This window comes from Sarcophilus harrisii, chromosome 4, assembly GCF_902635505.1.
Source record: "Sarcophilus harrisii chromosome 4, mSarHar1.11, whole genome shotgun sequence".
Lineage (NCBI taxonomy): Eukaryota > Metazoa > Chordata > Mammalia > Dasyuromorphia > Dasyuridae > Sarcophilus > Sarcophilus harrisii.
Window position 1 is genome coordinate 449,256,787 of NC_045429.1, and position 124,835 is coordinate 449,381,621.

The 124,835-nt window shown below is 46.7% G+C and overlaps 3 protein-coding genes across 7 annotated transcripts; 2 read left to right on the forward strand and 1 right to left on the reverse strand.

Annotated features, from left to right (window-relative positions):
• Window positions 1-2,553: 2,553 nt before the first annotated feature.
• SSC4D (scavenger receptor cysteine rich family member with 4 domains) lies at window positions 2,554-29,332 on the reverse strand. Its single transcript, XM_031968005.1, has 11 exons — window positions 28,521-29,332; window positions 21,631-21,815; window positions 14,685-14,720; window positions 13,826-14,131; window positions 12,268-12,342; window positions 11,138-11,452; window positions 8,560-8,640; window positions 6,357-6,422; window positions 5,913-6,224; window positions 4,700-4,789; window positions 2,554-3,872 (listed from the first exon to the last, which is right to left on the reverse strand). The coding sequence occupies exons 2-11, from the start codon at window positions 21,740-21,742 to the stop codon at window positions 3,556-3,558; spliced, it is 1,710 nt and encodes a 569-aa protein (XP_031823865.1). The 5' UTR covers window positions 21,743-21,815; window positions 28,521-29,332; the 3' UTR covers window positions 2,554-3,555.
• Window positions 29,333-45,346: 16,014 nt separating this feature from the next.
• ZP3 (zona pellucida glycoprotein 3) lies at window positions 45,347-51,776 on the forward strand. Its single transcript, XM_012549947.3, has 8 exons — window positions 45,347-45,755; window positions 47,231-47,349; window positions 49,381-49,484; window positions 49,674-49,851; window positions 49,928-50,045; window positions 50,123-50,214; window positions 51,023-51,162; window positions 51,538-51,776. Exons 1-8 carry the CDS (start codon window positions 45,429-45,431, stop codon window positions 51,735-51,737), a joined length of 1,278 nt encoding a protein of 425 aa, XP_012405401.2. The 5' UTR covers window positions 45,347-45,428; the 3' UTR covers window positions 51,738-51,776.
• A 173-nt stretch (window positions 51,777-51,949) lies between these two features.
• On the forward strand, window positions 51,950-120,172 carry DTX2 (deltex E3 ubiquitin ligase 2). Of its 5 annotated transcripts, none has more exons than XM_023503779.2 (10): window positions 51,950-52,108; window positions 87,118-87,448; window positions 91,445-92,075; window positions 107,211-107,344; window positions 111,112-111,252; window positions 116,314-116,384; window positions 117,235-117,393; window positions 117,733-117,894; window positions 118,150-118,239; window positions 119,724-120,172. In XM_023503779.2, exons 2-10 carry the CDS (start codon window positions 87,208-87,210, stop codon window positions 119,946-119,948), a joined length of 1,854 nt encoding a protein of 617 aa, XP_023359547.1. In that variant the 5' UTR covers window positions 51,950-52,108; window positions 87,118-87,207; the 3' UTR covers window positions 119,949-120,172. The 5 variants fall into 5 exon arrangements, with proteins under 5 accessions (XP_023359547.1, XP_031823849.1, XP_031823850.1 ...); XM_031967989.1 differs by lacking the exon at window positions 51,950-52,108 and adding an exon at window positions 77,476-77,598; XM_031967990.1 differs by lacking the exon at window positions 51,950-52,108 and adding an exon at window positions 77,897-78,468 and having other exon boundaries at window positions 107,214-107,344.
• Window positions 120,173-124,835: the final 4,663 nt, after the last annotated feature.

Genomic DNA, 124,835 nt, shown 5'->3' on the forward strand with positions numbered 1-124,835 from the left:
CCAAAGGCCTGGGGTCACCTGATGGGTCCCCTCCCGAGGTAGAATAACAGAATCCTGGCTGACCTCTCCGAATGGTTTCTCCCTTAAGGGGACACATCATCCCTGGATCAGACTCTTAGTGTCAGAGTTAGGGCTGAAAGGCCCTCGGGGTCACGGGATCAGACCTTCTCGTTTTACAGATGAGGAAACTGAGGCAGAACAATTCGATGGCTTGTCCAAGGTCACACAGCTAATTTGACTCAAGCTGCCACACAGAGGCAGAATGTGAATCCGGGCTTTTCTAACTGCAAGTCCAATACACAGCAGGTTTCCTTCTCTTTAGAGGAGAAATAATAGGGAAGAAAAGGGATTGTGCCCTAGAACAGGCGAGGAGGGGCTTACTCCCTCTCCCCAGATGGGGGGCTAAGGGTAGAAGTAGAAGCAGGTTCTCAGCTTGATTATAAATGAGATTCCTGGCCAGATTACAATCCAATTGGGGAATAAGGAGAGGGAAGAAATGAAATCCGTTCCATAGAATTCTTCCCTTCTCTCCTCCCTTTCCTCCTTCCCTCCTTCTTTCATCCTTCCCTCCTCCCTTCATCCTTCCCTCTTCCCTTTCCTCCTTCCCTCCTTCTTTCATCCTTCCCTCTTCCCTTTCATCCTTCCCTCCTCCCTTTCCTCCTTCCCTCCTTCTTTCACCCTTCCCTCTTCCCTTTCATCCTCCCCTCCTCCCTTTCCTCCTTCCCTCCTTTCCTTTCCCTCTCCCTAATGCTGAGAAAAGCTAGAGTCAAAGCCAGAGCCGTGTAGGAAGTGGGCCGGGCTGGCCCGGGCTGACCCTGCTGGCTGGGCAGCCTGTGTTTTGGAGAGCAGGGCTTGCAGGGGAGAGGGAGGATGAGTGTCCCTGGCTCCGTGTCATCCTTTAGCCCTGGGGGTCAGCTGAGCCAGTCCCTTCATTTTCCAGTTGAGGAAACAGGGCCTGAGAGGTTAAACGATTTCCTAGGGTCACACATCTGCAGCGGGCTGATTCGGGAAGGCCCTCGGAGCTGTGAACACTCTGGCCTCCATCCAGAAGCCCTTGGATACTACCTGGGGGAGCGTGTGTGTTGTGCAACCTCCAAAGGGGTGGGTGTTTGGGGGGGGGGTTCCAGCTTCAGAAAACACCCATTGCCTCTACAGCCTCATTAGAACCAGGAGGGCTTCCCAAGGGACCCAAAGGAAGAGGGAGACAGCCGGGGAACCCGTGAGGAAGAGAGCCCTGAAGCTTGGACAACTGGAATGAGGATTTCCTCTGTCCCCGCTGCAGCTCCTCTGGAGATGGGGGCTCGGAGCAGAGGGACAAAGGCAATACAACCCAGCATCAGATATTTATGTGGCTGACAGAGCATCTCAAAGTCATCGCCTCGTTTTGTCTTTAAAACATGACACAGGGAGCAGTGACCCTCCCTCCTCCCGTCAGTCTGAGAGAGCTCACAAGGATGGAGGGATAGAAGGGGGGCAGTATAAAAGATTAGGGGGGCAGCTAGGTGGCGCAGTGGATAGAGCACCAGCTCTGAGTTCAAATCTGACCTCAAGACCTAGCTGTGTGATCCTGGGCAAGTCACTTAACCCCAATTGCCTCAAAAAAAAAAAAAAAAAAAAAAAGATTAGGAGGGTCAGGGCATCCTGGGAGTAGGAGATGTGTAAACTGAGCCTCAGAGGGTGGGCAGGATTGGGATGATTACAATAAGAATTACAAGGAGACTAAAATTAAGATGAAAATAGTATAAGATCTGGGGTCAGTATTGTGGGGGGGGGGGGGGGGGGGGGGGGGGGGGGGGGGGGGGGAGAGGATGTAGGTTATAGAGTACAATCAAAAGGTTCTCTAGAGTATCCCTCTGCTCTGCTCTGCTCTTCAGGGTCTGAAGCAGCATGTCCTTTGCTCCCTAAGTCAAGCATTTAGTATAGCCTTTTGCCTCCAAGTACCAAGGCCAGCTTGGGAGTGGGGGGGGAGAGGGAGGGAGAGAGAGAAAGAAAAAGAGAGGGAGAGGGAGGAGAGAGGAGAAGAGAGAGAGAGAGGGAAAGAAGGAGGAAGGAAGACAGGGAGAGAGAAAGGAAAGAAGAGAATAAGGAAGAGGAAGAGGTAGGAAGGGAGAGAGGGAAGGAGGGAAAAAGAGGGAGAGAAGGGGAGAGAGAGAGAGAGAAAGAAGGAGGGAGAGAGGGAGGAAAGAAAAGAAGGGAGAGAAAGAGGGAAGGAGGGAAAGAGGAAAGGAGGTAGGAGGGAGAGAAGGAGGGGAAGAGGGGAGGGAGGAAGGGAGAGAGACAGATGGAGAGAGACAGAGACAGAGACAGAGAGTGTGTGTCTGGGGTGGGGGTGGGATGGCTAGGGAAGGCTAATTCACAGAAAGTCAGTCAGGAAGCAAGGGAAGTGCCCCCCTCCCCCCTTCCAGGCAGTCCTCTGCTCCCTGTAGCCCTCCAGCGTGGGCGCCTCATCCCTTTCAGACAGTGTTTTGCTCCTATTAACTTAAAGGAATCTTTTCTTTGATTTTAATCAGAGGCTTCAAAAAATTCCCATTTATGATAAAATAGTGATTTCGCTTAAAAGAACAAAGTCCTTTATTTGCTTGACAACTATAACTTGGTGGCTACACGATTCCCTCCTGGCGAAGAGGCTGCGGGCCTCGGGACTACTGACTTACCACGTGGGGAGTGGGTGCTGGGCCCCGTGGGAGGGAAGGGTCCCCAGGGGGGAGGTAGCGCCTCCCTGCTCCCCAGCCCCCTTCCTCTTAGGGCTCAGAGGATCTGCCACCCCTCTACGGGCTGAGGGGAATCTTTGCGGCAGAGATGGAAGCGCTCCCGGCCCTGACCGTGGCCTCTGATTCCCTTGTCCCACAATGAAGGCGCCGTGACCCACGTGCGCCATGCTCCAAGCACCATGTGTGAGGGCCCTTGTTGGGGGGAGGGGGAGGGGAAAGACAGACAGGAGGGCAGGTGGGAGGGCGTGTGGGGCCTGGCCCTTTTCAGAGAGAGATAAGCAAAGTCCTGAGGTGGGAAATCCCGGGAAGGGGAGGGTCTCTCCCCAAGATGCACCTAAGGGTGTCCAAGTGGCTATAAGGCCCCCCTGTGGAACTCACTCCTCCCCAGTCCTTTCATCTGGCCAGAATCCCTGATGATCTTTGGCTTTGAGACCTGGGGAGGAGATCTGGCCGAGTCACCTGCCTTAGGGATCCCAGGTAGGGGGTGCAAGGTACCCCTCTCATTTCTGGAGGCATCTTGGCTTCGAGTTCACTGTATCCCCACCAGGATCTCTCAATAATTTAGAGAAAGGTGGGGACACTTCTTCTCCCATTATACAGGTGGGAGAAACTGAGGCCCGGGGCTGTGAAACGAGTCTGAGAAGGGATGACAACTCCGACGTGGGGGTCTTTTTCTTGGATGGCACTGTCTGGATATGTGTGGTCCCCATTCCCGGCTCCACAGGAGGCACCCGTGTCAGTGAGGGACCCCACTGAGAGGTGCTGGAAGGCGGGGGGACCTTGCTCCGGCACCCGAGGTTGTGGGGAGCTGCTGGGCGGAGACCAGAGGGCGGGGCGAGCGGGATCACCGCGGCCGGCACTGGGCCCCGGCATCCTCCGCGTGGTCACAGTTGTGCGCGTTCCAGCGGATGTGAGAGCAACGGAGCAGGGACGCCTCGCCGCCCCGACACTTGACGTTGTCCAGGAGGATGAGCCCCTGGCCCGGGCCGAAGCGGGCCTCCCCCGGGGCCTCCAGGGCCTCCCCGCAGCCCAGCTGGCGGCACACCACGCCCGCGGCGCGCAGGTCCCACGCGTCGTCGCACACGGTGCCCCACTGGCGAAGGAGGTACAGCTCCACCCGGCCCTCGCAGCGGTGGCTGCCGTTGGCCAGGCGGAGGTGGCCTGGGGGGAGAAGAAGGAGGTGAGGAGCCAAACCGGGAGGGCACAGAGCAATCCCGCCCTCCCCCTCGGGCTGCCTGGGGGACCCAGAGCCCGGAGGCTGGGATACACCGAGCATCGGAACCGCCCCCAGTCCGGGCCTGGCCCAGAGACACAGACCCTGCCCTCGGAAAGTCCCGATCTAAGGTGGGGGCAGCAGGGGCGGCCCGGATCCTCGGGAAGCCTCGGGAAGCCTCGGGAAGCCTCGGGAAGCCTCGGGCGTCGGGGGGAATGTGTGGAAAAGAGATGGTGGGGATTTGAAAAATAAAAAACAAAGGTAAATGACTGGAGAGGCTGGGAGACAGCCGGGTTCCAACCCTGCCTGAAGCTCCAGCCCCCGCCCTCAGCCCGGTGCCTGGCGCATAGTAGGGCCTCAAGGGGAGCTTGTTGCTGTTTTCGATGGACTGATTCGAGCGCATCCCCAGCTTTGAGGAGCAAGCGCGGGCTGCTCGCCTTCCACGTGACCGGCTTTCCAGCTCTCAAGCTCTCCCTTTATTTTGCCTTTTCCAGGCCCGATGTCCTTATTTCTTCCAATAGATCCTCATGTTACGTGATTAATAAATATCCTTCTTAAAGGGGGCAGCGAGGTGTACAGTGCCAAGCCGGAGTTCCAATCTGGCCCCGGCACCTCCTAGCCGCCTGCCTCTGGACGAGTCCCTGCACCTTGTCTGCCTCAGTTTCCTCAACAGAGCCCATCCAAGGTTTGGAAAGGGATTTGAATTCCACTCTCCCGACTCCCGGCCCAGTACACTCATGTAGGCAGAGGGGGCCAGGCGGGGGCTCCCACTTACCGTCCCTGGGAGGCACGCTGGCGACCGCCTTTGTCGTAGTCTCAGGGACATCTTGCCACATTTGTTGCGCTGCCTCCTCTACGCCTGGCTCTGTGAGCAAGATCCGTGGGGGGAACACGGCCAGTCAAAGCAGAGTGGGACATCACAGCATCCAGGAAGTGCGAGAGGGAGGAAACCAGTGTTTATTGAGTGCCTGCTGTATGCCTCTAAAATATTATCCCCATTTTGCTTTGAGGAGATTGAGGTGGACAGAGATTGAGAGACTTGGCAGGGAGTGTCTGAATCCGATTCCGATCCAGATCTTTCTAACTCCAGACCTGCTGCCTCTACTTCTGATTCTAGGAGAGGGACTCTTTCTGACTCGGACCTCCCCAAGCGGACACAGGGGCCACCATTTTTCCTGCTGAGGAGTCCACAAACCCTCTATTATTGTTGTTGAGGAAACTGGGGTTAAGTGACTTGCCCAGAGTCACACAGCCAGCAAGTGTTAAGTGTCTGAGGCTGAATTTGACCTCAGGTCCTCCTGACTTCAGGGCTGCTGCTGTATCCACTGTGCCACCGAGCTGTCCCCTAAAATCCCTCTTTTTTGGGGGAAAAAAAAAGTAGGAGCTGCCTCTCACTTTGCTCCTTCTTAAGTCCCTTCCACCCCTACACTGATGATCCTATGATCGCATGTTATATGATCCTCTGGGCCTTAGTTTCCCCAACTGTCAAAGGAGGAGTACACCCAGCTGGCCTCTCAGGTCCCTTTGGTTTTGGGTTAAGGGGGAGGGGAGGCAGAACACCATCCCTGAGGCCTTGAACTTGAGGCTGACTCTTCATGATTAAGTACCAGCTGAGCAAGGGGAGAATGTGTAAAGGAGTCGGGGACAGAGTCACTGAAACCTCGGGAACTTAGGGGCAGCGTGGCTGAGGGGGTCAGGAGAAGAGGGACAGGCTGTGGGTGTGGGCGGAGGCCAGACAGCCACCGAGGAAGGGCCAGAGTTGGAACAAGCACCGCTGGCACCCGGACTGGTCTCCATCCTGTTGCCTCCTTCCCGCTCCCGTAGCCCCAGCTTCGGCGCCCTCCTCTGCTCCTTCTCTCCTCCCCGGAACCCCCAGGGTCAGTGTCTCCCTCCCTCAGCCCCTCCCTCTTCCATGCCCTCCCCCCTCCACGCCCTCCCTCCTCCGTCCCCTCCCTCCTCCGTGCCCTCCCATCCCCGTGGCCGCTCACCCCTGCAGATGGCACCGGCGTCCTCGTGGTGTCCGCAGTTGTGCTGGCCCCAGCCCAGGTGGAAGCAGTCGGCCAGGCGGGTCTCCACGCCGGTGCAGTCCACGTTGTCCAGCAGGACGGGGCCCTTCCCGTAGCCGAAGTAGGCCAGGACGGTGGCCCCCACGGCCCGCCCGCAGCCCGCCTCCCGGCACGCCACCTGAGCATCGGCGAAGTCCCAGTCGTCGTCGCACACGGTGCCCCAGCGACTCTGGTGCAGGACCTCCACGCGGCCCTGGCAGGGGCCGTCCCCACTCACCAGGCGCAGGCGGCCAGCTGCGGGGCGGGGGGGAGCACGGGGTGGAGGAGGTGCCGACTCCTCTCCAGCCCAACCCCTCCCCCCAAGTCCCTCCCCAGCCCCCATCCAGCCCCCATCCAGCCCCCATCCAGCCCGGAGAGCCCCCTCACTTTTCTTTCCCGACGCCATGGTGAGGACGGTTGCCTCCCAGGTGGGCTCGGCGGCGACTTCCGTGACTGCAAAGACAAGGGCGGGCCTGAGAGGGTCTGGAGGCCAGAGGGTCCCAGGCTTCCTGCCAGGGCTAATCCTGGGCCCAGGATGGGGAGGCTGAGAGAGAGCTGCCCACAGAGGCCCTGCCCATTCCCGGGGGAGCCCCGGGCCCCTGCCCCAGCAACCCCGCCCGTGTCCCCTGTCTGCTCCTTCCCTGCCCTTCCCTTAGCTTCGCCCGTCCAGGAAGGAAGGACACGGACTCCCTGGGCAGGCTCCGCTCCCATCCCGGGCTGCCCCGGCCCTCCTCATTCTCATCCAGGGACGGCCATGGAGGGGGCGGCCCAGCTCTGCTCGAAGGGTCCAGCCCCACCCCCACCTCTGTGATCATCTCCGGGAGGCCCATTTAACCTGGGAGTTTCCTCAGTCTCTGACTTCCAGCCCGAAATCTGTGATCAGCTCCTCTCCCTCTTAGTCCGGGATCTCATCCTCCCCTTTGTGGGGCAGCTCTCAGTCCTGGTCCCATAGAAACTACCTCTGGGAGAGATTCTGCGCTAACTCTGAAACTCTACAGCCACATAAAGGGAGGGGCCGCCAGTGGCGAGAGTTCAGATCTGGTCTCAGCCCCTCAGCAGCTGCATCATCTGGGCAAGACCCCACTTCTGCTTGCCTCATTTCCTCATCCATAAAATGGGCATAATAGCACTTATCTCCCAGGATTGCTGTGAAGATAGTAATTGTAAAGCATTTAGCACAGTGCCTGGCGCATAATAAGTGCTCTATAAGTATTAGCCATCATCATCATCATCCCATAGAAATGGTCTTGGGACAAGTCGCTTATTCTTTTATAGTCAATGTCCTATAGACCATTGCACAGATAGAGAAAATCTTGTTTACATAGTGGAAGTGATTATTATTTTAAACCAATCTTAAGCCCACCCTCAAATTTGCTCTCATTCTATTACCTCTCTTGACCCCGGCCTCACACTCTAATCCAAACCCGTGCTCTGGTGCCGGCTCAAACCACCCTTGGACCCCACTGCGATTCCAACCTCCGTCTGCCTCCTGTTCCAAGCCCTGGTGAAAGCTGAATTTTGGTCCCAGATTCTAATTCCTCCCAAGGCGGGTCCGATTTAACTAAATGCAGATTCCAGCCCTAGTGTTCCACCCTTGCTCCAATCCTACCACAGTTATAATTATAATTTGGCAAGAGCAGCGGGCATTTGTACAATCCTTTAAGGTTTCCCATTGGGATGACCCCAATAATGGGAGATTATTCCATTCCATCCTCATATGAATCCTATGAAGTGAGTGCTCCTAGCCCCTTGTCCAGGGTTAACCCATAGTTAGGTTGGGCTATTAAAAAAAATTCCTCTAAGGGACATCTAGGTGTCCAGTGGATAGAGCACGAATTCTGAGGAGAGGAGGCCCCAAGTTCAAATCTGATCTCAGATACTTTGTGACCTTGAACAAATCCTTTAACCCCAACTGCCTCCAACTTCCTTCCCCCCTTAAAAAAACCCAACCCTAAACCAAAACTCTTCTGCAGGAAGCTGTGGCACATTGCCAAGGGAGGGCAGGTGTCCACAAAAATCATACAGAGTATTTAGGGTCTCCTCTAGGCTAGCCCCACCCTCTACCTTTACAGCTTTATGACGTGCTCTCCATGAACCCTTCACTCCAGTCAACTTAGAATTGTAATACTTAGTAGATTAGAGGTAGCGAATCAGACCCCTCCATCATACAAATGCCATCTTGATGCTTCCCGATTGTCCCCTTTCCTCAGTTTCCCTTCCAACTCCATGAAGGTTTCTGCCTTAAGGGGCTTCCTCCTGGGGTGGGACCCTCTCCCTCCTGTCTGGATCCTACCTACCCTGAAGCAGCCCAAATGCTCTTTCATCTGACTTCTCCCTGCCCTCTTCTTACCTGAAATCTTCCAGGTGTGGGGGCTATCAGAATCTGTCCAGTAAACTAGCTAACTTTCTATCTCTATGGCAACTAAAGGCTAAACTCCTCAGGAGAGAAGCTTTCCCTTAATTCGGACCCCCCCCCCATACACACACTAATGTGTGACTCCAAGCTTTGATGCCCTGCCAGAGGCGTTGCGGCTTGCCCTCTCACTCAGGAGCTGTCCAGCACCAAGGGTGCTGTATCCTTCCCCCTTACCTGTAGCCGGCTCAGTGAGCCAGACCTTGCCATCCCGGGTGAGCAGGGTCGGGGAGGACGTAACGGTGGGAGCAGAGCGTCCTGCGGGAAGAACATAGAAAACAAGGTCTGACTTCAGCCTTGTGGGAACTTCCCAGGGAGGAAATTCCCTCAGCCAATATAGATCTGCTCCTTCCCCGGGATTTACAGTCCTAAGGAGATGCCCAGGGCACTGCCAGGGTCAGCAGCTTCAGGGAAGACTAATTCACTGGAAGTAACTCCCGCTGGAGAGTCAGAGGTCTGGGTTCAGACCCTGCCTCTGGTGTTTTGTACCTATGTGACTTTAGGCAAGTCACTCCTTTGACACCCTTAAACCTCAGTTTCCTCCTCTGCAAAATAAGGAGATTGGACTAAATGACTTCCGGGAGCATTTCTATCTCTAGGAGTCACACAGGGTCCACAGCCAGGCCATATCAGGCAGAGGTCTTCCTTTCTCTGAGGTCCTCTCTCTAGCCATTATCCTATTTCTTTTCTGGGTACTCCTGGGATCTTTTAGAGTAGATTTATGGCACTAACTTGGGCATGTTTTATTGTTGAGGAACTCTGGGAAGCAATATTTCGGCTACAGCTTATTTTTGGGGGTCAAACCCAACCCTCCTGGGTGTAGCCCAATAGTCCCACTCTGCTTTAAACCCTTCCCATACATGTCTAGGGGAGTAGAGCATGGAAAGAGGAAAAACTCCAAGCCTCCTCTCATTGGCAGAGCCCCAGAAACAGATAGTGCCCAGCTGGCTAATAAGGGATGCCAGAGGATGATTAACATTAGAGACAGTAATCAGCAGACCCAGCAGAAATACAGAAGGTGCTTGGGGAGGGAGGAGATAGACAGGCACACATCAGCTCCTTCCCAGAAGCAAACACTGCCCTTCCTTTCCTCATAGAGCCAGTGCCTCCTGCACCCGCTCCCTCTTCAAGGATGCTCAGCAGCTAGCTGTCCTGGTCAGCTTCTTCCCTTCTCTCTATTAGACAAAGAGGGTCTAGGAGTGGTCCTTCACTAAGCAGGAAGGCTGATGTTTCCAAGCACAGGAGGGTTCAGAAACCAGTTCTCCCTAACCAAATCCTGCTGAGAGGAATTCTTTTTACCACTCTATCTCAGAGCTTCCAAAGTCTATTAGTTTTTTACTTCCCAGGAGTAAGGCATTAACTTCAGAAGGCTTTTGGTATAATAAAAACCTGGTCCCTGAGAGGGGAGGTTCCAATAACCTAGTGGAGCTGTTCTTTATTGAGAAAGCACTGGCCTGGGGATAAGTAGTTTACAGGGGAGGAAATCTAGGGTTGGTGGATTTAGGGAGGAGAGGGGGAGCAAGAAGGAGGGAAGGGAAGAGGAATGAAAAAGGAAAGAAAAAAGACAAATGGAAAAATGGGTGGGTAGCACACTGGGAAGAAATGGGAGTTGGTTAGCAAGGAAAGTGGGTGAGAGGTTTTTGCTGTTTGCTTGTTTTTTTTTTTTCTTATTTTTTTTTTCCTTTTTGATCTGATTTTTCTTGTGCAGTATGATTAATGTAGAAATATGTTCAGAAGAGTTGCACATGTTTAACCTATATTGGATTGCTTGCTGTCTAGGGGAGGGGGATGAGGGAAAGGGAGGAGAAAAAACTTGGGACACAGGATTATGCAAGGGTGAATGTTGAAAGCTATTTTTGCATGTGTTTTGAAAATAAAAAGCTATTAATTAAAAAAAAAAAAAGAAAAAGTGAGTGAGGGCCAGATCACATCTCCAAATGCTGAAAGTTCACCTTGAACCCACTTTGGAAAAAACAAGCTTAATGGACTTTGGGTGTGGCCCTAAGAAAAGGGCTCAGTTTCAGGATTTAAGGGGCAGAGATGGCACTGGGACTTTGAGGTGGAATAGTCTGTGGTACGAAACCAAGACAATCATAGTAACTGCTATGATTATTGTTTATAATCCTTTACTTTCATGTAGGGCTTTATGGTTTGCAAGGGGTTTTCCCAATGTAATATAAAGAGAAAATCTCAGCTTTGCCAGTTCTTAGCTATGTGACCTCATCAAGTAACTTAACTCTCTGGACCTCATCATCCCGACCTACACCATGAAGATTTTGACCCGGAAGGTTCCTAAAACACCGGAGCACCTTGGACATTTATGATTCTCTGATCTCATTTGTTTCTCACAGTCCTGACAGGGGGGCAGAATCAAGCTAGAAGAAACCTTAGAGCTTATTGAGCCCAATCCTCTCATTTTACAGATAAGCAAACTGAGGCACAGTGAGCTGAACCGTCTTGTGCAGAATCACAGAACTAGTAAATATCTGAGACTTGAACGCAGGTTTTCCTGACTTTAAGACCGCTCTGAGATCTACTCTGCTGTAGCAGGTGTTGCTATTTCTGAGACCCAGAGAGGAGCTTCCCCTCCCAGCTGATGGCAGAGCTGAGATGAAGAGCCTGGCCTCCTACTTGCTGGTCCAAATCCCTTTCCTCTAGAACCTGCTGTGGAGGACTTGGGGCCGTAGAGTGTTGTCTCCCTGGCACATGGGAGGTGCCCAAGAAATAGGCGATGATTGGCGCTCCTCTTCCATACCTGAACAGATGACCCCGGCATCCTCGTGGTGCCCACAGTTGTGAATGCCCCATCCCAGGCTGGGACACGCTGCCAGGTGCAACTCTCGGCCGTCACAGTGGACATTGTCCAGCAAGATGTGACCCGTGCCGTAGCCAAAGTAGGCGTTGGTCTTGGAAGCCACAGCACTGCCGCAGTCCAGTTGGCGGCAGACCACCATGGCATCGGGGAGCCCCCAGTCATCGTCGCACACGGTGCCCCATGTGCCATCGTGCAGGATCTCCACCCGGCCTTGGCAGGGGTCGGCGCCTCTCACCAGGCGGATGCTGCCATCACCTGGGAAGTGTTAAAAAGGGTAGGGAACAAATATACCCATAATGCCATGTACCTTACAACCCACAACCATGCTCCATGCGTTGTCCTGTCAGCTTACAATGTCACAATACCTTTACGATTCCCATTCCCGAGACCTTCTACCGTCCCAGCCACATAGGAGGGGACAGCCACGAGGTCTGGCTGCCTGGGAAATACCACCTTTCCTAATGTACCGGGCTGGTCCCATCATTCCTAGGCTTAGTGTTCATTATTCTTTCAGAATTCTGAGTTCCAGACTCTCTTGCTTTCTTTGTTATTCCCATCCCCCATCCCCATTCCATCTCCCCTCCATATCACCACACCTTGAACTCCTCTCCCCCCCCCCCCAGCCCCATCTCCACCTCTTAGAACCAATGGAATCCCTGAGCAGGTGGTTGGCTCAGTGCCCACCTTCTGCAAGGTATTTTCAAATCCCCCCCACTTGTCGCTTCTCTTTCCTAAAGGTACTTCATTTTTATTTACTATTTATCAATAGGATTACTTTGTAGTTACTCAAGATCATAGATCTGGAGGGGAACAGACTCCAGAACCACCTAGTCTGACACCTTTATCACCCAGAGGCCAACGCGAGGCCCCCAGTGACTCCCCAAAGCCTTATTTGTAGACTTGTCGGCCCTTCCAGTAGAACGTACGCTTGCTGAGGGCAGGGCTTATTGACTTTGCAGCAAAATGTCTGCACATGTTACACACTTAAAGAATGCTTATGGATGGATGAACGAATGAATGAAAAGCTCTCTGGAGCCCAGGAACTGGGAGGATCTTCCCCAACCACCTACCTATGCCGTTCTTCGGGGTCATGGTGGTGGGGGCTCTGCTCGTTAACATTTTCTTGGCCAGCGTCGGTAAGAGCTCTGAGAAGGGAAAACACTGGGGTGAAGGAGCTCTGTGTGGAAAATGTTCGCTTCTCAGACTCTTAATGGGAGACACAGGTGGGGGGTCATTGCTGTGGGACAGGAGACCCAGCTTCCAAAAACCTCAAAGGGCCATCTTATAGTTTCTCAAACACAGGATGAGAAGGTGTGTGTGTGAGAGAGACAAGAGCGATGCAGAAAGAGGCAGAGACAGAAAGAGACAAAGAGAGATGCAAAAAGAGAGAGACAGAGATACAGAGACAGAAAGAGACAGAGATTCAAAAAGAGAGACAGACAGAGATACAGAGACAGAAAGAGACAGAGATTCAAAAAGAGAGACAGACAGAGACAGGGAGAAATGCAAAAAGAGAGACAGAGATACAGAGACAGAGACAGAAAGAGACAGAGAGATGCAAAAAGAGAGACAGAGAGACAGAGATACAGAGACAGAGACAGATACAGAGACAGAAACAGAGATATAGAAAGACACAGAGAGATATAGAAAGAGACAGAGACAGAGATAGAGATAGAGACAGAGAGAGACAGAAAGAGACAGAGAGACAGAAATAGGATGAGAGATAAAGAGATGGAGGCACAGAAGCAGAGATACAAAGAGAGATATATGTGCACAGAGATGTTTTGGCCTCCGGTGGCCTTGGACATTTTCTGAGGCTAAGATCCCCCAGGGGAGTTGGCAAATGCTGATTTCCTTGAAATTTTACCCTGAAAAAATTCTGAACAGAGGGGAGAATTCTTGAGCAATTGAGGAACTGGGGAAAAGGCAGCTCATTGCCCAGAGAACCATAGTCTCCCTTGGCTGGGAAGGAGCCTTTGGAAACCTTTTCCTCCATGTCCCTGCCTCGGACAAGAAAACACCCCAAATTTCCCAGCTTGTTCTCCATTGGAAATTAGGACACATGAGTTGAAATCTCAGTCTTGCTGGTAACTGACCGATATCATGGGCAAATTGCTTTTGTTTTTTCCTGAGTCTCCCTTTCCATGGGTGTAAGTAGAGGCAACGAGCCCTTTCCCTTCACACAATTATTGTGAGGGCAGAGCAAGCTGTAGAACAGATTAAAAGTCCTCTTCAAGTGTGAGGAACCATTATTCTTTAAAGGACTTTCAAGGCAAAAGAGGAATCTGGGCAGTTTTTCTAGAAGTGGGAACTATTTGAAACCAGGGATGGAACCTTTGCCATCCTCTTGGTATCTGCAGCCTCTGGTAGCGTGCCTTAAATAGAATAGATGCTCAGCGTGTTGTCGCTGAGCGTGATACAGTTGGGGAAACTGAGGCTTGGGAAAGTCAGGGTATTCGCCCCGTGTCTTGGTGGAACTGGGATGAGAACATGGGTGAGCTCGGACCCAGTTCTCTTGATTTTCCCACTATAAACAGCTATCTTCTCTTACCCATCCCAGCCCCCAGTGAGCCGAGAGGGGCCCTCAGGGGGCCGAGGACCCTCGTGGCTCCCCCTCACCCCTCTCACCGTCGCACATGACGGCCACGTCTTCGTAGTGGTAGCAGTTGTGGACGCCCCAGCCGTGGCTGCCACACTCACTCAGGGCCGCCTCCTGTCCCTTGCAGTCCACGTTGTCCAGTTGGATGGGGCCCCGGCCCTGGCCAAAGGCAAGGGGCAAGGGCACAGGCAGGGCATACCCGCAGCCCAGCTGGCGGCAGACTACATTGGCATCTACCACGTCCCAGTCATCATCGCACACGGTCCCCCAGGAACCATTGTACAGGATCTCCAGCCGGCCCTGGCAGCGGCTAGGTCCCCCCACCAGCCTCACCTCTAGGGGCAGAGGGGGGCCAGGGGAGGGGAGGGAGCTTACTTTGGGGCAGGGCAGAGGGCAGTTCTCAGAGCGGGCCAAGGTTGGGAGGCACCCAGATCCCCAAGCTAAGGGGTTCATGAGCCACCCTACCCATCCCATCCCACCCCGGTCAGGGGCTTTTAAATTCACTTAAAATAGGTTACAGCCCTCTCCCCTCTCCGTAGGTTTGGTCCTTCACCCCATCTATGGTCATTAGAAAGCTAACCAAACTCTAAGCATGGCCCCACCCATCCAGCTTTCCGGGTTAGAGAAGTAAAAGAGACAATGAAAAGAGACAGACTCATTTATTCCTTAGCGTCCCACCACTGTCACTGAGCCGATCATTGTGAGCCTTTCCCTCTCTATGGTCTGTTTCTCTATCTGTCAAATGGGGGCGGGCATAGGTTTTTTATTTAAGGTCCCGGATGGGGGGGCAGGGTGAAGGACCTCCCAGATTGCAGTGGGAGAAAGGAGACCCGTGGTTTATCCAGGAGGGAACCCCATCCCCCCACCCCATCCCCCAGAAGGTCCTACCTGGAAAGGGTAATGGAGTTGGCTGCAAGGTGCTGCCTGAAATAGAATAGAGAAGGTCAGATGAGTCTGGCCAGTTGGAGAAAGTTGGAGATTCCCAAAAAGTTAACTCATTGCTTTTCACGTAGGGTTCAATCATATAATCACATATATGATTCATATGTCATTCATTCCTTATATGATTCAATTATCTTGAACTGAATCCCAATGATTCAATAATTGTATGATTCAATCATGTAAACTTAAGACCTCAACAAACCGTGCTCGGATTATTGCCACAACTCCCTCACTGGCTCCCCTGCCTCCATCTTTCCCGTCTCCACAGCCAAAGTCACACAATCACTAGCCCAGTTTTCCTAAGGCACAAATCATATCATGCTGTTCCCTTACTCTAAGATGTTCCATGGCTCTCCTCTTCCTACTTAACAAGGTTTAAGCTCCTTAGCTTCCAAGATTCTTCAGAATCTGCCCTTAATTTACCCATCCAGCCTTATTTTCCATGACTTTCCCAGTGTTTTGGATGGCGAGGGTGCGAAGTGCTCCTTAAAACCCATTTTACCCTTTGTTCCAATGGACTGCTTTCCTGTTCTCTTCCCTTTTGACTTTCCCCAAATCATTATCTCCTTAAACCTTCAAAAGCCAATTTCAATTAACCACCAGAATGAGATTTTCTCCAATTTCTCCCTTTCCCCAGAGAAGTGAGTTCTCCACATCCTTTGGCTACAGTCCTCAAGCCACCAGCCTCATTCTGCCTTAGAGCATCATTCGTTGCCCCTCTTCAAGCCGGAGACTCCTTCAGTCATCTCCGTATCTCCTACAGGACCAATGATATTGGTCTGCCAGTCACTCAAACACCATACTATTTAGCAGCTGTCACACATCAGGTTGAGAGCTAGGGATTCCGAGACAGAAATAAAATGGCCCCTGACCCTTCCCATAAGAAGGGATCTTCCAAGACGACCCTGAAGGACTTCTGATGAAAAATGCTATCCATGCTCCAGAAAGAACCGATTGTGTCTGAATATAGATCGAAGCATAATTTTCCAATTTTTACTTTTTCCTAAGGTCTTTTCTTGGCAGAGGGAGGAGATTTATGTTTTCTTTTGCAACATGACTTCTATGGAAATGTTTTGCCTAATTTCACATGGACCTTCTCAATGGGTGGGGAGGGAGGGAAGAAGGGAGAAAATCTGGAAGGCAAAGTTTTATAAACATGTAAAAAAAAGTTTTACATGTAACTGGAAATATATATATATATGTACTTGTATATAAACAAAGAAGAAGAGAGGAGGAAGAAGAGGAGGAGGAGGAGGAGGAAGAGGAGGAGGGATATAGCCACAAACAGAAAAGAGGAGCCACAGGGATTGAATCAGGAAAAGTCATATTCAAATATGGTTAAAGATACTTAGCTTGTGACCCTGGACAAGTGACTTTATCCCGTTTGCCTCAGTTTCCTGATCTGTCAAATTAGTTGGAGAAAGGAATAGCATTCCCCACCAGTATCTTTGCCAAGAAAACCCCAAAAGGGTCACAAAAAGTTGTACGTGACCGAAACAGCTGAACCACAAGACCCACCCTGAGGGGAAGGGTACCCCTATCTGGGGACCAAGAAAGGACTCGTGCAGAAGAAGGGCTTTGAACTGAATCTTAAAGAAATCCAGAGATTCCAAGGGGCCTTTGCCTCTCGAAGGAGGAAGAAGATTTCAAGCCTTGGGGTCAGCAAGGGTAGGTTCGTGGGGACGGGTGATAGAGTGGCCGGTTTCTCTGGGATCATAGAAATTTTGGAAAGTTGGAAGGTGGATGTGGGCTGGAAAATGAGGGTGGGGTGAGGCTGCCCCTCACACAGGGGCTGAGGTAAGAGGGAGTCACTGGAGTTTATTAAGTGGGTGGAGTCTAGCAAGATCAGACCTGTACTTTGACTCTTTGGCAGCTGTAGCTGTGGTGAGGAAGTCCTAAGGGGCTGAATAAGTTGTGTGTGGAATAAAGAGAGATAAGGTGAAGAACTTACAGAGATGTGTGAATTCTTTTTCTGGATTTTATTTTCATTATTTCTGTGTTTCCCCCATGACCTGTATAATATGTGCCCATATTTACTTGAGTCTTGGCTAGCTAGAAACATATTTACTTAACCTGAGTTGATGACATTTATCAGTATTAGACATTTATGGATATTTAGTCTATAGCCTGACCACTGTCTATCTGAAGCCTGAAGGCCTGATTTTCTGTTTCCTAGAAATCAGGAGATTTCCCTGAAACCTTCCATTCCAATCTCTCCAAATAGCAAATCGCCTCCCCCTCCCCTTCTCAATGCTCTCTTATAATATGACGAATAACATATAAGATGTTGAATGAATGGACTTGATTTTGGAACTGAACATCTCTTTCAGGTAGACTTCTCTGTTTAGTCTGAAGCTGAAAGCATTTCTTCAACTTTTCCTAGATTTCTGGGACTGGATCTCTTTCTTGCCCTCACCAGGCCCTATTTTCTATTACAAGTGGTGAAGCTGCCTTGCCTTCTTTCTTTCTTTCCTTCCCTGCCTTCTTTCTTTCTTTCCTTCCCTCCCTCCTTCCTTTCTTTCTTCCTTCCCTTCTTTCCTCCTTCCCTGCCTCCTCCCTCCCTCCATTCTTTCCTCTCTCTCTCCTTCTTCCCTCCCTCCTTCCTTCCTTCCTTCTTTCCTTCCCTCCCTTCCCTCCTTTCTTCCTTCCTCAGTTAGAACATAAGCTCTCTGAGGGCAAGGTGAGGGTCAGCTTTGTCTTTGTATCTCTAGCTCTTAGCTTGATATTTGTTTTCCCAAAAGGCAAAGTTGCCTCTAGGGTCTCTTGTAGCGATGAGGTTCTTCCTAGTTTATTATTGAACCCCATAATTATGCTCATGGAACATCCACATCTTCAGAGCATTGGACTTTCACTCTAGCCTTCATCTCCACCTCTTCCTCATTGGACTTGGCGTCTGCCCCAGAACCATCCTGGATTCCCAAGTTTCCTCCTGCCCCATTGGGGCATATATCTCACTCCAGGTTGACTCTCTACTTCCTCCCTTTTCTAGCTCCCCCATGTGTGAGAGGGGTTCAGAGGAAGAAAAGGTTACTTTTGCCCAGGAAAGGGGGAAGACAATGATAACAACCAGAGCCAGACATGATTTTAGAAATCACCTAACCCGATCACCATTTTACAGAAAACTTAGGCCCAAAGAATGGAAAGACCCAGCTCGAGGTCGCACAGTGAGTTAAGATTGGAACTGCGTCTTGGAATCCAAAGCTTATGAACCCAGGCCAGGGCTTTTTCTACCATCCCACTTGAATGGCTTATTTTCTCACACATAAATTGAAGGACATTTGACCAGGTGACCTCTATCCAAGTCTTTTTCAAGAGCTAACATTCTATGGCCTCTCAGGGGATGGACCCGGTTTTGCCTGACCTGGGAGCTCCAGACTGAGGGCTGGGTTTCGCCCAAAGGTGGGAGTTTGCCAACCCCTGGCTCCATAATCGCCCAAACTCTGCTCCTAAACCAGAAGATGTGACCCACACACCCCTCCACTCCCTCAGTTCCATCCAACCAATGGCTTCCTCTCCACACCCCTCTTTTCCCCAGTGTCTCAAGTTCTAGGAGCATAAGATTTGGAATCAAGAGGTGCTTTACTGATTACCTAATCTAACCACCCCCTTATTTTACAGAGGAAGAAACTGGTCCAGGAATGGAAGAGACTTAGCAGGGTCATAAGTCATCTCCGTTCCAAAGTTAACATTCAAGGACAAGTTTTCTTCCTGTCCAGCACCCCCTGGGTCTGGGTGTCTGGGGAAAATGACTGACACCACTATTTACAATTTCCTTCCTTCCTTTCTTCCTTCCTTCCTCTTTCCTTCCTTCCTCCCTCCCTCCCTCCCTTCCTTCCTCTTTCCTTCCTTCCTTCCTTCCTTCCTTCCTTCCTTCTTTCCTTCCTTCTTTCCTTCCTCCCTCCCTCCTTCCTTCCTCTTTCTTCCTTCCTTCCCTTCTTTCCTACTTCCCTTCCTTCCTTCTCCTTTTCCTCTCCTTCCTTCCTTCCCCTTTTCTCTCTCCTTCCTTCTTTCCTTCCTCCTTCCTTCCTTTTTTCCTTCCCTCCCTCCCTCCCTCCTTCATTCTTTCCCTCCCTCCTTCCTTTCTTTCTTCCTCCTTCCTCCCTTATCCTTCCTTCTTCCTTCCTTTTCCCTTCCTTTCTTCCCTTATTTCCTCCTTCCCTGCCTCCCCCCCTTCCTTCCTCCTTTCTCCTTCTTGCCTCCCTCTTTCCTTCCTGCCTTCTCTCCTTCCCTCCCTCTCCTTTCTTTCTTCCTCCTTCCTCCCTTATCCTTCCTTCCTTTTCCCTTCCTTTCTTCCCTTCTTTCCTCCTTCTCTGCCTCCTCCCTCCCTCCCTCCCTTCCTCCCTTCCTCCCTTCCTCTCTCCTTCTTCCCTCCCACCCTTCCTTCTTCCCTCCCTTCCTTCCAACAGTTGAAGAAATTATATATAGCATTAAATATATATATATATATATATATATATATATATATATATATATATTCAGCAAGGATATTTTAGCACGTGGGCTTTTCTCTCTTTTTAAATTTGATTTTTTTCCCATTGTATCTCACCACACTTTCAGAAGGACCCCAGGGCACTAGAGCTGGCCATAGCCCAACCAAGCCTTTGTCTCCAAAGCTTCAGCAACAAGGCAGAGCCTAGGTGGTTTGTGGGGTCAAGGAGCCCTCTTGTGGTAGGGACCTGTCTCTGCAGGTTTCATTCTCAGGGATGAAAGGGTGGGGTGGCGCAGAATGGGAGCTTTCCTTCCATCCCTGCTTCTTTAGACAAAAGCATGGAAGGGATGATGGAGGAACAGCAGGGGCCTGGGACCGGAATGCCTGCTGGGAGATTAGTTATGGCAGGCTTCCTCCACTCCTCTCGGAGGGCCCCTCCCTAGGGTAAATTCTCCTTTCCCCCAAGAATATACCTGGGAAATGTCTCCTTCCCCCATTTCCCAGAAGGCGAAGGTCTGTGGAGTTGACTTAGGAAAGTGCGACTCCCTGCGCTCTTTGGCAACCCGGGGGACTCTGGGTGTGGATGCTTTGTCCTGTTGGACTTGGTAACGTACTCATCGGTTCTGCTAAACTATGAAATTATCATATGAAAAACAAATCAATATATTAAATTGTGTGTGTGCTGTAAGGAGTGGCTCTGGAGAGAGGCAGGAGGAGGTGGACATATTGGGAAATGAAGGTGATTGGGATGGAGGAACAAAACAGGTCTATATCTCCCTCCTCCTGCCTCTCTCTGGCAGAAAAAGCTCTTCCTCCTCGCATCAGATGTGACGTCGGTTAGGCTTTCATCTCCCTTTCAGCGGTGCTGGGGATCTAAAGCCGGAGACTTCTATCAGCCAGAGAGGAAGGGTGGGTCTGGGATGCTGGGGAAAGGAAGGCCCCAAGCTGCCATATCAATAACTGCAATAACCTCCTTTACCCCAGAACTAGATAACAAGATGGCAAGACTGGCCACCCAGCTTTTTGTTTGTTTGGGGTTTTTGTTTTTGGACTAGAGCAGTGATTTTTATTGCCATGAGGAAAATCATTTGATTAAAGCAAAAGCATTAAGTGTCCTCTAAGTTAGAGATGATCTTAGAGAACAGAATGGACACTGTCGAAGCTTAAGGGACATGGTTGCCTCGATATAGCTCTTATCATTCCCATTTTACAAATGAGGAGATTGAGACACATTTCACGCAGTTGTCAGACCAATCTAGCTTAGACTATTCACTCTGATACTCTTCCTTTTCCTCAATTACCTTTTTGATTTGTTTTCTCATTTGTAAAATGGAAGCATTATAAGTCTCTTCCATTCTTCAATGATTCTAAGTCTTCCCTGATCCCTCCAACCCTTCCCTTTCCCCACTGAAATGATTTTATATTTAATTATCCACACACCATTTTAAGCCCCCATTCCCCACCCACTCACCACAGAACTTAGAAAGGTATGGGATTTGTATTCTAGAATTTGAAGGGTTAACATATGAGGGCCACTAGGTGGCACTACGGAGGATAGAGACCCAGCCTGGAGTCAGGAAAACACATGTTGATGAGTTCAAATCCAGCCTCAGACTCTTCCTAGCTGGGGGACTGGGCAACTCACTTCATTCTGTTTGCTTCAATTCCTGATCTATAACATGAGCTGGAAAAGGAAATGACAAATGACTCCATTACTCCACCAAGAAAACTCCAAATGGGGTCACAGTCGGACACAACTGGAAAATGACGGAACCACAAAAGCCCAGGGGAGAGGGATGACTTGTGCTTGGTCAAGGTACAATGGAGCCAATATGGTACGAGGAAAGAGAGTTGTCTGTGGAGTCAGGATTGTGCTGCTTACTCCCTGGGTGATGTTGGCCAGCTTGCTGGAGCCGAGTCAGAAATCCTGCCTCAGCTATTTGCTAGCTAGGTGACCCTAGGCAAATCTCTGCCTCAGTTTCCTTATCTGTAAAATGAGAATAATAATGGCTTCATAGATGTGAAGATGATAAGAATATTTTAAAATGCTATGTCATTGCTGGCTATTACCATAAGCTTCAATTTCTTCCTTTATAAAATAAAGGGGTGGAAGTAGCCGGTCTCTGAGGTTCTTTCCAGCTTTAGATTTGTGACAATAATAGTCAAATTTCACCTTACTAGAGAGAAGGCCATCTGAACAGCCAAAAATGTGCAAATGAGCCAGATTTGAACATCCAAAGCTGAAGCTTCCTGCTTTCAGAGCTGGCTCTTTCCACTTATATAAAAATATATTTATGCATGTGTATAGATATGGTTTCCTTCAAGTTTCAGCTAACACCTTGCATTGTATACATATGTATTATACATCAATCAGCTCAGAAATCCTTTCACTCTCCTTGTGACCCAATATTTGCCACAACCGAGTCTCAAACTGACAAATGGGGGTATGACCACGTCACTCACCCAACGGCAGGAAGAAAAAGGCCAGGGCAGGCAGGAGGAGGGGGCGGATGATGTTCCCGTCTTCTGGTCTCCACCCTCTGCTTGTCTGAACTGGGCAGGGACCAATTCTCATTTCTGCTCTTCTCTTTGAATTTGGAGTCTTCGGATGGTCTCTCCAGGGAGTGGAGAAGTCACAGCTGGAACATCTGGAAATCAGGGTCAAGACTTTGGGGAGGGTCTGCATTAATCAAAGGAGGGCAGGGAGGGAAGACTTAGGTCATGTTTGGTAGCCATCCCCCATACCCCACTCCCACCCCAGATCGCCTTCCATTTGCATATTGCGATCTGCATAATCATTTTCACGTTGTCTTGCTCATTAGAATGGGAGTTTCTTTCTTAATGTAAGTTCTTTTTATTTTATAGAAGAAACACCTTTCAAGAATATAAATGATGGACTCATAGAGGACCATGACAAAAAATAAAAACAACAAAGATAGATGCCAATTATAAGTTATAAGTTATAACTCATTTCAGTGATTAGCTTCTTGGGCAGTTAACAATGATTATAGATGCAGAAGCAAATTTGTTTTGCTTGCGGAGATGCAATGTTGCCATTTACTGAAGAAACCAGCTTTTTAGCTTTCTTTATTTTTGTTGGACATATCCTGGGTGTTTCTCAAATAGAAATATTAACACACACACACACACACACACACACACACACACACATATATAATAATATAATAACTTAATCACTTTCTGCCTAGAATCACAGTTAAATCAGGGCAGGATATAGAATGGGAGCTTCTTGAGGGCAGTGACTGTATTTTTGCCTTCCTTTTTTCAGTGGCTGCTTGTTCTTTGTGTCTTGGATGCTCTTCCTCTTCTTCTCCATCTCCTGGCTTCCTTCAAGTCTCAGCCAAAAACTCACTTTCTGTAAGAAATCTTTCCTAGTCCCCCTTAATGCTAATGCTGTCCCTCTGAGGTTTCTCCCAATTTATTCTCTCTTGTTTATAGGGTGTTGAGGTGACATAATGTTTCTCCCAATTTATTCTCCCATTTTTTTTGAGGTGAACACCCTATAAACAAGAGAGAATAAATTGAGAGAAACCTCAGAGGTTGGACCTGGAGTCAGAGACTCCTCTTCCCAATTTAAAAAAAAAAAGTCTAGCTGTGACTCAGTTTCCTCATCTGTAAAATGGGCTGGAGAAGGAAATGGTAAACCACTTCAAAATCTTTGCCAAGAAAAACCCCAAATATCCAGAGAATTGGACAGAACTGAAATGTCTACTTTGTATGTAGCTGCTTGTATATCATCTCCCATCATTATATTGTGAGCTCCACCTTGCCATGTATTCCCAGCACTAAGTACAGTGACATTTGTTGTTCAGTTACTGTCATTCCAGTCATGGCTAACTCTCTTCGACTCTTTCTTGGCAGAGATATGGAGGGGTTTGGCACTCATTGCCTTTTCTATTTCATTTGGCGGATGGGGAAACTGAGGCAGACAGCCTTTCAGTGATTTGCCCAAGGTCACGCAGTTAATAAGTGTCTGAGACTGAATTTGAACTAATGATATTGGAAGGGGTTGTCATTTCCTTTTCCAGCTGATCTGACAGATAAGGAAACTGAGGCAGTCAACATTTAAGTGACTTGTGCAGGTCATAGGTAGGTGTCTGAGCTGGATTTGAACTGGGGCCTTCCTGACTCCTGTACTCTCTCTACTATCCTATCTAAGCTGTACCTGTCTGGTATATAGTAGGCACTTCATAAATGGCTGCTACCTCTGCCATTCTTTGGGCTGCCTCAGGATTCTTTCATCTCCCCCTCCCTATTTCAAGCTTCTCCAGCTTCTGGTTATATATTATCTTTCTCCATTGGATTGTAACCTCTCTGAGGCAAAGAACTATATTTCTATTTGTATTTGTTAAACATAGTGCTTTGCATGCAACAGGCGCTTAATAAATGTTTGTGCACTGACTGTTAGCAGGCCCCTGGACAGGGGCAGAAAAGGAAGGATTGGTTTTTTCTCCTAGAGCTGGCTGGATGTGTATCCTAGGGCTCAACCCCCTGCTGTTCCCTCCTTCCAGAGAAACAGTCCATTGGAGCAGATGATTCCTCCCCAGCTCTTCCTGATGGAGTCCCCCATTCCCAAAATCCCCCTCCCCCAGGAGAGTCTAGATGAGAGCTGGGGACTGTTCAGTTACTGAGACCTAAAGCTCGTGGAAGGAAGCTGGGTACCATACAGTGGTTTCTGTCCAAATCCTAATGACCCTTCAAGTCCTAGTTTTGATTCTCCTTCCTCCATGCAGCCCTCCTTGATTGCAGGAGCTTCCCTTGTACAGATGGCTGGTTGTCCAATCAACTCATTTGGGCAAAGCTAATACTCAGTGGATAACTGATTTATTAATCTCAGCCCTTCCCAGTGTTTGCTGGAATAACCTGCTTTTATTGGGAGGTTTCCTTAAAACCTCATTGCTCAGCACCAGCCCTGAAATCAGCAGGACCCGAGTTCAAATCTGACCTCAGACATTTAACACTTCCTGGCTATGAGACCCTGGGCAAGTCACTTAACCCCAACAGCCTCAGCAACAACAACAACAAAACAACAACAACAACAACAACAATCTCATTGCTCTTCCACATTGACCCATTTTGTGGCTCTAGATGCATCTCTGGGGGCTATTCCCCTGGAACAGGGCTGCCAAGGAAAGAGGGGACCCCCGGCCTGATGCTGGCTGAGGTCCCGGCCTGTTCTAGAGTTATGATTCTGTAAGCTCCCACCTTTGCCATCTTGGCAAAGCCATTTAGATTCCCCGTGTCTGTATTCTAGCTCCCTCTGACAGGCTAGGGAAGCCTATGGACCACCTCTCCGATCAAAATGGATGGAAATGCAAAATTTCCAGGGCGGTGACAATACAGATGCAATTTCCCTCCAAAAATCGGAGCAGCCAGACAGCATGGTGGAGAGAATATAAGATTAGTTCAAATGCAGTCTCAGATATTTCACTAGCCATATGACCCGGGGCAAGTCACTTAACCCTATTTGCCTTAATTTCTTTAGCTATAGAATGAGCTGGAGAAGAGCTCGTCCAGCCCCAAGCTCTGTTTCATATTTCCAATTCTCTATTAGAAATCTTGAACTCATCCTTTTCCCAGACAAGCCCTCCCTGTTTCCTAATTTTCCTGTCACCATGAAGAGCTGAAAAGCATCATCATTCTCCCAGTCCCTGAGGCTCACAACATCCTCAGCTTCCCCAGCTCCTCTCTCCCTCACCGCCCCTGTCCAATCTATTGCTAGTTCCATTGGTTCTATCTTCAAGCATCTCTTTTATACGTCCCCTTCTCTCCTCCGGAAGATCCCCACTCTGGAACAGGACGCTTCACATCTGGACTACCTGGCTGATTTCCTTGCCTCAAGTCTCCTCCACTCAGCTGTCAAAACAGTCTTCCTAAAGCACAGGGATGACCATGTCTGTCTGTCTGTCTGTCTCCCTTTCTTACACACACACACACACACACACACACACACACACACACACACATTAATAAATCCTCCAAGAGCAAATATAAAATCTGAGGTACCACTTTCTACCTTTCAAATTGGCTAGGAAAAGATGATAATAAATGCTGAAGGAATTGTGGGAAAATTGGGACACGTTGTTGTGAACTCATCTCCCCATTTTGGAAAACAATTTGGGACTATGCCCAAAGAGCTATCAAACTGTGCACACTCTTTGATCCAGCAGTGTCTCTACTGGGCCTGTATCTCAAAGAGATCTTAAAGGAGGGAAAGGGACCCACATGTGCAAAAATGTTTGTGGCGGCTCCCTTTGTAGTGGCAAGGAACTGGCAACTGAGTGGATGCCCATCAGCTGGAGAATGGCTGAATAAACTGTGGTGTATGAATGTTATGGAATATCATTCTATAAGAAATGATGAGCGCAGATTTCAGAAAAGCCTGGAAAGATTTACATGAACTGGTGCTGAGTGAAATGAGCAGAACCAGGAGAACATAGTACACGGCAACAACAAGATTATGTGATGAACAACTAGAATTGACTTAGCTCTTCAGAAATACAGGGATCCAAGCCAATTCCAGTAGATGGAAAATGCCATCATTATCCAGACAGGAGAACTATGGAGATTGAGTACGGATTGAAGCATAATATTTTCATTTTTTGTTTGTTTCTTTGCTTTTTTTTCCCTCTCTTTTGTTCTGATTATTTTTATATAACAAATATATATATATATATATATATTTATATGACAAATATGGAAATATGTTTAACATGATTGTACATGGATAACCTATATAAGAATGCTTGCTGTCTTGGGGAGGAGAGAGAAAAAGGGAAGGAGGAAGAAAAAAATTTCAAACTCAAAATCTTACAAAAATAAACGTTAAAAACTAGCTTTACACGCAATTTAGAAAAATAAAATACAGTTGAAACCCTGGAGGGGGAGAATCTTCTGTTTGACTTTTAAAGCCTGGATCCTTCCTATTTTGTTGGTCTTCTTATACTTTACTCCCAAGTACTCTGTGATGCAGTGACACTGAGCTGTTCCTCACACAAGACGCTCATCTCGGGACTCTGGACATTTTCATTGGCTGCCCCCATTCCTGAAATTTTCCTCCTCCTCTTCTCCGCCTTCTGGCTTGGTTAAAATCTCACTTTTTGTAGGAAGTCTGCTCCAGTCCTTCTTATTGTTAGTGCCTTCCCTCTGCTGCTCGTCCCCAGCTTATCATTTATCTATCTCGTTAATAGTGAGCACGTTGTCTCCCCCATGAGACTATGAGCCCATTTTTTGTCTCTAGTACTTAGCCTTTGAATGAATCTGGAGGTCATGGCCCTCTTCAAGAAGAAGGGACAAACACTTAGTGCCATGTCCTGAACACAGTGCTCCCTTAAACATTTGTCCATTAATTGCTTGTGATCTTTTCCAAGTCCCTTCCTTTTCTGGTCCCCTTTGTTAAAAAGGGAGAAAAATATACCCCTCATGGGATAGTAGAGAATGTCAAGAAGCAGCACTTTGATGTTGGGAGGATGAACGTGCACAATAAAGGAGAAGATTTCTCTCAGGTCCTTCACCTGGCTTCCCTGTTACCTGCCAATCAAAGAGGATCTTGGGAGAGAGCTGAGCTTCTTCCCGCTGATTTCTCACTCAGGTCAGCCAAGAGCCAGCCTTCTCCAGAGACAGATTAGATTGTTGGCTACTAGCTGTTATTCCAGGGAAGGCTCTGCCTGCGCTTAAATCCCTCTCTCCTGTACCCAAAGCAGGGCCGTGGAAGGAGAAGCACAACCCAACGCTCTAGGTCGGCTGGCTGGGAAGTCGCCTCTCCCAGCTATTTTGGTGGGGGGACAAGGGTTTCTCAGGCCAGGGCTGGGCAGGATCCCACCAGGGCAGTCATCAGCCCCTGTGCCACAAAGAATTGGGTTACAGGGGAGTCGGAAAGCCAGATCCCAGCCCGAGCACTGGTTTCTCAATACTCCATTCATCTGGCAGAGGGAAAGGCCCTCTCACTGGAATAATTGCCTTTTGTCCTCTGGGGTTAGCCCTCCCTTCTTTTCTGAGGACCTGGGGGTAGCTGAAAGATGGGAGCTGAGATCTGGAGGAGGGGGTGGAGGCGGCCAATTCTCTTCCTGAAGGCAGCCCGTCCAGCACCCAGCTCCGGTGGTGAAGAAGGAATCCTCTGGCCCCCATTTCTGTGTCACCCCCACCTCCGGAAACCTGCCTTCTCTGTCTGTCTGTCTCTGTCTCTTTCTCCCACCCTCCCTCCTCTAGTTGTCAGGATCCTCCCGGGAGTTGGAAGGATAGAAGTAGGGGCCACTGGGGAGAAAATAATCTTTGGATTGTCCCAGGCCATCCCTTCCTTTCCCGTGTATGATGGGAAGAATAAAGATTGTCAGAGAGCCTTGTAAGGGAGCCATTCCCACCCCCTTCCTCACCAAGGTCTCTGTGTGTGGTTGATTGTAGATCGCCTGGCCTTGCTCTCCCTTGGACCATCCCAACTCCCTTCTATAAATCTCAGGGTACCTGATCCCAAGGAACCCACCAATTACTGACTTGAGAAGATGGGAAGGGCTGAGAGGCCTTTTGTAAAAGTTTGTCCAAAACTTGCCTGTGTCCTTATTAATCTACTGTAAATAATAATACCCAGCACCCAATTTAGAGCAGAACAAGTCTGTTCATCCTTTCCTTCCACTTCCCTCTTATCATTAGAGATCTAAAGCTGGAAGAGATTTGAGGCCATTTGATCCAATCCCTTTTATTTTATGGATGAGAAAACTGAGGCAGAGAGAGAAGCGGCTTCCTGGCATGATGCAGGCAGTAAGTGGAAGAACCAGCCTCAAAGCCACACCAAGGGCTCCACATTCAACACTTTGCCCCACATCCCTTCCTCCTTCCCCCCACTTTTAGCCAAGAGTGACCTCAGTTTCCAGGTTTTACAGGCCCAGCTCCCTGGAGCCAACAAAGCAGTCTCCCCCCCCCCCCCAAGGTGCACTCCAACCCAATTTGTTTAAGTGGCTCTGGCAGACACCTTTGGTTTCAGCAGGAGGGCATTTCTATAGGGATGTCCTGGGCAGCTGGCCCAGTGGTGTCCCCGGAGGACTTGGGAACATCGTGGTCAGACGGGGCAATAATGGATCCATGAAATTACAGAGAAACGAGCTGGTCCGGGATGAGGTTCGGCAGGGAGACCTTGACGCCCGGCAGCGTCTACAATGATCACGTTGGGGAAGCCTTTGGGACCAGCTCTGAATGACTCCTGAGCATCCGAACTCCGGCAAGAGATCTTTAAACTTGTTTTCTTTCTTGTTCCCTCAAGAGTTCAATAAGATCTAGCTCTTTGCAAATGCCCCTTCAAACCTCCCCCTGGACAAACAAAAGAGTAAAAGTGTACATACCTGGCTGGGATTTCTTCAGCTTTATTTGTCTTCCGCCTCCTTCCCCTCTTCCCTCCTCCTCCTCCTCCTCCTCCCTCTTAGAAACAGCTGGTGATTAAAAAAATCTATCAATACAAGTCAGGAGCCATTGCTTCCTCTCGGCCTGAGAGGGAAATACAGAAAGCTTTTTTTCTACAAAAATAACTGGAAGGAAAAAACAAAAAGAGGAAGGGACGAGAAAAAGGAAATCACTCATCTGCCCCCTGCCCGGTGGTCGCCTCTCCAGATGGGGGGAGCAGGGCTTGGGGGTGTGGAAGTCCCTATTCACTTCCAGCATGACACTCTGGACCCCAGATGCAAGGGGAAGGAGGAGAGGGAGATAACAAAAGGCAGGAACACATCCCAAACAGATCTGGAGGGCTGAGGTCGGGAGGCAGCTCAGGTTTCAGGGAGGCAGACCTGCCCTGACTCTGGCCCCTGCACTGGAGGAAAAGGAAGGAAAGATGTGGCTCAGCCCATCAGACCCAAACTCTTTGTCCTGGCATTCAAGGCCCTCCTCAAGACCTCTAGGGCTTTCCAGCCTCCCCTTACTGCTCCCCTAAAATGGATTGTTGGCTCCAGTCAGGTCAGGCTGCCCACTGCCCCTCGGTCTCACTGAGCTTCTTTGTAGTTCTGTCTCTTCTCCCTCCTCTTCTGTCCAAATTCTAACTGCTCTTCAAGGCCCAGCTCAAGTCTCACCTCCTCCATCAAAGCATCTCCTTCTTGTGTGACCCAGAGCAACTAATATCCTTCCCTGCATAAGTTTCTTTTTTTTTTTTTTTTTTAAATAAGTATAACTTTTTATTGACAGAACCCAAGCCTGGATAATTTTTTACAACCTTATCTGTTGCACTCACTTCTGTTCTGATTTTTCCCCTCCCTCCCTCCACCCCACCCCCCTTAGATGGAAGGCAGTCTTATATATGTTAAATATGTCACAGTGTATCCTAGATACAATCTATGTGTGCAGAACCCAACAGTTCTCTTGTTGCACAGGAAGAATTAGATTCAGAAGGTAAAAATAACCTGGGAAGAAAAACAAAAACCTGCATAAGTTTCAATAAAAAAAGAAAGTTGAACAAGATGATGGCTTTCTTCCATCCTTCCCAGTCTAATGGTCTCATCCTTCCCAGTCGTCAGGGATCTATTCCCAGCTCATGGCCCTCATCATGTCCAATGTAACAGGTACAAGCCCATGGGACAGGCTCTGGGGATCCACCAGATACACACGTGCTAAAGGGCGTGAAGGATCCGAGGATCCCGGGTAATCCCTCAGTCTTCATAATGGAAGCTGATGAAGCTAAATGTGTACATGGATCGCTTCTAGTAAGATTTGCTTTGGCCTCTCACTTTTTTTTTTTTAAGTGAATTCTGATTTTAATATCAAGAGAGAAAGAGATAGACATAGAGACACAGAGAGAAAGCGACAACAGTTTCATACAGCAGAACTCAAAAAGAGTATTCTATATTTATAATATGATATATAATAAATTTATAATATTTATTTCTATAATTAATATATATTTATTATATAATACATAATATAAATTAATATAACATAAACAAATATTTATAAATATAATATAAAAACAGTGAATATTTATTTTATAGTGCTTGATTTAAAAAAATATATAATGAATTCTACATGTTTGCTTTAAAGTTGTCTTATTTATATCCACTTTCTTCTGAAAATCTTCCTTTTATGGCCCTCTTCAAAGAAACATTGCAATGGCCCTCTTTTGGGGAGAGAAACATCCTTTTTGCTAACTCCATCTATCAATAGGATATAGGCTCCTTGAGAACAGGGACTATTTTGTCCTGCTTTTTGTATATCCAGAATCTAACATAGTGCATTACCCTTAGTAGGAACTAAATAAATGTTTGTCAAATTAAATTGACTGATCTCATTGGGTCCTCATGAGGTAGGCAGTCTAAGAATGAAGGACAAACAGCAGCAACTTCTGTGGGCTCCCTTAAAATTACCTCTGGGTCAAGATTTGCTTTGACTCAGCTATCTGCTTAAAAAAAAAAGCCCCCATCAATATCTTTTTTACCAGCCCAACTAAAAGGGAAAGGGGAAATTCTCTCTCACACACAAGGGAATATTTTCCCACAAGGAATATACCAGTTGATTTATATAACGAAATATACCTGACTTAAAAAAAACATATGTGGGAACAAACAAATCTAAAAGGAACACATCTGGACAGGAAACATGAATTTTTATGGAAAGAACACATAGATTTGAAACACATATGGCCAAGTAGTGATGTAAAGAAGAGGACACACAATGGCAGGGAATGAACATATGTAGCTGAGTCGTTCGTGCTCCTAGGGCAATGTTCCAACTGTAACATCCCTCTGCATTTTTTTTATTCTGTTTACTTTTCTGCAAAGCCATTGAAGTCACCTGCCTTATTGGTCAGACGATGAAAATGAAAGCTTTAATGTCCACTGCTGGTCTAGTCTCTCAGATGCTTCTGCCCACCAGGTCTTCTTCAAACACACTAACTTCCCAGTTCTGCTATTTCCTCATTTCATGTGACCTTTCCTTCCACCCTATTTTAGCACTCACAGAGATCCTGATCTTGCCATAACTACTAAGCGTTTCCCTATCACAAATGCTGAAATTCTTCTATTTGATCATAATCTTTTCTCATTCCATCATTCCTTTTGCTTTATAATCCCCTTACTCTGTTCTTCATCGTCACCTCGACTTTCACTTCCTTGCATTGGTTATTGTAGAGCAGTGGTTCTCAAACTTTTGTTTTCAGTATCTTTATCCTATTAAAATTTATTGGGGCTCTCTCCAAAGAGTTTTTGTTTATCTGGATTATATTTATAGACATTTACCATATTGGAAATAAAAACTATTTTTGAATTTGTAGACCCTCTAAAAGGGTTTCAGAGATTCCCAGGACCATACTTTGAGAACCACTGTAAAGGGCTGGAACTCTGGAGAAGTGTAATTTTTTTCCCTTTCTCCCTTTTTTACTTTTTGATCTGATTTTTCTTGTGCAGCATGATAAATGTGGAAATATGTGTGGAAGAATTGCATATGTTTAACCTATATTGAATTGGTTGCTGTCTGGGGGAAGGTGATGGGGGAAGAGAGAGAGAAGGATTTGGAGCACAGGGTTTTGCAAGAGTGAATGTTGGAGGCTGTCTTTGCATGTATTTTGAAAATAAAAAGCAATTTTAACAAATGGATGTTTAAAATTGTCTTTACATGGAATTAGAAAAATAAAATACTGCTTAAAATAAAAAATCAGCAAAAATAAATTTAAATATTAAAAAGGAATGCTTAAAAATTAATAAATAATATTTTTGAAAAAATCATCTCCCCTCTATCATCTCTACTCTCATTAATCTTTTATCTCTTTTTAATTGTCTACTTCCCCGATGCCTATAAATATGACTATATGTTCCCCATCTTCCATGATCCCTAACTTGATTCATGTATCCCTATTAGTTATCATCTTATATTGCCTGCCTTTCAAATCCCTGAGAAAATTGTCTACAATTAGTGCCTCCACTTCCTTCCTTCTCATGCTCTTAAGACCTTGTTCCATACACACACACACACACACACACACACACACACACACATACACCATTACATTCTTGACTGGGTTGACTGGGTATTTTCACTGACTATTCTCCATATCTGAGATTCTCTCCCTTCTAATTTTCTCCTCCTGGTTTCCCTGGCTTCTTTAACTCTTATAAGGAGCCTTTCCCAACCTCCCATAATGCTACTACCTCTCTATTGAGTATTTTTAATCTAGATAGCTTGTATATGGTCATTTCCACATTGTCTCCTCCATTAGACTGTGGATCCCTTGAGAAAAGGAACTGGGCCTTTTTTTCATTTTCATTTTTCTTTTACCTTTCTTTGTACCCCCAACACTTAACACAATATCAAGCATACAATAAGAACTTAATAAATGCTTCCTGATCTATTGGGTTTCTGTACTCTGGCTTCTGACTTCATCATTTGCTTTGAAACTGCTCTCTCCAAAGTTACCAATAGTTGCTTAATGGTCAAATCTAATGATCATTTTTTCAAGCTTCATCATTCTTTACTTCTCCACAGCCTTTAATTCTGTCAAAATTACCATCTTCTCGAATTTGTGACCAAAGAAGAACTAGAGACCATTATTGATCACAAAATAGAAAGTTTTGATTATATCAAATTGAAAAGCTTTTGTACAAACAAAACTAATGCAGACAAGATTAGAAGGGAAGCAATAAACTGGGAAAACATTTTTGTAATTAAAGGTTCTGATAAAGGCCTCATTTCCAAAATATATAGAGAATTGACTCTAATTTATAAGAAATCAAGCCATTCTCCAATTGATAAATGGTCAAAGGATATGAACAGACAATTTTCAGATAAAGAAATTGAAACTATTTCTAGCCACATGAAAAGATGCTCCAAGTCTTTATTAATCAGAGAAATGTGAATCAAGACAACTCTGAGATACTATTACACACCTGTCAGATTGGCTAGAATGACAGGGAAAGGTAATAATGAATGTTGAAGGGGATGTGGGGAAACTGGGACACTGATGCATTGTTGGTGGAATTGTGAACACATCCAGCCATTCTGGAGAGCAATTTGGAACTATGCTCAAAAAGTTATCAAACTGTGCAGACCCTTTGATCCAGCAGTGTTACTACTGGGCTTATATCCCAAAGAGATCATAAAGAGGGGAAAGGGACCCTGTATGTGCAAGAATGTTTGTGGCAGCCCTATTCGTAGTGGCCAGAAACTGGGACTGAGTATATGCCCATCAATTGGAGAATGGTTGGGTAAATTGTGGTATATGAATGTTATGGAATATTATTGTTCTGTAAGAAATGACCAGCAGGATGAATACAAAGAAGATTGGTGAGACTTACATGAACTGATGCTGAGTGAAATGAGCAGGACCAGGAGATCATTATATACTACAACAACGACACTGTATGAGGATCAATTCTGATGGAAGTGGCCATCCTTAGCAATGAGATGAACCAAATCAGTTCCAATGGAGCAGTAATGAACTGAACCAGCTACACCCAACGAAAGAACTCGGGGAGATGAGTGTGAACTACTACATAGCATTTCCAATCCCTCTGTTTTTGTCCGCTTGCATTTTTGATTTCCTTCTCAGGCTAATTTTACTTTATTTCAAAAGTATTTGTGCAGCAAAATAACTGTTTGGACATGTATACTTATATTGTATTTAACTTATACTTCAACATATTTAACATGTATCGGTCAACCTGCCACCTGGAGGAGGGAGTGGGGGAAAGTTGGAACAAAAGGTTTGGCAATTGTCAATGCTGTAAAATTACCCATGCATATAACTTGTAAATAAAAAGTTATAATAAAAAAAGAAAAAATATATATATACTTGAAATCACCCTCTTCTTAATTCTCTCTTCTCTAGATTTTTATAACATGCTCTTTCCTGGTTCCCTTTCTTTCTCACGATTTCTTCTCTGTCTCCTTTGCCATCTAGGCAGCACTCACTAATCTCGAGCATCCCCCCAAGTCTCTTCTCTTCTATTTCATTTGGTGTCTCTTCAGCTCCCATGGATTCACCAATCCCTTTTATGCAGATGATTCTCTAGATCTATTCATCCAATGTAACCTTTCCCCTGACTCCGACCTCCTGTCTCCAACCGTCTTCTCGATATCTTGAACTATGACATCTTAAACTCAACCTGTCTAAACCTGACCTCACTGTCTTTCCCCCAAACCACCTCTTGTTCTCGCTCTCATTACTATTAAGGCATCACCATTCTCCCAGTCACCTCCAAGCGGACGTCGCGCTCCATGTGCTCCTGCCTCTCATCCCTCGCATCCCACCTGTTGCCGGGGCCTGTCGATATCACCTTGGTCACACCTCCTGCGCCCCCCCTCCTTCTTTCCTAGGTAAGGCAACCATGTCACCTCACATTTGTGCTCTCACAGTCGCCTCCCGGTTGGTCTCCTGGCCACAGATTCTCCCCCTCCAGCCCATCCTCCGCCCAGCGGTCAAAGGATCCTTTTGGAGCTCATTTAACGGTTCCTTAGTGGATCCCATCCTCATCACCGGCTCCTCCTGGATCACCTTCACTGGCTCCCTGTTTACCTCTGGGATCAGATGGCACATCTTTGGTTTGGCTTCCAACCCCGCCCCCCATCTTTTAGTCTCCTTATACTTTACCTCCCTTGCTGTCCCTCACCTGAGACCCTCCAGCTCCTGACTTGAGACATTTCCGCTGACAGCTCCCCATGCCTGGGAAGCTTCCTTTCCTCTCACCTGGGCTTCCAGCTCAATTCCCCCCTCCACAAGGAGCCTTTGTTTATCCCCCTAATTATGGTGCCTTCCTTCGCCTGATTAGCTCTAATTGATCCTGTCTAGATCTCATTTGCATATTGTCACCCCCATTAGACCGACATATCCTGGAGTGCAGGGACTCTTATTTTTATGCTCCTGCCCAGCACAGGGATTGGCCCACAATAGGCGGTTAATACTCCATTCTACAGGATTGTTGATGGGGGCTACTCTTTGAAAGTCCTCTGCTGCCATCTGCTGGTCTTCCATAGCCAGGCAGCCGTTGAGCTCTTTTAGGGGGCAGCCTCAAGAAATCCACTAGGCCCTGACCATTGTGGGGCTCGGTGGAGGGAGCTGGGGAGAAGGGCCCGAAGAAGTTGGACTGAGGGAAAACCTGAAGGAAACCCAAGGAGCCGGGGGGCGGAAAACAGGAGGAAGGGGCTTCTACGGCTTCTCCACATGGTGGACGCCGTGAGAAAAGGCAATGAACACATTGTCACTGGGTACAAGGGAGCAAAGGAACGGGAAGGGAGGAAGATTTAAAAGCCAAACCGGATTCTGGCTTATCATGGAGGTACTAGGGAGCCCCTGAAGCTTATTGAGAAGGAGAGTGACCAAGCTCGATCATGGAGGAGAAATAGGGAGCCCCTGAAGCTTATTGAGAAGGGGAGTGACCAAGCTCGATCATGGAGGTACTAGGGAGCCCCTGAAGCTTATTGAGAAGGGGAGTGACCAAGCTCGATCATGGAGGTACTAGGGAGCCCCTGAAGCTTATTGAGAAGGAGAGTGACCAAGCTTGATCATGGAGGTACTAGGGAGCCCCTGAAGCTTATTGAGAAGGAGAGTGACCAAGCTCGATCATGGAGGAGAAATAGGGAGCCCCTGAAGCTTATTGAGAAGGGGAGTGACCCGATCAGACACGAACTTTATGGAGAACCCTTCAGCAGCCACGAGGAGAGAGATCAGAGAGAGGCTAGTGCAGCGTCCTGGCGAGAGGGGGCAGGTGGGGAGACAGAGAGAGCCCCGGAACCCCAGGCCCAGAGTGGATCCATATGCCGGCTAATTGCTTGTTGGGGTTTCACTTAACATATATGTGTATGTCGCGTGTGTATAACATCCTGCTAGAAATTGAGTCTCTGCTCCCCCAGCCTACAGAACACATGGATCACATACGTTCCCGCAGACCCTCTTTGTCATAAATCCAGGGTGTGGGGCCGGGTCGGAAACCACTGACTATCTTAATTTCTCGGGCCTTTTCAGCTCCAGATTTCCACGGGTGTTGAAGTGACCGGGTTCAAAGCTAGAGCAGGCGTCTAATGTCTCTTAGAGGAGCCAGGGATCCTTGGAAACTTTCTTCCTTACATGGTTTTCCCATAAGCCGTAGTGAATATTTTTTCCAGTCAGGCTAATTCTGTTTCTCTTTTAGGAAGATGAGGAAGTCAAAGAGAACAGAGAAGAGCTTGCTAGAGGAAGGGAAGACTGGGGGTGGGGGGTGAGATAAAAATACCTGTGGGGAGGGGTAGAGATCCAGATTTTCCTGCCATCTGCATCCAGAGAGGATTATGGAGACTATGCGGATTGAACGAGATGAGGCGAGATCTTTCAAGACAGTGTGAAAATCGAGTAAGGCTTCCATGTATTTCAAAGTTTGAGTAGGCCTGAAGGACTTTAAGCATCAAGTCAAGGGCATACTTAAGTTCCCTCCCTGCTATCCCCTAAGGGCATACTTAAATCCCCTTGTTATCCTTTGACATCAGTGTCTTTCTGTTAGGTCAAATGTGGGCAACTATGTACTTATTGGTCAAGTTCAATTTCTTGGGTAGTTCCCGAGTTTAGAATGTAAGATCCTCAGCCAATAAGGATGAGGGTCAGTGGTGGGAGGGGGTATTTCGATTGTCTGCTCGATGGGTGGGACACCTGATTCTCGAGAACTTATAATAAACTTTGCTTTGCTTCTAGATATCTCTCCAGCTTTTTTATTAAATGCTGTACCACACACGGATCAAAGCGCAGTATTTTCATTTTTTGTTTGTTTCCTTTCTCAAAGGTTTTCCCCTTTTGGTCCGATTTTTCTTGTACAACATGGTAAATACGGACATTTTAAAAGAATTGCACATATTTAACCAGTATCAGATTGTTTGCTGTTTGGGGAAGGGGAAGGCAAAGGAGGAAGGAAGAAAAATTTGAAATATAAACTCTTATAAAAATATATATATATATAAACTATATAAAAAAACAGTATAAAATTATACTGAAACTCCTTACATTTATTACATTTTTTTTGCTATAGAAGAAGGAGAAGGAGAAGGAGGAGGAGGAGGAGAAGAAGGAAGAAGGAAGAAGGAAAAAGAAGAAGGAAGAAGAATCTGGATTTTCCTCTAGGGGATTGACTGTATTTGAATTCCTTTCATTAGCCCAACTCAAAGCCCTGCTCTTTCCAGAAACCTGCTCCCAGCTCTCCAGCCCAAAATGATTCCCCTCCCCCTGCCTGGGTTCCTCTGTTACTTGACTATACCTTCCTTAATATACTGATCATATTGTCTGATCACATATGACAGAGGCCACTGGCTTGTTCTTCCTGTGCTAGACTATAAGCTCCTTGAAGACAAGCTGGGACCTAGCTTCCTTTTAGTCTTCCCACAGGGCCAGGGCAGAGCAGACAGTAATGTCTGAAGGATAAATGGATAAAGAAATGATTCACTCCAAAACATAGTATTTTCACCTTTTGTTGATATTGTTTGTTTACTTATTTTTTTTTTCTTTCTCATGTTTTTTTTCCTTGTGATCTGATTTTTTTTTGTACACTGCATTACGAATATGGAAATATGTTTAGAAGAAGTGCACATGTTTAACCTATATTGGATTACTTGCTGCCTTGGGGAGTGGGAAAGGGGGAGGACAGGGAAAAAATTGGAATATGACATTTTTCAAAGGAGAAGTTGAAAACTAACTTTGCATGTATCTGGAAAAATAAAAATAAAACACTATTTAAAAAGAAGAAATGATTCACTCCCCACAGAAACTTTGTTCATCCCTCCAAAAAAAAAAGGGAAAAAAAAGTTGGGAAGGCACAAGGGGATGAGCCATTCCAGCCTACAGTCCCCAGACATGGCAGAGAACAGTTTGAATCATATAGTTATCTCAGTCTCTCCTTTGTCTTACTCAGAGTAGTCTCAAAAGTGCCATTGAGTTTGGTATAACCTGAGCAGTTTGCCTTGCTTTGAACTTTCACTAGAAAGGTGTAATTCATTCATTTATGATCTCTTGGCCCTCCCATTGTTGAATTCTGTCCTTCCCATCTTTTGATTATCTTCCCAAGGTTGTAACGACCTTGGCTTGGCCCGTTTGTTTTTTGACATATTCTGGCTGGCCAGATCCTCCGGCCACCCCTGGATTAAGTCCGTCCCATGTAGCCAGCCTTGGGTTTGCCATTAGTAGAATGCTGGTGGTTATTCCCTGACCCCTAGACAATAATCAGGTGGGTCTCCTCCCCAAGGGGCCATAGAGAATCTGAACAGGGGGCTGCAGAGTCAGCCCTGTCATGGGGGCTGCAGAGATGCTAGATCCCAGAACTGGCGTCCTGGGTTTGCTTTTAAGAGAGGCTGAGTCAGTCCTAGCTTACTCATTCTATTTAGCATCTCAAGGAAAAGCAACTGGGGGGAACCGTGCTGAGCTATGTTGTGGGGGATACAGGGGGAAAAGACCCTGGCTTTGCCCCTCCCTCCGGAAGAGAACTTCTCATTGAAGAAAGAAGCCTAAACCCCATGAAAAGCTAAACCAAAATATAATACTGACTGTGCCTTAGGACTGAGGTAGAGGCCAGAGAGAGAGAAGGAGGCTGAGCAATAAAGGAAGACTTCATGGTAGAGAAGGAGCCTTGAAGGGTGGGAAAGATTTAGGGAGGCAGAAAGGAAGGAGGGAGACATTCTATCAGGGCAGATGAGTGGTACAGTGGATAGAGCACCAGGTCTGAGCTCAGGGACACTCCTCTTTGTGAATTAAATGCCCCCAAAACTTACTACTGTGTGACACTGGGAAAGTCACATTTGCCTCGGTTTCCTCATCTGTCAGATGAGCTGTAGGAAGACACGGCCAGCCACTCCAGTGCTTCTGCCTAAAAAGCCCCAAACAGGGTCATGAGGAGTTGGATATGATTGAACAATAACATATATGTGTATGTATGTATATATATAATATTCTTTCAACCTACAGAACATGTATGGATTTATATATGCACCCACAGACTCTCTTTGCCATAAATCCAAGATTTGTAGCCAGGTCGGAAACCAATGGCCGTCTTAATCTCTCCGGCCTTTTCAGCTCTAGATGGCAAATGCCTAGATGACATTTAGTGAGAATTTCAGGGTCTATCATTGAGTATATTAATAGCTAGCATTTGTGGGGCACTTTAAGATTATCTCAGCTAGATGATTCCGTCTATTACATCCAATAGATGGAGAGAGCCACCTGCATCCAGAGAGGACTATGGGGACTGAATGTGCAGCACAACATCGGATTTGCCATCCTTGTGGTTGTTTGCATTTTGTTTTCTTTCTCATCTTTTTTTCCTTTTTTGATCTGATTTTTCTTGTGCAATATGATAAATGTGGAAATATATTTGGACATGTTTAACCTGTCTTGGATTACTTGCTGTCTAGGGGAGGAAAGTGAGGGGATGGGAGGGAGAAAAATATGCAGCACAAGACTTTGCAAAGGTGAATGTTGAAAATTATCTTTGTATGTATTTTATTTTTGAAACTTTTTTGTGTGCTCTTATTTATTTATTTTTATTACTAAAGCTTTTTATTTTCGAAACATCTGCATAGATGATTTTCAACATTCACCCTTGCAAAACCTTGTTGGATGTATTTTAAAAATAAAAATAAAGATGAGTTGATCTTCTGCTGGTTCATTTAGTAAGGCAATTAAAAATTTAAAAAAGATTCTCTCAGTTAGTCTTGGCTGTAACCCTGTGATATAAATGCTGTTATTATTCCCTTTTTTCAGATGAGTAAACAGCCTGAATCCTGAGGCCCAGAGCCTCACAGTATCGGAGGTAGGATCCAAACTCCAGTTTTCTGGACTATAAGTCTAGGGATCATTCCTCTCTTCACTTTGCCACAGAGCTGCCTCCCCAGTTTAGACATGTATGGCCCCAGAGGATGGACCTCAGAGCAGCAGGTGGCCCTAAGGGTCAGCAGATTTCTGCTCTGTACAAGGAAAAACAGTTGGAAGCATCCAGAAGTGAAGTGACCTCTGGGAGATGCTTTTGACACAGGAGGGCTTTCTTGCAGAGGTACAATGCCCAGCTGGGAGGGAAGCCATGGGAGAATTCCTGCATGAGGGGTTCTGAAGGCCCTCCCAAAGATAGACTTCCATGATTCCCCCAGGAAGGGGAACATGGAGAGAGTGTAGGACCATGGAGACCACAGTCATTGGAGCACACCCTCCAATAGCTGAGTCCTTGAGGAGAAAGGGAGGGGGTGAAACAGGGGAGTTAAGCAGGACTTCTACTGACATCTCACCATTGTTTTTTTGGCTGAGGCAATTGGGGTTAAGTGACTTGCCCAGGGTCACCCAGCCAGGAAGTGTTAAGTGTCTGAGGCCAGATTTGAACTCAGGTCCTCCTGATTCAGGGCTGGTGCTCTATCCACTGCACCACCTAGCTGCTCTAAAACAATTTTTATGAAGCATTTGCCCCACCAAGGTCATTTCCGGGTGTTGGACAAGTCATTCTCTTACCACAGCTAAGTTGATCTTGTGTGGGACAGCTCTTCCTGGGAGTCTGCCCAGTGTCAGTCAGCCAGAGACAGAACTTGGATATTTGTTTGTGGGGAACTCAAAGGCCCATGTTCCATCTACTACACAACTGCTCATTTGTTTGTTTTTAAGAAAATACCAACTCACAATTGAACTGAGGACCACCATGGCAGAGTCACAAATTCTACTGAAATGGGTTAAAGTTTCACTATTCATACCCATAAAAGAAATCATTCAGGAAAGAAGAGTGAAAAATGCTGCTGGATGAGGAATTCATTTGGAGCTCAAGATTTTAATGAATCCAATTCAAGTGGGACCCGAATATCTATAAATGAGAAGACTGTGAACTTTGCTTCCTTAAAATTTCAGTGTGTTCTGTGTCTCCAGAATAGCCTCGGGGAAGCAAGCGGAGCCTGACAAATATTTGACTATGAATTCAAAACTAGCCAGAGTCTACACTGGAGAAAAATCCTGTAAATGGGAAGATTGTGGGAAATACTTTGACCAGACTATTCTACACATCAGAGAGTACTACAGAGGTGTATAGGATCAGGTGGTATGGCAACGAGAACAGAACCGCATTAGTATTTTGGCTTCACTGCCACACTTGTGACTCATATTGACTTTGACCACTAAGACCCTCAGATCTTTTTTATTTTGTTTTGTTTTGTTTTTTAGAAATATAGACTTTTGTAGGAGAGGCAATCAGAGTTAATTGACTTAACCAGAGTCACATAGCTAGCAACTGCTTGAGGTTGGATTTGAACTCCAAGACCAGTACTCTTTCTACTGCATCGCCCCCTAAAAATGCAGATTTTTAAAATATCTTATCTATCAACACTTTCCCTATTCTCCACTGCTGTAGGTTTTTTAATTGATATTCCTTCATTTCCCAATATTCATTTCCCCTTTAATGTTGTTTGGTCATTTCAGTTTTGTCTGAAACTCTGTAACCCCGTTTTGGAGTTTTCTTGGCAGAGATACTAAAGTGGTTTGCCATATCCTCCTCCAGTTCACTTGATAGGTGAGGAAACTGAGGCAAACACAGTAAAGTGACTTGACCAGGGTCACACAGTTAGGAAGTGTCTGAGGCTGGGTTAGATAGAACAAGAGATGATGAGTCTTCTTGACTCCAAACTCAGTGAGTTCCCCAAATGTCCTCATTTTCCCTTTAGTTATCCCTTATTATAAAGCAGTCCAGCAAAAGTAGCCAAATACCACAATAAATGCTCTGTAAAGAAGGGAGTGTTTTCTAATTACACCTTCGGTTTTATTACATTCTTACTGGTACAGCTGATCTACTGAGCCCAAGTAGAAGATTTTACATTCATTGTTATTAAATTTTAAAGGAATAAAAATGGACAATGAGAAAAAGAAACTATAACTCTGCATATGATATAATGGTATACTTAGGGAGCCTTAGAGTCTTAATTGAGGCAATTAACAGCTTTAGCAAAGTTGCAGGGCATAAAATAAATCCACATAATTAATAAGCATTTCTATGTATTACCAACAAAACCCAATAAGAAGAGAAAGAGAGAAATTCCATTTAAAATAACTGCAGACAGGGAAGTCAGGTGGTGCAGTGACTAGAGCACTGGTCTTGAAGTTAGGAGGACTGAGTTCAAATCTGACCTCAGACACTTAACACTTCCCAGCTGTGTGAACCTGGGCAAGTCACTTAACCCCAATCACCTCCAAAAAACCCCAAAACAAACAAAAATAAATAAATAACTGTAGACGATATAAAATTCTTGGGAGTCTATCTGCCAAGGCAAATGAAGTTGCTACATGAACACAATTACAAAACACTTTTCATACAAATAAAGTCAGATCTAAACAATTGGAAAAATATGAATTGCTTATGCATGGGTCAACTGAGTCAACATAATAATAAAGTGAATAATAAAAATGATAATTCTATCTAAGTTAATTTACTTATTTAGTGTCATATCACATTCATTTGGAAAAATAAAAGTCAAAGATATCAATGAAAAAAAATGTGAAGGAATGTGGCTTAGCAGTACCAGATTTCAAATTATGTTACAAAGCATTAATCATCAAAACAATCAAAACAACTAGCTAAAAAACAGAGCGATGAATACGTGAAGTACATAGTAGTAAAATATGTACTTCATGTATTCATCGCTCTATTTTTTAGCTCTATTTATCAGATACTAGATTACTACAATATATCGTAGAAATCTAGTGTCTGATAAATCCAAAGATCCAAGTTTTGGGGACAAGAAATTTGTCCCCATTGGACAAAAATTGCCAAGGAAACTGAAAAGCAATTTAACAGAAACTAGGCAAAGATCAACACCCACACTGAATACTAAAATAAGGTCAAAATGGATAAATGATTTAGATGTAAAGAATGATATCAAAAATAAATTAGGGGAGCATGGAAAAATGTACCTGTCAGATTTTTGGGAAAAGGAAGAGTTTTTGACCAAACAAGACAGAGGATTATAGTACATAGATCATGATAAGTAAAATGGACAATTTTGATTAAATTTAAGAATATTTGTACAGAAATATAGTCACTATTAGAAGAATAGCAGGAAACTGAGAAAAAAAATTTTATAGCAAGTTTCCCTGACAAAGGTCTCATTTCTCAAATATATAGGAAACCAAGCCAAATTTATAAAATAAGAGTTATTCCCTAAATTGATGAATAAACAATGAGCAAGCAGTTTTCAGAAGAAATCAAAGCTATCGATGGTTACATGAAAAAAAAAATGCTCTAAATCACCATTGATTAGAGAAATGCAAATTAAAATGGCTCTGAGATACTATTACACACTTATCAAATTAACAAACATGATAGAAAAGAAAAATGATAAATACTGAAGAAGATGGGGGGGGGAACCCCAAAGCATCATTGGTGGAATTGTAATTGGTTAAACCACTATGGAGAGCAATTTGGAACCATGGTCAAAGGTCTACAAAACTTCACATATTACTGACCCAGCAGTACACTAGTAGTAAGCCTATATCCCCCAAAAAAAAATTAAAGGAAAAGGAATGGGACTTATATGTACAAAAATATTTATAGCAATTTTGTGGTTGCAAAGAACTGGAAATTCATCCATTGGACTGTGGCTGAACAAGTTGTGGTATATGGTTATAATGGGATATTATTATGCTATAAGAAATGATGGAATGAAGTGAGTAGAATCAAGAGAACATCGTATATAGAAACAAGAATATGTGATCAATTCTGATAGATGTGACTCTTCAGTAGACATGATGGAGAGGGAATGTGGATCACAACTTAGTATTTTCACCTTTTTCATTATTGTTTGCTTGCTTTTTGTTTTCCTTCTCATTTTTTTCCCCTTTTTTGATCTGATTTTTCTTATGCAGCATGATTTTGTGGAAATATATATTGAAGAATTACACGTTTAATATATGTTGGGTTACTTGCTTTCTAGGGGAGGGGTGGAGGGAAGGGAGGGAGAAAAAATTTGGAACACAAGGTTTTGCAAGAGTGAATGTTGAAAACTATCTTTGCATATATTTTTAAAAAATCCTATTATTACAAAAAAGAACAAAAGTGATGAACAGGACAATTTCAGAAAAATCCAAGATGACTCATATGAATTTATCCAGAATGAAGTCAGCAGAAACAGGGAAACATTGTACAGAGTTCCAGTAATATTGTAATAATGCTGTAATATACAGTGAAAGAAAGTAAGAAATTACTCTGATCAAGACAAATTATCCAATTGCCTATTTTTAACCTATATCAGATTGCTTGCTATCCTAGAGACATAGGAGGGAGGATGGGAGAGAAATTTGGAACACAAAGTCTTACAAAAAATGAATGCTGAAAACCATCTTAACAGATATTTGGGAAAAATAAAATACTCTTAAGAAATCTTTAAAAAATTAAAAAGTCTTTAAAAAAAAAACAATGATCCAAGATAATTCCAAAGGATCCATGATTTCTACCTCTAGAGAGAAAACTCATTAACTCTTAGTGCAGATTGAAGCCAACAACAATTAAAAAACAAAACATTTTCTTAATGGGGAGGGGAGTGTTGTGTGTATGTTTTCTTTTGTAACATGGCTAATAGGGAAATATATTTTGCAAGATTTCATATGTATAATTCATATCATTTATCTTCTCATGAAGTAGGAAGGAGGGGGGAGTTTTGAACTCAAAAGTTAAAAAGGATTTAATTTTTAAAAATTAAAAGTAATTGAGAAATAATGAAATAAAATATATGGATTTATGTGTGTGTGTATATATAGTTGGGTTTGCTAATCATCCAGATTTTGTGCAATTTAATAGGCAATAGGTAGCAGGAACGGGTTTTTTTCTTACTGACCTTTAGCTCTTATCTCTAGTGAATTCCTGAGCCAGTAGGAAAAGAAAAGCATCAAAAGACAGAAGTATGTTTTTAAAAAGGAGAGAAGGAGGGGCTGAGAAAATGGGGAATCTTTTCCCCTGGGTGTTGGAAGGCCCCAGAGATGATGGCTCATTTGGACCCTTCCCTAGTCCGCTGTTCTACTGAATCTTACCGCCACCAGCCAGACCACCGGAGCCCCTTGGGAAGGACTCTGTCTCCCCAAGAGCATAGGTTGGGCTCCTTGTTCAGTGAAGATTTGTTAACAGGCCTGGCTGTTAACCTGATTGAGAGAAGCCGGTGAATGTGGGACTCCTCAGAGTGGGTAGGGCTGGGCTAGGAGCTCCCACAGGTGTGAACAATGTGTCCTTTTGGATATAAGCAGCCCCCCAGACCCTTTGCCCAAGGGACAGTTTGGAAGCAGCTTGGCTTGTGGCTGGGAGAGTTGGTTCCTGCTTCGGGACATGGCTGGAGGAGTCTGTCTTCAGCCCTTTCTTGGGAGAGTTAGGACTCCTGCCTCCTCCAGTTTTCTCCCTTCCCTCCTCCTTGGGTTCCTGATGCTTCCTGGGATTTCTTGGCAGGTTCCCCATCCTCCATGGTTCGTGCAGGTTCAATGCCTGGAGTCCCACATGGTGGTGAGCGTTAAAAGAGATCTGTTTGGCACCGGGAAGCTGGTCAAAGCCACGGATCTCAGTCTGGGCCCGGGGGGCTGCAAGCCTGCAGCTGTGCAAGAAGATGCTCAGGTCGTCACCTTTGAGGCTGGCCTCTATGAGTGTGGCAGTGCCATTCAGGTAAGACTCCCATCCCTTTCTTAGGGAAACATGGGTTCTCCTGGCTCCCACCTACTGTGAACTGCCTCTCCCATTCTTGGAAGCACCTAAACCGGAGCAGTCTGGGGTCAGCCTCGGAGCTGCAGAAAGACTTCGACACGAGTCCCTTTTCTGGAGTGCTTGTGATGTTCATCCACTCAAACACCCCCACTTTACAGATGAAGAAATTGAGACCCAGAGTGGTAAATTGAATTTGGGTGAAAAGATCAGTTTTATCTAGAACATAAGATTTCGGACATAAGGTGAATGTTGAAAACTGTTTGCATGAATTTGGAAAAATAAAATACTACTAAAATTATGAAAAAAAAATTTTAAAAAGAAAAAGATCGGTGCTCTAGAACTAGAAAGAACCTTAAAGGTCATCCGATTCCCCCTCATTTTACAGATAATGCAATTGAGGCACAGAGGAGTAAAGTGCTTTACCCAGAGCCACTCAGCTAGGAAGTGGGTATGGGAAAAGGAACAACAACAATAATAGCTAAGATTTACCGAAGGGCACTAGGTACTACAGGCCTGGAGTCAGGAAAACTCTTCCTGAGTTTAAATCCAGCCTTAGACACTTAATAACTGTGATCCTGAACTTAAAAAAGAAAAAAAAAAAAAAAAAAAAAAACAAAGGAAAAAAAAAGTAAAACGAAAAATCAAGCAGCAGTTAACAGGAAAGAGCTTCTTGTTCAAGCTCTCTTCATGTCAGTCACTATTCTGTTTCTCTAACTGGAGCCAAGTCCAAAGCCTCCATTTAAGGAAGGAGTTTAGCTCAGAATATTCTGATTTTTCACTTTTCTGCACTAGTTGGGGACTTCTCAGATTGCCCCCTCCCCTATGGTTCCTCACCCTCCTTTCCAACTTTCTTTTGTGTTCTGTCTTTTGTAATTAGATTGTGAGTTCCTTGAGGTCTGGAACATTATTATTATTATTATTATTTATTTATCATTTGTAGCCCTGACTCTTGGCTTGGTGCCTGGCACACAGTAAGAGCTTAATAAATGTTGATTGATGGATGCATAAGAGGTATAACTTCTCAGATCCTATTTTCTCATTTATAAAATTAAAGAAATCTCACAGGTTTGGTGCGAAGGAATAATCCAAGTCTTGCAGCACTGCCAGAATTTGGCTCATGTGCAACAGGGACAAATAACCTTGGCCTTTTTGGGCCCATGTGGCAGTCCTAGGAGGGAGTATCCCACAAAGTGAAAGCAGCATTTCTCAAGGTTCTGGAGGGAAGCACAAGACCAAACCTTCCCTCCTTAGAGAGCGAGCTACTTGACTGCCACCTAATTAATCCTCTCACCAGGTCCAAAGGCAGTGGAGGACTACAGTATGGGTTAAGGGTTGTCTTTTGAAGGGAGGGGTATTCTAGGGACCTCATATGGAAGCACTTGAATTAGAACCAACTGTGATAAAGATTAATTAAGCCTCTTAACTGTTTCTTGCAGGTAACTCCAGATGGACTAATATACCGCACCAGCTTGTTCTACCGCCCACACCCAATTGGAAATTTTACCATCTTAAGGACTAATCGAGCAGAAGTTCCCATTGAATGCTACTATCCTAGGTCTGTATCAGATGGCAGCCTGCTTTTCTCACTTCTAAAAGATAGTTCTCCCTAAACATACTGGCTATTCTCTTTCTATAAATCACAGCTATTCAAAGCTTAAAATTCCTAAATGGGTCCTTCAGTAAAATGGAGTAAAGAAAAAAACAAACAAATAAATAAACAAACCGATCAAACGAAAACATTTCTCAAGTTTCCTCTCTTCCTCCTGTAATTTTTCTTTGTTTTCCTACTTATCACATTCTGACCCCCTAAGACTTTAGTGCCAATTTCCCTTCTCCTTACCACTCTCACTTAATTGAATAATCATACTTTAACTAGGGGTCCCTTTGAGACCCAGAAGTATTGCTCAAGGTTCTGCCATTAAATGATAGAACAAGACTTACCTTAGCTCTTTTGGTCCTTCTACCAAGAAATAATCCATGGTTTTTGTAGAATCAGGAAGTGATATTGGGCCTGTCTAGTCCAATCCCCTTCTTTTACCAATAAGGAAACTAAAGCTACCTAACTCGACCGTTGACACCTCCAATTTGACTTTGTCAAGTTAGCTTCACACCAAGCAGATAGGGAATGGGTAACGTGAAGCTGCTTGTCAAGTGTCAGTCATGGTACTAGTCAGTTCTGGAAGGTCTGAGGGCAGACAGTCACCAAGACTTTGGAAAGTGAAGGTTCCTGATGGTCAGACTTCTTTTAAGTCACTGAAAATACTTCTAAGACGACCCAACTCTTGAGTGCAGGGTGGGGAGGTGGGAAAATGTAGCCATGTTCCTGACCCAGGCTGAAGGGAGTGGAAGCCCTGATAAACTTGGATAATTTCTTTGCTATGATCCATATTGTCATCTTATAAAGAGGCAAGCACATCAATCCGTGTTTTTATTTTTCAGAAAATAGATCTCGTCAGGATTGTTTGAGTCGTTATTAATAGGATTTAGAGCCGGAAGGCAACATTATCACAACTTCATGTTTCAATGTATATCCATGTCTTTTATTTTTAAATTTTTATCCCTTATGAATTTCTTTACCTGAGAAATGAGAATAACTAACCAGAAACACCTAAGGTAGATGGGGAAGAGGGAAAAGGAGAGAGCAATCAAGGATAACAGGCTGGGAGTCTGGGAGGATAGTGTTAATTGACAGAAGAGATTTTTTTTTTGGGGGGGGGGCAGGATGGGGGGAAGAGGAGAAAGAGGATGTTTTGGACATGATCCACTTAAGATGTCTATGGAAATCCACCCAGCCTTTCATCTCCAGTTGCTTATTAGAAACTGCTGAAAGTTGACAGATAGACAAGTAGATTGAAAGTCCTCTATTTAGAGATTAAAATTATGGGAGATACTCAACTAACAGAGGGGAAAGGAGGGACAGAGACTATGGTCATCAGATTTAACCTGGATGAGGATTCCAGCAAGAGATTGAGAAGGAGCTGTTAGCTAGGAGAACTAGCAGAGAGCAATTTCATTGAAAACCTAGAGAGCTGAGGATATTGGGAAGAAGGTGATGGCTGAAAGATGAGGACTGAAGTTTTTTAGAGCAATTAAAGGGGTGGGGAAACTAAGCATTTACAGAGTGCCTTCTTGGTGCCAGACAACATATTAAGTGTTTTATAAATCTCATTTGAGCCCTTTAGCAACTTTTAGAGGTAGGTGCTATTCTCCTTTTAGTTGAAGAAACTGAGGTAAACAGAGGTAAGTGACTTGCCCAGGATCACAGTTACTATTTGAGGTTGAATTTGAACTCTTTTCTCCAAAGTTACTAGGTATCTCTAGGCCTAGAATCGGGAAGCTCAGAGTTAGAATTGAATGATGACAGAAGCCAGATTGCAGAGAGTTAAGAAGATAAAAAGTAAGGAAATGAAAGTACTTGTTATAGAGGTACTTCTTCTTCCATAAGAAGAGAGAAAGATGGCCGGCCCAAATGGACAGATCCAACAAGATGTTTTGAAGGATGGGGAGATAGGAATGTTTAACGATCCTTCAGGTAGGATCTATCACATGGTCAGACTGGTCAGATTTGCTTTGATTCTTCTTCCAGGTGGGGCAATGTAAGTAGCAGAGCTGTCCAGCCTACATGGGTGCCCTTTAGGTCCACCATAGCTTCTGAAAAGAAGCTTAACTTTTCTCTGCACTTGATGAATGGTAAGTTGAGGGACTATGGGAAGGAGCCCTATATTATCTGTCATCCAGGTCTAATTTGCATGTGGAAAAGTGTATTGTTATGGGTCTAAATTCAGAATTCTAAAAAGAAACTAATGAATTAAAAAAAATAACTTTGCCGCTGCTTTTTCAATATCTGTATATAATATTCGTGGTCATCCTGCCTTCCAGATGATTGGACGGCCGAGAGTAACTCGGCCAAGTTCCGGCTGGGTGACGTAGCCCACCTTCAGGCTGAAGTGCACACGGGTGGCCACGTGGCGCTGAAGCTCTTTGTTGACAGCTGTGTGGCTACCCCGAGCCCAGACAAGAACTCGGAGCCCCGTTACCGCATCATTGATTACCATGGGTACGTCCCTCATTCTTTCAGGTTCAGATATGGCTCTTGAAGAGCACGTCCCTTCAACACCTTCCTGTTCTTCTAGGTGCCTGGTAGATGGCCTTTCTGAATCTTCCTCAGCCTTCAGAGCCCCCAGGCCTAAGCCAGACATCCTCCAGTTCACAATGGATGTGTTCCACTTTGTCCAAGATTCCCGGAAACTGGTAACCAGTTTTTCCTAGACCGAGTAAATTGTCACGTTTTCTTGCCCTTCCCTAATATCCGACTTCTCCTCTCTTAGATCTACATTACATGCCATCTGAGGGTCACTGTAGCTGACCAAGCCCCAGACCAAATAAACAAGGCCTGTTCCTTCAACAAGTCCACCAATAGGTAAGTGGGTCTTGGGAGTAGGAATAGGGAGGGCCAGGGCTGGTCACATCTTAAATCTCTAATCCACCTTCTATATAACAGGTGCCACAATGATATTCTTAAAGCTTAGGACTGACCATGTTAATCCCTCAAACTTTCAATGGCTCCCTATTAATTTGAAATAAATTTATATTCCTTTGCCCTTTAAAGCCCTTCAAAGCCTGGCCCCAACCTACATTTCCTGCTATCTTCTATATTCCTCCCCTTCATACAGCGACTATGTCCTTACTGTTCTTCACACATTGCAATGCCATCTCCCATCTACTTCCTTTTACGTATCTATTTTGAGATTTGGGGTTTTTTAAATTGCTGATTTCCTTCAAAACTCTGCTTAGAGGGGCAGCTGGGTAGTGAAGTAGATAGAACCCCAGCCCTGAAATCAGGAGGACCCAAGTTTAAATCTGACCTCATGCTTCACACTTCCTAGTTGTGTGACTCTGGGCAAGTCATTTAACCCCAACTGCCTAAAATAAATATAAATAATTAAGCAAAAAATAAATAAATATAAATAAAAAAAAAACTAGACTTAGATTTCATGAGACCTTGTCTGATTTGTTTCCTTATTCCCTACTATCTTCTATATGTAGAACAATGATCTGCCATATCCCTCCGTGTATGTGTATATATATATGTGTTTGAGGATAAACCAGGACTGTTTTATTTCTGAATCCCTAGCACATAGCAAAAATGCAAAAAATATCTGGAGTAAAACTGATTTTTTTTCCTTCATTTCCATTCCCCCTCTTTCTTCACCCCCATCTTTCTCCAGTTGGTTTCCAGTAGAAGGATCTCCTGAGATCTGCAAGTGCTGCAACACCAAAAACTGTGAAAACCCCAACGGTTCCAGGGGCCTACTTCCTATCTCTACAAAGCCCTGGAAAAGAATGGCTTCCCTCCACCAGCAGCAAGGTGAGATGGATATGAGGATAATCTGGGGGCTCAGTTCCTTTATCCTTCATCCTACCCATGGTTCCATGTCTCAAGCATGGAGCCAGCACTCCACTCTTGAGACGGCTTCCCCTATAATTACTGAGAGGCACTGGTAATAAAGTAGGATTATGTGGAATCAAAATTTGAGTCTGTTGCTTACTTAGACAGATTGGATTAATTTCTACTGTCTAAGCCTTTCTTTACCCATCTGTAAAATGGCTAGATGGCTTCCAGGGTCCCCTACGGCTCTGGAACAACTTGTGGCTAAACTTAGCCATGGTTAATGGGCATCAAGTCTGATTTTTAAGCCCTGTTCTAAGCCCAGTTGTGAGTTTCGTGTTCTCTCCACCCTAGCGAGAGAGGCAGACCTCACTGTTGGGCCCGTGTTTTTGGCAATGAACGTCAGCCGTCACACCCCATGGGAGCCCAACCCGGATTTCGTGGAAAAGTACGCAGCCCTTGGCCTGGGCCTGTCCCTGATTGCTGTCTCTGTTTTTACCTTAGTCATCATGGCCCTGGTCCTCCTCTGTAGGAAGCACAACAGTGCTTCTTGATTTGTCTGCTGGCCAATAAAAATAAGAGATTCTGTCTGACTGGTGTGGTAAATTAACATTAATGGACCAGCCGAGGGAGGTTGGCTCTCAAGCTGATCACTTGGTATTCCCCTGGACTGATCCTGGGCAGAAAAGGGGAACAATTCTCTTCCTCCCCACCCCCATCATAAAATATTTGTTGTGGAGCAGGGGTAGGGATGGGGAAGCAACAGAGTAGAAAACATTTAGTTTGTGCCCTAATCCCAGGAACAAGATTCCTCACTAATCTCCAAATAAGCGAACTCCAATCATGTTTTCATTTCTTCCTGAACCATGAATACCCCATAGAATGCCCGGAGAAGAAGTCATCTAACCTGTTTCCATGCTTCTAGGTAAGGAGAGCTCACTACTTTATCGTCATAATAGCCATGGGAAAGATGCTTTATTCCTGACCATTTGAACAAGGATCCATTTCATGAGATCAGATATAAAAGAAGAAAAAGGCCTTAAGTCCCTTCCTGAGAGTTCAACTGTTTGATTTTTTTTTTTTTAGCAAAAAAAAAAAAAAGAAAATAGGAGCTTGTTTAGAATGAGAAATTAGATCTAAGGCAGGATTTGTACCCAGAGCTCTAAAGCCCCCAATCCAGTGTCCCATCCATGCCTCTAACTTCTAGGTTTTGTTTTAAAAGAATCTATTGAGAGAACTCAAGATCCCTCCTTTGAAGGATGCCTTGTTCTTAGTCTTACTTATCCTACAACTAGCTGGCTCTTTGACCAAACAGTGACTTAATCTTGCAGATGTCTCAAACAGCTGTAGGGCCCGAGGTGGGACATGGGGGTCTGTGTGGTTGCCAGCAGAATGGGGCTGGGGTTGTTTTCTTCCCAGCCCTGGACAAATGGGACTTTTCTCAGATGTGATCAGACTGAAGTTGTGATAAGGAAGCATCGTTAGGAAATCAAATATCATCCATAGGTAACAGACTAAACTCGGGGCCACTAAGACCAGAGCTGCTTCTTGGGGGCTTGGGAGTTCTCTCATGCCCAAACACAGCTTTGTTACTTGGTGCCAAGTGCCCCACTTCTGCTGAGACAATGATAAGGCAGATGATAGGGTCTTAAGAGGTCTGGACGGTTCTGTTTGAGCTTCCCTTTCCCTCCCCCCTCTGAGATCTTGGGGCAAGCTAATTTATAGATCTAATGTTCCCAGCACAACTGGTGACCCAAAGCCATGGGGCATAAAGGAAAAGGTGCTAGATTTGGAATCGAAAGGGCTAGTTTCAATCTCACCTTTATTACTTCCTGTCTTTGGACTTAAGCAAACCACTTGATCTCAGTAGGCTTCAGTTACTCATTTATAAAAATGAGTGTTGGAACAAATGGCCTCCAAGGGCCATCTTTTAGTGTCTAAAATTGATACTAATGTCTTAGTATAGCAGGTTCATAAAGGAAGTTCCCTGATCACCTGGACTTAGCTGGGGGGGCTGATGAGCCGTGAGGGCTTGGGCCCTTACTCTTACTGTGGGCCTGATCCTTGGTGGTTTATGGAATTGTAGACTAGTAACTAGGACGAACTGTTTTCCTGGACTTCCCTTCCAACTTGCCTATAAAAGGCATTTCCATAGCAGAAATCTGCCTTTTTCTGAGCGTAGGTGAGAGGCCTGAAAGGGAACTCGGGCCTTGGGGTAGGGGCATCTTGGGTGGCATCTTGGCTTTAGAATGTTTAGTGGGCCTGGGCCCAGAGTCTTTAGAACCTTCCTTCCTTAGGTTTAGCACAAAGGGGTGGCTTCTCTTTAGAGGAAAAAAAAAAAGAAGAAAAAAGGATCCATGGACGGCCATTTATAGTGTTTTTTTGTTTTTTTTCAGATGGGGGAATAGTGATTAAAAGCTGGAAATGGAGGGGATACTAATTAATTGGGAAATGGCTGGACATGTGATAAGATTCTTATGCTGTAAAAATGATAGATGGTTACAAAAAAATGTAGGGAGACATAAAAAAGTGAATAGAATCAGGAGAATGATTATTTTTTACCATATTGTTATATAAATCAATTTTGAAAGACTTAGTAACTCTGATCAACACACTGGCTGACCACTTTTCCAAAGGACTCGGGATGGAATATTCCATCTATTCCTAGAGAAAGGTGGTGGATTGAGTCAAGATTGAAGAATATTTCCTTCTCTCCTTCCTCCCCTCCCTCTCTTTCTTTCCTCTTATCTCTTTTCCCCCATCTTTCTCTTCTCCCCTTTCCCACTTCCCCTCCCCATTTCTTGAGGCACAGATTTAAGTGACTTATGCAGGCTTATGTCCCAAGTTAGCATTGAAGGTAGCATGAGAGTAAGAAAGATCTTAATTTTTACATTCGCCTAATCTGTTTTCTTCTAACTTTTGCTGTTATTTATATGCTTTTCTATTATCAATCAACTAAGACATCCAAGGGGGAAATGAATCTATGTGGATTTTTCCTTTTGAACTGGAAAAAGCTTCAACTCCAGGTCATGGGCCTAAGTCAGTGTTGGGGCAGCCCTAGGATCTGGCGTGATTTGGGTAAAAGATCACTGGGTTGTGTCAGATTCTAGTTTTAGTTCCACCATTCACTCTAGATCGAGCTCCTAACCTGGAGTCCACAAACTTGGGGAAGGTGGAGGGGAAGACTCTGATCATTATATTTAAATATAACTGGTTTCTTCTATAATCCAATGTATTTTATATCGTACATTAAAAAACCTCTACCTATTAGAATCCCTAGCCTCCTAAAGAGCTCAGTTCAAGTGCCAGTTCATACATGAGACCCTTCATGTTCTTCCAGATGCCCATACTCCTCTCCCCATTACTTTTTATTTATCTTGTGAATATAAAGAATATAACAGGAAGACAGATTCTGTGGCATAGTATTTTTCTAAGAGAATGTTGTTTCTCAGTCATTTCAGTCACGTCCAATTCTTTGACACCATTTGGGGTTTTTTAGTTTTGTTTTGTTTTTGGCAAAGTGGTTTGCCATTTCCTTTTTCAGCTCATTTTACAGATAAAGAAAATGAAGGAAATATGGTTAAATGGCTTGCTTAGGGTAGGAAGTCTCTGAGGTCATTGAACTCATCTTCCTGACTATGGCCTGCTGTTCTACCCACTCAGCCACCTAGCTACTCCTACCAAAGGAGTTAGCTGACCTTCTTTAATAATTTTTCAACCCTAACAACAACAACAAAAATGAGAAGCTGCCCTGGGATAAGAACACATCTCCTTTCCTGTCTTACCTTGCTTATGCCTCAAGGATTTATTTCTACTAGGTCTGGAGGCAAATTTATAGTCACTAATAATCTGAATCCCTTGACAGATGCTCCTATTTTTGGAACTTGGGTTTGTAGAAGGCTGCTACCTCAAGGTGCCTCCCTTATGTTTGCAAATCCCAGTTGGGTCATTGCCCACTCCTCCTCCCCTGCCCCACAGCTTTACTAAACCTGTCCCTTACCAGAAAGTTAAACCTTTCCCCAATATTACCCCTGTCAGCAAGAGTTAACTATCTACCTGTCCACCTATCATCTACTTCTCTGTATTTTTCATCTCATCTTTTTATCTCTATATCATGTATCTCTTTCTGTATCTATTTATATAGAAGTGAAACAATAGCAGAGACTAATAAAGGAAATTATTTCATATTAATAATCAATTATTAAATTAGAGCTGAGATTTTCCCTTATTTTCTCATTCAGAAACTATAAATCTATATGTTCAGTCACTGATGGATGAGATTGACCAAATCACCAGCCATCAAGAGAACCTTAGAAAAAAAATTGATCTAAGATGAATTCCAACCCATTTTGTTCTACTCAGGCAGGCCCCCATGGAGGGGGACAAGGAATAAAATCCTGTCTACGTTGTTTGAGGCTGGGGATGGTCTGGCTTGAAATAGTCTCTTTTTGTCCATGAATGACATAATCAAAGTCATGTTGCCCAGCCCCTCATTAGAGTAGACCCACCTCTCATTATAACATTAACCAGAGTTTATTGTCACTGTCAGGAACTGCCATGGACAAATAAATGTCAAGAAGTACCATGATCCATCTTTGGCATTGCAGAGTGCCACTGACCCCTTTTATTAATTATTCACTAGAATAATTAACAGAATGGCTAATTACCCAGAAACTATTTCTCTTCAACTTTTTATAAGAGCAATGATAAGAGAATGGTTTGTTTGGATAGGAAGCAGCCAGAGGTTCTTGCTGTTGATTATAGAGACAGAATCAACTTTTTTTGATCTTTCTCACAAAGAGACAGGAAATCTTCATAGAGATATGAATATTGAACCAGTTTTTTTCTACTAGGCAAGGCAAAGGGAATCCAGTTCCTTTAGCTGCATTACAATTCCACTGATGTATGCTCATCAATTCTAGGGGCAAATCAGTCTTTATAATGGTCCAATCCTTACTGCCCCCACATCAGCCCTGATGGAAGGAGTTGGGTAGCCTGCAGCCATAGTTTGCCCCACAGTCAACCTGTTTTGCTCTTCTCCTCACGTGATAGGTCACCACAAGAATGACTGTCACCATTTCTGGCTTCTTTCCCCATCCCCAGCTCTACTCCTTGCCCCAAGCCCTACAGAAAATACAGTCCCAGAAACCTAAGTTTAAAACCCATCTCTGACTGATGAATCTCAGAGGATTGTGTCTCCATAACAACATAAGAACCATATGTATGTTTTGAATTTATTTACATATATGTCATACACACATGTGTGTGTGTATCTATATGATCATAGATTTAAAGCTGGAAGTCATTTTTACCCAATCCCCTTACTTTATAGATAAATAGAGGCAAAGAAAAGTTAAGGGGCTTGAGCAATATCTTATAGCTAATAGTAATATATAATATAATATAATATGATGTGATATATAATATATAATATTGTTATATATAATATATGTAATTATGTAATATATATAATAATCCCACTTCAGACAGTGGGATTCAAACTTATCTTCCTGAATTCTAACCACTTTACCAACTACCAGCCTCCCCAGAGCCTGAGATGAAATAGGGGGAATAACGCCTCCCAAATGTTGTACGATACATTTTGCATTTGTGATTAAACTTTTTCAGTAAATGTCTTTGTGAAAACTAATCCAACTGTTAATAGTTGAATGGAACTGGAGAAGAGAGGGACCCACACCCTTGATAGTGGAGGTAACACCATTGATGGGGCTGGAGTCATTTGTAGAGAGTCTAGACACCATCCAAACTCCCTTAAGAATATCAGAGGTGGTGCAGTGGATAGAGCACCAGCCCTGAAGTCAGGAGGACCTGAGTTCAAATCTGAATCAGACACTTAACACTTCCTAGCTGTGTGACCCTGGGCAAGTCACTTAACCCCAATTGCCTCAGCAAAAAAAAAAAAAAAGAAAAAAAGAAAAAAATTAGAATAGCCCAGAAAGACTTACATGAATTGACACTGAGTGAAATGAGTAGAATCAAGAAAACATTATACACAGAAATAGCAAGATTATGTGATGATCAACCATGATGGACTTGGTTCATCTTAATAATGTGATGATTCAAGGCAATTCCAAAAGATTTGGGATGGAAAATGCAATCTGCATCCAGGGAGAAAATTATGGAGACTGAATATGGATTGAAGCATAATATTTTCACTTTTTGTTTGTATTTTTTTCTTATGGATTTTTCCTTTTGGTCTGATTTTTCTTGTATAACATGACAAACATGGAAATAGGTTTTTAGAAATTGCACAAATTTAATCTATCTTAGATTACTTGCTGTCTTGGGAAGGGAGGAGGTAAGAGAGGGAGGGAGAAATTTTGGAACACAAAGTCTTACAAAAACGAATGTTGGAAACTATATTTACATGGATTTGGAAAATAAAATGCTATGGAAAACTTAAAAAAAAAATACCAGAGAACCTTGAAGAAGGAGTGAAATGTAACCTTTCTGGCTCTTAGGCAATTGGGACCCAGGTAGTCAGTGTTACAATTTCCAATAATCAGACTGCATGTAGTTATCATTCCTTTAGGGGCTATTCTCTCAAAACAAATGGACAAGGGCTCTGAATTTTCTAGGTAGCCCAATTTCTCAATTCTAACATTCTTCCTATGTGCTTTCCTATAAAGACTGAGGTGGAGGAAAGCCCCAGAGACAAAGCTAAACCTAAGAGACAAAAGACTTAACTTCCTTCTGCCTAGCCACATTCCTGCCTTTCAGATACTTAGGAAAGAGGGTTTTGAGCTCATTCCCTGGTCAGCAAAGTGTTTTAGGAAGAACTTTGCCTTCAGGGCCCTGTTCCTCAGTATCCAGCAAAGCATTTGAGCTAAGAAATATTAAAATATTGTCAAGGGCAAGCCAACTTCCTGACATCACCTTCCAAAATCAGAATGGAAATGTACAAAAGGAAGCATTACAGCAAGAAATGCACACGAGGAAACAGATTTCTGAAGAAAAATTTAAAAGATAAAGGAAAATGATGAAGTAATAGAGCCCAGATAAATTCAAAATAAATATAAATCTTCAGGAAGAATCTCAAGAGATTTGAATGGAAAAAGAAGCATTATAAAATAACTCAAGACATGCCCTCAAGCACATAAAAAACATTACAAGAATCTGAAAAGTTCATACTGTTCTCCTGTTCTTAAAAAATATAAATCACTAAGGGAAATGAAAGAATAATTTGGAGAAGTTTAAAAAATCTCCGGAGGAAATGAAGCTAGAACTCTGCAGTGCTAAAAAACAAAACAAAACAAAAAATTGTAAAATCAGGAAGAAATTACAAAAAAAGTTCTTCATGGAAAAGGAAAAAGGAAATCTGAAAACATCAACGAGTAAGCTTTAAAAAGCAACTCAAATGAAAAGAGATTTGTAAATCCCATAGTCAAGATTAGGAATATCAGGATCTCTAACATTCTGGAGATTTTTTTTAAAGCACAAAAGAAAATCAGCTCATCCCAAACAGTTGGTGATATATTTATAGATGACAATTTCTAGGTGTTTATCCTCTCTCTGAGAAGCTTCCAGCTCTCCTAGATAGGAGATGGCCAGTGGGGTGGTGCCATGAATCCCAATTGGTGGGAAGAATAGGATTGAGCCCAGAAGCTGTTTATTTATTTATGTTTTTAATGTTCTGAGAAACTAACACCCAAAATGGGCCTCCAAAATTCTCTTTTTGACTTTACAGATACTTTCCTAACTTTGTGTACAAATTATCTCAGAAAGTTAGCTGGGGTTCTGAGAGGCTAAGTCATTTCCCCAAAGTGCTAGCTAGCATATAGCTAGCATGTATCTGGAAATAGGACTCGACTTTGGAGCTTCCTAGCTCTGAGGTTAGTGTTCCCTCCCTTCTTCCCCTCTCTCTCCCTCCCTCCCACCCTCCCCTTCTCTCTCCCTCCCCCCTCTCTCTCCCTCCCCTTTCTCTCTCCCTCCCTTGTTTCCCTTCCTTCCTATTCTCTTCCTGCTTTCCTCTCATTCTCTTTCCCTCACTCCTTCTCTCTCTCTCCCTCCCTCCCTTCCTCCCTCTCTCTCTCTCTGTCTCTGAATATCTCTGTCCCTGTTTCTGTTTCTGTGTCTGTGTCTGTCTCTCTCTCTCCTGCCTTACACTGCCTTTGTCCAGTTTTTATTGATTCCTGAATATCCTATTACAGAAGATAAGCCAAATCTCTTTGATACCTGTCAGCCCTCGCCCTTCTTTGTCTTCCAGAAGCCTTGTCTTCCAATTTGCCAACACTGAGATGGGCAAAGGAGCTCCTTGTTTCTAATCCAGGAATAATCCTCAAGTCAAACCTGAGACCCACGGATTGTAACGAAACGTTTGGTCGCCACAGCTCACAATGATTGGCTTCCTTTGTAATCCTATGTATCTCATGCATTTCTTGACATGCTTCTAACAGGGGTTCCTCAGCCTCAGCGTCCTGACTGTCCAAAGGAAGCCAGCAGGTGAACAAGAGAGAGAACCCCTATTCTCATTCCATGGCTGCTCCATAGGACTTCCGGAGGTTCCCACAGGCAGAAATAGAACTGTCCCTACCTGTGCCCTACCCTAATCCTCACTGGGACAGTGACTGGATCTGCGTGGGGGAGAACAGGTCTGGGGGGTCCTTTAGCTTTCACTTGCCCTGGAGACCCCCGGGACAGGGTGAAGCAGGAAGCCGGTTTATGTACACTGAGGACTTTGGGCTTAACATACAGGGAGTTGAGGCACTTGGCAAGGGCCTGCCAGAAGAGTTGGGGTCTCTGCGTTGTAGGGGAGCAAAATCCGACTTTGGAATTCAGACTGTTTTAGCCCAAAACTCAGTCTAAAGTCACTCTAGACCAGAGAAGGGGGGGAGGGTCAAGGGCAGGACCAATCCAATCTATTTTACAGATCCTTCTCTTGGAAACCCACCATTTATATCCTGCTGCCTTTGTGTAGAGGTACCCCAGGCTTTGTCTCTTTCCCTCATTGTCTCCCATGGATTCAATTGTCTTTCAGTATAGGATCATAGATTCAAGGCTGAAAGGGATCTTAAAAGTGGTCCATACAACGCCCTCATTTTACAGATGAGGAAACAGATTTAAGGAAGTTCTAAAATCATAGATCTAGAGCCAAAAAGAACCTTGGAGCCCACCAAATTCAACCCCTCATTTTACAGATGAGGAAATTGAGGCTCAGAGTTGCCCAGCATCATAGGCCTACTAAATATTTTCAAAGAATATGAACTCAGGTCTTCCTTATAGAAGTCCAGTGCTCTACCCATTACTCTTAGATTTGCCTGAGATGCCTCCTCAGAACTACACATCCAGCCCTTATCTCTTTCTCCTGAGCTAGCATCCTGTATCTCCAATATCTATTGGATATTTCAACCTGGATATCCCATGGGCATCTCAAAATCAGCATATCCAAGATAGAATTCATTCTCTTTCCTCTTAAACTCGTCCCTCCTCCTAACTTCCCTATTTTTTTTTTTTAATTAAGGACCTTATTTTTTAGTTAATTGGATTTGCAAGTTAGTTTTCCTCAATTCTCCAAGTTTATTTACTTCCCTTCCCCTTAAAGCCAATTAATTGTTAAATCCACTTTCTCAGCATCTTTCATATCAACTCCTTTCTTTTCTTTTCTTTTTTTAAATTTTTATTTATTATAATAACTTTTTATTGCCAGAACCCATGCCAGGGTAATTTTTTACAACATTATCCCTTGCACTCACTTCTGTTCCGATTTTTCCCCTTCCTCCTTTCACCCCCTCCCCTAGATGGCAAGCAAACTCCTTTCTTTTCACTGTGGGCCAGACCCTCTCCATCTCTCACCAGATTTATTGTAAGAGCTTCCTAACTAGCCATCCTGCCTCAAATGTTTCCAAACCATCTCCCAGGTGACTGCCAAAGTGATCTTCCTAAAAAGCAAGTGTGACCACACCAATCTCTTTTGTGAAATCTCAGGGACTCCTTTTTGCCTCTAGCATCAAATTAAAATGCTTCTGTTTGATATTCAAATCACTTCACTATCTGGTTCTCGCCTATATTTTCAGGCTGACTATATATGTAGAGAGTGTATGTGTGCCCTGCCCACGTATGTACACATGGGTTTTTCTAAATGTGGTTCACAAGGAGGAGTGAAAAAATATATTGGGAATCTCACCTGCCTTTCTCCAAGGAGGTGAGGGAAGGTGGTAATTTCTTTCAGGGAGGGGGCAGCTGTGGAGCTGTCTGTTCAGCAATTTGTAGAGCAGAATTACATCTATCTCACCCCATCCCCACCAACTATTGTTAGTCTAGAGGAAATGATTTGGTCCTCAGGTTCAAGTTGCTTTCCTGGTTATTATCCCTTAAAGGGAAAGGAGTACCCCAAAGCTATATCTTAAGCTTTATTCTTTCCTGCTTAATGCTGATTACAAAAACAAACCAAAAGCATCTCAAAGAGTGACCAGTGAATGAAATAAATATCAGAGAAATTATTCAGATTAGAATATACTAGTTGATACATAGAGGGAATGAGCTCCATTTCTTACTGTGAGATGTACCAACTCAAGGGTTGGAAAGGGTGTGGGGGGGTTCCTGATCTCCCCAAACGAAAACAAGCTGGGAACTGGGGATATCTTGTGACATTGTCCTCTCCACTTTTGTCACTTTTCAAAGTTTTTTCTCTCCCCCCACTCCCTATGCTGTGTCTCTGTCTCTGTCTCTTCTCCCTCCCTCCCTCCTTCCTCCCCTCTCTCTCCCTCTTGCTGTGTCTCTGTTTCTGTCTCTTCTCCTTCCCTCCCTCCTTTCTCCCCCCTCTCTTTCTCTCTCTCCCTCTTTCTGTCTCTCTGTCTTTCTCTCTCTGTGTGTGTCTCTCTCTTCCTCTGTCTCTCTGTCTTTCTCCCTCCCTCCCTCCTTTTTTCTCTCTCCTCACTTTCTCTCTCTATCAGATGGAAAATTTGAACTCAGGTCTTGCTGACTTCAAGGATGGCTCCCCTAGACCCCACTGCCTCTCTGTCACATTGGTTGCCAGACTCAAAATGTCATTCTTTCCTCTCCTCCGTGGTCCTCCTTGCTCCACTGATCAGAGCACTTTTTAAATCTTCCATTCGTCCCTTTCTGCTGCTTCTGTCTCTGCATATGAGCATCTCAGAACCATCCAGTGCTCAGAAAACCTCTCTATCCCCACTATCCCCTTCCCCAGAGCTATTACTCTGTTTCTCTCCCCCTTCACTGTCCAACTTGCACAAAGCTAGTTTACACTGGCTGTGTCCATTTCCTCCCTACCCACTCTCTTCCCCCATCCCTGCCCCACTCTCCCGAAAGAACACTCCGAAGTCACCAGTGACCCCTCAACGCCCAAAACCAATGGTCTTTTCGGAGGCTGTAGAAAAGTCAAGGAAAATAAAGACAGAAAAGGCCACTGGACTGGATAGGGGAAGTGCCATTGGCAACTGTGCTGGGAGACCTCCTGGGAAGGGGGAACGCATTAGTCCAGAGGCAACCCATTCTGCCTTGGGAGGATGCTAATTGTTCACAAGTTTTTCCTTCCAGTGACACTTAATCTGCCTCCTTGCAATTTGTGTGCATTCCTCCTAATTCTGCTTTCCGGGGCCAGATCGAACTCAGATAATCGCTCCTTTCCACCAGAGCTGCTGGAAGAGTGATCTTTGAGTCATCCCTAGTTTTTACTCCACCCTACGCCTACACCCCATTAGTGGCCAAGAAATTTTTTAAAAATCTGCTTTGGCAATACCTGGCATCTCTTCCTCCTCCTTTTCCCTTCTGCTGTCGTTACCTTAGGGCTTCCCACCTGGACGATTATTTATTCTCTCAACTGATCTCCCCTCCCCTCCATTTTCTCCTCTCTCCCACCCATCCTTTACAAAGCTGCCAAAGTCTTCTTCCTAGCGCTTATTTTATCACTATCCTGCTCAAAAATCTTCAAAAGCTCCCTAAGGCCTGTGGGTCAAAACTCTCTAAACCAAAATAAAAAACAATAATAATGACAATAACTAGCTGTCCTAAGTGATTTTATTATTTCATTTGTTCCTCACAACAACCATAAAAAGTGGGTGCTATTATCGTGTACATTTTACATTTAAGGAAACTGAGGCAGAGGTTAATGGCTCCCCTGAAGACACAGAGCTAATGAGTGTCTGAGGCCATATTTGTTTTTGTGTTTTTTTTTTTAATAATTATAACTTTTTATTGACAGAACATATGCCTGGGTAATTTTTTACAACATTATCCCTTGCACTCACTTCTGTTCCGACTTTTCCCCTCCCTCCCTCCACCCCTTCCCCCAGATGGCAGGCATTCCTATACATGTTAAATAGGACGCAGTATATCCTAGATACAATATCTGTGTGCAGAACTGAACAGGTCTCTTGTTGCACAAGAACAATCGGATTCAGAAGGTAAAAAATAACCTGGGAAGAAAAACAAAAATGAAACAGTTTACGTTCATTTCCCATGTTCCTTCTCTGGGTGTAGCTGCTTCTGTCCATCGTTGATCAATTGAAACTGAGTTAGGTCTCTTTGTCGAAGAAATTCACTTCCATCAGAATTGATCATCATATGGTATCGATGTTGAGGTATGTAATGATCTCCTGGTTCTGCTCATTTCACTCAGCATCAGTTCATGTCAGTCTCTCCAAGCTGAGGCCATATTTGAAGCCAGGTGTTCCTGACTCTGGGCCTAGCATTCTAGCCACTGTTCCATCTGGTTGTTCCTAAATGAGTAGGCAGTCTCTGAACAGTAGTACTCTCTTGCTTCTCTATTTGCATTGACCATTCACCACCCCAGAAAGCTGTATCTTCCACATTTCTCCTGCTGAATTACTTCCTCTCTGAAATGGAAGCACATGAGAGATTGTTGTTCTCTTTTATGTTCTGCTATGAATCTAGAAATGACCATTTTATTTGGGGTTGGTTAAGTTCAGAATTTTAAAATTTAAAATGTGAACAATGAAAGAAAGAACAAAGAAAAAAATAGTAAACACTTTAAAATAAATTCATAAAGATGTTATCTGCATCCAAGAAAGAACTGCTAAATAGAAGTATATACATGTATATATATATATATATATATATATATATATATATATACACACACACATACATGTATGCTTATTTGTGTAGCCATCTCAAGGGAGGTATAGGGGAGAAGGGAAGAAAAAAAGGAAAGGAAATTTACACGATAACTTTATTGTATATTTGGAGGGAATAGCAAGTTGCATATGATAGGTCTGTAATTTCATAGATAATCATCTTTTTTATTGTACAGTGTTAATGGAAATGCTTGTTTTGTCCTATGAATTGAAAATAAAATAATTTTAAAAATAAATTCATACATTTATTTAGTATTTACAATTTTACAGAGAGATGGTTTAAGATTGTCATCAGAGAACATACAAGTTGGGCCAGTTACACAATAATAACAAAAAGAGTACTGGTCCTGGGTTCAAATCTGTCTCTAACACTGTCACTATGATCTTAAGATCATTGGTCTAGAACCAGAAGAAAATGTAAGTTTCTTGAAGGCAGAGACTATTTTGTGTTATCTTTTTATCTACATTCTAGCGTAGTTCCTGGCACATAATAATTAGTTTTTTACTAAAAACTTTGTTGATTGATTGATTTTGACTTTTCAAAGGCTGAACTATGGGAATATAGTCTCTTAGATGATATCATGCTAGAAATATTGAGTATGGCTCCAGGACCAGACCTAATGTGCTTTCCCAGAAACCACCTAGCTAATAACAGAGAGGGACATGTTCAAGAGGCTAACCACGAGGAGATGATTTTTTTTTCCCCTCCACAACAACGTATGAAACAAAGAAAAAAAAAATTAAATAGTGCTCTATTTTATGAGACCACTGTTTGCAGTGAAGGGAGCTAAGTAGTGAGAAAGGAAACTGCTAATAAGTCATGGTCCATAAACTTTCATTTGATTGTTGGTACTCTAAAACAGAGGTGTCAAACATACCTGGGAGCTGCAAGATTCGATCTATCAGATTAAGATGTAATTGGAAAATAATTAACAAGATAAATAAAAATACAACAAGACACAGATAACATTAATTTGCAGTTTTCCGAGTTAACATAAGGATCCTTAGGTTAGGTTGAGTGACCCCTCGTTTCTATTTGAGTTTGAAATTATTGCTTTACAAGTCTGATATTATATGCAAATTTTCATACCTGTAAACCCTCCTTTGGAAAGGAGCAGGAGGTTTTTTCATATATTTCTTCTTTGGGGCCAGCGTTTAAATGTCAAACAGAATAGTTTATATTTATTTGATCCTTGAATCGTTGGAGATTACTGAAGTATATTTTAAAACATCCTTTTTGGTTTTTCTGGGAACATGAAGAAATTATATTTTCCCCATCCTCATATCTCTCCCAATCTCTTATCCTTAGGGAAATGAGTAGAACAACAGCTAAGCCTTTTTTTTTTTTTTAATGGAAATAGATTAAGGTTATAAATGACAGTGGAGAACAGATGGCTACATTTTCCATGTGAATATTTACACCTCAGAGATCAGCAGATGCTACAAATCAAGGATTGCTTTATTGTTTTATTGGTTGTCTAGATTTAAGAAAATGGTGGAGAAAATGATAATGTGCAATATGTCTTGGGTTTCCTATTCTTTATTCCTTAAAAACAAAAAACAAAAAACAAAACCCTCCATTGAGAAAAGATTAAAATGTTGATACAAAGGAAGAAGGCCTTTTGTTTGTTACAACTGATTTCTTTAGGGGAATGTTATAAGAAGGAATGAGATGGTATTCTGAATTATTAAAAAAAAATTCTTCAACATTTTTATTTAAAGTTTTCATTTCCAAATTCTATCCTTACCTCCTTCCTCTCTCTGAAATGGTAAGCAATTAGATCTAGGTTATACATGTGCAATTATGTAAAATTGACTAAAATCAGAACTATTTTTGTTTTTGCATTTTTTTAATAGCCTTTTATTTACAGGTTATATGTATGGGTAACTTTACAGCATTGACAATTGTCAAACCTCTTGTTCCAATTTTTCCCCTCCTTCCCCCACCCCCTCCCCCAGATGGCAGGATGACCAGTAGATGTTAAATATATTAAAATATAAATTAGATACACAATAAGTATACATGACCAAAACGTTATTTTGCTGTACAAAAAGAATCAGACTCTGAAATAGTGTACAATTAGCCTGTGAAGGAAATCCAAAATGCAGGTGGACAAAAATAGAGGGATTGGGAATTTAATATAATGGTTTTTAGTCATCTCCCAGAGTTCTTTCTCTGGGCGTAGCTGGTTCAGTTCATTACTACTCCATTGGAACTGATTTGGTTGATCTCATTGCTGAGGATGGCCAAGTCCATCAGAATTGGTCATCATATAGTGTTGTTGTTGAAGTGTATAATGATTTCCTGGCCCTGCTCCTTTCACTCAGCATCACAGAACTATTTTTGAATGTAAACCCCCAAACTATATTTTTGCATATTGTTATTTCCTTAGTTCAAAATGCCTAGAAATGTTACCTGAAACTGTATTGATGTAGTGTTGGGTCAGAGACAATGGGAGTACTCTGCTAAATCGGGTAGCCCTTTCCAAATAAATAAAAAATATGTATCTTGAATATTAATGTTAGATAAAGTCGTATCTCGTGGATTTGCACCTAAAAGGCAGAGTGTGGTACAATATTAATATTTTTGCCTTTACAGGAGTTTATTGAGTTAAGGGAGTGACAAATCAGACCTGAGCTTTAGGAAATCTCTTTGGCAGCTGTGTGCTAGATGGACTGGGGGGCTGAGATCCCTGAAGCAGACTGTTAGGAGGCTACAGCAACAGTCCTGCCCAGACTATTTGTCCTTCATTCTCTTAGAGGTTCATGACATCAGGGAGGTGATGTCATGACATGGAAGTGAATTAGATTGAAGTGAGGGTGGACTGGGAGAGGTCACCTTGTCTCACTTTCCCCTCCAGAACCATCTAGGTGCAGTGGCCAGATACAGATCAAAGCAACTGGAGATGAGGCTGGATGCATGGAAGAGCCTGATTTTTTAAGCTAAACAGGTCTCAGTTGGACTGAGGCAGTGAGTGGAGGCTGTGTGACTAGAGAGAAGGGATCAGAGAAATAGAAAGGAAGGGTCAGAGGCAAAGATTGCAGTGGAAATGACAAGATTTAAAACTTGGATGATAAAAACAGCAAATATTTATATCATGGTTTAAGACTTGTGAAGCGTGTTTTCTCATTCGATTATGGGATTACAGAGAAAGAGGAATCGAGGATGGTGTCAAGGTTGCAAAGTGGGGTGACCAGGAGGAAGGCTGGGAATAGAGGGTTCAGATAATGTAATGAGATCTGCAATAGAGATACAGATCACAGCCCATCCATCCCCCCCTCTTTTTTTTTTTAATGTAACTCATTCTGTCCTTATAGAAAAAGAAAAATGTTGGGGGGGCAAGGGCATGAGGTGAGTAGTTTGTCGTCTCAATCATTGCTCCAGAAAAGAGACTCCCACTCTCCAAGGGGGCATATTGGGTGCAGGCTGTGTGTACACTGGGTAAGGGTACGGATTTCCCCAATGTTGACTGCCCAGCTGCTACTGTGGGTACCAACGTCAGGGTTAAATTATAACTACCTGGAGGAGATAACCCAGAAGGAGGGAGGTTACGAGTTTGCTCAGCAGTAGGGGAGGATCAAGTAAGATAGTGTTGGGAGGTAATGTGGGAAGGGTAGGTGTGGTTATGTAGGAGACAAGCCCCACAATTAGCTATTACATGAAACATGGGATGTAATTCATCTTCCCATCCTTTCTCTGGTTTCTCACACACTCCTAGGCCACGCTATGACTCCTCAGGGGCTGGGACTCTCACTTTGGAGGCTACTGGCCTATTCCCACTCCACACTTTATATAGGATAAAATAAACTCAGACACCTAAGTGCATTGCCTACGGTCATATATACAGGCAAGTTTATGGGTGGGATTTGAACTCAGCTCTTCTAAATTCCAAATTCAGTAGTCTTTCCATGGCATCATTTTGCCTAGTGGTGCTCCTTCTTTCTCTCCACCTTTCCAACCTAGGTTTCACTCATGTCACGACGCAATTATTATCATCTGGGTCTTAATTCCCTAGTGAGCCACAAGCCTTATCTCCATGTTGGTCCAGTACAATATTTCATATGTAGCAAGATTTAAAAAGCCCATAATACAGGCTCATTGGAGCATGAATATAGATAGTCCCTGCTGGGTTCCAGGCAATTGAATTAATGGGAGCTCTGGGACTGCTTCTAGTCATGTAGTGATCCACTACTGAAAGGACAGCATTTTAATAAGCCATGATAGATCCTGAGTGATTCCTTAATCACCTCTCAGTCCCCCTGATTACAGTATGGAACAAGAGCACTATCTATTAAAAAAAAAAAGATTCTTCCTATTTTTTGTTGTGAATCTCCAAGACATTTGCTCAGCCCCAAAAGTCAGTTTTGCCCAAGTTTCTGGACTGATGATCCCTCCTTCTTTTGTGTCTCATTTCCTTGAACAGGTGACTTTGGATGGTCTGGAGGTACAGTGCCTAGCACATAGTAGGTGTTTAATAAATGCTACTTGATTAACTAGTGGTAACAGCATCTACCAGAACAGTTGTGGTTGCAGGGGTTAGAATTATCCTCCTAGGAGACAAAGGTAGGGGTAGACTGACTCAGGGAGTCCATTGTTAAATCTTCAATGTGAACATTTATACTTCAGAAACCAGGGCTTGCTTTATTATTTTGTTGATAGTTTAGATTTAATAAAGTGATAGAGAAAATCTTAATATTACAGATTAAAGGCATGCAGGTGTTTGTTTTCTTTCTTGGAAAACTAGTTATTAAGCACTTGCCAACACACCACTGGAGAGAGAGAGAGAGAGAGAGAGAGAGAGAGAACGCACCATCAAGACTTTCAAGATTCTTTTTGTGATGGCAAAGAATTGGAAACTGAGTCCACACCTATTAGCTGGGAAATAGCTGAACAATTTGTGATATATGATTGTGATGGAATACTATTGTGCTAAAAGAAATAAAGAGCAGGATGCTTTTAGAATAATCAGAGAAGACTTATATGAACTGATGCAAAGTGAAGTGAGTAGAACCAGGAGAATGATATACAAAATGACAGCAGTTTTGTAGAGATGATCAATTGAAAGCCAATGATCCAAGATAATTTCAAAGGATTTGGGGTGAAAAATGCTATCCACTTTCACAGAGAAAACTGATGAGCTGAGTATAGATTCAAGCATACTTTTTTTTTTTTTAAATTTATTGTGTGTGTGTGTGGTTTTTTTTTGTTGTTGTTGTTTTTGTTTTTGTAACATGGATAATATAGAGATACATTTTGCATAACTTCACAAGAGTAACATATTGTTCGCCTTTTTAAGGGGGGAAGGAGAGAGAGAATTTGAAACTCAAAATTAAATAAAAAATGTTAAAAATTAGAAAATTATAGACCAATCTCCCTAATGAATATTGATGCTAAAATCTTAAACAAGATATTAGCAAAAAGACTACAGAAAATCATCTCCAAGATAATACACTATGATCAAGTAGGATTTTACCAGGAATGCAGGGTTTTCAATATTAGAAAACTACAAATAATTAGCCATGTTAATAATCAAATTAACAAAACCATATGATCATCTCAATAGAAGGGAAAAGCATTTGATAAAACCAACATCCATTCCATTAAAAACACTTGAGAGTATAGGAAAAATGGCTTTCCTTAAAATAACGAATTATTTAAACCACGAGCATCATATGTAATGGAGAAAACGCAACCATTCCCAGTAAGATCTGAGGAAAACAAGGTTGCCCATATCACCATTACATTTTATTAGAAACGCTAGCTATAAAAAAGAGCTGAGAAAGATTAAAGGTAAGAAAGGCAAGAGGAAGCCAAATTATCACTCTTTGCCAGACATGATGGTATACTTAGAGAACCCGAGATTCTCTAAAAAGTTATTAGAAATAATCCACAACTTTAGCAAAGTTGGGTTAAAAAAAAACCAATAAGTCATCAATTCTTATATATCACTAAAAAATCCAACAGTCAGAGTTACAAAGAGAAATTCCATTTAAAGTAACTACTGATAATATAAAATATTTAGGAATCATCTGCCAAGGGAAAATCAGAAACTTTAGAGCAAAATTACAGACCACTTTTCACACAAATTGTCTGATTAACCAATTGAAAATATTAAATGCTCTTGGATAGGGCAAAAATAATAAAGATGAAATATTAAACTAATCTATTTATTTAGCGCATACCAATCAGATTCAAAAATATTTTAATGACCTAGAAAAAAAACAAAGTTCATATGGAAAACAAAAATAAGAATTTCAAGGAATTAATGAAAAAATAAATGATGGTGGCTTAGCTTACCAGATCTAAAATTATATTATAGAGCAGCAGTTACCAAAAACTATTTGGTATTGGCAAGGAATAGATTAGTTGATCAGTGGAATAGATTAGGTTAAGGAAAAAGTCAAAAATATAGCAACCTAGTCTTTGATAAACCCAAAGATCCCAGCTTTTGGGATAAGAACTACTGTTTGATAAAATTGTTGGGAAAATTAAACAAATTAGAAACTAGGTTGATCCATACTTAACCGAAAAAGATAATAAATGGGTTCATGACCTAGGATAAAGAATGAAATTATTAATAAATTAGAGGAACAAGATAGTTTACCTTCAGACCTGTGGGGGGAAGGTTTCAAAAAAGAACTAGAGATCATTATGATCACAAATAAAAATTTTATTATATAAACTGAAAAGTTTTTGTAAAAAAAACTAATGCAGACAAGATTAGAAGGGAAGAAAATGGGAAAATATTTTACAGTCAAAGGTTCTGATAAAGGCCTCATTTCCAAAATATATAATTAACTCTAATTTATAAAAATCAAGCCATTCTCCAATTGAAAAATGGTCAAAGGATATGAAAGACAATTCTCAGATGAAGAAATTGAAACATTTCTAGTCATATGAAAAGATGCTCCAAGTCATTATTAATCGAGAAATGCAAATTAAGACAATTTAAGATACTAACACACCTGCGATTAAAAAGACAGGAAAAATAATGATGATTGTTGGAGGGGATGGGAAAACTGGGACATTGATGAGTTGGTGGAGTTTGGAACGAATTCAAACCATTTTGGGAGAGTTTTAACTATGTTTAAAAATGTTATCCCTTTGATCCAGAGAATAGTGGGATTATATCCCGAGATTTAAAGAAGGGAAAGGGACCTGTTGTGCACGAATGTTTGTGGCAACCCTTTTGTAGTGGCTAAAACTGAAACTGAATGGATGTCCATAGTTGAGAAATGGTTAAAAAATTGTGGTATATGAAAATTATGGAATATTACTGTTCTGTAAGAAAAAACCAACAGGATAATTTAGAAAGGCCTGGAGACTTAATGAACTGATGTGAGGAAATGGAGGAAAGGATCAATTTATACTTAACAAAATACTATATGATGACCAGTTCGATGGATCAGGCCATCCTGCAACGGATCAACCAAATCATTTCTAATGGAGCAGTAATGAACTGAACTAGTATGCCTAGAAAAAAACCTGGGAGATGACAAAAACCATTAATTGAATTCTAACCCTTTATTTATAACCTGATTTTTGATTTCAAAGCTAATTGTAAATATTTAGAGTCTGATTCTTTTTCAAGAAAAAACGTTTTGGTGGTATACTTATTGTGTATCTAATTTATATTTTAATATATTTAAATCTACTGGTATCCTCCATCTAGGGAGGGGTGGGGGTAAGAGGGAAAATTGGAACAAGAGGTTTGGCAATTGTTAATGCTGTAAAGTTACCCATGTATATATCCTGTAAATAAAAGGCTATTAAATAAAAAAAAAGTGTTAAAATTTTTAATGTAATTGGGAAATATTTAATGAAATAAATAAAAATAAAAATACATTTTTAAAACACTCTTGAGCTTGGCTAACTTAGAAGCCTTTCTAACCTCCTAGGAGATTGTAGCTATCAATTAAGCTACTAAATCCTGCTTAAATAGTTAAATAACATCCACCATGATTCTCTATTTAGCCTTTCTTTCTGTGAAATCTTACACCACCTGATCTACGCCCAATTCATATTGTACACTGAATATTTATCTTACTTCTCCTTTGAAGAATTCCTTAGACTTTCAGAGCTGTGACCTTTACTATAATAAGTGAGATTTACTGGGGAAGTAGATGTTGGGGAGATATCAAGATGATGAACGCATGAAATGGACCTGAATCATAAGTAGCAGTCCCAACTCCTTAATGAGATGTGTAGCTTCTCTTGAGCTGACCCCAGTGCGTAAATCACAATGGCTGGGGTGTCAAACAGTGCAAGATGGCAGTTTTTGCAAGACTGACCCCAGTGAGATGCAGTGCTTTCTAGCAAGTACTCACTATTTGCAGGTGAGTGAACAATGGGAAGAGGCTCCGGTTTGGAGCTGTGGGGACCTCAGAAGCCAAAGCCCTCATTTTACAGAGGACTTGCCCAAAATCAGTTCCAGAACTGGGACTTGAATTCTAGTAGGTCGGTTCTGTAACTAATGTTCTTTCCACCGTGATACAGTTTTCCTAGACTGCCCTGGCCTTTGAAAACATCTCTATTAGCTGAGACTCTGTCCCGATAACCTATTCCTTCCACCTAGTATTAGACTACAGTGTTCATTCAGCTTTGGAGAAAACCGAGAAACACCCCAGAAAAACTCCATCTCTCTGGGAAAACCCAATGGCACAATCCCCATCATGATGTATCAGACAGTCTGTGAAATAAAGTGCAAAAAGAAGGGGGAGTTCCTCCCAGCTATCTCCCAGACTCTCTATCTCCCTTCACACAGCTCTCAGCTCAAAGAGAGTTCATGGTTCCATGCTGGGCAGAATAATGCTAGTTTTAGTGAAAAACCTTCTGTGAGATTTATCCCCTTTGAAAGCAAATGACTTGTACCCTTAGGAATTTGAGAATTGGTCACTTGTCCCTTCTCTCTTTCATCTCGAATTAACTAATTAATTTCTAATCTACTCTGGTATGACCTCTGGCTTCCTCTGGGTCTCTTCAAATTCTGTACATTTCTTCAAAGCCAAACTCAACTCCCACCTTCATGATCAAAGCTTTCCTGACTTCAGGGCCCCTTCTTATTGACTTCCTAGGGCACACTGGAACACTAAAGCCTGCCAAGGGCCTGTTTTCTAAGTTGATGTATGTGGGTGCATTCATTCAACAAACATTTCTTAATAGCTACTGTATGCAAAGCACCATCTGTGTCTAGAAAGGATGGGAAATTTAGATATAAATTTAGATAAGACATAATCTGCCCTCCTGTAGTTCATAGTAAGAAGATAGCCATAATACATATAGCTTCTTAAACCTCAATTCTTCAGGGGCTTTTCCCCATGATTATCAGCTGACATGATTAGCTATACTTACAGGAGTATTTATTAAGATGTTATCTGTGAAGAGATCTTGGAAAGTCCCAAGAAAAATCAGATGTGATCGTGATCACAAATTATAGTTATTATTCACAGGTACCCAAACATTTGGGTCCTTAGCTCTTTAATCTCATGGGAAAGCATGAGCAGCAGGGGTACAGACCGAGGGTGGTCCCCATTTAGAGTACAGAACTCCTCTGGGTCTCTGTCCTTATATCTGATTACTGTTGTGGGGCAGATTCACAGGGACCAAAGGAGAAGGATTTTAGGAACAGTCAGTCAGTGAGTGGCCAGGTCTACAGAGCCTCTAACAATCTCAGGGATATTGGGATTAAGAAAATTTGCTAACCCTGAGTAAGGGGATTAGATGAAGTTTCCTAAACTGATTATGATTGAAGTTGGTTTAAACCAGAGGTGTCACACTCAAATATAAATAGCTTCATACCTCATTTTGATTTAGAAAATCACAGTTTGTTGTATTTTTATTATTTTATTATTGTATTATTTATTGATTTTTAAAAATTATTTTCTATTTTCTCTATTTTATTATTTTCTATTTATTTTCTTAAACATTTCCCTATTACATATTAATCTGGTTCCTCTATTCCAGAGTGTATGAGTCAGATCCTCCTGACTTAAATTAGATACTGGGTACAAAGGAACTTCCCAGAACATGAGCAGTTGAATGAGAGGTCAAATGTGGCAAGGGTTAGAACCCAGTGATAGACCAATTCTCACAAGATCTTAAGAGCAAAAAACTTCCCCAACCATCTCCTCCAAAATGTCTGCAGCACATTCTCTTACAAATATTCCCAGAATCCCAAAAAGATATAAAAGAGGAGAAAGGACCCACATGTGCAAAAATGTTTGTGGCAGCCTTTTCTGTAGTGGCAAGAACTGGAAACTGAGCCCATCAATTAGAGAAGGACTGAATAAGTTACGACTTTTGAATGGAATATTCTTGGAATATTATTATTCTATAAGAAACGACCAGCAGGATGATTTCAGGGAGGTCTGGAGAGACTTATGTGAACTGATATTGAATGAAGTGAGCAGAACCAAGAGATCATCGTACACAATGTCTCTCTGTCTCTCTTTCCTCCCTCCTTCATATCTGTATCCACAGGGCTTAGCATAGTGTCTGATACATAATCAGGATTTGTTGGAATCTTTTACAAACTGTTAAACCATTGGAGTTAATTTAATCTTAGAAAGAGTTATTTTGGGCCAGAACTTGAAACAAGGTACTAAGTGGAACTGATTGAACAATGCTTGTGTTCACACCTTTAGAGAGCTCATAAGTATCTAAGTACTCAATGGAGTTCACACATGTGGGAGGATGCAGGGCTTAGTAGGGCTTAGTTTGAATTCACACCTCCCTTATGGCCAGAGAGCACTCTGGGAGATAACCCAGAATCCCTCTCCCTCCAGAAGGCGGAGTTAACCTTTGGGAGATCACATATATAGGGAGCTTTTGAAGCTTGGGCTGAGTTTCTTCTTGTGGGACTTAGGAGACAGAGCACTCTGGAAGAAAGCCTACAAGCCCTATCTTTGAGGCAAGAGAGATTCCTCGTATCTTCTACCTTGGTGCTGGCTGGAGGCTGAGGAAAGCAGAGGTAGAAGCCAAGGACAAAGCTGCAAGATCTCTTGGAGCCAGGCAGAGAGATAGGCCTCAACTAACCGGGCTACTTTGGAAGGAGAAATAAACGTTTGCATTTTTGCCAGCTGGGTGCAATTTTGGAGTAATTTTATTTCAACTGAGACTAAGGCTGCCTCCAGAAAACCTTCACAAGGATTAATAAATATTTTATCTCCCCAGTTCTGAGCTTGTTTTATACAAGCCTCATAAGTCATTGCAAAGTTTCTTTAGTCAATAAGAACACTTTTTATGCCCATTACTCAAGTTGAACAAAGACTTTTTCATCACTTAATCTAAAGTTATGCTAGATCATTTAATAATAGATATCCCTCTCTGGTCCATCTTTTTTTTTTAAAATTTTGCCAGATTCCTCTTCTGAGGGTTGTAATAGAGTGGAGTGTTCACTCTTAGACCTCAAGGCATTGGCTCCTAACCCGCTTGGGCTGAGCCTCTCCCAAGCAAGATCCTGGATTCTGTTTATCCCATAAACAGAATCCTGCTTAATAAAGCTCTTCTCAGGGATATCCCTTCTCCTAGTTTTTCTTCATCAAAGATGGGGGGGATCTTGTCTGTGAGACAGAGAGATCAAGCTGGGGAGACCCTGATTGTTGTTGTTTTTTTTCCTAGCCCACATTACTAGAGGCAGCTGGATCTCAAAGAGCAGATAGCATTCCTTAAGGATCAGAGAGGGGCATAATGGGCCATATCTGAAGTCACCCCACTTTCCCCAGCTGCAGAGTAACCTTATCAGTTGTGTATTAATTGCTGCTCCCCCACACCCTGCAAAAACAAACAAGGTAATAGGAAGGAGTTAAAAACAATTTTTATGTTAGTATTTGTTTAATAGCAATTTATTTTTTAAATTTCATGTAAAGATAGTTTTCAAAATTCATCTTTGTAAGTTTTTGAGCTCCAAATTTTCCTCTGTCCCTCCTCAAGATAGCAAGCAATCTGATAAAAGATTATACATGTACCGTCATGTTAAACATATTTCCATATTAGTCATCCTTATATCCATATTTTGTATATATGTATGTTTGCCATATCATATACCATCCTCAGGGAATTTTAAGTTCCATGAGGGCTGGGGGTGGGGTGTAATATGCAATACCCATAATTCTCTGGGCTAGGTCAAGTAATTGACACGAAATTTTGTTTTGGATCTGCATAAACTTTAAGAACCTCATCATTGTTGCCCATTAGCTACAGAAATTATTATCACTTGCTGAGTGAAATGAGCAGGACCAGGAGATCATTCTATACTTCAACAACAATACTATATGATGACCAGTTCTGATGGACCAGGCCATCCTCAGCAATGAGATCAACCAAACCATTTCCTTTTTTTTTTTTTTTTCTTTTTTTATTTAATAGCCTTTTATTTACAGGATATATACATGGGTAACTTTACAGCATTAACAATTGCCAAACCTCTTGTTCCAATTTTTCACCCTCATTTCATTTCCTTCCTTTAGATGGCAGGATGACAGTAGATGTTAAATACATTAAAATATAAATTAGATACATAATAGTATACATGACTAAAACGTTATTTTGCTGTACAAAGAATCGGACTCTGAAATATTGTACAATTAGCTTGTGAAGGAAATCAAAAATGCAGGTATAAATAAGGGATTGGGAATTCAATGTAATGGTTTTTAGTCATCTCCCAGAGTTCTTTCTCTGGGTGTAGCTGGTTCATTCATTACTGCTCCATTGGAAATGATTTGGTTGAGCTATGCCCAGAGAAAGAACCCTGGGAGATGACTAAAAACCATTACATTGAATTCCCAATCCCTCTTTTTGTCCGCCTAATTTTGGATTTCCTTCACAGGCTAATCGTGCGCTATTTCAGAGTCCGATTCTTTTTGTACAGCACAATAACGGTTTGGTCAGGTATACTTATTGTGTATTTAATGTATACTTTAACATATTTAACATGCATGGGTCATCCTGCCATCTAGGGGAGGGGGTGGGGAAAAGTTGGAGCAAAAGGTTTGGCAGCTGTCAACGCTGCAGAATTACCCGAGTATATAACTTGTAAATAAAAAGCTATAATAAAAGAAATTGTTATCACCGACCAGCTGCCTGCTGCCTGGGAACTGCAGTATTTGCGGCTTGCGCATCTTGGTCATACAGAGGGAACCGGGGCAGGGGGGCAATCCTTTCTGGCTCCGTTACTCCCCGGGCCAGCGGGCCGCGGGGTCATTGTTACATCCTTCCCCGGGGCTGCGCCCCCTCAGCAGTGAGAGAGGAGCCGCGGCGGAGGAGAACAGGACTCGCAGGGCTCCCGGAGCTCGGGCAGAGGATGGCGATGGGGCGGAGAAGGCAAGATGGTGTCAGATGGTGAGCCCGGCTCCAGTTCCAGGCGGCCAGCGCCACCAGTGGCTTCCAGACGCTTCCAGAAGCGTCTGATCAGCGATAAAAGCGGGAAGAAAGATTCGCGCGGCAGGAGGCGCGGGATGCGGAGAAGGACGGAGAGCAGGGGGCAAAGACGCCAAGTTGGGCTGGGGGCCTTCTGAGCTTAAGCTACAACGGTTTGGGGCTGCCCCGGGGGGGGGCGGGGAGAGGTCACGGGTTTGAGGGCCATTCCCTGCGGGAGCCGTCCGGGGACCGAGGGCCCAGGAGCACCCTGGGGAACCTCCGGTGGGGGAGGGGACGGAGGCGGAGCGGCCAGAGAGGCAGAAGGCTCCGGAGGGCGTGGTGGCGGGACCGGGGGAGGCATTAAAGACCGCGCCTAACTTTGGAGAGGGCAGAGGCCGCCGAGTTAGAAAGTTTGCGGAAAGAACGTGGGGGCGGCGCGCGGCGCACACGATGTGGCTCGAAGCCCCCGCTCCTGCCTCCAGCAGCGCGCGTCTCTCCAGCCCGGCTTCGGCCAGTCTCCTGCCAAGTCAGCCCCGCCTTCCCGAACACGAGCCGGGAGTGCGCACGCGCGCCCGGGGCTCCTCCCTGCCCCCGGAAGGGTCCGAACTGGTGAGGGAGGCCGTCGGCCTGGCCCTCGATACTACAAGTCCCAGAGGGCCGCGCGCCGGGGCATGCGCGCCGAGGGCTTGGCGGAGCGGCGACGCCGGAGTTTCAGTGTGGCTGCTTCCCCTCCTCTCTCTGTCGGTCCGGTCCCTCGGCCCTTCCTCAGAGCCGAGCCCGGCCTGGACCGGACCGGGCCTTGCTGCCGCCAGCCGACTGAAGCCTCGCGGCCCCAAGCAACCTGGAGCCCTGGTGAGAAGCGTCCCGCACCGGAGGCCCGGGCCCGGGGGCTGCGGCGGGGGGGCTGGGGATGGGGTTAGGAGGGGGGTCCGGGTCAGGGAGGGCTGCGGAGAGGGGGCTGGATGCGGGGGGAGCGCGAGGCAGAGGAACAGGGGAGGGGGCGGCCCGGGGAGGGGGCGGCCCGGGGAGGGGGCGGCCCGGGGAGGGGGCTGCGAGGGGGAGGGGCCACGTGAGGAAGAAGCCTGGAAGGGGCGGGGCGGGGGGGGGTCTCCGTGGCGAGGAGGGGGCGGCGAGGAGGGGCCGGAGGTCCGAGCTCGGGGGCAGCCGGGGGCCGTGGGACATCGGAGGGACCTTCCCGGAGGGACCCGCGCGGGGGCCGGGGACCCTTGGGATGGTTAGGGCCAGGTTCCGCGTCCGGCCCTCCCGCAGGCTCGCAGGGCTTGTTCTCCGCCGCCGGGTTTCTGCTCCCTGGGGAGGGTCCGAGGTCTGGCCAGAAAAGGCCGGGGCCGCGCGGGCTTCTGGAAATTTCGGGCTTGTTTCCAAGTTTCCCCTTTCTCAGCCCCTTTGTGGCGGGGGCGCTGACGCCCCCCGCAGAAGGGCAGCCTCGGCTTCCTCCGGCTCCGGGAGCGGGCTCCGGCCGCGGGGCAGGCCGGTAGTGCGGGGGAAGCGCCCGGGAGGCGCTCTCAGCCCGGCACTGGGGGTACACAGCGACGCGCCCCGTCCCCGGGAGCTGGCGCCCCGTCCCCGGGAGCTGGCGCCCCGTCCCCGGGAGCTGGCGCCCCGCCCGAGCAAACAGCACCGGTCAGTGGGACACACGTGCGGAACAACTGCGGGGAAACGCGGGCCTGGCCGGGGACCCCCCCCCCCCCCAGTAGGGGATGCTCTCCGCTCCCTCCCGAAAGCGTTAATGGGGGAGAGCTCCGGGAGCAAGCGTGGCAGAGCCCACGGGGAGAGCCCCCCGATGTGGGCAAGCCCCCGCTCCGGCACGGTCAGGAGGGCCCCGAGCCGCTTCGGGAGCTGGCGAGTCCCCGGGAGCTGGCGAGTCCCCCAGCGCTGCCTGCCTCCGCCGAGAAAGGGGGATAGTAGAGCGCCCACCTCCGGGATTAGCGCCAGGATTGCGGAGATGATGTTTGTGAGCATTTAGCGCCGGCCCGGCTCGTAACTGGCAGTGAACAAACGCTTATCCCCTGCCCTTCCCTGAAAGCAACGTGCGTGCGGGTCACCGTGACTTCGCACAGAAGATGTCTCGGCTCTCAGGGACTGAGGGAGCTTGGGGACAGATGGAACAGTCCATTGGATCCCCCTGAAGAGGCGGGACCCAGTTTGTTAGGGGGAGAATAGTTCTCCCCATCAGACCTGCGCGTCCAGACAACTCGCGCGGGAGCAAGAAGCACTGGCCAAGTCTGGGTCTTTGAGGAAAAATGACCCGGTGCTTTCCTCCTAATGCTCCGTGCGCCATCCAGCGCCGGGATCCCGGCGGCTTGAAATCAAGGACTGGTGCCTTTCTTGGCTCCGCTCGGTGGCTGTGCTTGTAACTCCACTTTTCCCGTCCCGCACAGGGAAAGGAGACGGGTGCGGGTGTTCAGGTCCAAGGGCTAAGCTCTGACCTGGTGTTACTCCCTCAGTTTGTAGCTGAGAAGAGGGAAGGGATCACTGAACCTTGTGCGAGATCCTCCGGATTTTGGAAACGAGTCCTCCGGTTCCGAGCCCGGCGGCTGCGGGGAGACAGTTCAACAGCTGTGCTTTGTTTCCGTCACTGCTGTTTTTCAATTAAAATCTGATCTCCCTCGTCGTTGGTTGGCAGACAGACACAGATGGGCCTTGGAATTTGTGGGGCTGAGTCAGCAAGCCTCTGCCATTCGTCTGGTTTCTGTGGCTCTTGTTTTATATCAAAATGCAAATCAGACTAGGAGTTTCCCTTCCATGTGCCCAGCTTTGCTGGGCCGGAGGGAAGAGGTCGGACAGAGAGGACACTAGCTTTCCTTTCGATAAAGGAGGGAAGAGGGGGCACGTGGGGGCTGGGGCCGGGAGATGGCTTTCTGCCAGCTGAACTAGGCTTGGAGGATTATCTTTACCCTAGTCAGGCTCCCTTGAGAGTTGCCTGAAAGTCTACAAGGGAAATTTGTATTCTGACTTTTTTGTTCCTGGTAGCTTTGGTGCGTTCTAATACAAAGTGTTCTCTTCTTGCTGGCCACCTGGCGAAGTTCAGGGCCAACACTGTTGGGTTTCCTTATGTAATCATCCTGCTGACATGTTGTGTCATGTCAAGTCGCCTTTAATCTCACTGGGTCCGGCCTTGATTTCCAAGGTGGCACAGCACTGACAGCGCTCGGAAGCCTGGCGTTGTCCTGATGGTAGGTGGCCCTTTGATTGAGGAACCGAGCTGTTAATCAGAATCAGAGGACCCAATGCTTTACTTTTCCATTACATTCCTCTCTGATGCCTCCTGATGGCACGCAGGCCCCTCGTGGGCTCTCAAAGACGTTGCCAGCTGAAGATAAGCTGGGAAGGCTTTGAAAATCTGCCTGGACTCTGCATCTGTTGTCCAGAGACCGGCCTGGGCAGGCTGGGAGATTCTGATTGCCAGCTGGGTTTTTCTGTCCCAGCAGCTCTCTGAGACCTTGGGCCAAATTGTAAAGTGGTTGTGGCCCAGTCTTGGCAACTGCTCTCACATCCTTGAGATATATTGATCCAGGGGAAAGTTGGGCTTCTGGGGCTGAGAAGCTTTAGGCCATTTTAGGCCTCATGTCCCTTGGGGCCTAAGGACTGATGCCCGCATGCTTGATGATCCTCAGAGCAAAACCAAGAGGACTTGGGTCAAAAACACCGGGCCCTCCGCTGGTCCCCGGCTCTGTGGCCTTGAACAAGTGAACAAGCATTTCCTCTTTTTTGAAGGGTCAGCAATAGATAACGGGTTCTTTTCTGGAATTCATGAACCCAGGGGTCTGTGGATAGATTTTAGGGGACCATAGGACTTGAATGAGAAAATAATTTACATTTCAAAGTAACCACTTTCTTTTTTTTTTTTCCCCAGTTATTATTAAAGCCTTTTATTTTCACAACATATGCAGAGATAATTTTCAACATTCAGCCTTGAAAAACTGTTTCAAATTTTTTCTCTCCCTTCCCCCATCTTTCCTTAGATGGCAAGTTATCCAATATATGTTAAACATTGTGTTTCTTCTATACATATTTCCACAAATATGCTGCACAAGAAAAAAAAAAAATCAGATCAAAAAGGAAAAAAATGAGAGAGAAAACAAAATGCAAGCAAACAACAACTAAAAGAATGAAAATACTGTGTTCTGATCCACACTCAGTTCCCACAGTCCTTTCTCTGGGTAATAACTGGCTTTCTTTGAAATATTTTACACATTTAAAAACGTTATTCAGAGAAGAGGTCCAGAGCTTTATTTGCCTGCACTGAGGTTATGGCTTAGAACTCCTGCACTGAATCCTGAGAGCCTCGCTTGGTCTACCGAGATCCCAGACAAACCACAAAATGTAAATCTGACAGCCGCTGTCCTGAAGATACGGCTCCCCTGTCAGGGAAGGAGCCTTGGAAAAGGGACAAGCTGGTTAGTTTCCCTCGATCCAAGAATGCCAGGGTGGCGCTGGCTAGGTACCTTGCCCCTATTCCCACTGTTTTCCAGGCTCATTGACATGGCAAAGGCAGGTGGGGCATCTTCTCAGCCCCATGGAACTCCCTGATTGAATCATTGGCTCACCTTTTGGAGCTGCTGTGTGCAAGAAGGCTCAGAGTAACTTCTGGCAAATCTGTTTGCAATGCCATTACCGTTGGGCCGATAAATGTCCCAACTGTTGATTTTTGGCACATTTTTTAAAGAGAAGTTTTCTTCTGGAAAAATGATTTGCTCTTAAATATTTAAAGTGCCCAGCCAGAGAGTCTAGAATGACAATGGTGGAAGGACCTTAGAGCCAACGGCTTCATTTTACAGAGGAGGAGACTGAGGCACAGGGAAGTTTAGTATCTTACTCAGAGGTTACACAACTAACTGGCAAAACCAGAACTAGAGCTTTGGCCTTCTGCCTCCTAGGGCCATTCTCCAAGTCCTTCAAGGCAGACCAGTGGGCTTAGCTTGAACAGCAGTTATGTGTGGAAGATTGCTGTTGGGTAGCTCAGGGGATAGACCCAGGCCTGAGGTCAGGAAGCCCCGAGTTCAAATTCAGCACAGACAGTATAATTCTGGGCAAATCACTTAACCACTGTTTGCCGTAATTCATTCCAACCACTCCAATGTTTTTGCAGACCCCTAGGACAGCATTGGCTGCTGGGGTCCAAGAGGTCCTAAAGTGCTGGACACAGCAAAGGTTGCTGGAGCTGTCAGAGGGTCTCCTGTTGGTCAAACGATAGTTTTGTCACTGTTGTTTCCCCTCGGTGCTTTTGGGTAGGTCCATTCTGTCTTGTGTGTGTAAAGGCCAATGAGGAATGGACGGGAGTATGTTCTATGGGGTCTGGGGAGGTAACGGCCCCCCCTCTAGTTTGTATGGGGGACACGACACCCTTAAGCTCCCTTAAGGTTTCTAGGCCGAGAAAGGCTTGGCTGCATTTTCTTTTTAATGAAAATCCCTTTCAGGTAGAACGGATGCATTCGTGTACCTATCTGTGGGCCCGGTCATGCTATTTATGAGAAGCTCGCAAAAGGACGCTATCCTGAGTGGTGGAAATGCGGCAACGCTCACCTTCCCTTGACTCAGAATTATTTTCTCTTCTTAAAAACTGCAATCCCCATTTGTAGGGCTGGAGATACTTTGGGAGTGAGATTTAATGGTACTTGAAGTTAATGGGAGAGTGATTGCATGATTAGCACTGATAGTATCCCAAGAATGAGAAGACTCACTCCATTAGCATAGAGCCACTCTTGTCTGGGGGTCGCTGGCGTATTTGGTAAAGGCCCCTGCCTCTGTCAGGCCCGTTGGTTGCAATAACTTGATTTTGGTTTTCTCTGCCCCCTCTCTCCCTTCCTTTCCTCCCTTACCCCGTGTATGAGTGTGTGTGTGTCTTTCTCCGTGTGTCTCTGACACTCTCTCTCTCTCAGCACGCTCCCCATTCTCTCTCTCCCTCCTTCTGCACTCACCACTTGTTTAGTCTACTAGGTAGTTCTCCCTTTTCTGTTCTCCCTGTTCTCCTCAGTCTAGCCGTAATCTCACCCAAAGGTCTCACTCCAGAGCTACATGCAAGCCTCCTACTCTCACTGTTCATGCACCAACCCTAAAACATGTGCTCCGCCTCCCCTGAATTTGTACTTCTGACTCCACCCCAAATGCTCCTCCACCTTCCCCTGGACTCAGTGTAAACTTGACCTTAAATTCATGCCTCTGACCTAAACCTAAATTCATTTCCAGCCCAAACCTTAACCCGCACCCCTCCGGCTCCAACCCCAAATTTGTGCCCGGCTGCCTCCAGCTCTAATCCCAGCCCTGAACGAGGGTCTCCGCCTGTATTCAGTCGTCTCCCACCCTTGTCCCTGCTCTCTCCAGTCTTCCTCCCAGCTTTCAAAAGACATGATCATTTTGAGAAACTGAAGACTTTATTTCAGATTTCCTTCCTTTCCTTCCGAGTGCTCAGCTTGACCTCAGGGTGTCGGCCGGGCCGCCCCTTGTGGATTGATGCTCCTCTGCTAGGCCCAAGTGAAGGGCGCTAACAATGAGCGGACTGGGAGAGCCGCTTCCTGGACCTGGTTTGGCATTTCCTCCTGTGAAGAATATCGATCTGCAGACACTGCGTGGTCCCTTACCAAGGGGAGGGGGATGGCCGTACAGCCTCAGCAAGGCCTCTTCCTGCCCATCAGAGGGCAGGCCCTGTTTTGTCTTTTGTCTTCGTGGCCGGGCTCCTGAGAGGCCTTGGTCAGCCTTGCTGGGCCGAGGTCATTCAGGCCAGGATCATCCCAGCCCGTCTCTCTGTCTTTAGTCCCAAGGGCTGGATTGGGGGCGGGGATCTTCAGGGGCCGACAGTGGAAACCCCACGGTTCCCAAGTCCCCTCAAGAGTCCCCTTGGGCTTTTTGGTCACGAGCTTTCTGGCCTCTTTGCACCTTTGGCCAGTTTCTCGAAGCTTTCCAAGGGCAGCTGAGACACCTTGTGGCATCATGGGAAAGGCCGGGCTTGAAGACCTCCTTCTGCCATGTTCCTCCTCTGGGAAATGGGAATGATAGCCAGCCTCCCTGCCTCCCAGGGTTGAGGATCAGTGAAATCCTGTGTATGTGAAAGCTCTGGGTGGCCATGAAATGCTCTTCAGGCTGCTCTTCCAGTAGAACGGGAAGTGCAGAACATCCAGGGTGATTCAGTTCTGCCAACCCGGTCTCTCCAAGGCCTGGCCCGGCCTGGCCTTGTAGGAAGCTCCCAGTGAAAGCGTTGTGAATTGGAATTAAAACCAGCCCTAGAATCCTTGGACCCAGTAAAGGTGCTAATTCCAGTCACAGAGGCCCCCCTCAGGCTGTCTCACTCCTGGGGCCCAGTGCCTCCTGGGGGAGGAGCTTCTGTTGTAGGATCCAGGAGGCCCCTGCAGGGGCAGTCAGCTCTGGCAGGTGTGCCGGCTGGAGCCAGCAGTGCCCTTTTCCTCATCTTCCAGGTTGGTTTTGAGCACAGCCAGCTCTGCATTTCTTGCTCTTGTGCTTTGAAATGGTGAAGATTTTATTGAGCTTCAAGCCCCCGATCTCGAATCTGGACAAGTATCTTTTCCTTCTCTTTGCAGGTTCTTAGCTCCACCTCAGCCTCAGTTCCCTGTGAATTGTGGGTGTCAGGTCCATTTTAAGGGCACTTAAAAGCTAATGCTTGGAGTGCTTTCCTCCTCACCCTCTTTCAGGTAGTTAAACTGTTTGCTTAGCAAGCCTGATTGACTTTAATGGCCAGACCAGCTAGCATCTACTTCTCGGAGGCAAGGAACACCATCCCTATTTTACTCATATGGGAACAAAGCTTAGAGAGACCTCGTGACTTTTCCAGTTACTCATCATCTAAGGTCTCCATTTCTGACTTGGGTTTCGCTTTGAATTCTGCCTTTACAATTGGCTACTGGTGTCTCTCGGGCCTTGTCATTGGGCTTTCTTGCCCTAAGTGATCTCCAACTTCCTTGGAGCTAAGTCTGGGAGCCTCTCTTTCTCCCCATTTTGTGCCTCTCTCACTGTACATACTTTCCTTTAAAAAACAAAACAAAACCCTTTTTATCAGTTTCTTTTTTTAAATTAAATTTCTTTTGTTTAACAAGTATTTATTTTCTTACTTTGCGGCCCGTTAACCCCCATTCTCTCCACATTGAACCCTCCTGGACAACGAATCAATCCACATGCATTTGACACTAAACGTTCCCTATCCAGGAAGAGCTTCTAATCTGTTTGGGGAGGATGCTGGGAGATGTGTGCACCTAAATGTCTTCAGGATACGTGCAAAGCAAATCCAAGATGATTTTGTGGGGACAGGCCCTAGAGCACCACCTCCAGCTGAGTTTGGAAGGAAACCCTAAATTCTAATTGACTTGGGGGAAGGAAGGAGCTTTGTAGACCTGGGCAAAGACTTGGAGATGGGATGAGAAGTATTCTGAATGGGGAACTCCTGGAAGCTTGGTTTGGCAAAGCCGGCCAAATTAAGAGGCTGCTGCAGTGATCCAGGTGAGAGGTGATAAGGGTGACTGAAGGATGGTAGGGTCAGGCCCAGAAGGTGTACTAATAGGGAAGCTAAACTAGGCCCATCAGTACTTTGGTTCTGCCTCATAAGGTGCGCGTCATTCCTTTTAAGAACAGGGAGGAGGAAGGCAGGTCTTTTGAACTCAAAATTGGTCATTGAGTTTGCATTGATGTTTATGCTCTTCCCTTTTTACCTTTGAGTTCTTTAATATATACCCAGCCTTTGTATCACTAGTCGGAGAGTATGTTCAGGTCAGCGATTGTCTTTAATTTTACATTTTTTCCCCACAATTATTGAACCAATGCACAGATCCCCAAACGGTCCCTAATTGTGCTGACCTCCCATAACCCTTCTCACTCTTCCCGGTTTCTGTTCTCTTTGGGCATCTACCGATAGGTAGCAAGTGAAACCTCGGTTGTTTTGGTTTGCATTTCTCTTATTACTGATTTGGAGCATTCTTTAGAATAGTTGTTGAGTTGGTAAGTCTCTTTTTGAAAGCTGTTCATATCCTCTGTCCATCTATTATGTTCTTACACATTATAATTCTCTATATTTTTATATCTTGATTTCAAATTTTATTAGAGACCTTTATTGTCCTTTTCTCTACACATTGAGTTTCGCTGACGTAACAGCTTTTTAAGTTTGTCATCAAAAATGTCTATTTTTGCTTTTACGATCAATTGCAGTTGGGAAAGATGCCTCCTTCCATTCTCTCTTTTAAGTGGTGACCTTTTATATTTCCCTTGCTTCTCCATCTGGAGTTCACTGGGGAAGTGGTGTAAGATGTTTCTAACTATATTTTATTCTAAATTACTTTGCAGTTTTCCCAGTGCTCTTGTTAAACAGAGTTCTTACTCCAGTCATCTCTCACTGCCTTTGCTTCTTGAGGTGCGACTCTTAGGCACCAGGACTGTAACCGCCAAATCCTCTGTTCTAATAGTTTCCTCCATATTCCTCAGTTTCATGCAAGGCATGGTTATTCTTGTTGATAAAAATGTCTATGTTATTCCACTTTTCAGGTGTGAAGGAAGTGATGAGCAATGAGCTTCAGAGAGGCCCCGAAGCCAACGTAGCGTGAAGACCTTCTGGGAAATCCGGCCCCCGAGAAGATGGCTGCGTACCCCAGCCCTGTCGTGGTGGCTGTGTGGGAATGGCAGGATGAGCTTGGAACCTGGCACCCCTACAGTGCAACTGTGTGTAACTATATAGAGCAGCAGTTCATGATTCAGAAGGGTCAGCGCTTTGGATTGGGAAGCTTAGCCAGCAGCATCCCCCTGGGCCAAGCCGACCCCATGCTGGCGCCCTACATCATCGACCTTCCCAGCTGGACCCAGTTTCGTCAGGACACAGGTGAGACATTGCCTGGTGGACCGATGGGGAGGGGAGCCGGGAACCGGCAGGGAGCCTGCCTCGTTCCTAAAAGGCTCCATTGTGAGGCTTTGGAATGAGAAAGAAGCAACTAATCATCAGGTGGCTCTGCATTGAGCAGAACAGTGGGAGTGTCTGTCTTAATGGTTCCAAAGATGGGATGTCTGACAGGGCCTGACTGCTGTCACTGACTCCTCTGAGAAGTCACCCAGGCCTGAGTGGCCCATGGGAGGGATGCCTCGGAAAGGCCTAGGCCCTGAGTCGAGTCAGGAGACTGCAGACGGGAAGACTGAGAGAGGATTGAGCATCCTTTGGGAGATACACTTGCCTGGTGCAGCTGGTCTTGCAGCTCCCCTGTATGGAGCACCAGGAGAGGGCAAGGGCAAGTGCGGCTCCTTGTCAGCACTGGAAATCTCCTCTGTCTTTCCCCTTCCTTCACACGCTTTCTCTAAAGCGTGTCTCTCTTCTTATTCTTCTCCTTCCCCTCTCCTTCCTTTCTCTCTTTGTCCCCTCGATCTTCTCCCTTTCCCTCTTCTCCCCTTCCCTCCTTCTCTTCTACCTTCTTCCTCTCTCTTTCCTCCCTGTTTTCTTCCTCCCTATATCCTCCTCCCCTTTCTTTTTCCTTCTCTCCTTCTCCTCCACCTTTTCTCTCCCCCTTTCTTTCCCCTTCTCTCCCTTCCCCTCTCCTCTTTTTCCCTCTTCCCCTCCTCTCCCTCCTCCATTGTTTCTCTCTCTCTCTTTCTCTCCCCATCTCCTCTCCCTCTTCTCTCCTTTCCCTTCTTCTCCTTTCCCCTCTCCTCTTCCCCCCTCCGCTCCTCCACAAGCAGGCTCTGAGTGGAGTTTGGATGTTACATCTGATTCTGGCAGACACTGAGTTCTTGCTCTGCTTTTCCCCTTCCCCTCTCCTTAGTGTTGCCCTTTGCTCTATTAGATGATTGATCCCATTTGTTCATTTGACAGAATTCTTTATTGAGCACCTACTGGGTGCACACTGCTTTGCTGTGCACAGTAGGGGCCACAGGACAAGCCCTGCTCTTTCCTTGGCCTTCATCTCCTCTGTGGGAGAACAAGAGTGGACATTTGTCTAGTGCTCAGTCTAGGAGCTCTTGGAGTGAGTGCTCACTTCCTCATTTGATAGATGGGGAAACTGAGGCATAGGCTGGGTATCTTAGCCTTGTCATTGGAACTTTTTGGTCTGGGGCTGAATCAGGCCTGTTGCTGCCAATAAAGCACCAGCCTTTCCTGCTGGAACTAGAACGGAGGAGAACTCTCTCACTAGGGCATCCTCTTTGCTGTTTCCTGGTTTCGGAGGGTGGTGTCTGCTCTGCCCTGACTCCACTTGGGTCTCTCGAAAGGAAGCGATAACAGGAAGCTGGTTTTAGGCCGTGCTAGCAGCGACAGCCGCAGAGAGAGGCCTGGGCCGTCCCAGATGGAGGAGAAGTGGCCCGCTGAGGCGGTTTGCCTGTGTTCTCTGTCTGTCCCTCCATTGATTGATACATAATCTCTTCCAGCCTTTAGGCGTCCAGCAGGGTTCCTGTTCCCGATCCCTCTCCCTTCTTTGGGGAGGGCTCATTGTAGTTGTGGTGAATGTGAACAGAATCTTGGAGCTTTTTGCTGGCTTTGCTTGCTTCCCCTCCACTCAGGGTCTCTCCTGCAGGTCTCGGTGGGATGTGCTCTTGCCTCTCTTCTGCCTCAGACTGCCATAGTGTTGATTCCCTCCCAGGGACTAAATAGACTTGGATTTGACTCCGGCCAGATGATGGGCCCGCCCGGCCGTTTTGGTGTGTGGCCCCCGTTCCAGGATCTGAACCTGCCGTGAACTGACGCTCGGCTACCTAGGAGAGTGCCCCGAGTTTTTCTGAGTCCCTTTTTTCCCTAGTGACTTTATATGGGACTTGTCTCGATCTTGCTATTGTGGCCTAATATAACACTTAGCCAGTTGTTTTCACTGTCTCCTTCCTAGAGGAGGGACTGTCTCTGAGTTATACCAAAGATACTCTTTATCTCGCGATTTAATAGGCACTTACCCAGAGCCACTTTAGACCGGGCTGTCCATCCAGCTCTGTGCCTCCTCTCTGACTAGTGGAGATGAAATGAAAAACATTTCAAAAATGAATACTTGATATCATAACCTAGAACATGAGAGTTCCAAGAATTAGGCCCGAGGCACTGGCTCTGGGAATTTCTTTAGATCATGAGATGTCTCAGGAGATGGTATTTCTTTCTCTTTAGGGGTGATTATTTGGTTCAGGTCAATAAACATATCAGCCTCCATTTTCTTACCTAATTAACGTATGGAAGGCCAGAAATCTAAGGCAGCCTCTGACAAGCCCTAGAGATCCCCCTTGCTTTTGAATCCAAATGACCACAATGGGAAAAGAATGGGGACCTGGCAGGCAGTTTCTCCCAAGGCCCTTCACCTATAGTTAAGGGTGAAAGTGTAAATGGACAACTTCTTTCCATGGCCATTTTTATTCTGTTGCGTCCCTCTCTTGCCATTGTGCTCATTTTCTGAAGATCAGGCGTCATTCTGAATGTCAAGAGTAGAAAGCAGTGTTGATTGGAGGTGTGGGAGCCCTATTGGTAGGGTAAGTCGAGGGAGGAAGACTCGAGGCCCATGTCTGGCGTGTTTAGCTCCCTTCGCCTGTTTTCACGTTGTGATGTAAGAAGGGGGCGGGGAAGGGTTTTCTAAGTGACTTATAAGCTTTCCTTGCTGTGTAACTTTCAGCTGGATAGAGAAGGAATTGTGTGAAGTCCTTAGAGCTCTTGGAAGTTGATTTTTTTTTTTTTTTACGTAGTAGTTTATTTTTCCAAATACATGCAAAGGTAGATTTAATATTCACTTTTACAAAAGCTTCTGTTCCAAATTTTCCCACCCTCCTTCCCCCCGAACAACAGACAATCTGATACACGTTAAACACGTGCAGTTCTATTAAACATCTCATATTCGTCATGCTGTGCAAGAAAAATTGGATCAGAAGGGAAAAAATTAAGCAAACAAAACAGTAACCAAAAAAGTGAAAATACTGAGTTTGATCCCCATTCAGTCTCCATAGTTCTCTCTCTGGATACACGTGGCTCTTTCCATAATAAGTCCATTGAAATTGCCTTCCATCACTGGAAGGCACATACTGAAAAGAGGCACATACTGAAAAGAGCCACATCCATCACAGTTGATCATCCTGTAGACTTGCTGTGCACTATCTTCTCTTGCTTCTGCTCACTTCTCTCAGCATCAGTGCATGTGAGTCTTTTGGAAGTTGATTTTAGAGAATTGTAGGTGTTCAGTGTTAGAACTGAAAAGACAATTAAGGATCGTCTCTCCTTCCTTTGGTAAATGTGGGATTGGAGATGTACAAAGGTTGTTGGAGACAGAACCTCAGGTAGGACCTGGCCCTGCCACTTAGGACCAAGGGGATGTCACCTCCCTGAGTCCCACTTGCTGTCTTCACCTCTGACTTTCTTCCAGAAATGGGAAGGACTGTCCACAGTTTGAGACAATGATGACAATAAATAAGACTCAAGGCCACCAAATTCCAGGAAAAAAAATGGGCATTGGTGCTTATTTTCCCGCTCCCATCCTGGTGCAGATGGCCCTCCATGGCTCCCTTCATTGCCCTTTTTCTGTAACCTTCCCTTTGCTCCAGAACAACCCCCAAGGTCTACACTTTGCCATTCCTTCCTGCCGGGAAGGCCGCGCCTGGGCTAATCCTCTGGGGAGGAGGGAGGCCTGGATCTAGCCCATCCCCCATGGGTAGGCAGACCCCCTGTGGGGATCAAGTGCTCTCATGGCGCTCGCCAGGGACATGCCCAGCTGGGAGTTGCTTAGCTGCCAAGAGCCTCGAAGGACGGATTTCCTTTTCCCGCTTACTCTTTAGGGCGGTGGTCCGTAATGGAACCCGCTGCTTGCCACCCGTTCCTCCGAACCTTCCTGTATAGGCCATGTCTGACTCCTGTGTAAAATGTGTGTTGATACAGGGACCATGCGGTCAGTGCGGCGCCATCTCTATCCGCAGCAGTCGGCCCCGGGCAAGGGCGTGCTCTGGGAGTGGCTGAACGACGATGGCTCCTGGACGGCCTACGAGATGAGCATCTGTGAGTACCTGGAGCAGCAGCTCTCCCAGGGGATCCAGCTGGTGGACCTCTCTCCCCTGGGCTACAACTACGAGGTGGACTGCAGCACCCACACGCAGGTCAACAAGACGTCCGGCTACCGCCGGCGCGTGCAGCGGCGCCAGGGCCCCGCCTATCCCGTGACGGCCGTTATCGCCCTGCCTGGCCACCCGGGGCTGACTTGCTCGTGCCACCAGTGCCTCGCCAACAGCGGCTCCGGCCCCGTCAACAACCGTTACCGGCACTCGATGACCCACCTGCCTGCGTATGTGGCGCCGCAGCCTGCCCACCGGACCGCCCCCATGGGCATGTACACGGGCTACGCGCCCTACAGCAAGCCTTCCCTGTCGGGGGCCCGGTCCGCGCCGAGGCTCAATGCGGCCAACCCCTGGGGCGTGGTGGCCCCCGTCATGGGAGTGGTCCCTGTCTACCCGTCCAGCCTTCCACACCTTGTACCTCAGCGCCCGCCCCCAGGACCCAGTGCAGCTAAAACCAGGTACTTCCTTCATCCCTTGTCATTGCTCTCCCCTGCCCGTCCACCTGTGAGTTGGGCTTGCCACCCATTTGTCTGGGGCAGCTTCATCCCAAGCCGGCACGTTTAAGGCCACGGCCTGCGTCTTTGTGACCGGATCGGGTTCTGAGCCCCAATAAGCGTCTCTGCTGCCCGTGGGCCTTCTCTTCCCTTTGCCTTTCTGTGAAGTGGAGGGTCCTGGGCTCCAACGGGGCTGCCTGCGTCCTGCCCCGGTCAGCCAGGCTGCCAACTTGGCTGTTGGGCCCTGTTCTAGGGAACAGAAGATCCTTGAGGGCAGGGGTGCTTCTGCTTCTCCACAGTGCCTGGCATGGTGCCCGCCGCTGCAGGGACCCGGGGAGCACTTGCTGGCTTGGGTTCTGACCAATTATTGGGGATCCCAGGGAGAGAGTTGGAGCCAGGCTCTTGGCTTGTGTGAATGCGCTTGGCACAGGTGCCAGCCTTGCAGATGATGCCCACCTACCCTTCCCTTCTCCACTTGGGCTAGCTGAAGAGGTAGGCACAGTCTGTGTTGGCCCAAGGTGGGCTGTGCCCCCCAGAATCTCCATGTCATAGCTTTCAGGCAGCGTAAAAGCTCGGCCAAAGAAGGCTCGGGAGCACTTCCTGAGCTGACTTCCCAGGAGTGTCGTCTTTGGGCCCAGAGAGCTGAGATCTCTCTCTGGCTACTGACCTGGTCAGAGCCGACCGGAGGGTTCTGGTTCTGGGCACTGAGTTTGACGAGCTGGACGGCCTCAAGAAGGGGCAGCCAGGAGGACTGGAGATCTCGGGGCCATGCCAGGTCGGGCTCGTTGAGGAGCTGGAAGGGGAGACTCTTTGTGCACTTTCAGGCCTGTCGTGTGGGAGAGGGTTCTGAAGGTGGGGTTGAACAGAGCAAGGAGTGGGGGGTGGGGGGTGGCCCAGCAGGTGGGCTGGGCCCATGGCAGTTACCGGGGCTTCAACCCTGTCTGGGAGTCTTCAGCTGTGTGACCCCAAGAAGGTCTCTTAAGCTCTGCTGGCTGTAAGATGGCGATCAAATGAGGTCAGCCTCAAAGTGCTCGATAAATAGTCGTATTTATTATCACCATTATTGTTGTTATTTAAAAGTTACAACTCTTTGGGGGGGAAGGGGTGGGGGGAGCTGAAGCAGGGAGTGAGGTCGGCTGACTAGTTCTCAAGAACATTGTAGAAAAGATGTTTGAGTACTTGTTGGACAAGATTAAATGACTCTGACTACCCCTTCTGGGATTCTGTGACATTGACTGGAAGCTCTTTCTGGGCTGCCTTCTGGATTTATTCTAGGCCAGATTATTTGGGGAAGAGGTGGGGAAAGTACAGTCTGTCAGAGTGGGGTGACCCGTCGGACCATGTGGTGCTGCCTCGGGGCACTTAGAGAGGGAAGAAGGGAGCCCTGGGCTGAGTGAAAGCGGAGGCTTCTCCCATCGAAGATGTCGGACTACAGGGAGCTTGGAAGGATAAGCGGGATCCAGAGCGGGACGTCTTCACTGTCCGTGGCACAGACCCTTTGGCAGCAGCCCAGTGAAGCCTCCGGACAAAGACCTTCCAGGGGGCACGTTTGCAAATACAGGGGACTTGCAGAGGAAGCTGCTGCTTTTAAAATTCGGTGATCAGGATATTTTAAAGTTGAATTCACAGAAGCCAGCCAGCTAATCGCTCAATGTATAGTTTTGTACCTCTCAGGAGAAGAGGGAAGTATTTATCTGTTCTCTGGAGCCAGGGCTGGCCACTGCCTCTCACTGATGCTTCCTTGTCACGATTGTAGCTGTTGCTCCGTACTCCTGGTTTTGTATCAGTTCAGACGAGTCTTCCTATGTTTCTCTGAATCCCTCGTGTTTGCAGCGAGCCCTGTCTGTTCTGTTCAGAGAGCACGGTTCGTTTCCCACATCTCTTTCTTTCCAGTTCTTTGTAAGCATTGGGCGTACAGGCCATTTTTGTTCTTCCCGAGCCCTGGTAGTGAGGGTCACTGGCTCTCGGGATGATGGACTGGAAAAGCATTCATCAGGCACTCCCTGGGGCCGGGCACTGCTCAGCACTGGGCCCACCAACCCTGTCTGCTTTCAAGGAGCTCGCACTCTGAACACATATACAAGTTCACTTGTCAGTAGGGTGGAAAGACTCCGCTCTCCTGAGGCAGATGGCAGGGCTTTGGGGGCCATGGAGTAGGACTGGCTTGGCAGTATTGCCCACATGGTTCCAGAATGATTGGACCAATTCTTGGCTCTGCCAATAGACCAGAGTGCAGAGGACTGTGAAAGATGGGCAGAGGATGGTGGGCTTGTGGCCTGGCTCATGTGCAGAGTAGTTTAAGGGCGGGTGAGATGGTCAGACCACCAGGTAGGACCTGGCAATTGTCATACAGTGTCCAGATTATTTTTTTTGGGGGGGAGGACCAAGCAGTATTATGCAAAGAAAGGAACACTGACAGTCAGATCCCGGGCTCCGGGCTTTCCTAGCCACATAATTCTGGGGACTCAGGGGGAGTAGTGTCTCAGTCTATTTCCACAGTGATAACACCTGTTTCCCACCTTTAAGAGTTGGTAGGAGACTCAGTAGGACAATAAATGATGTAAAACACCTTCCAAAGCAGTGCTACTCAGAGGCTCAGATGGGACTTTGGGGGATATCGGATAGAAAGGATGGAGAAGGCGTTTCAGGTGGCTCTGAGAAAGGTGATCCTTCTAATGGAAAGAAGGTAGCAGGATGTTGGAAGCCAGGGCTGCCTTCTCAAAGGTCACACAGTTCTTTTTTTTTTTTTTTTTTTTTTTATAATAACTTTTTATCGACAGAATCCATGCTAGGGTAATTTTTTTTATAACATTATCCCTTGCACTCACTTCTGTTCCGATTTTTTCCTCCCACCCTCCACGCCCTCCCCCAGATGGCAAGCAGTCCTATATATGTTGACTATGTCATAGTATATCCTAGATACAATGTATGGGTCACACAGTTCTTTGCAAAAGGCATCTTATTTGAGCCTCACAATGGCCCTGTGAGGGAGCGGCTGCTCTTTTACTTCATTTTCAGATGAAGAAGTGGGATCTGAGAAAGCTTGGAGGACTTTCCCAGAGCCACGTAGCTAGTGTCGGAGAGATTCTTCTGATTCCAAGTCTCGTACTCTACCCGTTGGGCCACCCACGGCCTTTCTTGTTTGTGTCTGTGGTCGTGCTGACTAAGAGAGAAAGGTGGCTGCCCTTCGGAGGCCATGCTCGGGCTGGATGCAGAGGGGGCCCGGGGACAGCTCGGGCTGTTAGACCGATCCCAGCATGCTTGGCAGCGGCTGGAGTTTGTGGTTTTAGCTTGTGGCCCCAGATGCTTCGGAAACTTTTGGGTGAACAAGCATCAATCCCGGGAAACTAATTCTCTGCCGAAACCTTCCGGGTTCCCTATTGCAGGGCTGGGAGTGTACCTCTCTGCCCTCGGTGGCCTGGCCCAGCAGAGCCAGCCAACAGCATCCTGCAGCTAGCTGTCACGTCTGCATGTGTCTGGCCCCAAAGAGGGGAGCCCCTGGCATGGCAAGAGGTTCGAGGGGGAGGAAAAGGACCTGAAAGATCTCCAGGCTCTCTGTTCTCGAGGCCTCCTGGTTCTGACTCCCGGTCCAGATTGCATGGCTTCTCCAGGTTAATCAGATATTTATCCCTACATTTTAAAGAGGCCCCTGCCTCAAGGACCCAGTCTCTTTGGGAAATGAGAGACGCCAGTAGGAACGGTTTGCTTTGTCGGGTGCTGTGTGGGGTGGGGCCGAGGGCAGTGGGGAGCTGGGCCAGAAAGCAAGGTGCGGAGGGCTTGGACGGGCCCAGGTAGGCCTGGCTTCCGGGACCTTGGAGAACCCAGGAACGTTCTCTTTGGAACCAGCCTGGAGTTCCTGCCCATTTTCCCTCTTAACTAAATAATCAGTTAGTCCAGCTAGACTGAGTAGTTGACCAGGAAAAAATTTGGGACGTTCGGAAGGTTGGAGGGAGGTTAGGGCTGCTCTTGGATAATTCGGCTTTTCTTGTCATGAGCACAAGCAGGCCAATGGCCTAAGGATGCTCAGGAAGACTCGCCCCCCTCAGTGGGGCCCCCAGAGCAGTGATGCTCATGGTACCTCAGGCCTTCCCTTTAGCTGGAGTTCCTGTGCTCTTGCTCCCCGACTGCTCTTTGCTAGGGCCGGTCTCCTTGGCTCTCCCAGAAAGAGACACACCCGTGAAACGTTTCCACTCGCTGCTCTGATGACTGGGCCTGTGGCTGCATTCTCAGAAGGCCTCAAGGGCAAGGAATTAGGCCAGGGCCAACAGATCCCTGAAACGGTGGCCTGGTGGGTGGCAGCAGGGAAGGCCTGGCCCACCCTTGCCAGGCAGGTGCGTGTGGTGCCGCGTGCTTTGTCATGGGGAGCCTGGCGGCCCATGTGTCGGTAAGGGACCTGGCTGCTCTCGTGGTACTAGGGACTGAGTGGGTTACAGTTCTCTTGTGTGGGCGGAAGGTCTGTAGAGCTGTTTCAGTGTGGAGTCTTGCGGTGATTCATCTGCAATAAAACTTTCAGCTTGTGCTTCCTGTGGCAGGTAATACTTTTGCGCATTAGTTAGGTTGCTCGCTTATTTTTAGTCCCGAAGCATTTATTGAGCACTTGCTGTGTGTCGGGCCCTGTGCTACAGTCTGAGGAGATTAGAACAAAAAATAAAATCACTCCCTCCACAAGGAGCTAGATGCAATGGGAGAAACGGCCAGCAGGCACACGCACGTGCAAATAAATAAAAAAAGAACAATGCACTTAAATAGGAAGCCGCCAGCTCTACACGGTAACTTGGGAGAGGGACCACCAGCACTTAGGATGAAGCTTTCGTCCACAAGGTGTTGCTGGAGCTGGGTCTCTTAAGAGTTGAGGGAACGTGCTCTCGGCATGGAGCACAGTTGCTCTGAGGTGGGACAGCACTGCTCAGGGAGCTCTCCTGAGCCACAGCTAGTGTGGCTTCTAGGGCTCCGGGGCCTGACCTTGGCCATCGGGGAGAAGAGGCCCTGAGGCTTCATGGAGTCTGGGACTGGGGCCATGGCAGGAGTGCTTCCCTAATTCCCCCAGAGCCCAGCCCAGCTGCTCCCCCTCTCCCCGCCTCCCGCCCTCACCCCCAGATTGTCCCTGCAGGGCCTGGAGCTCTGGGACACCTTCAGAACCAATTGTCTTACACATGTTCCTGCCCCTAATGTTGTCATCTGGGGAAACTGAGGCTTAGAAGTTCAGGTGCCTCTGGAGAAATAAACACAGTCAGCGATCTTCATGTTCTCACACACTGAACAGCTATGATTTGGGGAAATTGCTTCTCTGCCTCAGTTTACTCATCTGTTGGATGGCCTTGGTAACAGCCCTTAATTGATGAGGTTATTGTGAAGACCAAATGAGGTATAGTTGTAAAGCTTTTTGCACAGTGCCCAGCACACAGTAGGCATTGTATAAATCCTAGAAATGATTCTTCTTATTAAAAACATACAGGCACAAGTGTGTCCAAGGAAGAGATATACAAAGAATTCCAGCTAAAGGACTTAAACCATCGTCCAAAATAACTCCCCCCCCCCCTCTGATGCAATTGGGGTTAAGTGACTTGTCCAGGGTCACACAGCTCCAAAATAACTTAAAAAAAAAATGAGAAAAAACAATGAAATATCTCATTTGTGAAGGCGGATTTTTTTTTTAATTTGGTAGAGTTAATAGAGATGGAAGATATGTTTGACCCTATGAAAAGAAAACATTTCTGTACAACAGAAAGTATAATTAAAAATGAATTTAAATTAAAATTAAAAGAAAAACATCATATTGGGAAGCAATTTAGAACACGTGTGGCAGATAGAAATGGGACAGCTCTGATAGCTGAGAAGCTGTGAAAAAGGCCCAGCATCATTCTCAGTCTGCAGTGGGTCAGGAGTGAGGGCCCCGGAGTGAGCAGGTGCAGAGAAGAAAAATACAGCTTGAAGAAAGTTCAGGTTCTAGTCCAAAGGCCTCATAAAAACAGCAGGGGAGGGGTGCCGGCTTCCATTTGTCACATGGGCGCAGCTATCCAATAGCTATCCAGCTAGCCAGGGCAAGGTCAAGAGGAAAGGGAGAAGTCCTTTCTTTCTTCCCTGCTGAATTTGCAAACTTGCAGAATCCCTTGGGAGATCAGCCCGGAAGCAGACAGTAAAAGTGACCCAAAGTGATCCGCACTTTCAGTAATGACTCGGACGTTGATTAACGGTTTTACCTGAACCTAGAACTTAACCTCTGTATCTCAGTGTTCCCATCTGTAAAATGAGGCTCCTAAAAGCACCCTCATTCTAATATGAGAGGAATTAACATTATTCAAAGTGCTATGTAAATGCTCACTCTTACTGTTACCATTACTCTTCCTTTGGAAAATATACCTTGGAAGTATTATAAAAAACAAAAAGTGATTTTTCACTTCAGTTGGAAACTCTCACACATGTATTGTACACACTCACACACGTACGCACGTGTTCACATTCAGCCCAAATGCACTTTCACCCCACACATATTCCCTCCCCCTCCCAATGTTCATCAGTAGATGAATGGTTATATGACAGTGTGGGAAACCCTAATGTTTTATAAGGTTTGCAGAGAAACGTGGGCAGATGGTAATCAGCTGTGTTCCCTGGAGTTGCCCAGAGGCAGGCCCGGGGACTCAGGCTGAGCGTATTCAAGAGAATGCTTCTGTGATTGGTCACTTCCGAGAGGGGTCCCGCAGCACGGGCCCCCTGGACGACTTTGGTCCAGTAGCCCAGAGTTGGGGAGGGGAGTATTGCAGTGGTCTACAAATGCGTCATCCTGACAAAGCTTAGAAATAATGGAACTTAAGGGAGGCAAAGTCAGACTTGTACCAACACAGTGAGCCAAGTATCAACTCGTGCACCTGGAGGGAGGGAGGGAGGATTATTATTATTAATTTTTTTTGGCTGAGGCAATGGGAGGCAAGTGACTTGTCCAGGGTCACACAGCCAGGAAGTATTAAGTGTCTGAGGCCTGATTTGAACTCAAATCTTCCTGACTTCAGGGTTGGAGCTCTAGCCACTGCACCACTTAGGGGCTCCACAGTGATTACTTTTTATCTGGAGATTGATTTAAGGATAAATAGTTCTGAGCAAGTTTGGTTGATTCTATTGATGGTCAATTTTGAGTTAATCTTTTTTTTTTTTTTTTTTTTTGGATGTGTGAGTGAAGAAATTAGTGAGCTTCCGGAAGACCAGGGCAGACTTGGAAGACATCTGCTGAGAGGGGATGGCGCAGGCCTTGTGGAAGGGAAATTTTAGGCCAGCTCCTTGGTGGGAAACGATGTAATCTTGCAGTTCCCCGTCAAGGGAGAATCCATGTTCTTCAGCAGCAAGAGCAGTTTGACTAGAGAGCGTAAATTTGTTGTGATATCAAGTCAATGATTGGAAGAGGGTCAGAGGTGGGGACCACAGAGGGCCTGAGGGGGCAGGGAAGCTGAAGAAGAAGCTTAGGAGGAGATGAAGGGGCAGGGAACCAGAGGCATGAAGGAAGCAGCGTCACAGGTACTGTGGACCCAGCCTGCCTCTCCTGTAGGGGGCTCAGGAGAACAGAGGGACAAGTTGTTGGAGTCGAGGTTGGGTTGTTCGAAGGGACCTTGGCCCCCAGGTCTGAGGGTAGAGTCTGGGTCAGTGCTTCTGGAGCCCAGTGAGCTCTCGGGGCACTTTCTCCTTTCTGGGAAGACCTTGGTGGATCTGAGAATCTGCAGGCTTCACCTTTAGATGTTGTAGTTAAAACCAGCAAGACCCTCCGGTTGTTTGACAACCAGTGTCGCTTCTCAGCCCGAGGGGGCTTTCATCTTGAAATGTGCTGCTCTGCTGGGGTTGTGGCCCCAAGTTCAAGGTGGGAATCCAGCCCTTCCCCCGAGGGCTCTGAGCACAGGGGCTACTTTTTCATCTTTGCTTCCCCTTAGTCCTCAGGAGTGGCTTCAGGCCCTAAGCCTTGACATGGGGAGCAGCGGAGGTCTGGATGCAGTTCTTGCTGCTGCTTTGGGGGGTGGGGGCCGGGAGTCAACCTCCTCAGCCTCATCCCCAGTGAACCAACACATTCTTCTTGTTTAGTTATTAACTCCTGGCTGAATTTCATTTCCTGGGCCCTAGGAAGCACATTTGTTATGTTTAGCCTCTAAATGATTGTCTAGAGCTGGGAAATCCAGAGCCGTGGCCATGGAGGGGAGTTTTGGGGTGCAGGTGGCCAGTCCCTGGCATGTTTATCTCCCCCTCCCTAGGACTAGGTTTGAATCAGGGCTCTTTAGAGGGTGAGGGTGATCTGAGGCTCTTAATTAGCTTCCCTGATTCCATAGGCCTCAGACTCTGAGGCTCCGAACTGCTGGGAGGCCGTGCTTGCTTTTGCAGAAGGAGTAGAAATAACCAGTCACTTGGACCTTACAACCACTCGTGGGTGTGAGCCAGGGCCCTCTGCTTGGGCCTGGGGATCCCTCCTCCTTTCTTCCCAGAGCCTTCCCATTCTCCTCTCTTGAATTGTCTGCATTCTTTGGGATGAGAATAGTTTGTTGCTTTTCTTTCTCCAAGCAACAGATCCTTTTAGCTCACTGGGCCTGGGGGGGGAAGGGGGAGGCCTTGGAGTCTCCTCCTTGTGTACCTGGGAGGTGGCGTTCCCGATCGCAGACGCCAGCTTTCAGGGCATTACGAGATTCCACACGGGATTAGGTAACCTTGCACTGATGGTAACCTCAGTTCTGGGCAGGGGTAGGGAGGAGTCCTGGGGGGGGGGCGCGAATGCCCACTTCTGTAACTGGCACACCTGGCCTTTGCAGCTCCCGCTTTTTCTGGCAGCTGACAGCTGAATTTTGCTCCTTCCTCCTTTCTTTTAGTCTTTTTGTCTGTCTTTATGTGTGTTTTTTTTTTTTGTTTGTTTGTTTGTTTTGTTTTGTTTTATAATTGTTACTATGAACTAACCAATAGGAGGAAAGCCAGTTCTGTTGAGAAAGGCAGGGATCGAGGCTGAGAGTGTTTCACCTTTGGGCCACTGTTTCCAACTCAGAACTTGGCTTCTGTGTGTCTCTGGGCTGTGCGCAAAACCCGCCTTAGGATAAAGGGAATAGAGTTCTAACAGCCTTCATTAAGTACTTGCAAAACTTGCACAGGTGAGTAAGGAGAAAGTCATTTGGAAATGACTTAGCTTGAGCTCCCCAGAGGCTTGTTGGCGGGTAGACTGCCCGCTTGTCTTGTTTACTTAGCAGCCCCTGGATACCACAGAAGGAGCCTGGGCCTGGAGTCCAGTGCCCGTCTGTGTAATCTTGGGCAAGTCTCTAGTGGGCATCTGGAGAGCCAGCAGACATAGCAGAGCATTTAGGGTTAGGGCTAATGACCACACACCTCTCCCCGGAAGGCCCTTTGGAGTCCCACGCAGCAGGCTGCGTATGTTGAGGTTCTGTCAGTGCTTCTCTGTTTGAGAGATGCCTTTCTCCCTTCCTGCCTGTGGGGTTTCCAGCTGGTGCACCCAGCCCCCAGGAACAATAATGGCGGCAGAGGGGCTTCCCAAATAGTCCCGTGGAAATAAGAGAGAGAAGCTCCCCGGCATAGCTGTCACTTTGGAGCTCAGGAGTTGAAGACTCGCCTCAGGACTCCAAGGGCATAAAGAACAAAGAGTAATCCCTTTTGGAACATTTGTTATTTACTATCATAAAAATCAGCCAATAAAAGTAGTTCCTATTTCTACTTAAAATAGTTCCATGTAAAAGAAATACAGAGGGTCGATCACATGGTGAATTTGTCAATGTTCTCTCCACCTAGCAGCTCTATCTTGACAGTTTTGCTCAGAGGCCTTTTTTTTTACTTTGTTACACACCTGTTTCATCACGAGACAGAACAGTAGAAGACGGTGAAAGCAACAGAGACCTGAACAGTTCAGGACACATTTCCTCCAGAGTGAGTAAGGACACCATTAACTACTACTTCTTTTTAAAAATAGAAAGTCAAGCCATATAGCAAGTAGTATTTTTAAATACAGAAAAGGAGTGAAAAAAAATCAGCCTGATGATTATATCTCAGTGTATCTCATTCATGGACCTCCCACTCCTGCCGAGCTTTGTAATTTTGCAACACTCACTTCTGATTTTTTTGTTGTTTTCTGATTATATGTTGTTTTCTTGGCTTTGTTTAATTCACTATCTGTTCGTATGAATATTTCCGTGGGCCTCTATATTCATTTTATTTATTGTTTCTTGTATCTTATGATATCTTGTATTACAATATTACACATACACACTCTCTCCCTCCCTCCCTTCCATCTTCCTTCCCTCTCTCTCTCTCTCTCTGTCTCTATGTTTCTCTCCCTCTCTGATTCTGTCTCTCTCATCTCTCTTTCTCTCTCTCTCTCTCACACACACACACACACACACATCCTCATCTGTAGAATAAGTTGGAGAAGGAAATGCCTTCTTTACCAAGAAAATCAAAATGGCGCCAGGAAGACTCAGATATAACTGAAAAACAACTAAAAACAATAATAACTACACTCTCTTTTGGAGAACTCTTCATATCTTTTGATCACTTGTCTGGAGGGGAGTGGCTTTTATCTATTGATTAGATATACCTGTTATCTATCAATTAAATATATATCAAGCTGTTATCAGAGAAATTTGCTACAAAGATTTCCCCCCCATTTGAACACTTAATTTTGTTTGTGCGAAAGCTTTTCAGATTTCTCTTATAAAATCTTTTTATCCTTTTAAGTGCTTCTGTTCCCTTGTTTGATTAAAAATACATCTCCTACTTATACCCATGAAAGTTAAATGATCTGTTTCTCTTCTGATTTCTCAATGATGCAGTTTTTGATATTAAAGTCACATGACCATTTAGAATCTGGGTGGAAGGAGTTGGGCATTCCCATTTTTCAGCAATTTTTATCAAATGGGGAGTTCTTTCCTAAATAGTTTGTGTTTTCTGGTTTATTGAAACTGAGTTATTGAGTTCCATTCTTTCTGATTGTCCTTTATTTAGTCTGTCCCCCGGTCTGCTTCCCAGTTGAACCTCTGTGTCAGTTCTGAGGACCGCTGCTTTGCAGCGTAGTTTGACGTCTGGTTCTGTAGACAGTTGGTACATTCATACATGTGCATGTTTTCCACCACATAGAGATGCTATGCTCTGGAGCGTCTGTTCTATTTTTGAAAAACAAGGATAAAAAAGGTCTTTTAAAATTCTTGTCCCCGCGTCCCAGAGGTGTTTTCAAGAAGGGAGAAGGAGGAGTGGTGGGAAACAGAGGAAAACAAAGGCTATTTGCACTTGGTCCCTCGCTAATAATGCTTGGGGTAAGGGAGGCTCCTGACAGGGTTGCCCACACTTCTGTTCTTAGCAGTGATAATTGACAGAAGTGATTGGGGGAAGGGGATGTCCCCCTGTGTATACTAGGTCACAGCTGCAGGAACAAAGGCTCCTTCGAAGCAGGACGAGGCCCACTGGAGGGTCTCCATTCTGCATGAATTTAGTGGTTTGTGTCATGAAAGGAATCCCCCCACTGAGGGGGAGTGGGCTTCGGTTTGCATTATTTAATGAGGGGAGACAGGATTTACCGTGGTGGGAAAAGGCCAATCTGGACCCCCCCTCCTTGGAGTCTCTCTTGGTGCCACCTGGAAGCCCCTCAGATGCAGCGGGTCTTGGAGGCCCCATCCAGCCTTCCCCAGCCTCCTTCCGGTTACCTAGCTCAGCAGGTCGGGGGGCAGATCCTCTCTCCCCTGCAGCCCACGTTTCTGGGGTCAGTTGCCAGATCTCATTATTCCTCGCTTCACAGCGGCTTTCCTGTTGCCTTGCATCCCACCTCCCCTCCGGTGTACTTCACTCTCAGGGTGAGCCAAGGGGAAGCCTGACAGAGACCGGAGACAAGTCCTTCAGCACTGTCTCCCCTTAGACCTTGACGAAGACAGCCCAGGTCCTGAACCTAAGAGCCCCGGAAATAGTGGTGGGCCCCAGACCAGTGGTCTAGCTTCCAGCCCTTGCAGCTGTCCTTGAGGAGAAGGAGCCCGCCTTGCCCATGACAGCTGCTGACCAGTCGTCACCAGCAGGCGGAGAAGCAGAGGAGGCCTGGAGGGGTAGCACCTCCCACAGCCCCGGTTCCACCTCTGGCCGTCTGTCATCTGGAGAGGCCTTTGGAGAAGCTGCCGGCTATCCACAGCAGCTTCTGGCCCGTAAGCCGGCTTAGCAGAAACAGGGGCAGCACATGGCAGACAGCTCAGACCCCAATGGAGATAGCCTGAGACCCGACCCAAGAGCCCGTCGTCGTCGTGTTGCTGCGGGAGCTCCAGCTATCCAGGATGCAATGTAAAAAACCCGTAGCTGATAGGTATTTGTCAGTGGAAATGACATCCAAAAAGGGCGTCTGCTTTTCCATTCCTTGCACCCTGAGGACCAGGAGACCTTTCCAACTTACTCATGGCTGAAGCCCCAGCACGTATTGTGTCCCTCATCAGAACTGAGCTTCCGGAGAGCAGAGCCCATCTTTTCTAACCGCCTTCTCCCAGTTTCCTCATATCCCCCTCATATCCTCAAATCCCTTCTGTATTTATCTTTATTTTTTCCTGTCATCTTAGCCACTCTGAGAGATCTTTAGAGGTACCTCAGAATTGTCTTAATTTGCATTTCTCTAATCAATAGTGACAGCATTTTTTCATATGACTAGAAATACCTTTAATTTCTTCATCTGAAAATTGTTAATTCATGTGCTCTCTTTATCAGTTGGGAAATGGCTAGTGTTGTTATAAATTTGAGTCAATTCTTTCTATATTTTAGAAATGAGGCCTTTATCAGAGACCTTGAACATAAATTTTTTTTCCCCAGGATACTGTTTCCCTTTTAATCTTGGCTGCGTTGGTTTTGTTTGTACAAAACTTGAATTTAATGTAACAGATTCATTTATTTTGCCTATCATAATGTTCTCTGGTTCTTTGGCCATAAATTCCTCCCTTCTTCATAACTCTGAGAGATAAACGATCTCATGTTTTCCAGAATTACTTATAATATCACCCATTAGGTGTACATCATGAACCCATTTTAACCTTATCTTGGTGTAGGGTGTTAAGTGTTGGTCAGTGTCTAGTTTCTACCGTACCAGTTTCCAATTTTCTCAGCAATTTTTGTTAAATAGTGAGTTCTTATCCCAGAAGCTGGAGTCTTTGGGTCTATTAAACACTAGATTCTATAGTTATTGACTTTTGTGTCTTGTGAACTTAAGCTATTCCACTGATCAACTCCTCTATTTCTTAGCCAGTATCAAATGGTTTTGATGACCACTGCTTTATAATACAATTTTAGGTCTGGTACAGCCTAGCTTCATTTGCATTTTTTTCATTAATTCTCTTGAAATTCTTGACCTTTTGTTCTTCCAGAAGAATTTTGTTATTTTTTCTAGCTCTATAAAGTAACTTCTTGGCAGTTTGATTGGTATGGCATTGGATAAGGAGATTAATTTAGGCAGAGTTGTCATTTTTATAATATTAGCTCAGTCTACCCATGAGTACTTGATAGTTCTTCCAGTTGTTTAGATCAAACTCTGTGTGAAAAGTGTTTTGTAATTGGACTCATATAGTTTCTGGCTTTGTCTTGGCAGGTAAACTCCCAGAAATATTATCTGCAGTTATTTTAAATGAAATTTCTATCTCTTGCTCCTGGACTTTGTTGGTAACTTATAGAATTATTGATGATTTATGTGGATTTATTTTGTATCCTGCAATTTTGCTAAAGTTGTTCATTGTTTCTGGTAGTTTTTTAGTTGATTCCCTAGGGTTCTCTAAGTATACCATCATATCATCTGCAAACAGTGATAATTTTGTTCTCTCATTACCAACTCTTAATTCCTTCCATTTCTTTTTCTTTTTTTTGCTAAAGCTAACATTTTTAATACCGTAATGGTGATAGTGAGCAACCTTGTTTCCCAATTGGAGATTTTTGATTCTTTTTGCCTTTCTTACTTGATAAGGTCCATCCAAATGGAGTCTCTCAGGCCTCTGGCCCGCCTCCCTGGGCTTAGTCTCTCATTGGGGTCAGCCTGGACTTTGCCTGGAGTTTTCTTCTCCCTCCAGACTTGGAGCTCACGGTTCTAGAGCTTGAGGGAACTTCCTGGTCCTTGGCTCCAATTCCTGCATTTTACAGTTTGCATTTTCACACGGAAAGATGGAAGCTCAGAGAGAGGAGTGGTTTACCTAAGTAAGGAGCCCCATTTGAATCTGGGCCTCTTGACTCCAGATCCGGCATTTTTCTACATTCACTCTTTGCCTCTCTGTTGATGAGGAATTCTGTTCTGCTCAGACCCTTCCAGGGTTCCCTGTTGCCCCTACACAATGGCCGTCCAGGATCAGGAACGATTCCGCTTTGGGGCCGTCCCTTAGGACTCCTCCCTTATGCTCCCCCCCACTGCCTTTCCCTTCCCCAGGTCTGTGGTCTCTTTCCACCCTATTTCCTTGCCCATGACTCATCCTTTAAAATTGATCTCAGCTGCCATTCTTCTCTCCTCTCCTCCACGACATCTCTCCTTTCTGGGAACCCTAGTGTTATTTCCTTGCTTTATTCTTTATAATAAAGAAGTTATGAGCCTAAGTTATGAGCACAGGGGCCTTCTCTAAATCTGTGCATCTGTCCTCTGTCCCGCACCCCATGATGCCGAAGACGCTCCATAAATATCCGGTCTTAGAACTTCTCCACGTGCACATCGAGGCTCTTTGGCCGTCGTCGGGGTGGTGGGAGCCAGGCCCGACCCTCTGCGGGTCCGGCATTGGGTTAGCCTGGCCCCAGCCTCCAGGCGGGTCTCTCTGGGCAGGTCTCTCTGGGCTTTGTTCTCTTGCCCGTCTCAGTGGGTGTTTGCTGGCCTGGCTTTCTCCCTGTCCTCCCAGCGTCTGAGCAGGTGATGGCTGCTCGTCGTTGAAATAGCTCTGAGGAAGGTGGCGCTTGGTCTTGGTCCCAGAGGTCCCAGAGGAGGGTGGATTTGTCAGCCACTCAGGCGGTGACGGCAAAGTTGGGAAGGCCTGTGCTGGCACACGGGCGGCCTGGTCCCGGAACTGGGACATGGTGGAGCAGGGCCCGGATGGCTTGCTTCTGACTCCACTGAAGATCAGCTACAGACTTTTCCTTGTTTTCTTCCTTCTCCAGTAGTTCCTTCCCAGGCCTCCCTGTGACCGTCCCCGCCAGCGTCCCCAACAACCCCTCCGTGAGTGCCCCTGCTAGTGTCCCCAGCGTGCCCGTGCAGATGCCGAAGCCAAGCAAAGTCCAGCAGGCCCTCGCAGGTAAGGCTCTGGGGTGCTGGGGGGGGGGTGGGGCCGCACCTGGCTTCTTGGGGTTCTGATGAAGCCCAAGGGCTCTCTGAGAGCATTTGAGCCCTTCTTCGTTACGCTGTGACCTCCGGGGGCCTGGTCATGCTCCCGGGTGACCTTCCAAAAGCTAGATCAAGGGTTGGCGGTTTTCTTTTCCTAAAGGATTTTGTATTTAAAAGATTCCTTTTTGAGAAATTGAACAGTTGTGACCTCAAGTCTCGGACTATTCTTGTGGCCAGAGGGTGAGATCAGAGCGGGAAGCTGCCCCTTCCCCTTCTGCAGGACAAAGTGAGATGCTTCAATCTGGGAGATGTGGCAAGAGCTTGGAAAAAATCAGCACGGGGAGATGGCGTAGCCTTTCTGTAGCCTGACAAGCCCAGTCTGGCTGGGGCCACAATCTCTGCGAACCTTTTCCCTTTTTTCCCTCATAAGGATTTGCTGATGAATCGCTTATTATATGTTCAAGAGGCCTCATGGAGGATGGCAAGGGGGCTTGTAATGAGGAGGCTGCCAGAGAGCATCTCGGGCACCAGGAACCATCTTGGCCGGCAGCGGGGCTGGGGTGGAGCCCGAGGGGCTTCTGGGGCCTCTGGGTTCTTTCCTGGGTTCACCTTTGTGGTCATCTGGTGTTCCCAAGTGATGTCTCTCAGGAGGAAGCTGAGGGAGGCGGCCTGTCCTCAGCCATGAGAACCCATGTTCTTTGTCATCCGAGCTCTTCTGTTAATCACAGACTGGGAATCTCCCAGTAAGCTTTCTTCCTTAGCCCCGTATTAATCAGTCTTCTGCAGCCTTTGGTTTCTTCCTGCACTTCTTTGTAGAGCACCTGATTGTAGGCCGCAAGGCTCTGTGTGGGCGGGATTGGGAGGTGGGAGCCTCCGTCCTCCAGGATTGGCAGTCTGGTTCTACGCTCAGAGGGCCCTGATCCCCGGGAGGTGACGTGTGAAGTGGGAATGAGTCAGACTGCGGGCGGGGGGGGGGGGGGGGGGGGGGGGGGGGGAGAGGGCCGGGCAGGGCCACCATCCCTCCAGAGCCCTTTGGGCCCGATAGAGATCAGGACACCCAGAGAGGGCCCAGATGCAGTGGAAGAGCTGGGGCTTTCTCAGGGCTCGGTTAGAGGCAGGAAGTGGACGAGCCTAGGATGGGGCACGAACATGGACCAAGTGGTCTGGGGTTCAAAGTACCCACCTCCTCATTTTACATGACCTGGGGTCCAGGGAGGTTCGGGTCACACAGGAAGAGGAGGTGGCAGCAAGATGGGAGCCTGATCCGCAGCCAGGGAATATGTACACTTAGGAGCCTCCCCAGGAGGACCCGGGAGGTCACGGATCCAGGGGAGAGAGGCCAGTGAGCTACAGTCCTCCAGATTCTCCCAGGGAGCTTTGAGGATTATGGAAGTTCAGGATGGAGAGAGTTGAGCTGGCCCCAGAGAGATGCTTAAGTGGGGGCAGAGCCGTGGTCAGCGAGAGCCCGGGCAGAGAACAAGCGGCTGAGATCCCTGGATGGGGCCAGCCAGCGGGCCCTGCCGCCATTCTGTGGGGAACCCGGGGAGACACTGATAGAAGGGGTCCCCCTCCCCCCCCAGTGGCCAGCACCAGAGGCTGCGATGAAGGGATGCGATGTGCAACAGAGGTCACAACCCCGGGCGTGAGCGTGTGCAGAAGGATCAAGTCTGGCCTAGGGTGGCAGGGAGGATGCCCATCAAGTCACGTATTTGCTAAATGACAATTAGGTACTTGAACAAGGGGCAGTCCAGGCTCCGAATCTAAAACACCCCCTTGACTTTTTTCCTTTTTTGGAGCAGCAGCAGCTGGGGTGTCTAAAACCGGTCTCTGCCCCCAGGCCCCGGGCCTCCCTGCCCTCCTGCTCTGACTGTTTAGGTCGCAGCAGGAGGCCAGAGGAGCCACAGCCTGCGAGAAGTGGGAGCCACGGGCCAGACGTCCCAGGGAGGGGGCTCTCTGTGGGGCTCAAGCCGTTCTTGAGGCCTGGGCAGGTGGAGGGTTGGGAGGAGAGTGGCTCAAGACCCCCACGTGTCCTGGTTGTTCAGTTGTTTCCAGCTCTGGATGACCCCGTGTGGGGTTTTCTAGGCAAAGATACGGGGGGGAGGGAGGGGGGCTGCCCATCGCCTTCTCTGTCCAGCTCCTTTTACAGAAGTGACCGGCCTGGGCTCACTCTGCTAAGTGTCTGAAGCCGGATTTGAACTCGGGAAGAGCAGGGTCCCAGCCCCAGGCCTGGCGCTCTGTGCACTGTGGCGCCCCCTAGCGGCCCGTTGCCCTTGCTCTTACCTTTAATAAACTTCCTGAGTTTGGGAGGGGCCTTGGGAAGGAAGCTTGTGTCGGAGTTGTGCTTCTGCACAAACACCGGCGCTTGGGGCCCCTTCTGCCGCAGTTTCACCAAGAAGCTGGTCCGGGAACCAGAACCGAGGCCCAAACTTGAGCAAGGGACTCCCCCGGCCAGGCTGGGGAGTGGGGGAGGGACTGCGGGCGGGCTGCCCTCTTTGCTTTTCCCCATAATCCAAGGTAACGGGGCCCGAACCAGGGTGGGTTCTCTGTGGGTGACCAGAAGGGGCCCAAGTGGACAGAGTAGTTGAAGCAGAGTTGGGGGGATGGTGCAGGGGAGGCTGATGGAGATAGGGAACCTCTGGGATGGGGCTGAGGGAGGGAGTGTGGTCCCTACGACAGTGGGGACTTGGAAACTAGATCTTTTATCCCCTGTCCTGTGGCCTTAGCCTTCTGGTCCCACCGACCCCTTTGCATTTTCTTTCTTTTGCTACTCAAGTCCTCCTGGGTAAGAGCCTTCTTTGTTATTAGTTCTAATTAAACTAAAGCAAGGAAGCCCTGATGGAATCGTGGATGTCTAGAGTCCCAGGCCCTTGGTCCCTTAGCTGGTCACGGTCACGTCAATCCGTGGTGACTCCCATTTTCCTTCTGAAAGAGAAAGGCTGGATAGTGGAGGGGCCGGGTTCGGTTTCTGCACATTTAGCCCAGGATTAGCAGAAGGGCAATTAGTGCTTTCTGTGAGCTTGATCCGCTGATACAGCTTTTGAAGTCTGGGCGTCTCTCTGGCGACCCGGGAGCAGTGGTAAGGTGAGAGTGCTGGTCAGTCCACAGGCCTCTGGGGGCAGTGGTCTCAGTGCCCTGTGCCCCCTCTTCCCAAATGAAATCAGAGATTTTGGAGGATGTGATGTTCTGGGTGGGGCAGTCTCTCAAGGCCGGAGGCCTCCCGTTTGCCCTGCCTAAGCCGGCTAGTGTGGTTGGGGGTCGGGGGGCGGTTAGGAAAGCCTCAGGTCAGAGGGTCCTGGGCGTCCTGCCCCAGCCGAGGCTGCGCCCTGGCTCTCGTGCTTCTAACCCGTCTCCTTTCTGTCGTCTCTGACCGCTCCGTCCTCAGTGAAGCTGCTGCAGTCGCTGCCGAAGCTGCTCTGACCCCGGCCCGGCCCCGGCCAACAGCACAAAGGGGCCTGGCCGGCACGAGCTGGGCGCTAAGTGACGATGGGGATCGGGGGGGCTCGCGCCCACACTCCCCGCCCCAGGTTGTGCCCCTGGAATGCCGGGCCCCCGGCCTGGTGGTCGGGGGGGGGGGGGGGTCGGGGCTCCCAGAGGTCACTGGCTTTGGCTCGAGTTTGATTTGGGTCTGGGGGGCTTTTACTTTTTACTTGCTTAATTGATTCCTTTTATTGTTTCTCCCCCTGTTTCTCCCTGTCTGCATGTTTGCCTTCACCCCCATCCCACCCTCACCCCGTATAGGCATGACGAGTGTTCTGATGTCAGCCATCGGACTCCCCGTGTGTCTTACTCGCGCACCACAGCCTGCCAGCCCTCCTGCCTCCTGTATGCCCACTAAAAATCACAGCTCAGTCAAGAGACTGAGGAAAGGGTCCGTGAAAGGTAGTTGCTGTTCACCCGCGCTCCCCGCCTCCTCCTGTCTCTGCTTACGCAGCGCTCCTCTCTCGTCTCCGCGGCCTCGCACGCCCTCCTCCTCTCTTGTCTCCGCGGCCTCCTCGGGGTCGGAGCCCCGCTGCTCCTCCCCCTCTGCCGCGGGCGATTTCCAGCCCCGGCTCAGCTGCCTCTGTGCGTGAGCCCTGGTCTCAGCTTTTTCTAGGGAGGGGGGCCGTGGTGGCCGTGCGGGAACAGCCTTGTCCCCCTAAGTGACGTAGCGATGGTTGAGCGGAAGTTTCTGCAGGGAGCATGAAGGGGACAGCCAGGGCATATGTTGCCCCTTCCATGAATCTCCTGCACTGCCCAAGAGACGGCCTCAGGCCCACCCCCCTGCACTGGGGGCATGAATAATAGTCGCTCATCTGTGTTAGGGAGCGCCCATCGAATGAGACATTCCACCCGACTCCCCGGAAACCTCTTGGCTTAAATTTGGGAGCCATTCTTAGCTCCCTGGGGTCAGGGGAAAGAAACAGAGGCCAGCTGTGTCCTAAGCCTGTCTGAACTCTGGGACCTTGGGCGGGATTCCTCTGCTTCTGCCCGAAGAGAAGGAAAGGGCTAGATGGGATGAGATCCAAGTGTTTCTGCCACTGTCATTTAAAAAACCACTTAGGAGGGAAATGGAGAATAACGATGATAACCAGGAGCTCATGACTGGCACACAGGACCTGCCAACTAGCAGCTCTCTGAAGTAGATGCTGCTGGGCCCATCTCGGAGAGCAAGCATGGCTAAGAACTGTCAGACAGAATTTGAACCTGGGTCTCTCTAATCCCAAGTCTAACATGCTAGCCACCGCGGGTGGCTCCCAGTGGGGAGATAGCTCCTGGCCTCTGGGACATTGCCCCTCATCCTGCACAGAGTTAATCTGAGAAAAGGACTGAGCCCAGACCCCACTGCTGCCCTCTCTTCTTCCTGCTCCCCCCCACTGCCGGTGCCATCCCCCTCAGGTCCCTTCTGTCGCTGGTGTACAGCCTTTACGTATCATGGGCTCCCAGAGGGCCCCAAGGATAGCATCTGTCTCTCTATGTCCCCAGTGCTTTGCCCAGTGACTAATAAACACTTATAGGCTTTTCCTAGCTAAACTCTGCAGTCTCTGGGTCACACAGACGGTCTTGGTGGTGACCCTAAAATGTCCCCATGACTTGCCACCACCTCGGTCCTCAAGGAAAGTAATGTATCCTAGGTATCGTTTGTGTTTAGGTCACCATTAACCTAGGCAGCCATAGGCAAAGCAACAAAGAAAGTTCGGATCTGGCCTCGGACATTTAACAGGTACTGGCTGTCGGACCCTGGGCCAGTCCCTTAACCCTTGTTGCCTTGCAAACAACCAAACAACAAGCAGCAGGGCTTCCGGCCCTTTCCTGTACAGACACATAAGGGAGTGCATGCTGGGTATAGGGACAGCCTTTGTTTCCCCCCCCCCCCCCCCCCCCCCCCCCCCCCCCCCCCCCCCCCCCCCCCCCCCCCCCCCCCCCCCCCCCCACAGAAAATGCGGAAGGCAGAGAGAATTCCCAGGAACTCATACACAGACACACAAAATGGATAAAATACTCATGGTAGCTTAGAAACAATTGGTACATTTTTCCCCCTTTTCCATCAGAGAAAACCTGCACTTGGAGCTCTGAATGAGGGAAAGGAGGCTGTCTGCTGGGGGCTCCACCTGGTCATCGAATCGGCCTCAGAAATCATTTAACGTGCACGTGTGCCCTCCCTCCAGCTTCCCAGTGCCCTGGTTCCAATACAGCTGCCATCCCTAAGGATGCAATGTGTCCTTGAGCTGCCATTTCTAGGCTCAATTTCCCCATCAGTTTTATGGCTGAGGACAAAGACCTCCTCCCAGAGTATTAACCTGGTACTTTTCACCGTTCTCCAGACCTCACTGGGAGGCTGGATTTGGGCCCGAGTGGAGCAGCTTTACCTTTTGGTCTCGAGCTGGAAGGTGTAGCCCAGAGTCATCTCCCGGCCTGCCACATCTTCCATTCCGTTGTCCTGAGAAGAGGAGAGTGGGAAGGAACTAGTGTGGGTCCCCTCGACTCCAGCCTCTCGAGGGCAGACTTGCTGCTTCTAGAAATGCCAAGGGCGGCCCTGAGGCGGCTCCTATGTCCCCCAGAAGTTAGAGGTCATTCCGAAGAGTGCTGCCCGTGGGGCTCTTGTGCTTCAGTCTCTGGGGCTCACTCTGTTGCTTGGTCTTCTTTAGGAGTTATCGGCTTGGAGCTATTAGAATACCCCCAAATTAAGGCTAATTAGAACAATGAGCATCATCAATTTACAGTTGACTATTTTATACTAAAGAACTAGATGGGGGCCAGTGGGCAGAGTGCCGGCTTGTAATCAGGCCACCCAGCTTCCAATCAGAACTCTGCCAATTGCTATCCGAGGCACCTGGGACAAGCCACATAACTTACCCGGGCCACAATGGCTCGTCTTTAGAAAGAGGGGGCTCAAGGCCCACGATCCTGCTAAATGAATGGAGTTAAGTTGTCTCCCAGATAGAAAAGTCATTATGGACTATGGCACGGAGCAGACCGAGTGTGCCTTGACAGGTGCCCACTGGTTTATCTAGGAGAAGGTCCCCCTAGATTCTAGCACCTACCAAATATTTTAAAAACTTAAGTTTTCATAGATCATTCATTTTTCTTCATTATCTGCATTTTCCCATATATCTCTCCTTGTCACAGAGAATTATCTCTTCCAATAAAGAATAGAAGAAAAAAAAGTATTGACTTAATTAAAGTTTTTGGCCTCTCTTCACTAAGGAGCTCTTTTGGGGGCTAAATACGGTCATAATTTCACATTTTGGTTTTGTTTTTTCCAGTAATTATTTCTTTAAGCTTCTGCTCTAAACACAGGTGATACAGAAATCCTGCCTTCGAGGGGCTTACGTTCCATCGGTACTCCTCAAAGCATTGCTTTCCCCTGCTTAGGATGAAAAACAAGAATCTTATAAGAGGAAGTATAAATAATAGGGCATAGAAATGACGGTGAATTTTCAAGGAACTCATTGTTAATGGGACAGAGTTAATATTATTGGCTGGCAATTGGTTCCAGTAAGGTCTCATTCTTGCCTGTTTGCTCAGCCTGGGGGAGCTGCTGGGTCTTGTTCTGATGCCCTTTAGGGACCCAAGAATCTGGAAGACTTTGTTTTTCACAGTGCATCTTCCTTAGGGCAAGAAATCCAGCTCCCCTGGGACAAAGATATGCTCTGAAGATTGCTTTTTGTCTGTGAGGGAAGCTCGACATTTATGTTCTTGATTCTTCCTGCCCCCTTTCACCAGTGGCTTCTTCCCAGAAGCCTTTGTGTGTTGGGGAAGGAGTTTCAGCCTGGGTCACTCTAGGTGGCTGGCTGGACCACTGTAGAGGTAAGAGGCTTTGAATTCAAAATAAGCGGAATTAGGCCACGCTTTCCTCATTGGGTAAATGAGGAGGATGGTTCAGAGGCTCTCAAGTTTCTTCTAGCTCTAAATTGATGATCCTGGTCTTCAGTCCTTCTTTTAAAACTTAGCTTTGCAGCCATTTTTGGAACACCCGTGCACCATTCCATTCTTGGATTCAATTATTCAATTTCAATTACATTTTCATTAATCTATAACCTCTTACAGTTTCCTTCGACTTTCGTTCCTAGACTCCCAGCACTGAGAATGCTCTTGAGGGGCTCCTTTCTGTGCTTTGCTCAGTATTCAGCCCACAGATCCTCGGGCCTCCCTCTAGCACCTCAGCTGCTATACAGGCGGGGGGGTGGGGCGGGCATCAGGCTTTTACTCTTTCTACCCAAGGACCTACTTGCCAGTTCGCTCATTTATTCTCTGGTCATTTGCTTTTTAACTGTTTAAAATTTTATGTTTAATTAACACACATTTTTTCCTTCCTAATCAAATGTGTAAAATTTGCCAAACCAGTTTCCAGGCTGGCCTTGACCAGGGTCTTGTTCTGCCCCCAAGGTCGGCCCTTCCCTGGGGGAAATGGGCAATGGGTTGTGGGATGGAATTGTGGTGGATCATCCCGTTGAAAAGCTTTCTTAAGCCTTCAGATTTTTCTCTTCGTCCTGGTGGTAAAGGCCCCCGACTTAGACGTTACCTTACAGAGACTTCTCGTGTCCGTCCTTTCACTTGCTGCTTGACCCTGGGAGAGAGGGCTGGGTGTGGCCCATCTAGGTGGTTCTGAGACCAGGGCAGGAGAAGTAGAATCAGGCTCTCAGCGCGGTCCAAGCCCCCCACTCAGTCTCTCTCCCTCACAGCCTTCGTTTGCAGCCAGCCGCCCCTGCTTTGTTCTAAACCCTGTGCTTTAGGAAGGCCATCAATTAGGTGTTGTGTGTCTGTAGCGCAGGAATAATGAGGATGGGGAAGAGACCCAGTCTCAGAAGAACCCCTTCAACATAGCTGGGGCAGAGGGAAGAGAAGGAGCTCAGTCTGTGTGTGCTGGAGGAGAAGCTGTTCTGTGAAGAGGGATTAGGTTTATGCTGCTGGGCCCTAGGGGACGGGACTAGGAGAAAAGGGACTCAGCTTGAAAATAAAGTGTAGACGGCCCCCAAGTCCATCCAGAAGCATGGCCACTAGCCACATTGAACGGCAGGAGGGCCTTAGGACAGGAGGAGATCCGGTCCAGGAAGGGCCCGGGGCGGGGGGAACCCGCTGGGCAGTCCGGGCGTGGGCCCCAACATCAGCGTCTCCTCCCTGGAGAGGCCTGGGGTGCAGCTGAACGGGGCGTGGGCTTGGGGCTGCTCTCAGCTGCTGCTGCCTTCTCTTCTTGCCACCCGAGCGTTCCCCGAAAGCCGGTCGTGGCCCTTGTCTTGTGCATGGAAAGGGCGGCTCTCTGGCCCGTTCTGCCTGGGGCCTCTGGGAATGTCTCTTCTCTTTGTTGGCCATTAACCTTCTCCCATCTTCCTTTTAACTGATATTTTTCCCCTGGCAGCTTGGACCTCTCTCACTTGCTCTCCTCCCTCTGGCCTCAGTCCTCCCCCCTCCACGGACCTTAGGCAACCTTGTGCTCTTCTTCTCTCGGGTCTTTTTTTCCAGATACGACGTCTCAGGAGCCCGAGCAGGTGCTTAGGAACTACTCGGAGGAGCTGAAGACGCCGCCTGATGAGGTGAGCCGTCCGTCAGGGGCAGCTTGTGGCTGTGGTAGCCTGGGGTCCTCGTGGGCCTGGGTCTCCCCTCTGGTCTGGGCCTGGACCGCTCCCACAGAGGACGCCCATGGGGCTGGAGAGCTCTCTTCCTCCCCCCCCCCCCAATGTCTTCCTTTACCTAGATGGCACTAAGCCCCCAGATGCTGGCAAATTGAAGGAAGTTGGGTGGTTGCCCAGTGTAACCAGGCCCCTGGGACACCCCAGTTAGCAAGGCAGGTCCATAAGCATGTACTGAGTGCTTACTGCGTGCTGGCCAGGGATAGACCCAGCAGGAACTGGGGTTTCCGGTCACTGGGAGCTAACTTGTGGGCCCCTCCCCCCCAACCCTAATTGGAAGTTTCCTAGGAGACACTTGAGTAAGCACCAGCTGTGTGTGTATGGGGAGCTAGTTGGTGCTGAGCCTGGAGTCAAACTCTTCTGAGTTTAAATCTGGCCTCGCTGGGTGGTCCTGGCCAAGTCACTTCGCCTTATGTGCCTCAGTTTCCTCATCTGTAAAATGAGCTGGACAAGGAAGTGGCCAACCGCCCCGGTATAAAGGAAACCCCAGATGGGCCACATTTCGGGAGCACGTGTGGGCCAGGCCCTGTTCCTCAGCCCCCTCTAGCATCTGAGCATTTCGCGTGGGAGTCGGACCGTTCCCCCTCTCACTGAATTCCCGCTGGTTTCCCTTTCCTGGGCACTTGATCCTTTCCCCTGAAGGTTAAAGGCTCAGAGCTGCTGCAGGCCAGATTTGGGTGAACCACCGGCCGTCTCCTGGCCTGGACATTAGCGGCCCTCACTGCCCCTCCTTTCCTTCCTGGTCTGTCCGTAGGACTGCATCATCTGTATGGAGAAGCTGTCCACCCCCTCTGGCTACGGCGACGTGATTGAGAGCAAGAAGATCGGGCCCGACGCCGTGGGGCGGCTCACCCGATGCAGCCATGCCTTTCACCTGCTCTGCATGCTGGCCATGTACCAGACCGGCAACAAGGTGCACCTGGGCCCCACCAGCCTGTCCCGCTGCCCACGTTTCAGAGGGCGGGCACAGAGCCCATGACTGCTGGGGCTCCGAAACCTTTGTCTGGCTCTGCCCAGTTCCCCCCCAAAGAAGGTTGAGATCCCAGGATTGGGAGTTAAGACCAGGGCTTCATTCCCAGAGACCCCAGGTGACCCCAAAGACCTTGGCCCTTGCTGACTGGCCAAGGTCATGGGCGAGTAGCCTTTGCCTTCTCCCCACTCCCGTATCTCCAGGGATTGGGACTGGGCCAGAGCCACGGTCACCGCCCATGGTTCAGTGAGTAACGGCGGCTCTGTGGCTGATTTGCCGTAGGATGGAAGCCTTCAGTGCCCTTCCTGTAAAACGATCTATGGGGAGAAAACTGGAACTCAGCCCAAAGGGAAAATGGAGTTTGCCGTGTTCAAGGCCTCCCTCCCCGGCCACGAAGACTGTGGGACGATAGAAATCATTTACAACATCCCTCGAGGAATTCAGGTAGCGTGGCTAGGACCTGTTGGCTCCCTGGGTTCCTTGGGAGCTGTGGGGCCCCCGCTCCGGCTTGGTTGCTGCCTGGCCGCCCTTTCCTGCTCGCCGAGAGAAACGGGGAACTGGCGGCCAGGAGGCGAAGTGAGTCGGCGGCTCAGGTGGCGGTGGGTAAGATGTCCCGGCGGCTGGTCCATCCCTGGGCGTGGGGGGGAGATAGAACTGCTCCGGAGGGGCGCAGGCTGCAGCTCTGTTTTCTTGTTGCAGGGCCCCGAGCATCCGAACCCAGGGAAGCCATTCACAGCCAGGGGCTTTCCCCGCCACTGCTACCTGCCTGACAACGCCCAGGGCCGAAAGGTAACAAAACGCCTCCTATTGTGGATTTAGGATGTGGAGTGGCTGGGCCTGGAGAACACAGACCTGGGTCTGCCTGGCCGGCCTCACAGACCTTGGGCACCCCTCAGGAAAACGGGGTGTTTGTTCAGGTTCCACGACAGAGAGGTGCAGGGAAATTCTCCTGCGTCACCTGCCTGGTGCGAGGAGGCCGGCGACGTGTGCCTCTGTCAGCCCGGCTTAGAGACGCTCCAGGGGATGGAGAGAGGCCCAGAGCTGGGCCCAGCAAGGGCAGAATGGAGCAGCAGGCCTGGAGGGCCTGCCCTGCCCTCTGCTGGGGCCATCTGGAATCGAGCATCGTCTGGGAATCCTTCCTGCAGATTTCCCTTTTTTATTCTTTCCCTTTAAAAGTTTGAGGTTAGGTTTTGGCCTTTTGGCTTTCCCGGGTTTTAATCATGAGCAGCCTCCAATGGTTTGTTCAGTGGTTAGTGTGGAACACTGTGCATTGGGCCATGGATGTTCTGTACTCTGCCCTCAATTCATCCAGAGGAAGGGGCTCCTGCCCATGGTCCAGCTCGGGACTCCTGACCCTGTCAGGGTGAGAGGAGATGTTTTAGGGTTGGTTACTGAGCCAGAGTGTGACTTTTGAACAATAGCAATGACAACCAGTAAAGCACTTTACATAATTACCCCAAATTTGGATCACATTTTATTTTATTTTATTTATTTTTTTGCTGAGGCAGTTGGGGTTAAGTGACTTGCCCAGGGTCACACAGCTAGGAGGTGTGTCTGAGACCAGATTTGAACTCGGGTCCTCCTGACTTCAGGGCTGGGGCTCTAACCACTGCGCTCCCCAGCTGCCCCCGGGTCACATTTTAATGACATACATCTGAAGAGTGTTTTAGTCTCTGTCTTTTTAAACTGAACTTGGGCTTGGGAGAATTAGTTGGGGGAGAGAACTAGGAACTGCTCATTCCAGCAAATCTGTCCCAGGTGCCTACTGAGTGTAGAACCGGGCATTGGGGTGGTAGAAGGTTTAGATAAAAACAAGCCTCTGCCTTTGTGGAGCCCTTTGGGGTGCCTGGCTTCCCCCCCCCCCCAGTGCCCACTTGAGAGCCCCCCAAGGCCTTTTTTCTCTTTATTGAAAATTGGGCCAGCTGAAACTTGGGCTTTCCCATGGAAACATTTGTGAGAACCTATTGTGGATTCTGCTCCAAATGCATGGCCATCTCTGACCGTATTTCTGAGCCTCGGTTCCCTTTTCTGTAAAAAGTGGAACAGCAGTCTTGTTGTGGGGCTCCCATCGTGTGCTGGGGTGAAGAAAAGCCCCTTGGGAGCTAAGTTCTGTGAGGCTGCAGGGGACCCCCGTCGAGGGGAGTGCTGTACACTGGGCTTGCCGCATCCTTCCTGCTGCACTCTGAAGGCTAGGATGCGCTCTGCCTCACCCCGCCCCCGCTGTGAGCCACACGCTCGGGACCTCGGCTCACGGCTCCCTCCTTCTTGCTTAGGTTTTGGAGCTCCTGAAGGTGGCCTGGAAGAGGCGCCTGATCTTCACGGTGGGAACCTCCAGCACCACAGGTGAGACGGACACGGTGGTGTGGAACGAGATCCACCACAAAACCGAGATGGGCCACAACGTGACCGGCCATGGCTACCCCGACCCCAACTACCTGGACAACGTGCTGGCCGAGCTGGCCGCCCAGGGCGTGACTGAGGACTGTCTCGAGCAGTAGCGCCCCGGAGCCCCCGGGACGGAGCCGCCGGCCGGGGCCTTGCGGTCTCTCGGGGCTCTGCCCCCGGGGACCCACTCAAGCTCTCTAGCTCACACCGCCTTACGTCCCCGTCTCGTCCCTCGCCCCGTCTGGAGCAATAACGCGCTTGGGGGCTGGTCTGTGACCAAGCGGTCCGGAGCGCGTTTTTACCTAAGGTCTCGATCCTTCCCCACGACGCCGATGCCGTACACCGGGGGTGTCTCGCTACACTGGATGCCTGGAAGTTTTTCTCGTTTGCACATCGTGACTTACGCGACTCGATCTGTCCGCAGAGAAGGCCGCGAGCCCGGGTAGTCGTCTGGCGGGTCCGAAAGATGCAGCTACCTCGATTAACGCAGACCCGTTCTGTCTTCTGGCTGGGGTTGGCTCCACTCGGCTGGGGCCCGCAGGTCCGAGCGGCCCAGCTGTCCTGGGGGCTCCGGGTCGGCTCTTCCTTCATACCTCACTGCTGGTTTTAGGAATTTCTATACTTTTTTCTTGCAATAAACTCCGAATACCTGTAAGCACGTGGCTCCGTTACTTGCGTCCGTGCTGCGCCGAGAGCGCGGGGCCCAGAAGGCCAGCTGCTTGGGTGAGAGACTCGAGCTACCCTCTGACTCCAGCAGCCACTTTTCCTCCTCCCCAAAAGCTGGCCGAGACTTTTCCTCGGCCTGCACCTCCTCTGGCCGTTTCATAGCTTGGCTCGTTCCAAGAGCCGGATGAAGGACGGTGGAGTTTGTTGTGAGATCCTCTGTGGAGAGGAGTGCAGGAAGCTCCGAGGGGAGCATTTTAAGCCGGGGGGGAGGGTCAGAGAATTGGGGGACTCCCACCTGCTTACCCCACATGGCCACACTCGGGCTGTGTTGTTGGGGGACGGCCCAGGCAAATGCTCTTCCGGGAGTTGTTGCAGAACCTCACGGCCAGAGCCAGTAGTGGCTGACTGGACCCAGGTCTGTGGAGAGGGAGGCAGGCAGGGAGGCGAGACCTGGGCCCAGACGAACCTTCAGAACCTAAGCATCCATGGGGTTTTAAATACTCGTCTTTTTTTTTTTTTAATTCCCCTGATCTTCCTCACTGCCCCTCTCCCCCCGGGAGCCATACGGCTGGCTGCCCATCAGCAGCTTTGGCACTTGGTAATGGAGACAAAGCGTGGCTCAGGGTACCTGGTCTAATCCAAGGGAATGGAAGTAGCCGGAGTCTGCAGCTGACCCCCAGAGGTGGGAAAACCAGAACTGAAGCTGGGGCTAAATGCTGGGAGGTGGGTGGGGGAAGGGAGCCGGCCCAACCTCCTGAGGAGTTGGTGATGGACCCCGGAGCTGGTCCTTTGTCCTGCTCTGTGACATCAGGGAAGTGCCAGGATGTGCAAGTGAATTGGAGGGAGGGAGGGCCGGCCAAGGTCACCTGTCCCCCAATCCGGAGCCCTCGGATGGACCTCGAGCCTTAAAGGACATTTAGATGGGGTATGGGAAGGGGGCAAGGCAGGAATGAGCCATAGAAATGGTGCCCCTCAGTTAGAAAGGTCTCCTTGAACCTCTGGGAAGCCCAGAGTCCGCCGGCCGGCTGCTGTATAAACCACTTTGGGCCGTGGTACCCAGAGACAGATTGTCACTTGCAAGACCCTGTGCCAGGGTCAGGGCTGGGGCTCCGGCGCTTGTTCTGCAGAGTAAGAAAGCAGCCAAAAGACCCCCTGCCCCCCGAGGCACAGTACAGAGCCTGTCCCACAATGCCCTTTCACACCACGTGAGTCATGTTTTGTGCTGGAGCCCCTCGTGGCACCTTGGCAGAGACTGAGGAGCCGCAGGTACACAGAGTTTGGAGGGCGGGTGCCAGACGAGGGGTAGGGACTGATTATATGCCATGGGCTTGGGAAGGGCTGGCGGAGTCAGACGAGGTGCTAACTGATGCTGCGACCAGGGGCAAGTCTTCCAGGTCAAGTTTCTCTGCAAAATGGGCACTGTGCTGCCCCCTGGGAACACCAGCTCTGCAAAACCCTCTGAGTCTCCTTTACTGCTGGCCATTGGTTTTACAGTGTGAGAGCCTGGCACAGCTCCAGATGCCCGGCAGAAGGCTGAGCTAAAGGCCGATCCCCAAGTGCAGAGAGTCAGCAGTCCTTTGGGTCCTGGGGCAAGGGACAGAAAATTTTAAAAGCCCCCTCCCTCTAGAACTTAGAAACTCAGAAACACCATGTACATGGGCAGGTAGAGAGAGAACAAATGTAGCGGAAAGGCTAGTGTGAAGGGAACCAGGGGGACCGGAGGGTCTCGTTTTGGATCATTGGGGTAGCAAGGGGCCTCTGGAGAACACCGCCTTTGGCGGCCATAGGGGGGTGGGATGGGGACCCACTCTTAGGGGTGCTTAGTGAGGGTCTACACCTTCAAAGGGGAGGTTGGGGCAAATTCGAGAGATGCAGAGAGGACCAACAGACGGCAAGAGTTTGGACGCAGGGGATGAGCGTGAGGATGTCGGGGAAGTCATTGCAGTGCACTTGGAAGGAAAAGGCAGTCAGGGGAAACTACAGTTATAAGGGGAAAGGTCTTTAATTACTGAAAGCAAGGCCGCTCCGAGTCTACTGGCTACTTAATGATCATTTAAAAGTTAAAACTTAGGGAAACACTCAGCAAAATGGCAAGTGTGGGAGCAGCCGTGGAAAAGCGACTTGCAATCCTAAGAAAGTCAGCCCAGTTCCTGTTCCCTTTGAGTCAAGGAGGTGAATGGCCCCCCCCCCAAGGCTCCACATACACCCAAATATCTATAGCAGCCCTCTGGAGGCAAAGATCTGGAAACAAAGTAGATGCCCATCAAAGGGAGAATATTAAACAATCTGCAGCACGTGAACGTAATGCAGTGTTACTGCACTGAGAGAATGGACGTGAGCGGGATCAGGAAAATAACAGACACCTCCACCAAAGCAACGGAAAGGAAATGCTGGATGTGCTGACCCATCTTGGACCCAAAGAAGACGTCCTCATGCAGGTGGGGGACAGTAACGGTGGCACACCATGTATTCTACTGGACCATTAGCTATATTGATTAGTTTTGTGCGTCTGATTTCTCCCCTCCCCCCTAATTTACTAGTTTTTTTTTTTATTTAAAAAATTTAAATATAAATTAAAAATTTTAAATTATTAAAAAATTTTAATTTTAAAAAATTAATTTTTTTAAATAAGAGAACTTTAGAGGGAAAGGGGATCATATGTTGGGAAGCAGAGATAATATAAAAATACAAGATTAATAAAAATTGTTCTTTTTTTTAAGGTCTAAAGAGATAAGGGAAAATTCTTCTGGATCCAGGAACCATTTTTAGATCAGGCACATGTGGGAACTGATTTTGCTTCACTTTTTTTTTTTTTGCAAAGTTTCTATTTTTTTTCTTAGTCATTTTGGAAAAGAGGACAATTTGGGAGCAAGGAAGGCTAGGATAGCAAAAAAAGAAAGGAAAAGGGGGTCACGGGAGCAGTTTTGATTTTTATTTGTTTTTCTCGATAGTATTTTATTTTTCCAAATACATGTAAAGATAGTTTTCAACATTTTTTTTAGGTTAAACATGTGCAATTCTTCTAAATCTATTTCTACATTTATCATGTGAAAGAAAAATCAGATCAAAAGGGGGGAAAATGAGAAAGAAACAAAAACAAGCAAATAACAAAATCAAAAAAGGCGAAATAACACAGTCAGTCTCCATAGTCCTCTCTCTGAATGTAGACGACTCTGTCCATCACAAGTCTATTGCTTTATTCAACATTCATTTTTGCAAGATTTGGGGTTCCAATTTTTTCCTCCTTCCCTTCCCTGCGTTCTCCCCAAGACAGCAAGCAAACTGATACAGGTTATACGTGTCTAATCATTTTAAACTTATTTCCATATTTGTCATGTTAGAAAAAAAAATCAACCAAAAGGGAAAAAACCACAAGGGGAAAAAAAAGCAAACAAACAAACAAAAAAGAATATGCTTTGATCCACATTCAATCTCCATAGTTTTCTCTCTGGACACAGATGCCCTTTTCCATCCCACGTGTTTTGGAATCGTCCTGGATCCCTGCATTGCTGAGAAGAGCTAAACCATCACAGTTGATCATTACACAATAATAAGATATTATTTGAACAAACCCAACGATGTAGACTTGATTACTGAATTTTAAATGTTACCTGGGTAACAATTTGTTTCTAGGCTACCATGTAGCAGCTGCACTGGGCAATATTGCAGTAAGCACTGGGAATTTTTTCTTTTTATTGCTATATTGTGTCTTCGAGTTTGTAATAGTATTTCTCTCTAGTTCTCGGTGATTGAGTGTGACCAAGTCTTCTGCACTTTGTCACAAAAAGGAGGCTTTCCCAGTGACTATTTTGGTGAGTGTCAAAAGTCAGAATTTCTGGTGTAGCGCTGACAAGACTCGTTTTGAAATAAAACATACATTGCAGCAAAGAGGGAGGGAGGGGGAGAGGGGAGAGAGAGGGATACACACACAGAAGGGAAGAGAAGGGGGAGGGAGAGAGGGGGAAGGAATAGAAACAGTGAAGGGGGGAGAAAGAGAAAGAGGAGAGAGAGAGAGAGACAGAGAAAGAGAAAGAGAGTCAGAAAGATAGAGAAAGAGAGAGAGAGAAAGGGAAGAGAGAGAGAAAGGGAAGAGAGAGAGAACAGAGAGAGACAGACAGAGACAGACAGACAGAGAAAGAGAAAGAGGAGAGAGAGAGAGAGACAGAGAAAGAGAAAGAGAGTCAGAAAGATAGAGAAAGAGAGAGAGAGAAAGGGAAGAGAGAGAGAAAGGGAAGAGAGAGAGAACAGAGAGAGACAGACAGAGACAGACAGACAGAGAGACAGAGACAGAGAGAGAGAGAAGGTGGGAGAGAGAGAGAGAAGTAGAAGCAGGC

Coding starts and splice junctions, on each gene's coding strand:
- ZP3 (XM_012549947.3), top strand. CDS start 45,429: ATGGCTGGAGGAGTCTGTCTTCAGCCCTTTCTTGGGAGAGTTAGGACT. Junction 45,756..47,230: donor AGTGTGGCAGTGCCATTCAG/GTAAGACTCCCA, acceptor TGTTTCTTGCAG/GTAACTCCAGATGGACTAAT. Junction 50,046..50,122: donor TCCAAGATTCCCGGAAACTG/GTAACCAGTTTT, acceptor CTCCTCTCTTAG/ATCTACATTACATGCCATCT.
- DTX2 (XM_023503779.2), top strand. CDS start 87,208: ATGGCTGCGTACCCCAGCCCTGTCGTGGTGGCTGTGTGGGAATGGCAG. Junction 111,253..116,313: donor GAGGAAAGGGTCCGTGAAAG/GTAGTTGCTGTT, acceptor CTTTTTTTCCAG/ATACGACGTCTCAGGAGCCC. Junction 116,385..117,234: donor TGAAGACGCCGCCTGATGAG/GTGAGCCGTCCG, acceptor GTCTGTCCGTAG/GACTGCATCATCTGTATGGA.
- SSC4D (XM_031968005.1), bottom strand. CDS start 21,742: ATGAGAATTGGTCCCTGCCCAGTTCAGACAAGCAGAGGGTGGAGACCA. Junction 14,721..21,630: donor CTTTTTCTTCCTGCCGTTGG/GTGAGTGACGTG, acceptor ATTCTATTTCAG/GCAGCACCTTGCAGCCAACT. Junction 8,641..11,137: donor TGCCGGGGTCATCTGTTCAG/GTATGGAAGAGG, acceptor TTCTTCCCGCAG/GACGCTCTGCTCCCACCGTT.